The sequence below is a fragment of the Atractosteus spatula genome, chromosome 21 (genome assembly GCF_055471065.1).
Source record: "Atractosteus spatula isolate fAtrSpa1 chromosome 21, fAtrSpa1.hap1, whole genome shotgun sequence".
NCBI lineage: Eukaryota > Metazoa > Chordata > Actinopteri > Semionotiformes > Lepisosteidae > Atractosteus > Atractosteus spatula.
Genome location: NC_142726.1, coordinates 2,233,910 through 2,378,088, shown reverse-complemented (window position 1 = coordinate 2,378,088; position 144,179 = coordinate 2,233,910). Strand labels below are relative to the sequence as shown.

Genomic DNA, 144,179 nt, shown 5'->3' with positions numbered 1-144,179 from the left:
CAAGCGCCTGCTACTGTACCTCTGTACGGCATGAATTTCCACTATAAAAGAGCTACTAGAGCTTATTTTTATCACATGTATGAATGAATAAGCCCTTTTGTCAGATGGTTTATAATACCTTTTTCTCAATTCATGCAAGTTATAAGTCTCCAATTCTTGACATGAGTCTTATTTTATGGTGATAATATCTTGGTTGTCCTGTGAAACCAAATGGACAGCCTACCTTTGAAGATCCACTTCTGACATTTATTTAAAACATTTCTGACAGGTTAACAAACAAGTAACATTCTCATCACAGATGAGAGTACTACAGGTATGCGCTTGTTTATACTGTTACAATGGCTTTGAACACCTGATAAATGATTAGTTATTCTCATCAATTAACTGTCGAATATTGACAATTAAAATAATTGAAATAGGACATCAAGTGGATTCTACAACATAAAAAGCCATCAAATTTTCAGACATCTTTTCTTACTTTTTTGCTTTGATACCCCAGTTACCATTTTGCTGAAAATGCAGTTCAAAAATAATATTCATTTTCATTTCTCTTTCCTCTTTCTCACAACAGCTCTCAACCACAGACAAACCACAAATGACTATTGAACCTCGCCACACCGTCTCTGCGCATTGCTTTGAAATAAAGGTATCCTTCTGAATGAGACCCTTCATTTTGGAAGATTTCTTCAGTGAGTCTTTTACCGCTCATACTGCAGTAATCATCTTTATTCTCAGGCTGATGTTTGATATGGTATACTGTAGCTGTGATTGGATTCCTTTGAAAATACAGTACAGTGCAGTTGTGTTTTCACACTGAGCTATAATAACATTGTGCATGGCAACTGTACAAGAAGATTTGCAGTAGAACTAAGGACAAGAATCATTAGGATCTGGTCCGGAACGGTTTGTTCACAATAAAGGTTCTTGGTGTTGACATTTTGTCATTAAATGTAGGGTGTGTCATTATGCTGAACTTGAAATAGCATACCACTCCACATGTGTACATATCGTAGGCAGTTTGCATTTTTTTCTTTGTGCCCTGTTCTGCTGTGGGTTTGGGGTAAATTATTTACTATGTTTTTTGTAAATGTTCTGTCAAAAAGAAAGATTGCTCTGAAAGGACTTATAAAGACTGAAAGACAGGAAATAGCTGGAGGAAATATTAGAATGTTACACTTTCTAATGTTTAAGGCACATGAGTCTGACAGTGATGTGGGAAACTAATGTGGTAATTGTGCTACACCTTGAACTCTTAAAGTCGGGATTTAACAGAACTTTTGTGAACTTCTATCCATTATGTGTTTTTTTTTGCTAATGCACAACTGAGATCATTGCAACGCTGGTATTCAGACAGCACGAATCCCCCAAAACTATCCCTTTCATTAACAGACCAAGTGGATCCGATTTTTTTTTTAAATCTTGACCTATTGGCTGAATTCAGTTTCTTTCTGTTTGGTTGTTAGTCTGGTGGACTTCATTTCTTATTAGTGCAGTACTGAAATTGAAATTAAAATCTTCATCATCCAACACACAGCTGTGTCTCAGAACCATCCCCCATCCAGAAATAAGTCCCTTTTCTTGGAAAGGTTTATCTTCTCCTGCAGTTCACTAAACCCCTCTAACAGTGTTGAAGACAGAATAGCAGAAGGTCTATATAAGCCTAATATAGTTATGTCACTCCATAAATATTTAGAATATATTGAAAACAAGGCTATCAGACTGGAATAAATCCAAGAAAGAGCTGTGTTTGTCAGAAACTTGAACAAAGCTAAGAGAGGTGCCTGCAGGTACTGTTTGTGAATTTAATTAGTGTTTTTTTGTCTCTGCAACACAACTCTTCTGTTGTACTGTACAGTACAGCACAATAAATGTTATTCATTTCAAAAAGTCACATGCTGGTTTAATGAAAAGCTCCAATGTTTTTGCTTCCTATAAAATAAGATTCACTTATATGGATTTCCAGTCAGATTCTGTTGATACCTACAATTCTACATAACCTAAGTACAGTACTATTTATTCCAAGCAGTTTATATGCGTATGTACAGCATGATCTAGATATATCCCATTAATTCTGTTTCATTTTCTTAAATTCACATTATTCCTTAAAGCAAAACTCGCGTGTGTTCATCAGACACTGCCCACACTTATCGTTTCTGTCTTCGCTAGGAATGAGGTTGAGATGAGACAGCTAAATCACCCCATAAATATTTAAGCCTAAAGAAGAAGGCAGTTGAGCTGGAATACATCCAATTCAGAAAATGTAGCTGTCAGGATGAAGAGCAAACTATGTGAATGAATCCAACTCGCACTGGTCAGATTGGAAAATTAGATAATGGGATGCATTAATTTGATTGCTACCATTTCGCCCCAAGACACAAGCTTGAATCAAGAAACAAATTCGTTTTTAAAAAGTTTCATCATGATTTGTTGCTCTTATAGTGGCCTGCTGATAAGGGAGTCCAAAATATGATTAAACTAAAGCAAGGAAAAGGAGGTAAGTATGTAAGGGTATACTGCCAAGAAAGTACTTCTTTCATCACCATTTTAGAAATCCATTTTTAAAGCTCTATAGATTCCAGAGGTTCCAACTTGAACATTTTCCAAATCCCCCCTAGTCAGTCTTGGAATGGCACAGCAGAGAACAGAAATGTACAGAACCAAAGAAAAACATGCTTGGAGTATTCGTAGCTTTGCTTTTTAAATTCCGCATCAGTTGCCCAGCTCCCCTGGAAAAGCAGACACCCCGTGAACTTTGACCTTTGCCGTGATGATGAATAACTTGCACAACAAGAAGTCCTGCACAGAGCTGCAGATGGCGTTTCAGAAAGTGCTGTTTCCTGATAGCTGCAGAAAAAAGAAACAGACCATTTGTCAAATGCCTTCCACGTCATTCTGCGTTATTTTGACATTGCGAGCCGATGCAGGGCTGTCATCATGCCTCTGCATTCCAGAGAGACAGTGAACCTGAATATTCTTTACTGTGGGAAAAGACACTCACAGAAAACAAGCACCTGCTGAGGTGAAACTCATTGCTTTCCTTCTCCACTGTGGAAATACAACACCTTTCATTCAAGTTTCAGTTTTACCATATTAAACTCATCTCATTGGAATCGATGGACTGTTCTTACTTTTTTCTCCATTGTTTATTTGGCAACACTATAATAATTAATTCATAGTTACAATGTAATGCTACAGTATGTGGTTTGATATATACTGTTAAATTTCAATGAAACATACTAAGTACATGTTCGTAGTGTATTCAACATATTTCTTTATTTCTTTTTTCATAAAATTTAGAGTGTTACTGTAGAACATTTTGTTTTTATGATCAGTTTAGTGTGAACCCATGTTTAATTGTGCGCTGTGGAAAGAGATTAGAAAGCTTTTAGTTACTGAAAATCTATGAGTAATTTATCAGGGAAATGTTTTATCCCATTTTTCTGTGCCCACGCTCTGAATTCAGGGGGAGCGCATAATGCTTTCAAATTAGTGGGGGTCATGTTAAAAGCATGGCATTGTACTGAGCTGCCAATGAACTGGTTCCAATCTGCTAAAAATAATGTCAAAAATCATTTCCTCTGAAAATTAAAATAAAGTGCAACCACTCCAGAAAAAAAAAAAACATTATCGCTGATTTGTATAGATTGTTAAGGAATTACAGGACATTTTAACAGTGTTACCAGTAAATATCCATGTTCCATCCATTTTCTAATCACTTTATCATCCAGTACAGGGTTCGGGGCAGCTGGAGCCTTTCCCAGCAAGCAATGGGCAGGGAAGGGCAGGGTACATGCTGGACAGGAGGCCAGTCCGCTGCAGTGCACACACAGACACAGATGCGCACACAACCTAATTACCCTACCAGTATGTCTCTGGGCTGTAGGAGGAAATCAGAGCACCCATAGGACATGCAAGCAAAAACAAGGAGACCACACAAACTCCACACAGACAACACCCCAGCAACTGCAGCCAGAGCCCCGGTGCTGCCTGGCAAAGCAAACCTCTGCGCCACTGTGCTGCCCACCAGTATACATTTCGCTCGTAATGACTGTGCGGTTAGTTTCAAAACCGAAACTAGACAGCCATTGATGTGAAGGAGGTCCCGGGGCTGTCATGAGCTAAACTTTCAGTTATCCTGCATGACACATAATTCATTTCTCTCTCAGTTACAGCCATTGGAAGGTAAAGACAAAACTATCTGCCATTGCTCACTTGTCTCTGTGTGAATTCCACTGCGATTGATGTTAACCACAATGCTGTCAGACGGGCAGAGGTGCTCACCTGCCAGTTATGTAATTGTGGGAGGGTTCCTGCCCCTTCTAAGTCCCCGGATTTGTGTTCTGTGCCGATTTGTTTTCCTTGTCACTTAGGATAAGTACATAACATTAACCACATAAAGACAAGAGATGCAAAACAATGAGCCTGGGAGTCACGACAGTTATTTTAAGCTATACAGGACTTTTCTTTCATTTTAAATATTTCAAGAGGGTAACAAAATATACTGCCACACAGACGTTTGGCAGCTCTGGGGAAAAATGCCTTTTTTGGAAAAAAGAACATTCTCACCCATCTTAATTTTAAGAGCTCAAAAAGTGCTGATATTCTGGGAGACGTGGGGCTCAATAGTTAAGATTAAGTTACTGTGTATGTATAGTTTTAAAAAACCTGTATTCTAGCTGAAAAACCTTAAGGCCTTGGGACTTGAAATAACACAATGAGTGGTCTCCTGATTTGCGCTGTGTCACTGCCAGTCTCACGTGCTTCTTTGCTGTGCCTAGTGTGTCTGGGGTTTGATTCTGAGCCGATGGCACAGTGCATCTTTATACGAGTTCTACCAAAGAAGCAAAAGCTGGGACTTGCTGCTAGTTAACATTTAGGCCCCAAGCTTAATATGAGAACAAAACGTATTCTTGTGCTGTAGCTCTTTTTTTGCTACTTCTTCCTCTTCAGTCGCTGGTTTTGGCAAGACTGTTGAATCTCTGTTATAAGTGTACCTCCCTGGCTGGTGGGTTTCTGTTTTCTGTAAAATGTGGCATAATGGATGGCCACAGTCTTAGTGACAGCTATTGCTTTTAATAAGTTATTCCATTAGATTTGAACTCCCACTGCAACAGAGGTAAATCTGGTCTCGAACATACTCCACAAGACGCAGCTTTTCTCAAAACAATCGAAATCTATTGCTTTCACTCAAACTCTTTAGAGACCAACATGCTGTTTCTCAGTTCCCCTTTTGCTGTCCAAGTGCTCAGTCATGTGAAGTTTAATGCTTGCTTTCCTCTTGTTATTGCAGTATCATTACATAACCGAAGGTCATTTAGCTCCGTAATAATTTATAGCTTTAACATACAGCATGGCACTCTAAATACAAGCTCTTACCACGTAAACTGGTTTTATTCTCCCTTCCATACCAACAGACACATTATTATTATTATTATTATTATTATTATTATTATTATTATTATTATTATTTACAATATTCACAACAACGGTCATAATAACTGGTATTTATCTAAAAGTGGTTAAAAAAGAATTCAGGGCTGTTTGATATATTAACCGATCATGCACGACACCCAACCTTTTCACGGAAAACCCTTTTCTTTCTATAACTTCACTGCAGTTGAAACAGACTAACAGACAAACAAAGGCTGGGAGAGTTTACAGGCCCTTCTTGTCAAATGAGTTGCACTGTAGCTGCCCATCTAACCACAGTACATGAGAAGTTCTCGTGTTTCCCAGATTCTGTCTAACATTTATCGTCGGCAATTTTTTTGTTATTAATCGAAACTTCAAGGTGCCGTTTCATCGCACTGAATTCTATAAAAACAACAACATAGTTTTACTCAAAAAATGTGAGTACAGCGACAGACAAGGGAAACAACGAAGTGCAATTTTTAACACAGCTTTTTAACACTCACGATGAGTTAAGATGGTTTGAGTGACCTGTATTTAAACAGAAGATTTTGCTGAGCTGGTGATTGCACCAAAAAAGCATCTCTCACCACAAGAACAGACTAACGCTGTATTCACCATTAAAGACTTAGTCGGGGATTAAACAAGTTTCTACCATTTCTATAGGTAGGGATAATTCCTGTCTTTTTTCTCATAATAAAAAACTGCAAAGCAGGGTTTGGAAAGCTGCAAAATGGTGAATGGGCAGATTCACTACTGTCCCACACCAGGAGCATGCTTTACACTTAAGTAATGCCAGCCATTTGAAATATTGATCTTCCCAACCTCCTTATGCTAAAACCAGCTGATGCTAAAATACAGCCTTTTTCTGTTATTGAAGTGAATACTTTCATCTTGCATTTACGATTTTGTCAAGCGTTTGACAGCGCCCATAACGTCTGCATAATACCTATCGTTACTAAACAGGAAATTCTATTTGATGTGCATCTTCTGATTTTTCTGCCACTGACTTGTACACATCTACAATGCATCACGTTATATGTATCTGCCCTTCCAGTAACTGTAGGAAATATATACTGATAAAACAAACACAAAGCCAGGTGAAAGCTAAGTGCAATGAGAACAGGGGGGGGGGGGGGCGGTCACTTCTTTACACTAAGAGTTGTGGGAGTGTGGAGCAAGCTGCTCAGGCATTCTGTTGAAGCCAATACCCAGGCTCTTTCAAGAATCGATTGGATGAGATCCTGGGTTCAATTAACTACTAACTACCAAACTGGCTAGATGGACCAAATGACCAAATGATAATTCGTCTTACATTTTTAAACAGGCATGAATTTATTTGATGCATTATTAGCATTAGGAGATTAGAACTGTTTCCACTGCTCCCATTTTTCTTCCTCTTGCAATGAAGGGCTTTTATCCTCAGGACAGACTGTGCGTAATGATCATCTGCCTGCTGCACTTTAGTTTCTTCCTCCATAAGAAATTGTTCCTTAATTTTGTTTATCATGGGTTCCCTTCAGTTTCCTTTCTGTGTGGCTGTCTGTTGCAGCTTTGCTGAAATACGGTGTTTCTCTTTCTGTTTTTGTGTCTATGCTAAAATAAAACTAACTTTAATGGTATTTACTGTCATTTACTGTGATGTTGTGCAACAAGGCTGCATCTATTATAAGCATTTATTATTAGCAGATTCCTCATTGTGAACATTGTGGTCTACTCAGCAATATATTAATATATGTGCAAGGATAAATGATTTTGGCATCAGGCAGTCGTAGTCAATGGCTTGCATAACATAAGGAGATATTTGTCCACATGACAGTCACAGAATGGTGTAATTGGACTCTTGTGGTCTCTTCTGTGTAAACAAGTTCATTGATCTTTGTTTTGCTATCATCACGTCATTAGTGAATGGCTAATTTAACATTATTGTCAGTTTTTAAAAAGGTGTTAACTGACTGGAAAATAAAACTTGTTCAATAACTTTATTGGACAGATATGTTTTAAGAATGACAACATGCTACTCTCAAGAAAGAGAAAGGAACACTTTTATTCCTTAAGAACAGTAAAATCAGTAAGATCATCTTTTTACTGATGATCTGAAAGGGTTCGTCCACCTGTTCTGTGAGTCCAAGACTCACTCTGAGTCTCACTCCCTGGGCTTGAATCTCTGACTCTTCGGGACTTCTCGGCCTTGCCAGTTCAGAAAATGTAACTGTTAAAATACAAAGCAACTGCTCTGTCCGTTTCACTTCTGTTTTCTGGTGTGGGCTTGAAAGATTTTTGGGTTTTTTTCGCTGAAGCTGTTCCTGTTGCTTTGGATAACTGCCCAGGGGAACTCATAAGGACACAAATATAACCTGAGCTTGACAGAGAGGTCTGGTTATGCTGTTAATGAGAGTTGTACCTAGACTTTTTAATTTCAGTACATTAGAACTTCTGAGGAACCCATTTGCTCCATGTAGCTCATTTAGTACTTAGAAGCTACTGTTCCAAATGATCTCAACCAGCCATTTCTTGGTAGACACCAGGTTATCAGCTTCGATAACTGGAACTGGGCTGGGGAGATTGATCTAAACATTGTTTTAAATTCACTCTCATATAGTTTGCAGTTGCGACCTCTGTTTTGTTTTTCGTTGTTCATTTTGAGTAAGTCCGCTGGGTTGTATTTCTGGCAATGTAGCTGTCATCAGAAGAAGCACCTATAATGACAAATGAGCCTGTTGTTACAAAGCCTGGGCATTTTGTATCGGCTTGATACAGTAGCTGTTTGGCACATTGGCAGGTAAACATGCTACTTGGAATGAAGAATGAAGCCTGTACTTCAGTTAAAAGTTAAATAGATTTTATTTATGACAGAACAAGAAGAAAGCAGAGCACAAAGAAGTAGCAAGAAGTCAGACCCCTGCTGCTATTGGATCTTCGTCGCAATGGATTACATGTCAAACAACAAGGTGACAAACTACTCTAGATTTTCTTGCTGTGCACCATCTCATCCACTATTTGAAGCTGCATACAGTACCTAAATAAGTGGTTCTTGCACAGACATGAAATTGATTTTATTTTCTCTCGTTCCATAATGAATGTTCAACGAAATAAGTAAAACACTATGAGAAATAAGCAAAAACGAGACATTGTTAATGTTCCGACAATCACACACACCAGACCACAGAAATAAAAAACAAACTTCCGCTGGGCAAATTGAGGACGTTCGTTCTTAAATGCCTTCCCTTACATTATTACAGTATTCTGTATTTAATTCCCACTTGTGAGCCCTGTTAGTTTTGAGCATTGCTCACTTGTAATTCAGTTTGCAGGGAGGTTTTACTCACCTACTCCCAGTGAAAAAATGGTTAAGAAGAAGTTATTAAGTTACTTACAGTCATGTGCTGATTGACAGGATTGTAACGTAGTTTATTTGTGAACAATTTCAGGTGTCTGCCAAAAGCAGGTAGACACCACAGCTCTAATTTCTATTCAGTGCCTGCATGGCTTCAGGCATATTACATTTTCACACCTACGCACTTGTCCTACCTTCTCAACACCCGCGTTTGGCAGCAATTAATATTATTGTCCTCTCAGCCGTCTAATGGAACATAATAGATGGATATAAATTATCTGCTCTTCTGGCAGCCTTCGTAGACGGTGCTTAAGCGTTTAACCCTTGCCAGTCCTTTCCCACCATTGTGCAGCAGGAGTTAGGGCACAGATGCTCAGCCGGAGGGTTGTAGGTTCACATCCCAGGGGCATTGCTGTTGTAGTCCTGTGCAAGGCACCTTATGCTAATTATTCCAGTGAACACTCTTCTGTACAAAACAATATCTGTATTTCAGCAGTGTTCACAATTTGTCAACTACTTTAACATTTTCTACACGTTCAGCAATGGTCAAGTGTATTTTGGGGGTAGCGGGCTCTGAAATTAACCCACAGAGAAAATAAAAGGATTTTTATGTTTTCTAAATGTGGTCTTGTAAACTGATCATCACTGTACTCGATGTCACCTGATGTGACTGCTTGCCACGTCTTTGACAGAAGTGGGAGACACTCATTTCCAAGGTGGAAGCAAGTATGGGAAAAGCCGCCAAGCCATGTGATTGGAGTCAATAGCCTGGCTTGTTGAGATCCTTGGATCAATTATCTACTAGCTACCTCTCATCTGTGCCCTTTCTTATTGTATTGTAATGCATACGGCCACCATTGCAGGTTGTGCAAGCTGGCTTACCAGTGCGGCGACGTCCCCGCCCTTCCCTGTGAATAGCAGGGGCCGCAGCCGCCAGGCTGACGGGAGGTGTCCCTTTAGCTCAAGTGGCTGGGTCCCTGTTGAGCAACGCCAGAGGCCCGGGTTTGAGTCCCCGACGGTGGGGGGCCAACCTGAAGCGGCAGAGGCAAGGGCGCATACCCACGTGAACCCTGGAGCGCTACAGTATTATGTTCTTCAAGCACATGTGGTATAGTATGTGTTTGTATAGCACACTATGAGAAACTGCAGCTGAAGAGCTGAACTTAGCTTAGCAATGTCCCGTATCACCGTGTCAAGACCTCATCTGTGGGTTCTTTCTCTCTCGGCAAACTGAGCTTCATTTTCTCTTTGCTTATGTTGTAAGCCAAGACTGCTCTTTGAGCAGAAAGCTCTGGGGTGCGGGAGCACTGCAAATATATACCAGAGAGCCCACTGGCTGAGTTAATGGTGGGTACTGAATGATGTCTTGTTCACCAGTTCAACTCAGTCGCTAGCGTGCCCACTTATCTTAATATCCTGAAACTTGTCTGTGATGAAAGTATCATCAGTAGCTTAAAAGCCCTAATTGAAGAAATTAATGTCAGGTTTGAATTTAGTACCCCATAGTTACTGTAAATAAGCATCACTATTTTATGAGGTAAGGATTAATAATACCAGAGTTGTGATTCAACCTTTGGGAAGTATCTCTAGCATTGAGTCAGCTAGGTACTGTTTTGCCTTCAGGCACTCTGTGGTGAGGTTAACACCAACCCTCCACCTCCTTCTGTCTGCCCTCCCTGTTTACACTTGTGAGAGAACACTCAAAATGTAAAGAGATTAAGCTGGAATAAAACAAAAAACATATATATTCTGTGTAAAGACGTATCCTTTTCATAGTACACATTATTTTGAAGAATCACTGCATGCTGGGTAGTACCTTGGTGCAGTGGTCAGCAGTACAGTGCTGGGGCCCTGGGTTCAATTCCTGGGGTACTGTCTGTGTGGAGTTTGTATGTTCTCTCTGTGTTCGTGTGGGTTTCCTTTGGGTGCTCTGGTTTCCTCCCAGAGCCCAAAGACCTATTGGTAGGTCACTGGGCTCTGGTGTGAGTGTCTGTGTGTGCCCTGCAATGGGCTGATCCCATTGTACTTGCTGAGATCGACTCCCCTGTGACCCTAAATTGGAAGAAAAGATGAGAAAATAGAAGGATAAGAGCATGTTGATTGCCAATCAACACATTTAAATTAATGTGAATCTAATCATTAAGTCACTGCCTTACCTAACATTTTATTCTGTTTTGTCCATGTCTGAAAACAGAGTTCTGAATTGTAGTTTTTCTTTAGTTATGAGATGCTGTCATCGTAACTCCTCTAATGTTATCTTCTGTAGAGTTTTTCTAATTTCCAAACCATTTCAGGAACTGGGTAATTTCCACAGGACACTTTTATTGAACAATTATGATGTATTTATAAAATAATTCTCATGTTTCGAGTCTCCTCCTGATTGGCACTGCTGGGAGACTTCATGATAATTACTTCCAGGCAGAGGAGTCCAGAGAATCTAAAGTAACAGGGCCAGAATATCCTCTCATCCTGTAAACCATTAGATGAACTGCTTCCCCCACTACATACTGCCTATAACACTGGCTCTGACCAACGATCTTACTGGCTCAGAACATTATCTTACAGATCTTGCAATGACATTGGCAGTAACCACGATGTCCAACAGGTTTAGACACACCAACACTGACTCACTATTGCCATGCCACTGTTTCTCCAGATTCTCTCTCTCTTTTACAGGAAATTACCTATTCCCTGGCAAATAAAATACCCACAACCGACCATGTGCAGAGTCCCAGTTTTTACAATGGAAAACACATGCAGGGCTTGCAGCCCAGTCTTCATGATCACACTCAGCGGATGTGTTTAGTAAAGTACTGTAAGAACAAGGCAGCGAGGCCATTTTCTCTCTACTCCAAATCACCAGCCTGGTGTGAAGTTTTGTGATGCTAATGATTTTAATGGCAGATTTTAATGGTTCGTGTTTTGACGGATGGCTGTACTCGGATTTCATTCACTATAGTTTTAAAACCATTTAAAACAAAATGCATACTTTTTACACCAATACACAAACTTAAGAAAATATACAACCCAGGCAGAACCTGGAAATAACTGAAAATAACTTTTTTCAAAACCTCAACAGTGATGAAATGAGTTTACCCCCCCTAGCAAATTCAGCTATACCAAAGTAAATTAATTAACATAATTATAGTTTTAGGTATTCTGTGTAGTTAAATTTAGTGAAGTAACTCTTGGAGTGTGGCCTATTAATTCTACTGTATCTTTCTACCCTTAGAACTTAAATAAAAAAAATAAAAATGTAAACGCTGAAAGTCTCTTGGACTTTAATGGAACGGGAAAGTTATTAGGTATACCATTAGTACACTAATAGTATACCATTCCTCATTATGCAGTTTCTTATCTAGAAAACAGAATATGCAGTTCAGGCATTCCTGTTCTATTCGGTGATCAAACAGCTTTTGATGAAACAAACATTGAGCTTTGTGTAAACGTCTTAAAAAGGCAGTCTCCATAGCAACGGCTCATACAATTCAAACACTGTCGGAAAACAAACGTGATTAATCTCAAAACCATACATCAGAGACATATTTCCTTGCTTTAAAAGCAACAACAGACCATTGACAAGCTTTCCCCAAAGTCAGACTGCACCCATTCCGGTAATAGATAGGTAATAAGGTAATGTCAAACCATGTGGACTTTTGTGATGGGGCTGTGTGCCCAGGATCTCTAGGCATCTGTCCTGGTTAACTGGAGAAAGCCGAGGCCATGTTTTAAAAGAGTTTTTAGAAGTGCTCTGCACGATGAGCCGCAACACCCTTTTGTCTCTAAAATTCAGTTTATATTAATAGGAATCATTTTTCTTGGTCGAAAGCATGCAGTCTAGTCACTTCAGGAACAGCCTATGCTACCTGTAGAACCAGAACAGTACAGGGCAACTCCCGAATCCTCACATTCGGGATTCCTGGGGGATCCTGGTGCTTAGTGCTGACCGCTGGCTGTTGTGCACCTGCTCGGCTGAGAAGCTCGGAGTAGGAGATTCTCAAATGCACAGTAATTGTACAGTATATATGTCGCTGTCTATTCAGATGTAGAAATAACATCTAAAACTATAAGCATTTAGGAATGAGATATTATTTTTATTATTATTGCAATGTCTGTGGCAGTTTGTGGCTAGTGTGGAATGCTATTGTTTCTTGTCGAATAAGGAGCGAATGACTATAATTCCAAGGGAGTTAATGGACAGCATGCACCTTGTTTTCTCTAAATCCCCAAGTCTCTGAGCTCTTATTAAGCCAGGATTCAGGAATTACTCCTAACACACATGGCAGATTTGGCCACAGTCATCGCAGGCATGACTAAACACTCGCTGCTGTAAGAGCATTATGTTCTTCAAGATATTATGACAAAGATTTGAGAGGCAGCAAAATAATGTCTCATGATGTAATTCTCCGCAAATACAGCTGAATTGTTTTGAATTAGTTGTAAGAAGTAAACACACAACAGGGAAAATTATACCATCTGCATGTTTAGATTACCCTGCTGGTAACCTTAGCTCACGGTAGTTATTATTAGATCTTATATCTATAGATATTTTCTGCAGGCTATCCAAAGATCCAATGCATAGACATGCATGTCGTAGTATGTACTATTTCACAATATCTGACTATCTCACAATATTTGCTTGTTTTTGAACGGGTGGTACATTTCCTTTGCTGATATATCAAAAAATACATTGGGTTCCTGATAAATGTTTGCACCTTGTACTTCTCACCAAAGCTTTGTTACTGGTATTTCTGTGTTTTTACTGCTTTTGCCTCCTTTTTAAGATCAGTGAGATATTTTTTCACATTTTAATTCAAAGGACACACAATTTTGACAGTATACTAGGCTGCACTTTTTTACTGTATGCAGCTTTATCTTCTATGTGGAGTTTAACAGTCAGCCTGTGTCATGTGTAAAAACAACCCTTCAGAAAGAATGTGACACAATTGTATTTTTACTGTATGAGCTCTGAGTCTAACTGAAGTTTAGTAACAAACAGAAAAAGCTGCCTTTTACAATGCAGATTGCAAATTACCACTTGGAAGACAAGAGCTGACTAATTGAAGACCGTAGTTACTGTAAAATCAAAGGTTTCACTGCACTGTGGAGACCACTTAAACATACACTTGAGGATTTTTGAAAAGTGATATGTTGCATTTTGCTGTAATTTCAATAATCAGTAATCATTTTTTTGTGTGCCGATTTTCAGTCATTTCATAATGTAGTGCCCAAATAAATCTGTATGTCTCAGAACTGTGGTCTTGTCTTTTGGATCGTATTTTGCTTTTCTTCAGGCTGGCACCACAAAACAAATGTAAACGAGTGAAAAATTAAACCACGTAGGCAAAACAGGTGGCACTCAAGGTCACTGTCTTCCCAGACTGGGCGTGCTGTGACAGGGAGTGAGAACAGGTGCTCAGCAGTGTCAAGTGAATATGGGTCTGATATGAGCCAATGACTTGCATGCCTGACTCTTTACAGGGAGCTTACACCTGGGCACGTGACATTGTAAAGCTCAGTTTCTTTTCTTTAAAAAATTAGAATTGCCAATTATTTCATATTATATTCATCCAATTTGGAATCTCCAGTTTTGCGTTTTTCAATTCTCTCCTCACAGTTGCGAACACCACACCCGCACACGGGGGAGAATAAGGGTGTCTTTTCACATGTCACAGGGAACGCAGACCCGTGCCAGAGGCTCAGCGCCAACTGCGTTCTTCACCCAGGAGGCCACAGGGGGCGCTGTGTTGCTGAGTATCAATAGAACCTTGTATGACTTATCCCACCCCACCCTCAGTGGCTCTCAGCCAATGCTTGGAAAATCCTAGTCACAGTCTGCTAGTGACATGACCCAGGCTCAAACCCATGATCAAAGATCTCAATACTAAGTTAAATCTTTCCCGACTGAAATTCTGTTATATTGCCTTACGCACACGTTTTGTTGAGAACATTGAGAACAGAATAATCAAGTGTGAATCTGAGCTTCTTGTAGTTCTCAGCTCTATGCTGTGTCTTATTGCTAGTCCTGGCAAAAACTGTGTCATGTTTGCACAGGAAGTGAAGGCTGACACAACGTGGGAAAGATTGTTTATATTGCTGCTGCCTTGTTGTCGAAGGTACATTTACTGTAGTTACTGGGCAATTTGACTTACCTACATACTGTACAAAGAGAACTGGTGCTTGTGTAAGTTTCAATCAAGAGACGAATCTTCTTTTAGAAATGTGGCCTTACGTTACACCTTATGCTTTTTATCAGTTGATTTTAGTTTAACATCAATAAACAAAGTTTGCTGCTGGATACCCTTATGTTATTTTACCACTGTGACATTATCATGGGAACACCAAAATATACCGAAAGAAATGTTTACTAAAGTGTGCTCTGTTTTCTTGTGACCCACTTGCAGGGAAGCACAGGAATGTGTGTCGAACCATGGGAAATAAGATTAAATACTGCGATATCTTCAGCATGACGGACTTGTTGAAGTAGAATAAAATACACAGGCCAAGTTCAGGTTTGTACAACTGGCTCCTTCTGGCCTGCAAAGAATGAGCAGTACCGAAGTTGTCTGATTTCATTGGTATTTTGCGAGGAAAGTGCCACCTCTATTTTAATTATAAATATGTTTTCAAAAGGAAAATTGCTCAGCCCATCAAACCCCCCAGATCCAGTTAAAACACAACCACCTTTTGCAGAACAACCCATACCGCAAACATCAATAACGGGAGAAACAGCCTCACTGATTTCAAAATTGCAAAATTGAATGTGTGCAACACTTGGCGATTTCAAAACACAAAATGTCAGTTGGTTGAAGTGTTGTAAAGTAATACATTATTCACATTTCTCATTCAGTGTCACAGTGTACTCCTGAAATGCGTTACTATAAACATCGAAGCAACATATGTGTTGATAGGTCTTGGATCTTGAGTCTCTACTGAGGAGTAAATGCTATGTTTTGCTGATAGCTCTTAATTTCCAATCATTTTTCTCTGAAGTAAGAGTGGGAAGTGAATGATTGGGATATCACATAAAATATCGTATTTTGTTCTTGCCTCTAGGATGTATGGCCACAATACCATTCTGAACATTAGTATTATTTGTAGTAGTATTCATCCATTGTCTCACCGCTTCTCAGGGAAGCCAGAGCCTATCCCAGCCAGCAATGGGTGCAAGGCAGGATACATCCTGGATGAGACGCCAATTATCCAATTATCCTACTGGCATGTGTTTGGAGTGTGGCAGGGAAACGGAGCAGCTGGAGGAAACCCATTTGAACAGAGGGGCTGACATGAGAAATCCACACAGAAATAGGCCCAGAACCCCAGAGCGACAAAGAGCTCTGCAACACCATGCCTCCCCCTTGAGCTAAAGTCACCGTGAAACTTTACAGAAATAATGTTCTTACAGTAGTTGTCTCACATAAAAACCCCTACGTGTATAAGAGAAAGGCATTATGCATTTGCCCATATTTGCAAAATTGATTCATCCTAATATTTTTATTATTATTATTCATAATGATAATCTTTTCAAGAAACGCCCTGGGACTTTTAATGACCACAGAGAGTCAGAACCCCAGTTTTACATCTCATCCGAAGGACGGCGCCTTTTCACAGTACAGTATCCCTGTCACTATACTGGGGCATTAGGACTCACACAGATTGCAGGGTGAGCGCCCCCTGCTGGCCCTACTACCACCTCTTCCAGCAGCAACCTTAGCTTTCCCAGGAGGTCTCCCATCCAGGTACTGGCCAGGCTCACACCTGCTGAGCTCCAGTGAGTTGCCAGTTGTGAGTTCCAGGGCGATATGGCTGCTGGCCTGATGTGCTGTCTGTGCAGGGTGCCACGCGTGCCCTCGCTAGCGCCCCTCGCTCCACCCCACTTCGTCAACGCAGCAATTCTTCCTGCATCACCCCTCCTAGGTGAGGTGGGCAGCGACACTGCTGATCTCCGACCAGCACTGTCATTTCCTCACCAAGCACCTTCTCCTTTCTTTCATGCACTCAGTTGTTTAGTCAAATTCTAAACAAAGGACTAAACAAAAGTAATATTAGCATCAGAATCCCACAGTTTAAATACATCTTTTCAATTTCTTCACATAACTCCTGTAGCTGTAAACATTTCTGGAGTGCAACATAGCACCCATCAGGCTGTGGAGGAGTGAGAGGACAGAACCACTCTACTCGCGTACAGAGTAACATGGCGGCATGCGCAAATCCTTCCTTCGTGTTTTCAAACAGGGACTGAACCCGTTCTGAGACCTCTTTCCAACAAGATTAGTATCGACAAACACTACGCTCTCCAGAGCGCCCAGCATGCCAGCACACTGGTGCCAGGGTGTGCTGACCCTTACGAGACCTCCCCCAGAACATTCTGTCACCAGGCCACTTTCTCTGTTTGTGGACGGGGAAAACATTTTTTTTTCTTCTTTTGTATTATTATCTCAGCAAATAGTTGACCATGTACTTTCACTAGCTACACCCCAAACTCCTGCCTCTCGTACGGTCAGGAGAAAGATCCTGTTTCGTCCATAAAGGTGGGGAAGGGTGGGAAGGGTTAAAGACAGCCTAGATCCAGCCAATGCTGTAGAAAAAACCCTCCACCATTGCATTGCACTCAGTGGTTGCCATATTTTACCCATAGATTTATTTTAATAAATATTTGTAGTACGTAGACTGCCTGTCGGTGTTTGGCTTTGGGCGTAAAGCCAGACATAAATGCACAGGAAAATGTAAGTCAAGCCGCTTTCACTGCTGTATGAATTTAGAAAAGGCATTATTAACAACTCCAAAAGCACAGTAGATGAATGTAAAAATAGTAACTGAAATGCATGAAAAACGAGAAGCACTGTCACACTTAACCTTCGAGTCGGGGCTTCTGTCTGGACAGCTCTCCAGATCTGGAAGTGTCAGAACTGTCAGTAGCGTGAAGACGAGGGGTGTAAATGCCGCAAGCCAGTTAGGATCTGGTTTTGACTACTTTCGGATTTTGTGACAGCTCCAAGATGGGGGTACTTGATGCAATCTCTGTCGATAGGCTGATTGATACATTTCGATTGAAACACATTTTCACACGTGGAATGAGAGGAAACCAGATAAGGGGCTACAGTGTACTGTACGCAAGTTGTGTGGGCTCAGAAACAGTCTCTTTACGTTCTCATGAACACACCCAACCCCCTGGTGAGCTTTGAGCCTTCTAATGGGAAGCTTATGGCTGGAAAAGGTGGATAACATGAAAAAATAACAAAACACAAAGAAACAGGTCAGAAAATAAACATTCTTTTATTATTTTCAATTTGTACTAATAATTTAAACTTATCATTTCATTACAATTTTCTCTGTCTGATATATATCTCTTTCTCTATCTGTAAGTCTTGTTCAGTTTTTGATTCTTTCTAAAATGTTTCCAGGTGTGATAGGAACTGCACCTCTTTCCTCTGCCACAGTGTAGACTGCTGTGAGGTTCGATACAGGTATTCAATATCCTTACAGCTACTGAGCTACATGAGCTAAACAGACAGATTTATGAGCTACAGACAGAAAGTGGGAAATGAGCTTGGAGAAACTACCAATGAAAAATTATTTATGCTGACAACTTCGTTTTTATCTTCTGGATAAATTGGGAAGCAATAAAAAAGGCAAATAGGGTGTTAGGAAATATAGTTAAAATATATCATTTAAATAAGGGAATGTAATGTTAAAAATGTAAAGTGCATTAATAAGACCTTGTTTAGAGTATTATGTACCAAGTAAGATGTTGCTATTCTGGAATCAGTCTGATATCTGAAACCATTCCTGACCTTAAAGGAATGTCCCACACTGACAGGCTAAAGGAACTGAATCTTTTTAGTCATGAACATAAAAAAGACAATGAGGGGATCTGTTTCATTTATTCAGAATCTTCAAAGGCACTAATGGAGTCAACCCAATGGGGTTCTTCAGTCTACAGTGAAATACAAACCAGAGGATACTAATGGGTCTTAGGGGGGAGCGCACTTTAAACTGATAACCAGAGGCATTTACACAAATGGCTCTGACATGCTTCTGTGACAGGGGGAGTCTATAACACACTTCCAAACCATGTTGCTGAAGCTAATACTCTGACTCCTTTCAAGAAAAGGCAACCCCTTGTTCTAGAAGTCTGCATTTCTCCCACTCTTTTATAACCTTTCTCATGTTCTTATGAGTATTGTTTCCCTTAATTAGATACTAAACCCAGAATTATTAGGTCTCCATATATCACAATATTTTGACAGTGTAATTACTATGAGTTGTGTTTTGGCTTAGCTGGGATATGCTGGTTTGTGCTTGCATATGCGTGGGAGTTGAAAAATGTTTTTTTCTGAATACTGTATGTCTCGCTAGCTGAAATACTAAGGCATACTGAGTAGCAAATGGAGATAATGTTAATGTTCATGTGTTATCTTTTTTCTTGTTTGCAGTTGTGTGTGTTTTAAGTGGTCCACAGCTGATTGTCCAATGGTTAAGTAAAAGCAAAGTTTTTTTGCAGAGTGAAGCATTCATTGCCTATGTTTTAATATAAAACAAACAAAATAAAGCATTGAACAAATTCACTTGAGCAAGATGGAATGTATATTGTAAAACCCCTTTTTTGTGATCATGAAGATCCTTAATGTTTCCAAGGTGTATTGTCATCACACTTACGCCCAGAGCAAGCTTGGAAAGTATGGATGGCAACATGGTGATCATGGCTAAGAGTGGCTGTGGTTTCAGACTTCAACCTGGCAGAGATATGATGAAGGACTGAAGAGCACAGTCTTTACTCATGCTGAGGTCTGCTGGACAGCATCCCATTCTCCAGTTTGTTATGGTTTCTGGAATGCAATACAACCTCTAACAAACAACAGAGGAGGTGCTGTAATTAGAATAACTACAGCTGATTAACTGCAGCAATAAAACAGTGAGTAAATCTCATTATGTTTCATTAACATGAAAGTGCAGATTAGTGTGCGTTTTTTGTTTTCAGAATTATACTGTAACTTTGGTAGCTGTTAACTGCTTCATGGTGTTGCGGTGTGCATGTGTGGTAGTGGCCTTGGGGTTATCCAGGTCATGTGAGATTTTGCATTAAAAATATCTTGCTTGCCCTGAATACAACTCTTAAAACTATTTGCGCTCATTATCCGAGTGAAAACCTTTTTTCTAAAGAGAAGGACAGAGGCAGCCAAGCAGAAACTGGATATGGCAGAACTGTCTTCACCCTCTTTGAGAAACAATCAGCACAAAAGACCACTGAAGTTCCTAAACAATCATAGTGAAAATGAAAGAGATTGATTTCAATGCATTTTTTAAATAGCCATTTTTATAATATTTGACGAATGAAATGAAAAAGAACTATTTTGAAAAAACAAATTGGAAAGGTAAATCCTTTTGTGCGATCCTTATTTTACATATAATGTCTCCAATGGTTTTCGCTGTGCCTAGTTTGGAGATATTTTATATGTAACAGTAAAAACATTTTGCTGAATGCTTCCTTTGTCAATTAATGAAAGCATGTGAAATCTCAGAAGGGATCGGGTGAAGGCAGGGGACACCTTGGACGATCTCAGGGCACAGACACAGGGCACACACTCACACTTGGGCCAATTTTCCCAGAAGCCAATTAACATACAGCACCAGTATGTTTTTGCACTGTGGAAGGAAAATGGAGCACCCAGAGGAAACCTTTGCAATCACAGTGAGAGCATACCAACTCCACACCGAAACCACCCCACATCTGGAATTGAACCCAGGACCCCAGTCCTGTAAGGCTGGAGTGCTAACCACTGTGCCACTTATAGTATCTGCATACCTTTTCTATTTAATATTTTCTCTCCACTTGTGAATGTGTATCCTTTTGTATTCTGTTTTAGCATCATTCTTATTCAGTTCCACTTTGGAAATGCTTTGGAAAATGCCACAGTTGTAGGGTTCCCTGGTGTATTAAAAGGTCTGTTTCAGAGGACAGTGCCCTCCAAGCAATGCAGTCAAGATGTCTTGCAGACACAGAGTAGTTCTAAACCACTGTCAGATCACAGGCTGTAATGCTGTAATGCTGTAATGCTGAACGGTGTCAGATTCATACCAATTGCTTTCACTCAAAGAAAACAATGTAACAGGTGTCTTTATTTTTAACTCAAAGCTGTGTTGTGAAATGAAGAAAGGAGAAGGTTTGGCCTAAAGCCCAAGTGACAGACAAGAAAGTCCACCTTTCTTTTCCATCATCTTTAAACCTGCAGTACTAGTAACACCAGATACTCAGATAAACTCCTAAGTTGCCAGTCAAGACTGGCAAGCGCTTTAGTTATCGTTCAAGGGCCATTGACTACAAAAGGCAAACAACTGTTATCCTTGTTCTCCGCACTCAAACCCCTTGCAGACCAGTCTGCTCTGGTATTGACAAAGTGTCTTACTGCCTATCCCTTTAAACCAGCATCTGGTCCTTGAGTGGGTGGGAATAAACGTTTAACAGCAGAGATAGTGAGCCCTGAGCATATTATAACTTTACACTTGCTGTCACGGCTTCAGTGGAACATGTTTGGTCACATGAATTGGTGTAAAAGATGTATATTCATGCCACTTTACCTGTCCTCCTGTTGACAAAATGGAAGGTTAAACAGACACCACCATGAGGACAGCTTGTTTCACAAGCACCTAACAGATCTGGAGCTCAACACAGCTGGCTATCTTTCTCAATTGTAAAAACTAGGTCTGCATAGTCCATAATGCTCTTTAACTGTCATGATCACTTAGCAACTCTCCTGAGAAGGCAAGACCTGTATGTTTCAATTAACTATTTCTGTGATTGTTTTTACTCTCAAACTACAAAAGATTTCGAAACATCAGACACATTTTCAATAAAATATGATACAAAAAACATCATTTGGATGGTGTTTCTCTGTATTTTATTTATAGAGTTGAAGTTAGAATTAGTAGTAAACAATTACAATCATTCAGTCTACAGTATATATGTTTATTTTAAGGAAAAAGACATTTCTTCTTATTCGTTAGTTTTTGGAATTTAGAAAGTTAATTAGAGAGACTCATGTAAAGGTGCATTAGATGTAAAGAATCTGGTATATTTAAATTTCCAGGAATCTTTATATAAACTTGAAAAGTTAATTATCTAACTGAGTCTAATTGTATGGATTGAGATTTATAAAAAAAACTGATACTGTATACAAATGGGACAGAATTCTGATAAGGCTAAGGCCTAATGTTAGCCACACATTAAAGAAATACATTACAGACCAAAGCTCTATACATTTATAAGAGTGTAGAGTAACCTGAAATCTCAGTTCCACAGCTGAAAATGTAACGTGGATTTCTGAATTATTAGTTGATGTAAGAATGCAGTTGAGTAACTTAATCAGTTAGATCGGAAACTCTATGACACTGGGGACATGAGGATTAGGTTAGGAGTACCTTGTGTTTGGAGAAATGATTTGCATTGATTAGAATATGCACAAATGCTCTGAAATCTTTCCCATATGCACACTGTACACGACACACATACTGACTCTTGTAGATCTAACAAATAAAATTACAGTTTTAATTCAAAACAATTTTTGCTGGTGATTAGACCAATATGTAAAACCTGAAAACATGAGTATTTGTTTGGAATTTCTTTTCTTCTTCTCTTGCCAAGAGGAGAGAGTACCGATTAATCAATTCAAGGTCTTCCAGCTGTGTTGAAATTTTAAGCCTTAACTAGCCTCATGGTCATTCTCCTGCCCCTCTCAGGAGAAACAGTCACAAGTAATTGATTAATTGCTTCACATGGATCAGCTGTTCAAATCTGAGAAAGCTGGGACAGTCCAGGGTCAAGGGAAAGGATTTCTCAAAGAACGTACAAGTAATTTCAAGACACATTTTCAGTTTTAATGAGATCAGAACATATTCCCACAGTCAATGAATCTATAAATAGAAAAAAGCAAAAGAAAATATCTGCCTTAAAGTCAGGACATCGTCTGATATGAAAGCGATTTAAAAAAGGCAGCTTGCACAATCTTAAACACAGAAGTCAACAAGATCAAAGGGGACAACTGAATGTCATGTGCTGTTTCACCACTTTTGTATTTTTGAAAATAATTCATATTATTAGGTATTAAATAAGCCTAAGTCTGTGTCAACAACTGTAACAAGCACTACCATCCGGATGAAAGCAAATAAATAATGAAAGCAACAGTAACTATGCACTCCCCTTACAATTTTGTTTTTCACTTCGAAGCATACAACTCTTTCTTAAAGAAAATGTGTAAAATAATAAACTCTCCTGTGTGAAATACTGGAGTCTTTTCTGTGGAAGGAGCTTTAAACAGATAACATGTGCTTTTTCACGGGACGGCGTAACATAGAAAACCCAGCAAACTAATAAAAGCACAGAGAGCACAAAGACACGAGGAATTGTCTGTATTAAAAAAAAGCGATCTGACTGATCATTTATTTCATTCATCCAGTTTGATAATCATCAGTACTGACATCATCCCAAATTAACACAAAGCAGTTGTATTAACCTCTTCCACTCAATTAACACAACAGGAAATTGTATGTGTCTGATTCAGACACCAGTCATGCAACATCAGAGCTCCTGTTCCTGCATTGCTTCTCATTCTCTCACACATTCCAGAAACGGGTCAGTATGCTTATGAGCTTTTGTTCTTTGTTTAGTTGTGTGAGAGCACAAATTTAGCAGCAAAAAAAAAGCATTGCATTCAGGAGATAAGAGATAAGATATTGGGTCCACATTCAATGCACGCTAAGGCATCCAGCTACGCTGAAAAGTCACTTCATAGAAATGAAATGCAACATGATCTTTTCAAAGACATTATTTAATGGCTAATAGTCAGACTTTTACTTCTGAGGAGCACCCCCACTTTGCATATTTTTTATTTCAATGTTAAAGCGTTTTCTTGTTATTAAAGAGATGTCTGTAGTTTGTCTGTTCACCTGGGCTTCCTCCAGGTGCTCCAGCTTCCTGCCACTGTCCAAACACATACTGGCAGGGCCTGGAAAAATGGGCCCTGGCGCGAGTGTGTGAGTTTTTGTGAGTACATTGTGTGCGAGGGACTGGTGTCCTGCCTGGGGTGTATCCTCCCTTGTGCCTGTTGCTTGCTGGGATAGGCTCCAGCTTCCCCACGAACCTGAAATGGATTAAGTGGCTAGAAGATGGATGGATGTTATCAAAGATCTGAAATTGGCTGTCAACTTTTATTTTCTTTTAAAGTTGTGAACTACTGTATTTGGCACTTGTTATTAGCTGGACTAAATTACTTAAACTACTACATGAAAATCAGATAGATTCCATTATCTTCCGTCTTCATCATGTAACCGCTGGATGAAACACTCAACGAGATTCTTGAATGAACATCTGTCTTTTAATTACCCTCACTCAGCTTACTCCTGCAGACTTACACATTTCATCTTGCTATGATGCACTCTGTATAGAACATATTGCAGTTCCCTCCTTCTAAGATTTTATGAAGGGATGAAGCCTTTGTGTACAAACATTCAAATAAAATGTTATACCTTGATTGCAGTTCCAGTTGTACTTGTTCTTTCTAAGATGCATGCTTGAAAAATTATTTATGCAGACATTACTGGTGTGCTGCAGTAGTCAACTACAAATGAATATAATTCCAACTGCATTTCAATTTTTCTCAAGCAAAAGGCTGGCATTCATGCAATACACTTAGTAGCACTGCCTTGCTTTTCTGCAAGCATCATTTAAACTCCATGCACATTGTAGAAGAAAGCATTCATCATTGTCAACATTGCTTTTCATCAGTACAATATTGTATACGAACTATGATGAATATTGCATACTTTTATACAAGGGTGTTTTTAAAAGAGAATGCGTATAGGCCAACACATTTTACAATAATGTGTTATTTGTAAAACAGAAGCTGTCGTGCACTCTTGTATGCAAAATGGATCTAATTATATTTAACCATGGCATATGATGGAAAACTTTGAGACAAAACCCCAGTGCTCAGATGTGAATCAGCAAAATACTACTGGTTATATTAGGAAGTGGCTGAAACTTCCTCTTTCGTGTTTCATAGAAAAAAAAAGGGTCTTGTGATGTGAGGGGCTCTTATAAGAAACAGTATAGTGTATATCCTTTCACTGCAGCATAACACTGACTGAAGTTATCAACAAAGCAACTGCAATAACTTCCTCGAACCATTCTTGGAAGATTTTCTTTCTTTTAATTTCACTTATACTTTGTCGGCTTTAGTCACAACAAATGACTGAATTGCTTCAGTTCAGAAACAATCCCTTCCCAGTATCGAGGTCAGATACCGTTTGCAACCCTAGTCATCAACTGTAAAGAATATGAAGCCTTAATCACTATGTGTTGTACCCAGCACTTTAGCTATTCATGTCTTCTACAAACTGAGTTATTACAGATTGACAGATGTTGACGTCATCAATTGAATACTGAAGATTACGTGCAATTGTTTTGCTCACAAGTCAGGCTGTATGAAAATTCCCAAATGTGAATTCACGGAAGAGAGATCTGCCAGCTTACAATTTAGATGCTACTTTTAGTTCTGTGAACACTTTCTTTGTAGACGGCTGGTAGGACTGAAAAAACAAGGGCTATTCAGAGCAGCTTATATTCACTGTGAAGTTAATAGATCCTACGCGGTTTTTTATACTCAGTCAGGAGCTCGTTAGTTATTAACAGGGTAGGCCCATGTTACAGTATGTTTTGAGTTTTGCGTGTTTGAGGGAGACAGTTGTTAGGCTATTGGAGGCTGTTGTGAGGTTCAGGGAATGTAGTAAAAGGAGGTAGTCAGGGTCGCGGTTTTGGAGGAAACAGGAAGTGAGAGAAAGGAAGTGCTAGAACTCGTGAAACATAACCTGGGGTGAATGAGTTAGCATACACGCAAATAAGCACCCTTTACAGTTTGAAGTTTTAAGCGAGCTCTGTGTCCTTACTCTTGGTAAAAGCCAGCTTATGATTTGCTTGATACATTTTGCTTGATGTTGCTGTAAGTCTGTAAATCACCGGTTTTGATTCACTTTTCCATGTATTGCAAAGACCAACTGTAGTAACTTGAGACTTCCCTTATTATTTTACCCTTAAATATCCCTTAAATGTTCTATTTAAATCACAAATTATGTCATTTTTATGTTGGCTGGGTGTTTTGCATGAGCTGTTCTACCAGTCCAGTGGTAATTGTGACTCAGCTCCCAAACACGCTTGTCACTCTGTAAGGAACAGTAGGGATGATAATGTGCCTGATGTTTAATAGCATTCCAAAAGTTGGCGAGACTAAGCAAACCATCTGAACAATGTCTTGCTTTATTAGATTCAAGGGTGTCCTCTTGAACTGAAGCATGTGAGCACAAGGAATAAATATGCCCTCTCAGCAATGTGATAGCCAAGCTTTTAGTGTGGGGTAGCACAAGGAGGGGATGTTTTAAATAACACACAGGCATCTTAAGGACTTCTCACAGTGCAGATGTTTGCCAATAACAAAAATGAGCATTTAGTGAAATTCCGAACACTACAATGGACAAATACAGAAGATGTTATTTATGTGTTTTCACAATGTATCTATCTTGTTCATTTGTCATGCCAACCAATTGTGTCAGCAAACCATCTTCGAAAGGATTATAACTGAATGAGGATAGGATTCATTAGCAACACTGCACAAGCCTTACAGAAGAGAAAAACAGGCCGGTGACAGAAAAGTAATTGTCGCAGAAAGAAATAAAAATCTAAATCAGTCTCAGAGAGACATACAGGCTCTCATAGAGACACAGGGTTAGGTGCACATTTAGAAATTAATTAAAATGCTCCATTTGGTCTTGAATCACTTTATGTGGAATATTGGGACTGTTCTCTTAAATAGCTCAAGGGGACAAAGTTAGGAGTCTGGTGTTAGAAGTACGGATGCAAGATAATGGACGTTCTGAACAGAAGAGTGCAATGCAGAACACATAGCTGCGATGCTCTGCTCAGCAGCATCTTCTACAGTATCTTCTAATAACCAGGAGCCCATGCTCCTGGCAGTTTCATTCTTGGGATTAATGCTGAGGTGGAGGTTCCAGAGAAAGAGGAATCCGAAAAGTCCCCAGGGGCAGAGTAGACAGGGAAATGCTTTGAAGGTGGGAGCAGGATGTTAGCCCAGTCGTCTTGGTCTCTCATGCTAATAAACCTGGGCTGCCACCATCTGCCAAGACCATGTGGAGTCAGCTATACACCAGAGTCCTTGTGCTAAACATGCCCCATGCAATTTTCTCTCAGATCCAAAAGCCCTGTGGTAGTGCAGGGCTCGCGAAATGGACAGGTCTGTGAAACTTTAGGTTCCAGCACCAAACCTGCACACAGGCAATCAGCGTGTGATGGTGGTCAGACACCTGTGTCAGGTCATGAGGAACATGGGGTGGACCAGCTGAGGGAGGATGTCAGATCATCGAGTATACCTTCATCTGGATGAGGAATTCACAGCATGACTCCTGCAACCATCAGGGAATCAGGGATAAACCACTGATGTGTTCCAGGATCTTCCTCCGGGTGCCCCTCAAAGGTAAATGATCTTCCAAAATCAGCATGCCACTGTCATCAGCAGATACACCCCAATACTGGATTCTGATGAAGGAGTCAAGGAAAGGTCTTACCCCAGTCTCAACAATGCCCTTGCCTCTATTCTCAGGACATTCTCCTGGGTAACATGAATGGCCTGGAGCAAAGCTATCAGCACACATGGCCTGTGGAAGGTCAATGCCAACAACATCTTGCTGGTGACCAAGTGTGCTCAACATGGCCTAATTTTGATAACCTCTTCTGCAACTAAGGCTGGCTTAAGACCACACAGAGACATCAATATTGTAGCCCTGTAACCTCCTGGACTACGTCATTGTCTGAAGCAGAGACCATGGGAATTTGCTCATCACAAGGGCCATGGAAGGATCTGAAGTCCCTGGAAAGACCACCAGCCTCAAAAACACCAGAGAGCAAGAGGACACTCATGCCAATATTCACAGTAATGCTCTACCACTGATGTGTTCTCCATTCAGGAAGTCTGGGAGAACCTGAAGCTGCTGTCCAATATTGCTTGCACCCTGACTATCGGGATTGAATTGCAATTCAGTCAGGACTGGCTAAAAAAATGATCACCGATCTCAACAACAGCAACTGGGTAGAGAAGTCTAAGAGGCCGACCGTGCAGGTCACCTGTCACAAATCACTACTTCTCTAGCTCATCCTCCACATCCAGGACGAAAAAGACTTCCCTGGTGAGGAGTGTGACCATCATGACCGTTGACAAGAAAATGGACGAATCTGACTGTGGGAGCTCCCTCTTGTTCATGGTGGGTAAGACCCTGTCCCGAATACTTCTGTGTCGTCTTCATCAACCACAGCCTTCAGAGCTCTGCAGAGTGATGCCGGATTTCTTCAATACTTTGTGAAAGAGAACTGGCCTGTCCTTGAATGTTGCCAAGATGAACGTCCACTGCCAGCCTCCCCTAGGCCAGCAGAACAATCCTTCATGCCATCTATGCAGTAGGGGTGTCATGTACCGTGTCCCTTCCTCCAGGTTCAACTTGGTGAAAACCTGTCTCCCCAAGAGTTAACCACAGTCTCTTGAACAAATCTCTTTATACAGAGTGATATTACATCATGTAAACTCATTTTCAGAGGTCAATGGAAGAGAAAACTGAGATAATTTGTTCTGCATTTGATAGCAGTAGGACTGTAGTTAGAAAAGGAATGAAATGAAGATTTACTGAATAAAAATTGGAAGCTAATCCTCTGGTCATTTCTCACTGTCACAATGTTTCTCTATTTGCTGTGTTTTGTTTTCTAAATTAGCACTTTCCTAAGTCTACTAGACCAATTGTCAAACAATTGTCAAAGCACTGAACTGGAAATGTGTAATGTAATTCTCTTTTGTTGCCAAAGTGTTCTGATCTTTTCACTATATTTTCTCTTGAGACATGGAACTCAAAGTTAACAGAAAGCTTTGCTATTCACACTTTAGCATGCTACACTTATTGCAAGTTTTTAAAGCATACCTATAATATTTATGAGGACATAACAATTCTGATAAAAAATAACACAACTCTGTTGATCTAGAGGCTCTGAACTGAAATAGCTGGCAATAAATAGCTTATATACTGTTCAAAACCTTCATTTACATTATTGTTCTTTGTAAATGGCTATTTCTTGCATTTTTCCAGGAATTTAGATGAGTTCTATCTGACACATGTCCCAGCCTATTTATACAATGTGGGCAGGCTTGCAACAGCAACTGGACTGAAGAAAACTTGATGTGTTTAGAAAAAATCTTAACCAAAGTTCTCACCTGCTCTCTCCAGATTTGTAAATTAAACTCTTACTCTGACTGAACTGACTGACTGAACAGGAGAGAGTCAGGGTGAAGGTGGATATACAGAAGAATGAGCGAGATCTCCTTCTGTCTATATCTCTGGCACAGCATGAACATGCGGAGTTAAGGGATATTAAAACTGCATTGTCAGATGTGAAACACTGTTTATTCTAGTCCAAAGGCCACTTCAGCTTAAAGCAGGGCTAAATTCCAGCTGAGCAGATGCCAAAAATGTCTATGGTACCATACATGCTTGGCTATGGAGGTGCTTCCAGATTGCTGGCACAATCGACAGGCTAGTTGTAGGACTTCCGACCAATGGGATGTTCTTAAGGGCGATAAACAAGGGTCAAAATGGGCCATTGCTCTTGGACCCCAGCCTAATGACACCCTTTGCTCAGATTCATTTTGATAAAGTAGAATCTCTGCCAGAGTGCAGTCGCCGGGACAAACCAGATGGTATTTGTGTTATAAACTGACAATTCACACAAGAGGCCAGTCCTCCGTATATATATTGCATTTGAACTTGCTCTGGACCGAAGGGGACAGAGCACACTATGGCACGGGGAAACCAGGCACAGTCACCACAATAAACACAGTGTACAGCTTCTCCCCAGTCTCTCGTCTGCCCTCACATCGCGTACAGCGTGACGTCCACTGGGACTTTTCTAGAAGCTTCGCTCGTCCTCCTGCCTCTGACTGAACCAACGGTCAGCCAGTTCCAGGAAAATGAGCAGAACAAAAGTACAATAAAAAGGACAAAAAATAGTACATGGGAAAGTCATTACAAAAGCCCACTTCAAAGTCTCAAACAGTTCCCTGAGTGAGTAAAAGCTCCCATTATTATCACAAGTAAGGTATAATGCCAAACCAGTTAGACCTGGTAAAACTTACATTGTTTTAAGAAGTAGTGTACCTCATCCGTAATACCCTGTAACTTTTTTATTCCTTTCCTTGCTTTGGTTCTGCTCATCAATCCAACAAATTCATCAATCAATTGTATCTTGACTCAAGGAAAGTGGTAGCAAAAATAAAATCCACACTGGAGCCTCAAGCCAGATTCAACAAGCCAGACCTGATAAGGGGACTGAGAGTTAGTGGATTTATCCTGGGTAGATGTCTGGTCTGTATGTGGATCACCACCTTCAAGATTGGCACTCATATGGACAGGTGGGTAGACTGCAGAGCTCAATAGAAAAGCCGAGGATGCAGAGCCCTGAACACTGCTCTACACTGCCCCCTAACGAAAACTGGTAGGAACACAAATCTGTGTGTATTATGCTGTAGGCCTCTGGAGTCACTAATAAATACAGTATTAATCAGTACCTTTTATGTACAAAATTTAGTTTGGTAACACATATTCACTCTAAATGCCAAACCAGATTCTTTATCTCTCAGGCTTGGCTCTGGGCAATCTGCTACTGCTGCCACAGGCTACAGCCTCCAATCACCTCCCTCCCTGTGTGATAAGGAGGCTGTGGACAGTGCTGTGTCAGCCTGGTCAAGGACTTGCATTGGCATTGATTGGCTGAGGTTAGTCCCCCGAATGACACATTCTGCTTACTCCACAATATCCTGTGATGACCGCCTGATAAGGAATCTCAAAATGCTCTAGAAAAACACCTAAATATGTTTTCTTAGCAATTAGAAGTAGATATCGCCCTCTGGACTGGGTCACCTCAAATCTGCAGTGTGTAAATGCTGTCAGTGATATTATACTGTTGCTGCTACTACTACTATTTATAGTAGTATTAATACTGTAGTAGTAGTGTTTGATTCACATTTCAAAAGATTTTATATCAAATGATAATTGGTTGAACATACTGTGCCCTTATAGCATAAATTAATATGATTTGTCTGATTAAATTCTTACTAATGGTAGGAAACAGTCCCATTTAGTCTTATTTCTGATAAATGCAGGACACATTTACACCTATAAATCTACAGCTAGTTTAATGAATTATGGTTTTTACAATAAGAAATGTAAATGGGGTGGCATACCTTCCCTGGAACAAACACCTCAGGAAGACTGAGTAAACTGCTTTCATACAACAGATTTCACAAAGTAACTGATGCATTTATTCCAAATGTTGCTCAAGGTAGGGGTATCACCTATGGAACAGAAAATTTCCAGTGTACCGTTTTGCCAGTCCACAAGAAAGATGACAATACTTACCCAAGTAACTATAGACTCGTATTTCATTTGCGTTATGTAAGCAAACATTACCGACACCTGAAGAAGGCTCCACAGCCGAAATGTTGTGTTTTCTCTCTTCTTTTTTTCAGCATGGAATAAACCTATTACTTGTTCCTTTGCAGCCTACGCATGCTAATGCAGCTACCCACCTGAACGACTATTACCCAAGTAGTCCTCTGAAGCTCACCCCGTCTTAAGTCGATTCCGTCGTAAGTCGAAAATCGCGATCGCGTGTATCGCGATACTACACGAACCATACGGATCCGTAAATCGAGATCGCGTTTATCGCGATACTACAAGAACCATACGGATGCGTAAATTATTAACATGTATAAATGCTACATTGTGTAATACGGCTTTGTTTAAAAAAAATCACTAATTTTACTCTTTACTCATGGTAAAATAATGCAATGTAGATATGAAATGAAACACAGTAAAAGTCAATAATGAAAAATGAATAAAAAAGCGCTGCTATGCACTTACCGTTAATGTAGTCAGCTGAATCACACTGGACACGAGTGAAATTTTTAATGAAGCTAAATTGGATGAAGCAGAAGAGGAGGCTTGTGATGGTGGATCATCAACATCATGTCCTTCAGGAGTTGGATCACCTTCAGGGGGTGAGTAGACAGCAGTGTTGGGCTTTTTCAAAAATATGTCCAATTTAGACTGCGCAGTTTGCCTTTTCTTTTCACTGTAAATCTCCCTGTAGCAAGTGCATCTTGGATCAGTAAATAATAACATACGGCAGCACGGTATCGCGCAGGCTGATGATGTCATCAATGTTAGACGTTACGACCAAACGCCGGGACACGAAAATAATATACAGTACTGTACAGTAATACGATTAAGGGGACGGCCGTTGTAAGCGCGAGTGGTCGTAAGTCGCATACGTTGTAAGTCGAGGACTACCTGGGTATAACGAAACTAGAAGATCATGGATTTAGAAAAGGTACTGGGGTCTTCTCTAACAAATGATTTAGAGTCCTTTGAACAAGCAACAACAGTATTGGATGCACAAAGGGCATATGTAGTATGTAGGTCTTCAAATGGCTTTTGATAAAACTCCTAATGACAGATTAATTGTCCAATTATAGGCGGTAAGCAATCAAGGAAATGCATGGTTAATGAACAGAAACTAGAGTGCAGATAAGGCGTAAATGTTGTGATGGTGATGCTATTAATGGAGTACCACAGGGGTCTGTACTAGTACCACTGCTTTTTCCAGTTTATATCAATGTTATAGATCCTGGGATGGTTATCAAACTATATTTAAGCTTCTAGCTGATGCCAAATTGGTAGGGTTAGCTAACCATAGAAGTAGGAATGATATAAAATTGAAGACTGGTCAAACATGTCACAGATGGCATTTAATTTTGACAGCTGCAGCGTGTTGCATGCAGATAATAAAACCAAGCTATAAATAAAAAATTAGAAACACTGAGGTAGGAGAGGCTGTAGGAATTAATGTCAGCAATAAAAATTGCAAGAAATTAGGATATTAGATATATAGTCAAAAGTGCAGAATTGTAAATCAAGGGGTGTTGTGTTGAGCGGCACGGTGGCTCAGTAGCATTGCTGCCTCACGGTGTTGGAGCCCTGGATTTAACTCCTGGGGTGCTGTCTGTGTGGAGTTTGTATGTTCTCCCTGTGTTCATGGAGGTTTCCTCCAGGTGCTCTGGTTTCCCTCCACAGTCCAAAGGTATTCTGTGAAAACTGGGGTTAGGAAATGGATGCACATTGTTAAAATTGTAAAATGTACCAATAATAATACTGTATACAATTCTGGCCACCACGTTGTAGAATCACTCCAAATCTTTTGAGTCTTGAACAGAGAAGACTATGAAGGGACCTGATACAAGGATTCAAAATCCCCAAAGGCACTGACAAACTGAATCAGAGGATCTGTTCCTGGTTAACAGTGAAACATAAATCAGAGGACAAAGGTGGAAATCATTGCATTTTAAACCAAGGCCAAGCAGCTCTAGTGTGGAACAAGCTTCCCAGCCATGTTGTGGAAGCCAGTAATCCAGCTTCTTTCAGAAAAGGGCTGGATGAAATCCTTGGATCAATAGGCATCTAACTTCCAGAAAGGCTGGATGGGTCAATTGGCCTCCTCTTGATTGACACCATTCTTTTGTTCATCTTCTACAACACTAATATCAAATCTTGAAACTGCACCAAATCTTTTGTAATTTCTACCGACAAAGTATGACGGCTTCGTATCTTATGCTTATTATACTCGAGGGCCGATTTACAGCTTCATCTTGCTTAATGCACATCTGCATTGTTTGCGAACTGTGGTCCATGTTTTTGCGACTCTCTGGGGAAAATAAGAAATTATGTACTTTACCCTACAGCTCCTGAGCCAAGACAGCCAATCGCATATCAAGCAATGCCAATTTTATCAAAGAAAAGCCAAAGAAAAGCCACATGGAAATTTATTGCTCGTACAGAAAGTGGAATAAAGTTTTATTTATAAACCTCATGCAGGGATATAGTCACTAGGCACTAGGGAGCTATTTGATGGCATAAGGGTGTTTTTGAACAGTAGTACCAAAGTCCACTTCATTATGCAATGGTCATTGATGTTCTGCAGCAATAACTCCTTTAAAAAAAGAATTTTCTTTCTGTTGCTTGTGTTTTACTTACGTACTTGACATTCAGATGTTAAAGAGCTGTGATGCTGCATTTACAGTGACTTGCAAAAGTATTCAGACCAATTCTCTCATTTTACTGAATTACAAATCCTACATTATTCTACAATATTCTTAAGAAAAATTTAAAAATTGAAATATGCTGTTTGCATAAGTATTCAAGCCCTTTAAGATTTTGTAGAGCCACTTTTTGAAGCAATAAAAGCTTAAAGTGTTTTGGGGTGAGTATGCACCAGCTTTGCACACTGTTCAGGAGTGATTCTGGCCCATTCTTCCAGGCAGATTTGCTCTAGGTTGTTCAGGTTAGTCAGATGACGTTTGTGCACCACAATTTTCAAATAGTGCCACAGGTTCTTAATTGGATTGAGATCAGGGCTTCAACTGGGCCATTGTAGGACATTCACCTTTTTGTTCTTGAGCCACTCCAGTGTTACTTTGGCCTTGTGTTTGGGATCATTGTCCTGCTGAAAGATGAACTTTCTTCCAGGCTTCAGTTTTTTAGCAGACTGAAACCAGTTCTCTTGCAGTATTTCCCTGTATTTTGCACCATCTGTTCTTCCTTCTATTTTAACAAGATGCACTGGGGATGCCAGTCCCCACTGATGAAAAACAGCCCCACAGCATGATGCTACCACCACCATACTTCACTGTAGGTATGGTGTTTTCTGAGGTGTGGGCAGTGTTCGATTTGCACCACACATATCATTTTGTGCCACCCTCCCATACAGCCCAGTGTTATGCAGAGCTCTTGAGATGGTTGACTGGCGCACCTTTACTCTGCTCTCAGCTGCTGAACTCTGTAGCTCCTTCAAAGTGATTGTTGCCTCTCTATGGTTTCTCTAACAAGTCCCCTTGTTATTTGTGCAGAGAGTTTTGAGGGACGACTTTTTCTAGGCAGTGTCTGGGTGGTTTGATGTAGCTTCCAATTCCTGATAATTGAACCAACAGTGCCCACTGGGACATCCAAACACTTGGATATTGCTTTGTACTTTTTTGCTAATTTATGCATTTGTTTTACTTTATCGCTAACTTCTTTGGAATGCTCTTTCTTCATTTTCACAGCTGTCCATCAGATTCACAACCTGAATAATCCCTTAGCTGTGTGGTTTTTATCCAGAAAAATGTGGCAGTTATTTTAATGATTCACAGGTAGAGGCCAATTGTAAGGCAGTTGTGTCCTCGTTAGGGCAATTGTTTTTCACCTGTGTAAACCTAGAGCTTCCGCAACACAGGGAAATGCAAACAGCATATTTCAGTTTTTTTTATTTTTCTTAAGAATATTTTCTAACATAAAACTATGTCACATTGAAATAACTTTAAATAAATAAGTTTCAGTGCTAAGAAATAAAAATATCACAGAGAACTAAATTTCAATGTAGGATTTGTAATTCAGCAAAATAAGAGAATTGGTCAAGGGACTGAATACTTTTGCAAGGCACTGTATATGTGTTAATGAGGCATCTCAGGAGCTCTCTGTATGAGCTATACATGCAATAATTATTATATTAAAAATGTGTAAACATCCTTCTGTTTCTGATGCAATGAGCAATACTTTTATCCCTTGTTTGCTCACAGCAGTTTTATTTAGATATAATTCATAGTGTACACACATACCATACATTGTAAATCACATACAACCAATCACACATGTGAAGAAGAACAGCACAGAGGTAGATAGAAACACCTCCACACTCTCATCATACAGGTCTTGAAAGAAGAGCAACTGGTTTCAAGGATTGCATGACTGTGAACTATCTTGAGGAAAGGGCATGAATACGATTCGAGAAAGAACAGAGAAATCCATCTCCTGTCCATCACAGGCACGAGCGTTAGGAGAATTCTCCTGAACTGTCTCATTATTCTTGCTGTCTTCCAGAATCCAAGCATAGTTTCGTATCCTTCAAAGTCATAGTTGACTACTTTTACAACTTGTCAATCACAGGAAAAACTGTCAAGAGCAACACCAACCTCTCTCCATAGCATTCTTTGGCCTTGACTCAGTGAGTCATAAAGTACTCTGGAAGACCTTCCATGAGTGTGGATGTTCTCCACAATTTGTCATTCCTTGCCTGCTTTATGATAGTTTTCTTCACTAAAGACTTAATTACAGAGCCCTTTGAAGATTGGACAAGAGACAAACAACGGTGTGTTAATATAGGGTGAGTTCTATAGTCCATATCGCAACAGACAAGTTCCCTGATGGAGGGGAGATAACTTAACTAATGGACAGTAAATTGTTTAATCCCAAGTGACTCTGAACCTTTATGAATTTATTTCATTGAGCTTCAATGAAATAGCATACTGGCCTTACTTGTCACCTTCAGATTCATGAAAGACAATTACTTCTGACCACAAGAGGAAGATTTGATGTATCAAATAGAATGATAGACACAGGGTTTGAAGCTGTAATCATCCTTCATCACCTCCATTAGTTTGATCGTTTCTGGATCATCTGGAAGTCAGAAGAAGCTTTTAAAAGCATTACTGATATCAGATGTTGGGCGATTCCTTGACCCAATCAGATGGAGGAAGAATATCAGTGAAAGAACCCAGCTCTTTGAAACCCCAAAGATGTCAGAACAAGGAAATAAAGTGTAAGTGTCTAAGAGCGATCATCATGACCACATCTGATAGAGTCCCAAGAGACAGATCAGCCTGCCAGAGAATGCACAATGTGCACATTAGCCCTACAAGTCATCTTCAGATTCACAAGAGACAATTATCTCTGGCCACGAGAGGCAGCCAGTGACCATGACTACACCAAAACCCCATGTTCAAATTAAGGGAAGCTCAAAAAATGTCTTTCTTTTAAATAATCAAGAACCATTTGTTTGTTTTATGATTTATAGTATTTTTTCTCTTGTTCCTACAAGAAATGAAATGACAGGACTGACGTAAGGTCATTTTAAACTCCCAGATTTAACTCAGGAGATTGCGGTCATTATTACAGGGCAGTAAATTACAAAAAGCCCTTCAAAAATCTTTGGAAATGCTTGGGCTGTATATCACTATTTGTATGTAATAATTAGTATTGTTACTTTTAAATGTCTGCAAGGAGTGCCTCATTTTGTTCCAAACCCACTAAGCCCTTAGGGATTTTAGCTGATGGTGAAGATCTTGCAGGGAATTAAGAGTAATTATTGTCCGTCTGGTTTGTGGCTTCTCTCTTGTTATGCTGCTCTTCATCAACGCATCAATTTTTGACTCGCATTTGACAAACAGGACACATAACAATAGTGTCTGGGAAGGGCTGACTCACGTAACGTCCTATAAGCAAAGCAGGGAAATCCAAACACCAACCTTCTTGTGAGAAACACGCTTTCCAAAACAAATAGACTTCGGTTACTGTAAACTTCTTGACAAAAGGTTATTCAATAAAGATCAGGCTCAGCAAGAAAAAAAATGTTATGATTCTGTTGACATAAAAGATCACTAAACCTTAACCATGAGAATATCAAAGTGCTGTCATTGCATCTTTATTCTGGAGAATCTTCCAATGCATCATTAGTTATAATAGTTTGCAAGATCATCCATACCAAAATCTAACTGGCCGAGCAAGACATTCACATCAAGCTCTGTATTAACAAAGCCATTCCAAAAATAACTCGTATATCAGTCACAGAGTGCTTTTTCTTTGTTTTAGTAAATATAATGTAATAGCAAATGTATTCTAATCCATATAAAAGCATGTTTATCCCTTAAGTAAGTTTGATCTGTACCCCACTTCATATTTTTATGGGTGCAAACACATTATCACAGCAGTTTCAAATTTAGATTCCAGCTTTTTCAGTCTTTTAAAATTATATTTCGCCTTGGCTCTGGATAAGTTTAGATACATCTTGTTCCATTATAAAAAGGCAGTCAGCCAGTTTTTTTAATGCAGTTCCATGAATTACTGTACATTCTCTCTGTAGCTCTCCCTTTTTTTCTTCGACCAATTCCTTTTGCTACTTTTTGCCATGCTTTCTGTGCTCATTCTTTCCTGAAAAAAAGCTATCGGAAAGAAACACAATCTGTCACTCAAATGCAAGTTAAACACAGATAGAATACAATAATTAGATAGAACAGTCCCTTTAGTCCTGGAAGCTGCCAGGGAAGAGAGCCCAACTTCTGTGAGGGTGGAATCACTTGGAACTGCTTCTAACTGTTAGACAAGTGAAAATGGACTTGCAGCCCTACTGAGAGTTGCGAGGATTGTGAAAGAGTAGTGTTTAGGAAAATGTGTAGCTTGTAGCCTCACTTACAGCAGGCAGAACCTCAGATAAACTTAGCAGTCAGGACTCACCCGCACTCCCACCAATTTAAAAGTGTGTATCGAATCACAGAAAGCTATTTCCCAATTGCATTTTCAGGAAAACATAATATGTGCCAGCTGAAAATAATCCTTGAGACCTGTTGTTATTATGAGGAACTTAGGTTTTCAAGTCACTATAGAATTGCACTTCACTAACCAGGTAAATACTGTATATTCATCCCAATACAGATTGTACTGTATATAACTTTTGCTCACGGAAAACATGCAAGGAAGTAACACATCCCCTGAAAATAAACTACACTATTTTAGATTCACTGAACTACTAAGTACCAAATTAGCTAAATGGGCTGACTTGGCCTTGACCCAGAAATGACTGTTCTCGTGTTCTTATTTCAGGTGGTTCAGTTCTAGCACTTGCATGCAGCTGCTACACGTGTGCATTCCAAGCAAAACTATGTCCAGTAAATTTTTAGAATATGAATGAAAAAGTATAAGAACTCAGTGCTCCACACCTGCTGTATATTTTGGTCAAATTCTAATGATATAAGGTATGTGATATAAATGATAAAAGGAGCGGAAGGAATATAAAGGATTAGCATGCTGAATTCCTTGGTGTTAACTAGCCTGGCTGAGGCACTAGCCAGAGATCGGTACTCTCACATCCCCTTCACTTATTAGGAATGAGCCAGGGTGAGAGCTGCGAAGGTGAAGCTGGGATGGAGGGAGATGAGCTTAGAAAAGACGTGCGCAGAGCTGTGGGTAGCCAGCAATTATTTATGCATTACACTTTGACCTCCTGAGCTTATGTTAATGCAGTGTACCATTTAAATTGACCTGACCAAGAGTATTTCCATCCATCCATTTTCTAACCACTTCTTCTAATTCATGCCCGCGGGTGAGCCAAAGCCTATCCCAGTCAGGACACGCACTCACACCAGGGCCAACTTTCCCAGAAGCCAGTTAATCCACCGACATGTCTTTGGACTGTGGGAGGAAACCGGAGCATCCAGGGGGAACCCATGCAAACATGGGGAAACGTACAGTACAAACTGCAATCAAACAGCACCCCAGGTCTGGAATTGAACCCAGGGGCCCAGCACTATGGTATGTAGAACTCTGCTGGTATTGGCAAACAAAATGAATAATTCAAAGGACTCGCTTTCATCTTAAGCAGTTTAAAAGCATGATATTGATTTCAGGGTGGAGTTATTACCTGCTGTAGAGACCATTTTCAAGCTTGGTTTTCTTGTCCTTTTGAAGAACATTTTTGACAGTATTGTTTAGGTCACGACTGAGTGGCGAAATGGGCCCTTTGGTAACTTAGCAACACAAACCTTCAGGTAAATATTGAGGGCACCAATATTTTTCATGCTCTAGTGAGATATGGTCTGTAGTACTTCAGGTATTTGTTTCAGCTGTGTTCAAATGTTACCCCTGGCCTCTGCATACAATAGGACACACAGAAAAGGAAAGCCTAGATACACTAACATAGGGTGTTATCCTTAAGTTCAAAATAAAAAAAAAGTTATTTGTAGTACAATATGATAATATTACAAAATATAATGACATAGGCAGTACAGCGCATTGAAAGGCGTTGTATTAAGTTTGATTAAGTGGCTCTTAGCACAACAGTGTATTAAACTTGTTTGTTAATGTTCTTTAAGACAATACAACACTCCTTTAATAACACATATTGGCCAACTATATCCTGTGCACCTAGTATTACATTTTACATTGGCAAACAAACAGTTTTCCTAAGAGCCAATTAACCTGCCAGTATGTCTTTGGACATTGAGAGGAAACTGAAGCACTTGGAGGAAACCCACGAGAACCTGGAGAGACCATACAAACTCCACACAGACAGCACATCAGAAACTGAGCCCAGGTCCCCCGAGCTGCAAGGCAGTAATACCAACCAGCGCGCCACTGTGCCGCCCCCTTGTGCTGCATTCACCAGAAAAACTTTCAGACACCGTTTTCTTAGTTTTTCTTATAACAAAGACCCTTATATGCATACGTGAAGGGCATAATGGATGTGTCTATAGTTACAACACTGATTTACCCTCCTGTCATTTTAATCGGAACAATATGGAACGTAGTTAAAATTATTTCATATTGGGCAACCCTCTAGTGAGCTGGAGCACTACAAAGGCAGTGTTTCCATTGCAATGTGTAGAACCCGCCATCTAGTGGTGACTAACCTCAACAGCATCAGCATTAGACGCCTGCCAGTCTGTTGCCACCGGCTCAGAATTACTCTGTTCGCAGCAGACTACCCTCTGTGTCACTTAGCTTCTCACAGTCACAGTGTCTGTTATTTTGTAGCTACTGTACAGTGTCCATACTTTTGTGTAGCAAGAAATGTAATTTACTGTATAAAGTAGAGAAAGTGAAATTTGCATCCCTCCGTTTTCTAACCATTTCTTCCAGTTCACGGTAACAGGGGAGCCAGAGCCTATCCCAGCAAGAGACAGTACAAGGAAGGACACATGGTACACAGACACAAACACACACACACCAGGGCCCATTTTCCTAGACACCAGTTAACCTACCAGTGTGTTTTTGGACTGCAGGAGGAAACCCATGTGAACACTGGGAGAACATACAAACTCCACACAAACGGCACCCCAGGAATTGAACCCAGGGCCCCAGCACCGCAAGGCAGCAATGCTAAACACTGTGCCACTGTGCCGCACAAAGGGAAATGTGCTCAAGAGAATCATTTATAGCTTTGAACATTGATTTTGTTAGTGTTTCCATCTGTGTTGCTTGCCTGCAAGATGCAGCCTGTGAAAGAAGACGACTTGGTTTTGTGTTTTTGTACACTGTACTTATCTTCCTTTGTAAGATATATTCCACAAGGAGTATGTGTGGTGTGGATGGACTAGTAATGCACAAGTTTAATTTTTTGGTTACATCTTTTTTAGTATATTCTACTGAAATAGTTAAGTTAATGACCATTGAACTTGAACTTGAACTTGAACTTTATTGCCATATGTAACCGGTACTGGTACAATGGAATTCTTACTTACAGAAAGTCTCTCGATTGTAAAACAAGTGTAAAAAACAAGACAAAGTGCAAACAGTGCTTCAAGACAATGTACAAACAAACAATAGACAATGTGCAAGTAAACATGTAGACAGTTTGAATGTAAACAATTCAGACGTGTAAACAATGACTGGAGACGTGCAATAGATATGAAATCATAAAGAGGTAGATGGTGATGGTGTAGGTGTGGTCCGAGGGGGATGGCTAAATGTGTTCGCCAGTCGCACTGCTTGTGGATAGAAGCTATTGAAGAGTCTGGTGGTAATTGTCCGTATGCTCTTGTATCTCTGGCCTGAGGGCAGTGGGGTGAAGAGCTCATGCCCGGGGTGGTGACTGTCCTCTGTGATCGCCAGAATTCTACCATGGCAGCGGTCCTCATAGAGCTCATAGAACCTCATTGCTTCTGATATCAGATCTTTCGGGAAAGCATTCCTTCTTCGTTTTGTGATTTCCATCGTCCTAAATGGGGAACGAGTCAGAATCTGCCTTGTGTGGATAAGCGGTTGGGAGTAAACAGAAGGAGGTCCCTGGCTCTCTGGAGATTGGCTCAAGCTTATAAATGGCAGACAGAGGGCTTTGGTGGTGGCTCCCAGCCCTGGTCCTGGAGGATCACTGTTTCTGCTGGTTTCCATTCCTGCTGGGCTCCACATCTCCAGTGCTGATTGATGAACTTCAGCACACAGAGTTTTCCTCAGCCTCTCCTCAACTTTCCCGCCACCATCTCTGACTGAGCTTGCTGGTGGATCAAATGATGAACTGACACTAGTGGGAATGACACTCAGTCAGATGCCCACAATGAGCACGTCTTCCCTCTGCAAGGGGTCCTGTGGGTCACGTCTCAGGCTGCACCCGTGAATAAGAGCAGTTCTGAAACTCCTGCACTTGGTGGATACCAGTTCCAGGTCCCATTCGACCTTTTGAGAACTGAAAGCAAATTTACAGAGCTGCCCCGAATGGAAAACTGAAATGAACTGAGCTGGAGGAAAGAGCAGGAGAGACGTGCTCCTCCAGGACCAGGGCTGGGAGGCCCTTGTCTGTTGTAGCAGCGGTAGAGGGGACATTGCAAGGGCTGAGGAAGATGCTTGCATTGGCAAAGAGCGGACCTGCATGTGGCCAGAAATTAGATCCTGAAGGAACTATTAGACGTGGATTTATTCCTTATTTTTATTGGCTACTAATCCAGTTTTTTATTTATTTGCTTCTAACGCTAATAAAGATTTTTTTTTTATTCTGTGTTTCTTCGTCTCTTGTGTCAGTTCCACACTCCAATCCTGGTGGAGCTTGAATACGCCCACATCACAATATTTATGATGGCTCTTAAGACAATATTTTGGTTTGATTCTTATTTTTTTAAGCATCAATATGTGGAAGTCAAAAAAGGAAGCTAGTAGTTGTTTTAGGCAATGTTCTATGTCAGATGACACAAGATATCAACCACCGGGCCTGCGCAACACAATATAATTAATCTTCTATAGACCTTATATGCCTTAACTACAAACATAGTGGTGTTTTCTCAAATATATTTCTAAAACTTTCAGGATGGGCGAACGTTTTTTGGAGCACTGGGGCCCTGAGATCAGTTCCCGAGGTGCCGTCTGTGTGGAGTTTCTGTGTTCTCCCTGTGTTTGTGTGCGTTTCCTCCCACAGTCCAAAGACAAACTAGTAGGTGAATTGGCTTCTGTAAAATTGGCCGCCTGGGCGACTGTGTGTGTCTCTGTGCTGTGCTGTGACTGGTGTCCTGTCCAGGGTGTAATGTGCCTTGTGCCTGTTGCTTCCTGGCTCCCCTGTGACCCTAAATTGGAAGAAGTGATTAGAAAGTGGATGGAAGGTGTGAACTCTGGATAAAGTTTAGACCTTATTAAGTTATATAGGTAATAATCATGTGCACAGGTATATGTCTAGATTTCACTGATTGTATTATATGACCAGTGTAAACAAAGGTGTGTTAAATCTTTATCTGCATACATTTCGCAGCAAGTTAATCATTAAAGAATTGAAGCAATTCATTAAAATAAACTTCATCAGTATAATCACAAATCTTCTTGCTTCATTTTTACCCCATAGGTTAACAAGAGTGAGTAAATTGTTGCTTAAAATTCAGACGACCCAATTAAATGGTAATGAGCATACAGCAACCACTGTAGATGAAAAGCTATTTTGTTTTATTTTTTACAATTCTCTTTGTAATGCACTGGCACATAAAGTAGGTCACTCCAGGCTGTATTAAATGGGAGCAGTATAAAACAATATTGTTTATGACAGCTTTCAAGTAATTCCAATAGGAGATATATATTTTTATTGCTTTTCAGTGCTGTGGTTTCTACTATCTGTGTCAGTCATCTTGCCAAAAAAATGAATGCGTACTAAATTCAAGGCTCATTTTGGAATTTTTTCAATACTTTTTTTTCCTTAACTTATATCAAATTTTAAAAGAAGTACATTTCCAAAGGCTCCTTAAGTAGATAACTGATGTTCCACCATTTTTACTGATTTTTTTTTTAGATTTTCCTGCACAAACCTTTGGTTTTAAAAAGAAGGGATATCTCCACCCCTTCCCTCGCGCACACATACACTTTGGAAAATGAGATTAGATTTTGGACCCCTGCGGTGAGTTGGCACAGAGGGCTCGTGTGCCAGAGAACAGTGCTGTAAATTCAGCTGCTGCTGGCACAGCAGGGGTAGTGCAGAGCTGGAGGAGCCAGTGTTTCCCTCACCAGCTCATCCTATAACTCACAAGGGGGAAATAGATCAGGGGTATGAGAAACGGCCTCCCCGCACTGCTCCCGACGAGCGTCTCCTGTTTCTAGTTTCTTTTACACCCACTCGAATGAATGCTTTTGGCGAGCAGCTGTGACTAAAAACAGCTCATGCGTCCCAGTGATGCTGCACAACTCAATCGCTGTCGAAACAGCGGCGTTCTCGATATCACAGGTTCGTGTTGGAGTGACACTATCCATAAATCCCCTGCAAGCCTCCCCTAATTAATTTCTTGTTGTGTTCTCATCTCCTGCATCTGACATTGTTTAATGTGAGCCTGTAATCGCCTCAGTGCTGCAGCAGTGCACATATTGGATATTGGATGGAGCACAGTCTAATAATACCTCTGTCCCCTGTGTGGCGACCACATGGCAGAGGCGGTCTGGTTATTGCTCAAACGCGCCTTTGACCCTGCTCAAGCCCTGCGAGTCTTGGCCTTTCTTCGGATTTCGCTCTGAGCCGGATGTGACCTGGTGGCGCAAAGCATCTGTGACTCCCTCTGCACTTTGCAAATTAATAAGCAGTCCCAGAGGGACCCGGATCAACAGTTTAGCCAAGCCTACTAATTTAAAAAGAATTAAAACAGAATTGAATATCTTGGAGCAGGGTGGGTGAGTGGGGGGATGATTTCTTTTATTCAATGTCCAGGGGACTCGTTTCGTGATTTAATCTTTTGTTTTCTTTTCTAAAGAGAACAAACAAAGCCTATTTTCTCTTTGGAAAGATGCACTGCTGTTGGACTGTAACTGTTGCCTGGTCCCGAAAGGTGGGATTCAAATCGGAGATCACTCCAGTTATTCCACCGAGGCCTAACCCTGATTCAACAGCCCGGGAGTTGGGGAAAACCCATTGATTCTTGTTAAGGGTTGATCTCTGCTAGGATGCTGCTGCAGGAAGCACCAATACAGGAAGCACCAATACAGACAGTGGGAGACTCACCCCAGATATGGGACGCTTTTTGAAAATGCTGCCTATTGAGATGCGTCTCAGCATGAGGCTAAAACCTGCAACAGCACCACTGCTGCTCTTTCTGAAATTAGCAGCGTCATTCGGTGTAGAGCAGGCTTTAGCCTCGAGCCTTTGCAGAGTCCAATACTGTATATCTCTAAAATCATCGTCACTTCCTGGAGGTCTGGGAGGAATGGTGAAATTGTACCAATCAATACAAGGAGTTCAATGAAGCCAATTAAGTCAAAGTCAAGAGGTACAAAAGTGCCGTGTGCTCTGCTAAGCCATCTGAGAACATCTGGATACTGCTGTCCCCCCTTGTCTATGACCAGCAGTGGGAGAGACAGTAGTACAGCTTCTTCAGTTAGAAGAAGTGTATTACAGAGTTTGGTCCCGTCCAGCAGAGATTTTTCAGCCTCTCACCAGGTCTCAGCTGGGTATCATAATTAAAAGGCTTTGCAGGTATTGCCAACTTAATGTCATCTTATTTATTGTTGTTTTATGAAGACAGTATATTGAGTATCAATTAGAGAGCATACAGTCATGGGGCAGCAGCTTCAGACAAGCTAGCAAGCCTGGTCTGTACCACATTACCCTGCAAGCTGTGGGGAATGATCTGTTTCTCTCAGTCACCTGGCCAGTTGATGGAAGACAATTGTTCAGTTGACAGTTTAAAAACCAGGATCTGGGTTGGTTAAATTTACGTAGGTCGAAGAAATTCAAGGAGGTACAGTAGCTGTGTCAGCATGCGGGTGGGGGAGGAGGGAACAACCCATGTTTGAATGCAGGCACTTATTGATCTTGAGACTTCAGTGTGAACAGCCTACTCAATGACCAGGAGTTAAACTCCGCTTTTAATTTAAAAGGCTCCTTTTTGTCTTGCTTGATTATGATCTGCTTTATGTGCATACCAGCTCTGATGATAAACGAGTCTTGTTGATTGTGCCTCCTGAAAAGGTTGGATGTCACTTTTCATGACTTCCTCGCGTGACAAGCCTGGTATTATTAAAATATTTGGGAACATGATCTCTGTGTTTGTGTACTTTTGAAATCTTTTGGTACGGTGTGTGGAAGAACGTCAATTAATTCATAAAACTGGTTTGACTACATGCAGAAGATTCATTGCTGGAGATTGCTCCTAACCCCTGGTCTCTTTGTGAATGCTAGATACCTGTCTATTAATGTTTTTCTCTCTCTCTCTGGAAGCCAAATTGCTACCACAGAGAATACTCAGCAGTGAACTTCCTCTTTCTTCTCAATGATAACTACAGTATATAAGTCTGCTGTCTGCTTCTCAAAGGATTGTGTTGGCTGGGTTAACTGCAAGCAAAAAGCAGCTTGTCCCTGTTCACTCGCTATCCAGACCACACTGAATTCTTTTCACAGACTGTACCTTGCTAGAGTTCTAACTTCTGGAGTTAATCCTGTGCCAGTTTCTGTATAGAGAATAAACTGCAGGAGGAGGCCATAGCCTACAATGTCATTTTCCATCACAGGTTGATGGTTAATCAAGAAGTAGGAGGGCAGGTTGAACTACACAAAAGTAACCAACTCTGAGCAAGGTTTGTGGTTGACAAAATAAACTAAAAAACAGTACCAGTGTTTCAAAGTCTTTTGTATACATTTGTGGTTTCCGATACAGTATACACATTATACACATTTCAGACTGAGATGTGATATGCAGGTGAGATCATAGGTGATTTACAGAAAGACTTGAATGTGTCTAGAGTTAATTATATGACAACTTTAAAACCAACTCCTTGGTCTTCCTAGTCAATTGACCTCGGTCTCACTGAAATATTATGAATGGGAAGGGGATTGAAAATCATAAATCTAACAAGAGATGTGTTTAAGATTGGATGGGCAGAATACACATTATGCCAAACTACCAATACTGTGAGGCAATGCTCAGACAGTATGTGCAGCTGTCTAAGCTAATTGCTAACAAAAATAGATATTTTGATGAGAAATAATACTTATTTTATTAGAAATAATCCCGCTACTTTACCTTTGCCTACTGCCCTGTCTCTCTCACACCTGAAGAAGGCTCCACGGCCGAAACGTTGTGTTCTCTTTCTTCTTTTTTTCAGCATGGAATAAACCTATAAAATATATAGGCTGGTTGTGCCGACTGATTAAGTTAAAGAACCCGGAGACTGGATTTAACACTGCTGACAGCAAGGATGAGATGGATGGAAAATATGACACAAAGAGCCAGGTTACAAGGCAAAAGGCATGGGATAGCTCAGGAGGGGAAAAAATCAGCTGTGATTGAAAGTGGTAGTTTAATGCAACTAAATGCTTCCAGGAGATGTAGGAAATAGACGTACTGTAAAAAGCTGCTCAAACATGTCATTTTAAAGTCCTCATACTGAGAGCAAGGGCTGATGGTACAGGCTGAGGTTACAGTTAACCACGGACCAGCCTAGTCACTCATGATCCTTTACAACTGGGGGTCTCAGTCTCGGCTCCTGGAAGGCCTTGCGCTTTTCTTTTTAAGTAAAACCAGCAGGACCTGGTCACCCCTACATTCACAAAGCTTCTTCCCGGCCCATCGACTATTTCAGATCGTGCTCCAATTCAGCTTTTAATCAACTAAGCTAATTGATCTCTAATTGATTGCCTAGCACAGGGCTTCCCAGTTCTGGACTTGACAGCTCACACACCCACCCATACTCCTGGTGTTTTTTCTTGTTCCAGCTGAGCTCTTGAGTTACACAGGTGAACCCCCAGTTGACACAGTGATAGTGATTCATTTGAAATGTTTGTCTGTCTTCCCCAGGACTTTGGAATAGGGGAAAAAAAATGTTCAAATATTCCAGTCGAGCAATTAGGAGTTCAGTGAAGGCTTCAGGTAGCTCATTCGGCTGGGCTGGAATGGAATGCAGCTGGTGTGTGACCTTCCAGGACCAGGCCTGGGATCCGGTGATCCAGTGATCCAGTGATCCAGGGGTTCCCCAGCCTGCTCCTGGAGGGCCGTTGCTCTGCTCCTCAGGTGCTGCTGAAGAGCCTGCGAAGACCCCCTGCAGCAGACCCGTCTCATGACGAACGTGGGCCGGGGTTATTAATAAGTCTCAGCCCCCGAACCAAGGTCTGAGCTTCACAGAGCAGCTTTCCATCCTGGAGCGTGGAATGTAATTGGAGAGCCTGATGCATCGTCATTCCCTCTCTCTGTCTCTTCATTAAAGCCGACTGGAGCTGCCAGCCTGACATGGGCAGGTCTTCCATCGGTCCTCCCTGGGGCACCGCTCTCCAGAGAGCAGTGGAGGGGTCCACAGGCAGGCCAGAGGAGCCGGGGGGTAAGTGTTGGTACTGTAGACTTGAATGCAGAAACCTTTTTTTTTTAATTGGTAAAAATGACACATCAAACTGGGAATGAAGAGCTGTAGTCCTGAGGTTCAGGACACTGGTGTCCCAGCCGTGGTCCTGGGCAGAGTGAGAATCCAGTCGCCTGGGCTGTGGCAGATCTTCAGTCATTCACAAAAGAGAAGAATGATCTTGGTGAATAAACCCGCCTGGGCCGATATACAAGAGTGTGGCTGAGACCAGGAGTGGAGACCATCGACAAGGTGAGTATACTACCACTAGATGGCGCAAAACGAGTTCCAGTCCTGCAGTCCTGCGGGATTGTTATCCCATCAGATGAAGTCTACAGATTGATTTTAGAGACTCAGAAATAGCACTTGTTCTGGAATCGCTTATCAAAATTAATATCATGTAGTCCCAAATTAGTTAGTTTTTTTAGATCATGATCTGTGACTCTACGGTTAAAAGATTCAAATGTAACAATAATTTCCTGTCCCCTTGAATTCGGGAGTTTATTTTCCCAGTCGCACTCCAACGAATGACCTTTGATCTTCAATTTTGAAGGGGTCACCTTACCAACAAAAATCCAAATCCTGTAAAAATGTAAACCACATCAGCACAAATTATTAAACTGGGATCGATTTTTCTTGCAATGCATTTTTGCGAAAATTGTTCAGTTTTTGTGAAACAAAGTCGAGACGCACGAAACGGAAAACTCATTTTCATGTAAGTCATTCTTTAACATTTTAAATCAAGAAAATTATTTTGCTTGTACGTTTGAACGACTGCTATGCCACAGTACTAACCAAAAGACAACTGTTAGTTTATTTTAGTTCAGACAAGCTCTCTTTTGTTTAAATCTGATACAGTTGGCTCATGGCCCGCACATTAATTCTACGTGTGGATGCTCTGAAGTGCTTATTGAAAATCAAAGCGCTGACCCTCTAATGCGATCAATGCGCCCACTAAACGCTTCTCAACAGATTTTTTTCCGAAAAACTGAAAGCTGGTTGTCTTTTTTTTTTCAGAAGCTGCAAGTAAAAACACGGCAAAAAAAAATAGCAACAAAACCACCCTAAAGCTAAAGAGGAAATATACAAGCTTCATTGCACCTCAAGTGTTCAGTTGCTATGCAGCAATAGCCTTCTCGCAAAGAACTTTGACTTTATTGTTTACAAATTATTTTTTATGCAGGAACATGGCAATTCTTTGGGGAAGCAAAGTACTTCGATCGAGGAAACATTCACCATACGTTTCTTACTGGAGGGGGAAAGCGCGGTGCTTTGGCAATCTATATGATGAAATCGTGGGCTGCAGTGTAAAAGCCCTGTAAGTCACGCGTTTTGTTCGCAAAGCAGTTTCCCGGCCTGCGCATTGAGCAGCACTCCATCCCAGCGCTCTTAAGCGCCCTGTCTCAATGAGCGAACAGTTTCTTGGCAGCCTGTGTGGGTAATTCTTCCTGGGCTTTTGTCGGGCCTGCTTTTTACACCGGTTAGCACCAGGTCGCCTGGCTTCCTGTAGTTCGCCTCTGCGACTTCTGTCCTGCGCAGTCCCGCAACTGCAGACGGTCACCTCAGCCGCCGGTTGAAAATGCCAGTTCGCTTCTGTAAACAGGGAATTGCATGAAAATGAAAAGGCAGCTTATATCGCCTACATTTTCTCTCACTTTTCTTTTCCTGCATCCTGCATGTCCGAATGGATGTACTCTGTTTTGATTCTGCGCTGTATGATTGCTGCACTGTTTGTACTGGTAATCTCTGTTCGTTATTACAAACAAGTGCAAGTGACAGAGGAGTCCACCTGCAAGGCACCGTGTTACACTTCAGTAGTTCATTGATCTATTCTATTACAGGGATTGTGGACACCACTCCTTTAACTATAACAGCAAGCATTTCGGCTGTCTCCTCCAATTTCATATTCCATGTTTTCATAGATCGTCCCTGAAACTCCTGAGTGCAGTCTCATCATCTCTCATGATTACTTTCACTAATACAGCACCATTCACATCAGACGACTGAGACTGACATCCTATTCGTTATTATACAGAAAAGCAGAGACATTAACACATTTCTTCTTTACCCTTAAATGTTACTGTACTTTACATCTCTACTTTACATCTCAACAATTTTCGTTTGTGTCCTGTTTTTGCAGAGCCGGAATGTGCTTGCATCAGTTGGAACCTGTGATCTTTCTGTCATGTATTCACCCTGCAAGAATAGTGCCAGAGAGGAAAGGGGTCTTGTAGACAGATGGTAAACTGATTTACTTCATTTCACATGGACTTTTTGAACAATGATAAAAAAAATGTATACCCTAAAACCTAAATGTGAGCTAGCCATTTCAAGGTTATGCCTATTTCTGAAGCTGTATGAAAGTGTTTTTCCATGTAAGACTTGTCTTACGATGTCGACAAAGAGCAACGTACAGTATATATATAAGAGAACCAGATGACTTATGCAAAGTCTTTCAATAGTACAAATAATCATAATCAAAACAAAATTCAAATGTATGCAAACTGACAGAATGATATATGCTCAGGACTGCTTCTGCATTTGTGCTGTTCCTTTCTACCGTATTGTATAATGTTATTTTAGAAAAATATAACTTACTGGAGCCTGAGTTTTTTAAAATGCATTCTGCTGAGAAACGTGCACATTGCGGTCTTACGAAGTCGGGGTAAGGGTAACCCATTCTGCTGCGCTGGGCCCAGTTGTTCCTGTGATATATTGGTTTTCTGCTTCTTCCCTTTTGTCATCACACACTGCAGCCAGTGTTCAATGTAGCCTCTTGGCTAACAAAGCCACTCCTCTTTTCAGTGCTGCTTTAACAGGATAAGTCTAAGCAGGGCACTCCATTGTGCACTGGGCAGTGTTAGCGAGAGAGAAAAGCCTTGTAACAACTTCACGACTTGACTTCCTAAACTACGTGTCAAGCTCCATTAGATGGAAAAGAAGGCACTAAGCTGTCTGCTCCTGGCATTGCAGGCTTTCCATTTTTAGAATATTATGATTAAAATATGAACTCCCTCCACTCACTACTTCTCAGGCAGCCTTTCAGAGACTCATCTATTATACACAGCTGTGTTTTATTTTAGCGTGTGTCTGAGTGACTGGAGAGACAGAGAAGTGGTGGGGAGCAGAGGTCAGAGACAACATGTTCAGGCAAGGAAGTGTATTTATTTCTTTAATGGACATAAAAATGCACATGCAAATCAGCCGCCAAACAGAGGGGGTTGCTTTCTCCTGATTTTAGGCTTCACTCGGTAATTAATTCTGGCTTTCTTAACTAAAATTCTTTTTTTTGCGTGAAATATCTTAAAACCGGCAATTCTGGGCCACTACATAAATGTTAACTAGAAAGTCACCATTTAAAATATGGCTGGGGAATCACTTGCTTTGAGTTTTTACCCTTTTCAAGATGTTCCCAACGCCTGCACGTGTCCGTGTGAAAGCTGCTGCAGAACCTTGCTCCCCCGCTGTGTGTGCATGTATTGCAGTGTGTGTCTACATGTGGCTCTGTCAGCATGGCCGGCAGGACTGGGGGTTCTGGGAGAGGAGAATACCCACAGTTCTACCAGGTGTGACACTGAGAATCAAGCTCCTTCAGTTTAGGGGTCACAATAGCCTCACGACGCCCCACCCAAGCCAGCAGTTTAGACTCCTCTGTGTTTGGGTGCCATGTCCCAGCCTCTTTCATTACAGGACAGAAACAGACAAGCCTCCCTTGTTGTGTCAGGTGTCAGATTACTTTCCTGTATGCCTTTGTCCTCAGTTTGCAAAACAGACGTTTGTGTGCTTTACTCGCACCTGTCTGACTGTGTTCTGGAGAGACTTTTTTCCCAATTTTAAAGCTAAAGAGGACCCATAAGAGCTGTTTGCAGTTTAATCCACTAATCCACACACTTCAATTATTAAATTATTAGAAATGATTATTAGATTATACTAATAGCTAAGAGCTAAGAGTTATCAAATACATTTGTACTGCTTTTTTTATTTGCTTAAAAGTTTCTGTTTATTCACTAGAAAATGTGATTATAAGCCATCTAAATCAATTTCTTTTACAGTTAGCTACCCAATACAGTGTCCAGTTACTGTACATGGAAATGGAACTCCACTGCAGGCTTAATGACTACACTTTTATAGCAATGCAGTTTTTTGGTGGAGGTGGGAATTTCTTTTTGGATAAGAGAATTTTAAGACCTTACTTGCAGAAAAATGTGCATTAAAAGTTAAATCGGAGTGCATTTGTAACTAGACAGTGGCACTTGTGTAGATTACTTGTCTTTTTCATGTAAGTATGTTCTTTAATAATAGACACCTTGTCGCCTGTGTCCTTCAGCTTGAAGTTCTATCCTCTGTGCTAGCACTCAATTAATGAAAAACTGTTGTGAAATAAAGGGAAAACATGCAAGGATTCTTTAATGCAGGAAAGTTTGAAGGAGAAAGTCAAGAAAAGCAAAACCATATTCTTCACCTCATGACATATTTTCACAGCATGAGATCCAGTAAAGTTCTCTTACCTGCCACTAGGTTCCTCTCATCTAGCCTTGCTTCATTAAAATGGGTTTACTTGAGGCCTGTCCCTTGAACAGGTTGCCAAGAAGTGCCCACAATGTTACAATTCCATGTGGCTTTACTGAGCTCTCAGGGGGTTAGGCAGATCTGTGGTGACTGAAGGCCTACTCTGTTTAGGAAGCACTGATTAGCAGTTTAATTAAAAGCAGGCTGTGCAGCACATTTCCTTAAGCTGCTATAATAATTCTGGGCTTAATCTCCCCAAACAATTTACTAATTTACAAAGAGCCTGTTTTTTTCTGCTTTAATGCCTCTTCCATGTTCTCTCTGACCTCTTTGAAAGAAAGTGGAACAAATATGAGACAATATGGTGTAAAGCTGAAAGCCTTGTAAATGGATGGTTTCAAGGCTGTGTTTTTTCTTCTAGGTGGACAAAGTTTCATTGGCTAGCAAATCAAACATATACCAAGCACATACTGGACCTGTTTTGTATGTGAAGCTACAAGTAAAAGAAGTGTGCACCGTTCAAGATATAACGTTCTTACATAAAACCCAGCTCTCTGCTGTTCATCTGGGAAAAATCATAAATAAAATAAGAGTAGCTTCTACAAAACTTTTTTTTATCAAAGTGGCATTCAGGACATAATGATAAATGAAATGTTTCTGAAACTTTTCTGCAGTTCTTAGTATAACCAAGAACTACAGGTGTGGAGGGGTTAACCTCCTGTGTACAGACACCTGCCCACCCGCTCCCCTCTGCCTCCTCTTGGCTCGGCTGTTTCCCCAGCCCCCCCCCCTTGGACCCTGTGCCATCGCTGGAGTTCGAGCCCCATCAGGACAGACAGTGAAGCGACTGGGGTAACAGTTTGAAGTCGGCTTCCTGCGTGTGCTGCACTGCAGTCCTCGCCCGGGGTCAGCGCACGTTGTCGTGCTGCAGGATGACTCCTGGGTCACGGAAGCCTTTTAGAATTGGCAGGTATTGATCCGGACGGCGTGGCGGTTGTGGCACTGGTCAGCATTGTTGCCTCGCCTTGCCTGGGAAAAAGGGAATGTGTGTGAGTGTGCCTGTGTCCCCTGTGACGGACTGGTGTCCCATCCAAGGTGTACCCTGCCTTGTGCCCATGGCTTGCTGGGATAGACTGTGGCTTCCCTGTGACCCTGCATTGCATGAAAGAGTTAGAAAATCAATGGGTGGCCTCAATCTCATTTGCAGAAGTGCTATGTTATGACTCTCTTATGGCCGACATTGCAGTAAAGGTCAAGAACAGCCTTCTGTTCTCAGAGGGCCTGTTCATGCAGGATCACATCAGTGATCAAGACCCAAAATCTGGATGTGTAAGCAAAAGATTTAATGCAATTATGTAGCTGATGGCTCACAGGAGACCCAAAACAGAAAAACCATTTCTTTCAGAAAATCCCTGGTCTTCACAGCCCTAAGATGACCATGATATTTTTATAGAATGTTTCCCTTTAAGAACATATTTCCTCACAGCAGGAGGCCCTGCCTACAGCTGTACACTGCTGTCATTCTGCCTCCTAGCTTGAATCCATTCTGATCTAAACGCTATCCACTAAAACAGCGGTAGTCTCCTGTGATACTTGCCCTATTCAGATGGTTATTTTTAAGTACAATTGTCTGTATGCTTTAGTTGGTCCCAGTCGTTATTGATTTGTCGTGGTATATAATAACTGAAGGACGGATCCTGTCGGTTCACACATACAACTGGGCTGTCGTTCACTCATCCAGCAGGACAACTAATTTACGAAATGCGCAGGCATAATTAAGATAACTCGTAAAACTAGTTCAGCAGAGTGCTCAGTTCTATCACGTCTGCATTGTTAAACTTTCACTTCTGCGCGCCACTTAAAAAAAAACGCAGTTTTGGGGGTGTTTTGTTTTGGGGTTGTTTTTTTTTTGGTCAATTAATTGAGGCCTTTCTGACTAATTGCGGATCAGTACATTCAAAAGCAGCACGGCCTCGGGTCGGGACGCGAACGTCGGCGAAGAGCCGGAGCCCTCGGGTTACACCAGCCGCGCACACACGGGGTGGGACTGGCCCGGTGGAGCCGCCGGCGGCGGGCGTGCCGCAGGTGTATCGGCGCATCAGCGCGCCCGCCGCCCGAGTGTTTAGCATTCCGGCCCCGAGCGGCGGCCCAGGGCGGCGCATGCGCCTGCTATTGAGCGTGCATCAATGCGCTAGAGCAGCCCCAGAGAGAGATCCGAGGGCAGCCTTTTAAATGGTCGCGGAAATGGATGGAGCTGATCGGAAAAGAAGCCACTGCACCAAGCCGGACTCCACGGCGAGGGAGACGATGGTGAAAGATGGCAACAGCAAGCGCGACCCCATCCCGGAGAGAGTGACGCTTAAAAAAGAAATTGGGTTACTGAGCGCCTGTGCCATCATTATAGGTGAGAGTTTTGACAGCTTCACGGCGCTTTGAAAAAGTGATCGAGCAGCCCGTGAAAACTTAAAAATGTTGCTCGTCTTTCAGCGGAGTGCATGCTTAAACGTTTTGCGTTATGCTGGTAAAAGTGTCGTTTAACCGAATCCGTTAGACTTCAGGGAGTGACAGTACTTACATGTTGTTCTTGGAGCAATTATACAGTACGTGGAGCGTGCTGTAATCTCGCTCTCAGCAGGTTTCGCTCCATAGGGTGAAATTCCCAACTTTAAGAACTGCGTTTCAGAAGTTAAAAGATGGTGCAGAGAGATTTCTTCTACACTGCTGTTCAAGAAACGACGCTACGACGTATTCAAAGAGCTAACAACTGCTGTGGTTCTTTAATCGGGATTTTTTTTGCTAGTTACAGGTAACGGGGGGATTGGTGTTGCACGCTGGCAGGTCAGTCCCAGTCGGCGGTCTGCTCAGCGCATCAGTATTCTGTAGCACAGTGTCCTTCTGCGCGTTCCGGCAGTGTGTGGCCTTTTAGTCAAAAGCAGTCTTCATGTCGATAAGGTCCCACCTCGACCTTCGACCGCAGAGGTGAATAAGCTAGTGGCAGCGGTTCGAACCCCATTGAACCCCTGCGGTCCGAGCGAGACTGTAGAAAAGACGGGGGAGAGAAAATCGCTCTCTTTCTCAGGAATTGCAGTGACGTTTAGGAAAAGCACAAACTGCGCAGAAGGCGATAAAAGTACTTTTACCTAGAATTGTAAACCTTCATGAAAAGAACGTAATGGTTTGTCTAGAAACGGCCGTTGTGTGTTTTATTTACACGAATGAATATCTGGGACAAAGGTTGATGTTCTCCATTATTTCTCGACTCGAATTATTAAACAATGTAGCTCTAAGAAGTTTAGTGGCGATTAGCTGCCTCGCATCTCTCGGGTGCCCTCGAGGTTTCTCTGCGTGTTGGGGGTGCTCCAGTCTCCCCCTCTTCCCAAAGACAGGCTGGCCAGGTTAACTGGGGTCTCACGCACCCTGTGTGTGTGTGTGCCCTGTGACACTGGCTTCCTTTCCAGAGTATAATGAAGAGGCTCCTGGCGCCGCAATCCTCACCAGGAATAAGCAGCTTTCTGATAATGGGTGGATAATGAGGTTGATGGGATATTAATGGCACCTGTAGCAGATCTACTGTACACACAGTACGTGTAAAAGACCCGTACTGTACTACACAAGGTTCTGCTTAGCACCGGCTGGAAGCAGTTAACAGTTCAACCTGACTGGCGCGGTCACACAGTATGTTGGTTTTTCAGAGATTTCCACAAATTTGTGTCCTTTCGCGGACACCCACTGGCAACTGATGCACTTGTGACTCAGAGCACGCAGGGTGCCCCCACAAATTAAAAAGATGCTAAATGTTGTTGGAAGCCTGAGTGCCTTTATAACAACCTTTAAAAAAATGTGACATTATATTACAGAGGAGAGACTGATTTTCTTTGAAAAGCTGTGAACATAACGGCTTCTAAAGACCCATAGCCACTCTTCATATTCAAGACTTGACAGCAGCTTCTGGCAAAGCAGTTAGACTGAACAGTGTTTTCAGGAAGTCAGCAGAGTGTATCTGCTCTGCAATGAACATCAAGGGAGAAATCCTAATTATTGATAATGAGATCTTTGAATGCAGTGACTGTGAATAGAACATAGGGTGTGCTTTCTAGGCTAGATGCCTGCAGCCATTGTCCTGAAAAGTCACAGGGTTTTCTGGTTTTTGTTCTAGCTGAGCTCTGAAAAACATAATTGGATCAATCAGTTGCTTAATTAGGAGGAGTTTGTGTTTCCGGATCTCAGCTCCGTTGAGCATTTACAGCTGGCTGCAGGACCTGCAGGACCATGGTTGGACTGTAGATCCTGTTCTAGGTCATCAGCTGAAACAAGTAGCTTTCATTAATGGCTTTTAGGTGCTATTGCACTGATTTAAGGAACAGGGAAAATGTACAAATGACCACTGCTGAACATGTGCTTGCTCCTCTTTTCCTCTCTTGCTCCTCTTCTATGGTGCTGTCTATTACTCTTGATTTTTTGTTTTTACAAAGTACTTGGAGACTCCTTAAACCACTGATGTTTAACAATAGATCAATGTTGACATATCATCTAGGTACCAGTTCGTTTCCAATTGCGTGAGTTCACAGACCAAAACTTACCAGAGGTGACAGCAGCCTAGAATGGAAGGGTGATTGTGCAGGTGGCAGTGATATACTGTGGGAAGGACTTAGGAGGGTTTCTTCATGATGAAGGGCATAAGATGCATCCTTTTTAAGGGTGAGGTCTCTGATTCAAAGAGAGTCCTGTTTACACCAGAAGCATCCACAACTGCAAAGTGCACAAGTAAAACAGATACGTAAGACCCTCCTCTCTTACACAGAGCGCCCTCTGTGTAAGAGGTCTCAGGTGGTGCAAATTCTATCAAGCTACATTCCCGGGGTCTTGTACACTCTGCAAGAACATTTCTAAGTGATGATTGTCTTTAGATTCCATTTTCTCTATTTTTAATGCTTAAATTCAAGCTTTGCTGATATTAAGCTATTTTATAACATTTAAGGAATGTATAACACAGGTCTGACCTTACCCATCCATTCCTATGCCATTGTTACAGCCACACATATTTACTGCTCCTCCCTTTACATCAGTAAACCTCCTCCTACACAGCAGAGCATGTCATTGGTGCAGACTGTCACAGTCACACATTGCAATCCTTGTATACTAAAAGTTACACTCATTAATTCTCAAGAATCACATTTTCTAAAATCCTCAGATTGAATTGATTTGAGAATTAAAATAATTTGAGAAAGTACAGTAGATGGGTCTGTAAGTAACTGAATCACATTTTCTGCACAATTCAGTTGAAGGTCTAGTTGCCAGCCATTTGCTCTTCTTCTACAGTGCTCTCAATCTCTCTGGATTTTTTTTTTGTTTTTACAAAGTACTTGAAGACTCCTTTGCGTGAAAAGGCAAAGTAAAAATCAGACTTTGTATACTAGACAAAACAGGATCAACCATGGTAGTGTTTCGTGTCAAGACATCCCAGAGTTTACATCTGCAACATCTGCATGCTTCAAGTCAGCATTTTCTGTTTGATATCCTTTATTCTAATTTCAGTGGAGTTCAGTGTTTTGGTATCTCCTCTGTTTCTTTTTGTTTTTGAAGATATAAGATAAAGCATGAAGCATACTGGCACTCTCATTTCAGTTCCAGCTTAAGAGCACGACTTTCAGCGTAAATTATTTAGCAGCCTGCTTATGTAAGAACAGCCTGTGCTTCTCTAATGTGCAGCACTGCCAAGACTCAGGCTAGGGGTGGATCCTTCAGTTCAGTTTTCGTGGCTAAAATAAGACAGACGCTGCAGGGCCGAGGCAGAGGTTTAATTGGCTGTCATTAATTAAGGTGAATAACGCAGGAACCAGCAGGAGCAATGTCAAAAGAGAAACATTCCCTCCTCTCACATATTACTGCCTTTACTTGCTTTCTTAATGGTGCAAGTGGGCATTTCTTCCAAAACCAACCCCAGAGGCGAACCACACAATTACACAAGAAGGACCTGGCTTGTTCTTCACGGATGTTCACCGTAACATACACGATTTTATTAGGCAGAGGCAGCATTATTTCCTTCAGTAGCTTCAACAGGTAGCTTAAAAGGGTGCAATTTAAGACTGGTGGTAATTTAGACGAAATAAGTTGATAATGTACTCAGCTCAGTCATTTCCCTTCAGGACCAGAACCGGCTTGAGAGATTGAATATTATAGATGGTACGATAGGACTCTCTCAGCGGTGCTGGGTGCTTTATAATGAAAATGCGTTTTGCGAAATCTAATTGCTGATGTGCTGTTTTTTGATTGTGGCCCACAGGTAACATCATTGGTTCTGGAATTTTCATCTCCCCGAAAGGAGTTCTGGAGCACTCGGGCTCCGTAGGGCTGGCTCTCATCATGTGGGTGCTCGGAGGAGGGATCGCGTTTCTGGGTTCCCTGTGCTACGCGGAACTAGGAGTAACAATTCCCAAATCAGGAGGTGACTACTCTTACGTGACAGAAATATTCGGAGGCCTAGTAGGGTAAGTGTTGTATGTGTTTCTACCTGCGTAATCTGTACTTTGTGCTTGAAATATATACTGCAAAATGAAGAAATGGTTGAGGGAATGCTATAAGTAAAGATGGAACACATACAGGGTATAAATGTTTTTTTGTAATAAAAAGTAATGGCTTTATTCTTGATCTAGTTGTGAAATAAGTATGTGGTAATAGCAGGCTGCTATCTTTAATGATCAATGACCCAGTGATCTCTGATCTACTGTATGATCCAGTGCTCTTCATCAGTTAGTCAGTACACAAGCCTAAAGGTTAATCTGTCTGGAGCTTATCACCAGTTTTGTAGGACTGAGAGTGAATACGTGCTCCTTAGATTGATGCATCGCAGTGTTAACATCTGGAAATGCTGGTGCTTCTTTTCTTTGTACAGCTGTGTGAAGTTACGCAGCTGGGGTTTGCTCCAGGGTTCATCAATAATGTAAAATGCCAAAACAAACTTCACAACAAAGGACATGAGAGATGCTGCAAAAATGTGGCAAAATCTGATGTGGTCAAATGTGGTCATCTCACTGTCTTCATGCACCAAATTCTACAACCAGTTTAATCTTCAAACTAGACCCTCTTTTCTCTATAAAACCAATCCATTCCATTTATTCTGTTTACTTATCTCAGGATGACTAAATCCTTCCTAAGTACACATGTTCAAGAATACAAGTATTCAAAATGCTCAAAGGTATCAACAAAGTCAACCCATTTGCCTTCATTAGTGAGACATGAACCAGGGTAACAGGCAGAAGCTCCCTGCAAGTCCATTTAAAATAGAAAACAGGAGGCATACCTTTACACAACAGGTAGCAGGAGCATGCTGCCCTTTGCGTTCAGCTACTTAGCCATGTCGTTGAAGCCAATACATTGGCTTCTTTCAAGAAACAGCCAGATGAGATCCTTGGATCAATTGACTGCTCATTATCAAACAAGCTTGAAGGGCCTAATGGCCTGCTCTCGACTGTAGTGTATATACACTACAGTGCTATAATTGACGGGCAACAGGGGTTGTGGGTGGTTGGTGTTCCCCTGGTTAGACTACCAAAACATTGCTCCCATTCTCCTGTTCTTTCCTGTTTGATCAGGAAGTTAAAGAGTCTGTCTCTCTCTCCAGGTTTCTGCTGCTGTGGAGTGCAGTGCTGATAATGTACCCCACCACCCTAGCAGTCATAGCTCTCACGTTCTCCAGCTATGTCCTGCAGCCTGTCTTCCCTGACTGCCTTCCTCCTTACACCGCCACCAGAGCCCTGTCCACCACCTGCCTCTGTGAGTAGTGTTGTTCCAGACCCTGTGCTGCTCCTCCCGGCATCGCACTCAGGGAGTTGCTTCAAGTGCTGGATCATAGGCATTGGACTTGCTGGGACCACTCTTGGGTTTTCTGTACTTTTTTAAAAAAAGAACCTACAGGGTGGTGATCACAGTTATTCTTAGTGTTGCAAATTGAAATGTAAATACAATCTTGAAAGATGTGGTGCCTTATAACACAACCAAAAGAAATGCGTATTGCAGAAACATCCTTCAAGATTACTTGATACACAGGCCTAATAATTGCCCTGTTGCCAGGGGGCTGCTCCTCGGCCAAGGAGCTCAAACTCTACCTTAATATACATTAAACACAATGAAAAGCACCTAGTCCTTGGACCTTGTTATTCTTCCTGATCTCCAGGCTGTCGTTTTCATTACCTGGAAGATTGTAGAAAGAAGACGAGGAAAACCGAAGAAGTGCAGGGAGGATTAGTGGGACTTGAGGTTTTACCTTGTGCACCTTTTGCTGTTGTGTTGTGTTACCTTGAGAATTTAACCAAGCTGTGGTTGTGCTGCTCACCTGGCTTGAAAGCTTGTCTTGTGTTTACTCTGCCCAGTTCCTGCCACATGAGCGCCTCTGTGAAGATGTGTCCCCCAGTAGGAAAGCTGTGATTTCAGGTCATGTTGCCGGTCCTGGACCCTCCTACTGCCGGCTAAAGGACAGCTCTTCTTGCTCCTTTTTGTTACCTTTTAGCACAGGGGTCATGAGCAATGGGTGCACAGGGCGACAGGTGAGGCTTTGCCGGTGGGCCTCTCCCGCCCCTTGGCACACCTCGGAGCCCTGGACCTGATCTTGCCCAGCCTCGGTGATCAGCTTGCCACAGTTCTGCCCTCACCCAGGGCTGCCTTCGTTGTCCTGCTCTCCACGCCGCTCCCTGGCAGTGGCACTGAAGCTGACGCCATGCATCAGCTGACCCAGCCTCACCAGCTGTTTGAACAGAAGGCTCTGCTCCCATCATTCCTCCTGAGGCCCAGTCTCCTGTCGCCCCTCTATTGAATGAAGACTGGCGACGCTCTGCAGGAGAGTTCTGGGGGGCAGTTGTCTGTGGTGATTGACCGAAATGAACCGGCCCTCCCTCCACTCAGCTCTCTAGGGTGACGGGTTTGGCCCCTGAACTTTCCTTGGCACTGGGCTTGTTGCCGACTATGGTTGCTACCATGCTGATTGCTGAAGCACCATCTGTGATGCATTCTTGTCAGGTTTCCAACAGCGGTGTCTGGACCGTACTTGGGATGCCCTCCACTGCCTCATTACAGTGGTCCTGCAACTTCCTGCAGTCTCTCCTGAATGAGAGCTGGTTGCCTTCCATCTTGAAGTTGTGCCAGCCTGCAATGTGCCATGTTTCTGCAACCCATGTGGGGTAATCGGTTTCATAATGAGTTACACAAAAAGAAACAACTAGTTCTAACCAAAACTGCATTTTAAATAACTCATGGGTTGAAGCAGTGAATTGAGATCCCTCGTTTTCAGGACGTCCTGTCAGCTTAAGCCCCTGTTTAACCACTGCAAGTGGAAAGCTGTAATTTACTTCTGCTTTTTTATTGCAGTGAGCCCTAAGTTACTCTTCTTGGTACAAAATCGACCCTAAAAGTAAACTTCGGGAGTCAAGAGGCAAAGATATTCACCTAAACCTGGATGAAGAGAGCAGGACACCTTTGTCTCTTCCCTGTCCTTGGAGTCACGAAGTCAAAGGCAGCCCTAATGACCAGGCTTCACCAAAGCATCGCTGTCGCCATGCCGACTGGCTGCCCCGTGATCACGTGACTTCCTCTGGCCTTAACCTACCTGTAAATTCTCCAGTTCACTCATTGTAACGGGCATTGTGCCTGCACTGAAATAATCCCGCCCCTTGTTCTAAGCAGGGCTGAACAGGTCTTACAAGTGAAATTACAACGAGGCTACCATGGCATTTCGATGTGTACATGGTACTTTAATTCTGGAAACAATTGCAGCAATTGGATTCACTTTTTCTGGGAGCTGCTCGGGCTGCTGGAAAACCCAGCGCCTGTGAGCGGGAGCGCACAGCGCCTCAAAGACGGGCTTGTTTTCTTTTTCTTGTTTTGTGGCATCGGAAGCTGTTTATAGTTTTTTTTTTCACACAGCTCCCTTTCTGTGGGAGTGTAGCAACTGCAGCCCACAGGGAGGTGACAGTGATGGACGAGGTGGAAAAATCCAGCCCTCCGCCTCAGACTCCGACATGCCGGCGCCCATCGGCACAGCGTGTCCTGGAGACTGGAGCCTGCCTTCCTGTGGAAGAGCTGGGGACAGTCGCTCAGTGATGTGGATACATTGACTGGGGACAGGGGGCGCGGGTGGTTAATGTTCCCCCTGGTTGGACTACTGAAACATCGCTCCCCTTGCATAAAAAACAACAAACCCCATTGTAATAATTTACAACTGGAGTATTGTATGTATGTATGTGAACATGAATATAGAAACAGTGCACATACTGTGTATGCATGTACCTAGGCAAGAGTGTATAGCTGTGCGTATGTCTCTTGTGACACATGTTCCTCTGTCATAGTGGGAGCAGGGTTAGCATTGCTGCCTTGCAGTGCTGTCCCTAGTTTTAGTTCAGGACCTGGGGCGTTATCCACATGCTTGCAGGGGGTTTCTTCCACATTCCAAAAACATACTGCGAGGTTAACTGGCTTCTGGGAAAATTGTGTGATTGATTGTGTGTGTCTGTGAGAGCCCTGCGATGGACTGGTGTCCCATCAACAGCGTACCTTGCCTTGAGCCCGTTGCTTGCTGGGATAGGCCCCTGCTCCCCTGTGACCCTGAATTGGATGATGCTGTTAGAAAAGGGGTGGATGTACTGTATGAAACTTGAGCTTTTGTTATAAATGCATCAGGAATACAAAACCTATTAATGTGAAGTAAAAAATTCACCATTAAGCAAGGATTGTGGTACTAAATAACGCTTGAAAGTGCCTTCCCTTCTTGTGTATGGCTGTCAATTCATCTTCTGCGCTCACCCAGTAAATCAGATTAGTAGGGCACTAAATACTGTAGAACTCTGTCCCCTGTTGTTGGAGGCTGGATCACTTCCATATTTATTTTTTGGCTGTAAGGCTTAAGTTGGATACTCTCTCTGTCCCTAGTGTTCCTGACCTGGGTGAACTGCTCCAGTGTGCGCTGGGCTACTAGGATCCAGGACATCTTCACTGTGGGCAAGCTGCTGGCTCTGGGCCTCATCATCACAGTAGGTCTGGTGCAGATCTGTAAAGGTGAGCTTCAGGCCCATCCTGGGCTTAACCCCTTTCATGGTCCATCGTGTTGATTAAAGACTATAATTCAGTTCTTAGCCTATTATACCAGGTGTTCAAGAACAGGATAGTGGTTTCCTCTTGTTTGAAACCACTCCTCCCATCTAGCTCTTTTGTAGTTACTAGTTAGTTGATCCAAGGAACTCATCCAGCGGTTTCTTGAGTGAAGCCAAAGTATCAGCCTTTCAATCTGTCAGTCTTGGGCAGTCCCAGCACGCATTTGCTTTCTCTTCAGAGGAAGCTGCAAAAATCTTTAGATATTTTTTTTCACCATCTATATACACATGCAGTTCCAGAATTAATAGGTTATCTATCAGACTTGAAGATTATTTTTATGTCTAGTAAAAACTGGCACTGACAGGGTTTCAGCATTATAACTACAAACATTGTTGGAGTTTTCTGAAAACGGTCAATGGTGTGGACAGGGCACAGCACAGGGTGCGATGTTAGAAAATCAAGAAGCACACAATGTAACAAATTATGAATCAATAAAAAGACCTCATTCACCTTTTGAAACTGAACTGGAAAATCCCTGTGAATAAGGAGGAATGTGAACACTCTGTCTCAGAATGAAGTTCCTTGTATCCCCGAGTTTCACTTTTTTTATATAAACTAAAAAGCAAATCATTTTAGGGTATGTCAGTGTTATAATGACTATAAGTTACCATAATGATCTAAAAAATGATAGGTTAATTTATTTTACTCTGAACTGTAAAGTCCTACAGTTTGTGTTGAAAAATTGGCTGTTTTGTAGTGGCACAGAGAAAATACCCCTTACAGTTATACTTTCCAGCGTATTCTTCTCCAATCTGAAAGAATATTTACAAATTCTCTGTTAGCAAGTTTGCAGGGAAAACATTATTTAATTTTGGTCTATCTTTCATTTTGTTTTTTTGGCATTTTCATATTTTTATTGGAATCTGTTTTTGCTTCTGCAATAAAAAATACAGTCATTTTAAAACCCAAGTATGCACTGCCACTCGAAGTTTGCACCACCACTTCCTAGCAGGTTCTTGAAAATCAGCAGCTTGTTTTTGTTTCGTAATGTGCTCTAAATCTGGGGTCCCCAAGCTTGGCGGAAGTATTCAAGCCCGTGTAATGAGAGCCATTACAGCCTCAGACAGCCTCTCTGCAAGAGCCATTGTACAGCAGCAGAATGTGTTGGCTCCCACCCAGAATTCCGTGCCAGGGTCATCTTTAGGGTCATGCACAGGACTTGGGCACCTATTGTCTTTCCTGCCTTTGACTGGTCACTGAAGACCACCTACGATAGAGCCCTCCTGACACTACAAGAAGAAATCCCTATCTTTTGGTTCTGTATTTCTTTTTGTTTTGGGATTTGGCAATCATGACTGATCATATATCCAGTCCACCTGAGGAAATCCTAGAAGTGTGCGTTGTGCAGTCAGTGTGCCTTGCCACATGGCTCTGGGCGTTACACACTGACCCGCTGTGAGCATGTGGTAGGAGAGAAAGGGAAGTGAGGACCATGCATGAGGTCTTGCTGCAGTGTTACGGTACTCAAAGGCACCTGTCATGAACAAGTCAGTCCTTTTCTGAGTTGATCCTCTGCAAATTGGTGCAAAAATTGGGTATCCGTATTCCATTCGATATAACAACATCTGCCCAGACTGGGTTTAAGACACGTTTTAAATACTGCCGTGCCACTTCCGAAAGCATGCACGTGATAAATGGGAAAAACCCTGCCCAGCACAGGAGCGCATGCTGTCTGGCAAATGGAGAAACTCTTATTCTTCTTTGTTGCACAAAGGGCACTACGACAGCCTTACGCCACAGGCAGCGTTTGACTTCTGGAAGACCCCTTCGGTCGGACAGGTGGCGCTGGCCTTCCTGCAGGCCTCCTTCGCCTTCAGCGGCTGGAACTTCCTCAACTACGTGACGGAGGAGGTCGTGGAGCCGCGGCGGTGAGGTCCTAGTTTCTCCACGCCGCACACTCGGAGTTCAGTCACCTCCAGGCCAGCCCTCACAGCTGGTCACGATGATAGAACTATCAGGAGGCCGATGCGGTTCAAGAATTTGTGCTGATCGGAGGCTTTTATACAATCTTTCTCCGAGCGAGCCGATATCTAGAATGTATCGGTTTAATCTGTCTTCAGGCACTACTTTAAAACAAATTTTAGGATTGTAAACATTCTTCCATTATTGCATGCCATGTACCGAAATGTACAATATATACAGTACATTCCTGTGCATTCTTGGGGGTTTTCTTCAATCAACATTCCAGACTTCAAAATGTAATTTGTGACAGTCCCCAGGAGGCAAGTGAATTATTTTTAATTTCACTTAACAGCTGTTTTTAATAGAACAGATTGTTTTTTTTTTAATTAATCATGAGCTGTGATCAGCCCCCAGACTGTGCGCTCGTGGACAAAGTACTGTATGCTGGTGCAGTTGTTCAGGAGAATAGTCACTGAGGAGAGGTAGCCACCTGGCTCAGCTAGCTCTTTTGGCAAAAGACTAAGGCGGAAGAATTACAGTGTAAGATTCACTGCCCGTGAACAGACATGTCAGAACAAGCAGAATTGTTAGAGATACAGTAGTTTTGCTGCAAGTGATCAGGTACTGCCAAGCAACTACAATAATGTTGTCCATTGTTTTGTTAGGAATCTACCTCGTGCCATTTACATTTCCATCCCATTGGTGACCTTTGTGTACACGTTCACCAACATCGCCTACTTCACCGCCATGTCACCCGAGGAGCTCTTGTCTTCCAATGCAGTAGCTGTTGTAAGTAAGCGGCAGGAGCTTCTCCTATGAGCACATGTGAAGGTATACTGGGGGGGCTTCCCAATGGCTGTTGGTTCAGAAAACTAGCTCATCCAGCTAATCAGACTGGATCATTTCATTAGCTGACTGTGCCCAAGGGAACTGATCCACAACAAGCCACGTCATGCCAAGGTTGAAGGGCTTGAGCCAACCACAGTTTTCCTCAGCAAACCCCAAAAGACAGACCCCCTTGGCTTGCTGCAAAACTGTGGGTGTGCAGTGACATCAGCGTGCGACGTGCCCCCTCCTCCAGCCGGTGGTGACTCTCCTGCACAGCTCTGTGGAGCTAGCAGGGCGTGACACACCGTCCAGGGCTGCAACAGCTTCCTCTCCCCCTCTCCCCCCACCACTGTGGTAAAAGAGTGGTCACAGCAGGCTCTTTCGGTTCAATAAATGTTTTATTTTTTTACTAACCTGCCCATCCAATTTGGAATTTGAGTTTCTGCGTCTCATAACAACCCCAGTAGCCAAACAGAGTGAGCGAGGAAGTGCAGACAGGCTCCTTCTACCTGTCTGCCCGTTAATGTGAATAAAAAATGCATACATTTCAGCATCAGACTACATCACAATGTGACATTACGGGTAGCTGCTGGCTACTCTTGCAAGGTGTTGCATGTGTGGCCATAAACATGCAGTCTCTGAAGTCACATGTAACTGAAGAAAGGCTATTTGAGATTTTGGTGAAATCCGTACTTTGTTTAACAATACTTATTTTAAACACTGCTTCGCCTAAGTTAATTGAACACTCATTAATGCAATTAATGTAACTTCCAACATTGCATTTTGTGTGATAATGGAAACAGATATTATATTATACAGGACATATTGTTGTATTAACTACCAGATTGTATCTGATTTTAATCCTGGATTTTTCTGTGTGCAGACCTTTGGGGAAAAGCTCCTTGGAATGTTTTCCTCCATCATGCCTATCTCCGTGGCTTTGTCTACATTTGGAGGGATTAACGGCTATCTCTTCACTTCATCCAGGTCAGTCTGCATGTATGCATCTGGTTCAGTCACATATTATTATTCACAGCACTCACAGAATATTCCAACACTTGAGGTTCCCTCAGCTATTATTTATTCTACACAAAATAAGTGCATTCTTTATTCTTATTCTTTCTTTCCTCTGACTTATTAGACTTCTGATTTGCAAGTCTGTAAGGCTGTGTCACATGGTATTTGTTCAGTCCTGGAGCCCTGGGTGTAATTCCTGGGATGCTGTCTGTGTGGAGTTTGTATGCTCTCCCCATCTTCATGTGGGTTTCCCTGGGGGCTCTGGTTTCCTCCCACAGTCCAGAGACACACTGGTGGATAATCGGCTTCTGGCTCCCCCACAAACCTGAGTTGGATAAAGCTGTTAAAAAGTGGGTGGATGTCCTTTGTGCTGTAAGTGGGAGAGAATGTGGCCCCATCCGCAGGTGATAAACTCTTCCTGCCTTTTGAATTTTACAAGCTGCTTCTCACACAACTTGACTGATTCTTTCAGGTTATGCTTCTCAGGAGCCCGAGAGGGACACCTGCCCAGTCTGCTCGCCATGATCCACTTCAAGCAGTGCACACCCATCCCCGCTCTCCTGGTCTGCGTAAGACACCACAGCTGCCTGCTTCACCCAGCCTCCCCGCACTTGTGTCTGTGTGAACAGGGACACTTGGAGAATAGATCTGAAAAAAAACACAGATTCCTTTGTTAGACTTACACTCCATTCACCTTTCAAGACAATGATGTACGAAGGCAGAGAGATGATGAACCAGAAAGGCACAAAGACACAGGAACTCGTGTTCACTTCTTTCAGAAATTCCAAAGCAGCACTTTCAGTCCTTTGTTTACTCATCATTAGAAATGTTACTGTGAATGCACGGATGTTTCAGACAGATTAAGTGGACAGATTTTAGGTACTGATTATTTGATATTGATTAAGTTGTTGACCATGTCATGGTCTCAGAACAATTCAGGGAAACCTTTTTTAACTTTCAAATGAACATAAAAAAGCAGTCTAGAGTATGATCAGTAATGTATAGAAGTTATAGGCTTGAGACATCAATGTACGTATCTGCCTCTCTTTAAACTAAAAGAGCAGCAATGCACTGGTGCAGAAGCGTGGCATATATTTACTGATTAATGAGCTACAAACCATTTAGAAACTAGATAAGAACCTGAAATCTTTCTAGCATAACTTAAACCCAATTTCAAGCTGAAAGAAAATTAAAATGACTGAAACCGTTACTGGATTAAAATCCAATTAAAAAAACAACCTGGACATTTCCATCATTTCTAATTAATCCATTAATCAAAATCAGTGCATCATTGTGATTAACTGATCATTCATGACTGCTGAGGATACACTTGAGTGACTCTGGCAGCAGAGTACTAAATCAACACATTAGCGAGAGAGTTGATTGAACACAGGTGATGAAGTGATTTAATCTGTTTAATGTCAAGCCTGATGAAAATCAAGAAAGGAAAAGGGTATCACTTTACTGTATTCACTACACAACATAATAAGGTAACATGCATCAATATCATATATCAAAATAAAATTTAACATACAAATATCAAGACAAATGTTACTGAGCTACATTTGCAATAAGTCCTTGTCAGCTTTCAGGTCTCTCATGGTGTCTTCCTTCACTCTCGCCTGACATGTCCCTACCTGGAGCTCTGCTGTTCGCTTTCAGCTGCAAATCTGTCTCCTTATAAACTATTACAAATAACTGCATATTTATGCTTAATTATTTTATGCTTGCAGTAAATAGGGAGCCAGCAGGATAGCTTTAAAAGTCTGTATAAAAAAAGCACCTTAATGAAGTTTTCAACCCGAACTACAGTTAAACCAAACTCCCAGTGTAATGGAAGTACAACAATGTCTAAGAGCTCAGTTCCCTCCTCTCAAGTAAAGAAGAGTCATTCACTACATTTCTCGTCTTTTCCTGCCAGTGTGCTGCAACCATTGTGATCCTGTGCATTGGAGAGACACAGACACTCATCAACTATGTCTCCTTCATCAACTACCTCTCCTATGGTGTTACCATTGCAGGGCTGCTGTTCTTCCGGTGGAAGAAACCTCAACTCCACAGGCCCATCAAGGTACATGCTTTGACCCTTGATCTTTGACCCTTGATCTGAACTTTGATTGCTAATCTGCTTTAGAGTAGCAAGGCCTGAGAGAAATGACAGCTTTTAAGAAAGCTTTTGGCATGAGAGTATATTTTTAAAAATAATATATTGATCTCTCCTAAAGCTCAATGAAACAGATCAGTGTAATGAAACAGAATGAAAGAAAAAAAAGCTGACTGGTTTGTTTATTTTTGTGCTGGTTTGTTTCTCAATCGTGATGGTGGTAAATGACTTTGAGATTCCAGCAAAAAAAAAATGAAAAGAAAAAGGTATCATTTAAAATGAATCCGGCGATGCAGGAAGAACTGTTGAATGTGGACTAGCAAGAGGGTACTACAAAGCTCTGTGTGCATTTCTGCCTCCATTGGCATCCTATTTCTAACAGAGCTACTCGCAGGCAGTGCTTCACCTCCTCATTGCTGAGCTGTTGTTTCCCCCAGGTGAATCTGATCGTTCCAGTTCTCTACTTGATATTCTGGGCCTTCCTGCTGGTGTTCAGCATGTACTCAGAACCAGTGGTGTGCGGCATCGGGCTGATCATCATTCTGACAGGGGTGCCTGTCTATTTCCTGGGAGTGCACTGGAAAAAGAAGCCAAAGTGTTTAGACAGCTTCATAGGTAAGTCAGCAGAGTCCTGCACAACGGCTCGTTACCTGGCACACTAGGATTGTGTTCCCTATACGGAAAAGCCCAGGTGCACAGACGCCTTCTGCAGATCTTCTCTCTCGCAGCCTTTCCTGATCTGCAGTCTCCTGTTGCAGCTGTGCTTTGGACAGGATGCTGAAATGTTAGCAAACCCCTAACATGTTACCATATTTTGGAACTGTACAGTTGTGTACTTTTCATGATAGTGCTACTGCTACCACAGCTACTGGACAGTGAGGCGACATTTACAATTCTGCACGTGGTTTAAATTTTAATCTGGAGACCTTCGGCTAATTTGGTCCCATCAGTGACACTTCCCAGACTCCCACTTTCTCTGTTTTTGTCATGTTGTGGTAGTTTGTCCTTTATAGGTTTAGACCAGCAATTAGGACTGAAGATAAAAGATTTCAAGTGATCTTGCATTTTAAAAAACAGGTGAAAAGGTTTTAAAGGTTTCAAAACAGGCTTTGTATTATGACACCTATGCTGTTGATATCTTCCTATTGTTTTTAACATTCATAAAAGCTAAGGACTATCCAAATTACACAAATAACTGCGGCCTTGTGTGTGGGGTGATGCTGTGTAATTCAATTTCCTTCCAAAAGACAAACTCTTGTTTAACAGTAGAGGGCAGCAAAACCACAACTACTGTGCATAGGCACTTACTAAAATACTTCTCCCTTGTGAGAGACTACCCTTAAACTACCCTTTAAAAGAGCTTTTATTTATTTCTTCATTAAAAAAAACACTTAACTTGAAAAACAAGAAGAAAGCGCATTTGTTTTGCACACCAATCTTAATACCTGAAGGGATCTCATTTAAATAATGGGAAAATGTGAAAGTGTTTTTGACATGCATAGTGTTCCATTCTTGCTTGAAGCAAAGCCACAATGTCTGATGCAAAATCATGCAATTAACGTGCTGGATAGGTAAAAACAAATTGTAAGGACACAATGTCCAGCTCTCTCTGGCCAATTCACAGAACAACTTTGTCCTTTTTTCTCCTCTCTGCCCTTTAGCCCATTAAAATGTCTCAGCATGGTTTCTTTCCAACCCTCTGCATTGCAGTACCTTGATTATCAATTTAGCAACTTTCACGCTAGAGTATTTTCATTGCACATTACATAAATGATACGTATAAAAATATACAGTTAGCAGAAAAAGAGAAAATTACAAAATAAAAAAAGTACTCAGGCAGCACAGTTCCTGACATACGGTAGCTGGGGTTTCTGAAGTCATTTCTTGGACGATCCAGCTGGCAAAACAGTCACCGAATCCTGAGGATGGGGGTCTCCATTTAACAAAATGTACTATTTGAGAAGTGTTACTTCAGATTAAGATAAATATATTGAATTGTGGTTGGCACAGTGGTTAGCATTGCAGCCTCACAGTGCTTTGGCCCTGGGTTTGATTCCTGGGGTGCTGTCCACATGGAGTTTGGATCTCCCCATGTTCACATGGGTTACCTCTGGGCACCCCGGTTTGCTCCCACAGTGCTCTTGGTTGGTTAATTGGCTTCTGGGAATATTTTCCCTAGGTGAGAGTGGACTCTCCCCGGGATAGACTGGGGTCCCATCCAGGCTGTACCCTGTTTCTTGCCAAGATCAGCTCCAGCTCCCCCGCAACCCTGAATTGGAAGTAATGGTTAGAAAACGAAAGGATGGTTATTCCAAGTCTGCTGATTGTGCCCAGTGCTGTTATGTAGTGTATAGCTCACATTGAAGACATCATCCAGGTGGGGCTGCACACTGGTGGGGTGGAGGGGATCCCCATTACCTGTAAAGCGCTTTGAGTGGAGTGTCCAGAAAAGCACTATGTAAGTGTAAGCAATTACTATTATTAAGACTGGACTTTCCATTACAAAACTAGGCGTACTGAACCAGCTGTTCAAAGCACGGTAGAAATCTCTGTTTGCTTTATGTGCTGGAGAATACAAACGGCTCAGTCACTATTGGACATGGGCTGGCTGACATACTGCAGGGAGTTTGGTGGAGAATTCTGAACTAAGCCAAAGCCATTGTGTCTGTTTTTTTTTTCAGAATCTGCCACGTATGTTGGACAGAAGCTGTGTTTTGTCGTCTTCCCCCAGATCGATCCCATGCAGGATGAGGCAATGCCCAAGTAGACTGATAAAAGTGAAGCATGTGGCATTGTGCCCGGGACATCTGTCGTGATTCTTCAAAGTGTAAACAATGTTTACAGTGGCAAGCCTAGACTCAACACGCTCCATGTCCGATATCCATCTCAAACCAGGGTTTTGGTTCTGCACAACTAAGGGAGACTTATTGGTTTTAAGAAACTGGGCCTCTTGCATATTTTACTGTGTGCACTTGTTTATAAGAAACACCAAGCTAATACCAACAGTACCACACTGTGACATGAACTGCTCTTTTCACTATGGAGCTTGAGGTATTTAATGTTTCTTTTTATCTTTACTATTGAAAATTTTGGCAAGTGGATTTTTAAGGACTCTAAACAGAATATTTGATTTGATTGTGCCTTATTGGAAAAAAGTGAAATAGCATTTTGTCCACAGTATAAATAATTCCTTATTAACAATAATCTTGGCCACACTTTGTCTTTATAAGATTAGATGATGTTCAATACAGTCTTATCATTACTTACCGAATTTTTCCTTCATAGTGTCAGGTCTGTGAGCTCCTATCTGACGCTTCAACATCTAAATCCCTGCTACCTTTACCAACATGCCCTTTCAACAGGATGGATAATGTACGTCACGTTTGCACACTCTTCCTCAAACCCCTGCTAATCTTAACATGGCAAAATGCTAACTCCCAGAAGCCTCTTGCTTTCCTCCTATCATTTAACTGGTGTACTGCATCCACTCCTGCTACACTGTGAGTTGTGCCGATTATCGCAGGCTGGTAATACAAAATATATCTGTTAATGAGAATGAGGAGGAGTTTTCACACACAGAAAACCAGATCTCTCCAGTTTAGGCCTGAAATAAAACCTTCAGCTCATTGATCGACAGTATCCTTCTACTGAATAGGTACAGGGGGTTCTCAGACAAATGGAGTCCCACCCCCAGACAAGTTTGAAACTCTCAGATTGCAAGTGAGACTCCAGTCTCATTCATTTCATCAAAAGCCATTTTTCATGCAGGAGAATTTGCCAGTTTGTAAAAAGAATACATTCCAGTACCACTAATTAAGACGCTATTGTCCTTTTTCTAAAACAACACTCAGTTTCACAATGAACAGTGATCATTTATTCCTAATTTAGGGGAAATCTGAAGTGCCCTGTGTTTTGTGAGAGAAAAATATTTTGTCGTTTGTATGAATGGGTGTTAGAATTGGCAACACTGGGATTTTAATGTGTTACAGCTGGTTGCATAGGACACCTTGGTTTAAATAGCTGAACAGACTTGAGGATGCCTTGGTTTAGATTTAAGTTTGGTAAGATTTAATATAACACCCTTAAAAACTGAAATAACACTTAAGGGAAACCTGAGGTGCCTTCAGGCAGCTACCGTACGATGAAAACAATTCCGTTTTTGCTACATGACATTAAAACAAATAAAAAGTGTTTTTCTTTGTAACAGCAACATTTAAAAAGCATAACCAAATTACCTGCTGTAAGTACTGTGATTTCCTTGAAGAAATTTGAAAATATGTTTTTTGAACAGGGATGTGAGCAAGGAATGGGTTAAACCCCTCTGTTGTCCTAAATGCTGATAAAGTAGTTAGCTAAAGTCCCAAATCCTTGTCTTTCATCTCCAAGTTCATTGACTGCACAGGTAGAGGAACAGGCTCTTCGTGCACCGTCAGCATTTCACAACACCCTCGACTAAATCTGTAACCTTGTTTTAGGACTATGCAGTTTTGAACTCCAAAGTATTGGAGGTATTCTTGAATTGAAGATGTTATACACTGTAAATTATTTGTAAAGCATCAGTTATTACAATGGGTTACATTCTTGGAATGTTAACTTATGCAGTCTACGTTTTGTTTTATAAAGATGAAACTTAACAATATATAGTGTAATAAATTTAATATTGAGGAAAGAATGCCTTGCTCCTTCTTGACCATGACAAAAAATACCTCCATTCATCAGTGTTAATGAAACTAAGGTTTATTAAATGCAGGCACAAGAAGAGACACTTTAAGACAATCATAAAGGTCTGCACACAGTTCACTTCAACACTTGTAGATGTTGCCATGACAACCCTCGTTGACAGTGCCAGCACATTATTACCAAGAGGAAAGAGGACTTTTTGAGTGATGCTAGCTGCAGAAATACAAAGAAATCTAATGAGAAGAATCTCATAGTGCACAGCTGATAAATTATACCTCGTTCTCTTTCATAAAGAGAAAATGCACTGTATAATACAGTAAAAAATGATATTTCAGATGGCAACTTGTTTGTCAATGCAGCTGAATATCTCAAAATGTTACAATATATCAAGTTAAAAAAACTGAGCTTCCATGACATCCAGATGCTACACCCACACATTCACTGATACAGTAACCCACCTGTTGCACTGGAATGAAGCCCCTGTTTTCCAAAACTGCTTATGCACTTGATTTCCCTGCCATGTTAGTGTTGATATCCATTAAACAGAACCACTAAGGCTTTGGGTGGGACGAGGAGGGTATTATTTATAGAAATCCAATTGGCCTAGGCGCCTGCCACTAGTCCTATAAAAAGAGAGGATTCACAAGTTATCCCGAAAAGGCCAGGCTGGCTCCCCAGGGTGGTAACACCCATTACACTACGCATGGCTTCATTTCACCTGGGTGCCCTCGCACAGTCTGCAGACTTTCAGCTCTTCCAGCCTTAACAGCAAAATGGGTCAATTGTAAAGGGAAAGGCATCAAAAAATGAAGACAAATCCTGAGCTGATGCTCCTGGTCTGTTTACAAAGGTATTCATTTCCCCTGCTCCCCACCAAATCCTCTCAAACGTGCATGGGAGATCGAACTGTGTGAAAGTGGATGTTTTGATTAATTACCAGCACCTCTATGCACAACATCAGCAGACAGACTCTCTTTTTTTCAGGTTACCAGAACGCCACCACCTCTGCACCAGGAATACTCACAAAAGCCTCCAAGTTCCCATCAAGTGATCCTCACTCTTGTCTTTCACTCGGCTTCCTACAGAGTGTCCAGAACCAGAAAGCTGGACGAGAGTGGTTGTGCGAGTAAAACATCATCACAGTTTCACAGTTTACTCCTGTGAGCTGAATGGGACAGGATCTGTTCGTCGTATTCTAACCTAATAGGAATGAAAAGTTAACTTTACTGAAAAACATTGCATTCTTTTCCATCGGGGAATGTAGAAGGTGCATTCTGTTGTTACTGGCTAATGAGGGCGAATGACAAAAAGCACTTCTCTGCTTTAGCACATACACATAAAAACTGTAAAACACAGCCTGTTCTTGAAAATGATCTATTTTTATTCCAAAGGCCAAAACCCCCGTCAGAAGGGCTTTTCATAACCCGCATTGCTCTGGTCGAACAAAAGGACTCCAGAGAAACTCAGAACCTCAATTACTATATGGCTTCCATCAGGTCCAATATTAGCCTTTTATGGCAAGGAGTTAATGTTGAACAAAGGCAGAAGTCAAAAAGAGTCAAACTGAAGGAAAAGGACAACTATAGCCACTCTGTCAAATTCATAGGCTATGACAGGCAAGGCTATATGGAACAGTAGCAGAGCTCAGCTTAACCACTAGGGGGTACTGTTTCACCATAAAAGACACCCAAAGCAAGGCAGCACTTGCATTAGGTGCAACTGTCCACAGTACAAGTCAGATGAGGTGTTATAAAAGAGACTAATATTTATGTCTTCAATCGTTTCATCTCAGCAACTACAACCCACAACCTTTAAAAGATCACCTTTCACCCCTCCCACCACACACACACACAACTGTATAGCATTCGAATTATTCTGCAATAGAGGACAGATATAAGAAATGGGTTGAAAAACATTTTTTAGTTTTGCACCAAAATTAAAATGGTTGCCATAATAAAACAATGTTCTAAGTTGTCTTACATACTGTTGTGTATGTCCTTAATGATTCCATGTTATTGTGTATGTTTTGTCTTGAAATGCTAAGTTCTCCAGGAAGTACAGAAGGCATTTCACAGCTGAATTGGAAAAAAATGTCATGGGGAAGCAATAAAAGCAACACACATTTGCTCCTTTTTCCAGCTTTTCAGTGGTGTCACACAAATTTACTTCCCCCTGCAGACTTCCTGGAGACCAAATACCCACAAATACTCACAAAGAACAAAAGAGCAATAATTTCAGTAATGCAGGTTGCGACAAATTTAACCAAAATATCAAATATCTGATGGTAATTTTCAGACTAATCAAGTCATGAGCCAGACCTTTATCCCTCTTCACAAGTGTGGCAACACTGGCAAGGAGCACAGGCCCCTGTGTGGCACACGAAATGAACTGAAGAGCCGAGAGGGACGAGCCGCTCCAGCAGATCCATCACCTCACCGGTCTGAAAGAGGGCAGTGTGCCACGCGGTCTGCAGAGATGTTTTTTTTGAATGTGCAAATTAAAAATGCGAACTAATGAAGAAAGGTTATAACTGAAAGTAAGGGTATAAATGTCATTTTCCCCCACTTAAGGCGTGGAGATTGGAAAGTTTCCTGTGAAGGGTGCACCCCCAGGGGGGTGTACAGTAGCACTATGGGTATGCTACTGCCACCATAACCACTGCTAAGGCGGCCTTTAAAATCACCTCACCCTCGTAATTCCACTGTCTGCTGGACGTGGGCATGAGATGTGTTCATTCTGTACGGAAGAATACGTGAAAATATTTACATACAGTACACTCAGCAACATGTCCATGATGTCCAAATGACACAGCTTGCTACAGACAGACAGAGTCAACATCTTCTCTTAAGCAGGACCAATACGACAACGACTGAAACCGCACGCAGGCGGTGATGTGACGGTGAACCAAGGAAACAAACAGCGGCCATGCATTTTCTTTTTCTCCAGTTGTTTTGAAAGCAAGAAAAATCAGTTTTTTTTCCCCCAGACACTATCCAAATCTCATACTCCTAGCTTAAAGGCCATAAACATTTGGTAACATAAAGCAAGGTCTCGGTACATCTGCCAACACCAGCCATAGTTCCCACAAGTGCAAGTAACACAAAGCAAAAAAAATGAAAAGGGTTTCCCGAATGGGTAAAGAAGTTTTTGCCTAAGAGTCACGGCAATGACAAGACGAAAGTCATATCCCTGGATTTCCGATAACCTCTTCTAGTAAGGCCTGGAATAGCAACTAAAATCAGAGCAACTTCTTACATGTAGAAAAATATGATCTAATTACCCTTTTCTAACCCCTCCTATTACAGTCCATTAAAACATTATGATCTACTTTCAAAGCTTCAAGCTTTTTTCAATTCCTTGGGTTACAAAAGACTTCCAATCATTGCCGAAAATATGTTTTAGTCTTGTTTCTGTATAACCCCCTCCCTGAGGTTCTGTATTTCTTAAAAAAGAGATCGACTATGTGCTGTCAGAAGGAAGAAGAGTCGTAAAACTAAGTCGAATGAAGTCAACCGACCAGGTCTTCACCGAAGTAAATCACTGTACCTGTATTGTCTTCCTGAGAAAGGAAACCAGATTTCAATGGGCTTTGAAGTGCTCAGCTTGCCTGGTCTTGAACGCTGCTCCACTTCTCCAGCCGCACCGGCGGCAGTGTAAACTCTCACGCATCTCAACTCCCCGCTCACTGGCTGGGGCTTCAGTTCCCAGGAGGAATGGCGGCTCCGAGTGACCTCTATCCGGCAGGTGATTAACGAAGCTCCGTGTTCTCGGGACAGAACGCCGACTTGCGGAAAGGGATCTGCCTGTGATCTCCTGTGGGCCGGGCCGGGCAAGCCGTTTGTGGCCCAGCTCGCTGACTGCTCCACATTAACAGCTTTTAAAACAGAGTCCATTGAGGCTGGATATTACAGTGTAGAGTGAAACAGCATCCACGTCATTCGCAGGACGGGAAATCAGGAAGTGACAGGCTAGACAGTGCATTCACGGGACACCTACTGATCCTCACCACTTCTGCATCCCAGGAGAGCTACAGCAGGGACAGGGAGCGGGTCACGCCAACACCGATCACCTCCCTACTGGACAAAAACAAGGAAATAGCAGAACAGGAAACGCCAAGCCAGCATGTGAGATGTGTTCCTGCGGCCCCTACGTCTTCTACACCGAATGACTGCAGCATGGAAATGCTGTAATTCAGCGATAACTGGGTCTTTGCCCACTAAAGAAAAAATACACAAACAAAGGAACTGAGCACATGAGTCCTCTGAGACAGAGGGCAGGACGAAGCCGGAGGGTGTGTGTGGCAGTGGAAGCCCCAGGCAGGAGGTCCTTCAGCAGATGAGAAGAGACTCGTCGTCGTCGTCGTCGTCCTCGTCGCTGCTGGGCTGCCGGCCTCCCCCGAGCGCCCCGGCGTCCTCCAGGATTGGCACTTCCACAGAACGGCACCCCGAGGGCCCCGCCGGGGGGGGCTCTGCGCGCAGCTGAGCGGGCGGCGGGGGGTCCAGGCTGGAGTAGTGCCGCACCGACACGCCCCTCAGGTTGGCCGCCAGCCCCTGGACCAGCCTGCGGGACACCTTGCGCGGGCAGAGGCCTCGCTCGGCCTCGCCGGGGGCGGGGGGAGAGCCAGGGCCGCGGCACCGGCTGCAGGCCCCCCCCTCCAGGTCCTCCGAGGCCGGGGAGCCGGCAGTGGGCCGGCGGAGCCCCCCGGTCGGCTCCTCCGAGGCCAGCGGGCTGCAGGGAGAAGGCGCGTGCCTCTCGCTCCCCGCCACCGCCTGGTAGCTGTGCGCCCCGCCTCCCAGGGGTAGGTGGGGGGCTCCGGGCGGGGTGAGCAGCGGGATCTGGCCCCGCAGCCTGGTCCCGCGGTGAAACAGCCGGCTCCAGATGCGCCCCAGTCTCCGGCGGGACGCGGCCCGGCGCGAGGAGTGCCGGCGGATCTGCCGGCGCATGGCGGTGCGGATGTTCTGGAGCACCGAGGCCTGCGGGGGGGGGCAACAACAGGACGGCCGTCAGCTCCTTCGTCTCTCCGTCCCCCGGGGGGAGCTCGTGCTCACGGGCCACTGAGAGAGGATTCACACACACGCACGCACACGCACGCACACGCACGCACACGCACGCACACGCACGCACACACAAGGACCACCACACAGACAAAGCGCGTGAGGGAGGGGGCGAGTGCGAGAGGCACGTGGGCGTCGAGGTGAGTGACCCAGCGTCCACACCTTGGCTCCAGCGGGCTGGCCCGGACCTGGCTGACCGGCAGCGTGACGGCTGGTCTCACCGTGATGAACAGGGGCCGCTACAAGCCGGAAAACTGAACGGCCTGCACTTGAACCCGAGTCTGATACCAGTGCACCAAACCCAACGTGCGTGTGTTAATACTGTGGGCTCATCTCAGAGGACGACTAATAGAGGAAAGCTTCTCCTGTGCAGTGAAGTGTACAAAAAATGCACCATGACAAGCATGTTAAATTCTTGATACTTTGGAAGGATCTTGATACCCATTATTAGAAAGCAGCACTAAAATTTGAAAAAAAACTCCAGATTGACTGAAGTTGATCTATCCTTAAAAATGCACAATTTCAAAGAAAATACAAAACTATCTTTGAAAACATGAGACTGTGTCACAATGTCTAAATGTGTTTTTAATGGGTTTCTTAAGCATTTAAGCTGCTTTGATGGCCTGATATTTGAAAAGGGCACCATTCACCTCTAGTAGCTATTCTTACTAAGAAGCTTAGGCAGCAAAACAAGCCAAAAATGAAAGGAATTGGTACAAGCTCAAATCCTACATGCTGAATCACAGAGTATAAAAACACAGGCACCAAATGTGCGTTTTCAATAAACTGTATGAAGTGTGTACAAGTGCAAAACTGAAGAGGGAGAAGAGGACCAACCGAGGAACTGGAAGAGTTGAGTATGGTTTGGAAGATGGGTTTTTGTGAAAAGTCTGGGAGGGGCTTGTGGAAGCTGTTACGTGGCTTTGCTGCACCATTTTGCTAGAGAAGGACGGGAAGAAGTCATTTTGCTGTTCAAAAAGGAGCTAGGTAGGCCTTTATTTTATTTGGTGTATTTTGGATATTTATTGTCCCGCTGTATATAAAAGAACACTAGTCTGTACAGCTGTGGCCATGTGCACACTCCTGGCTACGCCTATTTTAAAGACCCCCATAGTTAGTAGTTAACGGACTCAAAGATCTCATCCACAATCATCCAGCACTTCTGTAAAAAAAACAGGGAATCTCCTTCAACAACATGACTGGCAAACTTGTTCCAAGCACCTGCAAATTTTTATGGTCTTCGGTTTTTAATATACTGTACCTCAGGATATTTTCCACTTATGTCCTCGGGTTGGAGTTCACAGCCCTATTGCGTGAGGGAGGACAGGGGCCCGGGCAGCGCAGGGCTCTCACCTGAGATGGGTTATAGACTGGGAAGTCCTCCACTGGCGGGATAAGGCCTTGGGCGATCAGCTGACCGTATGAGGGCGGGGCCTCTCTCCTGACAAACTCCGCCTCCAGACGGGTCATCTGGGTTTCAAAAGCTCTGGGGAAAAGGCGGAGACGATGAGACCAGGCCGCATTGTTCACAATCATCTGCCACCACTGTGGTAAACAGCCTTTTGCCAGCTCTGAGAAAACCAAGCAACCTTCTCCTCTCTGACTGGACTAAAATCTGGTCTGGGGCACGTGTCTGCAGATTTGATGACTTCACACTTAATCTTCTGAAACATCTAGCTCGCCTACTAAATCCACCAAAACTCTTGGGCATTCTTTTGTTATTCGAGAGATATCCCCCTCAAAGAGGAAACATTTAATCCTGATCAAGCTGAGAAAAAAATGAGGGTAGACATTATTTAAGTCTAAACACTGGTCCAAATTATTTATGTGCAGACGGTCCAGAACTATAAGTCATGGCAAGGAGACCCTTCCACATCAGTACAGCTCTTATCTCAAACTCGGAGAATATCAAATCAATATTGTGAGTCATGACAGGTCCCCACAGAAAGATGCAATTAACCAGGGCAAGAGGTAATAAAACTGCTAAATTTATCTTCCTCTCCCAGTGGCAGGAACTGAACACCAGGAGGTCAGGATCCATCTGGTCAAACACAGAGTTGCCTGGGCAAATTCCCATGAGGTTTCAGCGAGGCTAGATTGCAGTGACATCAGCGCCAGCAGATGCAGCTGACGAACACAATTTAAACAAATCAATGCAGGATAAAATGCTACCCTGGGGAGCAGGTCAAGTCAGGCACGGTGACCACAACACTTAAACCCGATTAGTTTGGCTGTTCATTTCCTCAATGAAAGGCCCATCACATTTTACGGTGCCCTCAAATTAGGTAGATCCTCCAAAAATCTTTAATTGAACAGATGTACCCCACTGGCCCGCTCTCCAAAAGACACCCCCAAACCCCCGTCAGACGGCTTTTTCTAAAGCAGGTGAGGGGAGCGGCACTGACACGGGGGGGTGAGGGAAGGGAGGCGCAGGGACGAGGGCCCACCTGTACTCGCGGGCGCGCAGGGAGTAGAGCTTGAAGGCACAGCCCAGTGCGACGACCAGCAGCAGGCCGCACACCAGGCTGCCGATGAGCGCGGCCGTGATGACCTTGCGGGGCACGGCCACCAGGCAGTCGCGCTCGTCGCTGCCGTCCTGGCAGTCCTCCTGCCCGTCGCAGCGCCACGTCTCGAAGATGCACAGGTTGGTGCCGCAGTGGAAGTTGCCCGGCTGGCAGGCGTGGCAGTTCTTCTCGTCCGAGCCGTCCGGGCACCTCTTCTGGTTGTTGCAGCGCTCGGCGGCCGGGTAGCAGGCGCCGGAGCCGCCCTCGCAGGGGTACTCCCCCGGCTGGCAGGCCTGGCAGCCCTCCTCGTCCTTGCCCGAGGGGCAGTGCCAGTAGCCGTCGCAGCGCTGGCGCTCCGAGAAGCAGCCCTGGTCGCTGCCGCAGGGGCGCTCGCCGGGGAAGCAGTAGCCCTTCACCTGGTAGGTGGCATTGAAGCCGTGGCCGCCGCCGCGGGGCTTGGCGTGGTACAGCACGGTGAGCTGGCCCTGGCTGGACTCCAGCAGCACGGGCCGGTGGTTGCTGTGGTAGGACAGGGCCTGCAGCAGCCGGTCGCTGTGCTCGCCAAGCCCGTCGTACACCCGCACGTAGTCGCCGGAGCCCAGCTGCAGGTCCAGCTGCAGCAGGATGTGCTTGCGGTCCTGCGTGTCGACGAGCCAGGAGCAGCGCAGCTCTGCCGGGCTGCGGCTGGGCCGGAAGAAGTCGGGCGAGGCGAAGGAGCCGTAGAAGTTGCCCAGCCGCTTGCCGCAGGAGGTGTCGGGGCAGTTGTCCTCGTCGGCGCCGTCGGCGCAGTCCCTGGCCGAGTTGCAGCGCAGGGTGTTGGGCAGGCACCGTGTGGACTGGGCCTGGGTGCACTGGAAGGTCCCCGGGGGGCACAGGCTGGGCGGGGCCTCAGTGGGCGGCGGGGCGCAGCTCCTCTCGTCCGTCGCGTCCCCACACTCGTCCATGCCGTTGCAGCGCCAGGAGCCCGGGAGGCACTTCCCGTTCCCACAGAGGAACTCGTCGCCCTGGCAGCTGCTCCGGCCCAGCTGACCTGCGGGACACAGACCACACCGCAATCGGGCAGGCGCTCCTGCTCGCCGCTTTCCCCTGGCTCTCACCAGCACAGGTTACTGGGAGTACCACCCAGACTTTACACCTGGGAAGATTTACCACCAACAGCACCTGCTGGTCAGACATTAATTACAACGACGCGTTGGAAAGAGATCCTGAAACTGCTCTGGCGATACCGGAGAGCTTCTCCGGCTCAGATTCGAGTGAGAAGAGGTCTGAGAGCAGCTGCTGTTCTCTTGTAAGCACTTCCCGGCTCAAGAAGCTACATGGTCTGAGAACGGCCTTGCAGCCACCTGTATGTTTTTATGGAACAGATCAGAACGCCTGACAATACCGTGCGCTTTCAGACGGCACAGCTAACGCCTGCGCTGATCTTAGGACATGTAGGAAAACAAAATTAGACTTTGCTTTTCCACTTTCATTATTCTTTTAATCTGCTCTTCCTCTCTGTTCGGCCAGTCAGAAAAATGTGAAATATTCTAACTAGAAAACAATAATTGTCAACTGGGATTTCTCTATTTTATTTCTGATTACTTTGAATCTGTTGATTTTACTTAAACCACCCCGTTAAGAGAATGCCAATCAGTGCTCTTTTGCTCCTCCATGAGGTGCAGATCCTCAGTTGGCCAAAGGCCAAAATCTTCTGTATCCCCAAAGCACAATTTACAAGCAGTGCAGTACTGTGTCCTTTGAGAAATTGTAACTTGACAATGATTTTTGTAATTACACTAAGAAACAAAGATAGTTCAATGAACTGTTATCTACATCCAGAGCAAGAAGCCCCAAAGCACAATCAGTGGTTTTCAGCGTCTAAATGCACCGTTGTACAATGGGTATTGATCCTGAGCCCGTCTGCCCCAGGCACGATATGGAATGTAGAGAAAAAAAGAAATCAATGCCTTCAAATCCTGGCAGATGAGGTTTTTCTGATGTTGATATTGTTTCTGAAACCCTGAAACACAGCATGAAATGTGTTAGACCAAGGCCTCTATATAAATTGAAATGGTGCATTGCAGAGCGGCAAAGTCTAGAGGAGACAGTTGTTCTTCACACAGAAAAACTGCCGGAAGCTCCCCTATCAAAATTCCATCAAAATGCCATCGATCCCAAACCACCAGACTCGTCGTGATCCTCCTGGAGGTACGAGCTGCCAGCGGATCAGGAACTTGCTCTGATCGTTAGAAACTTTAGTGTAATCCATGTGCAATTCTACCTTCTCTATAGAGACAAGAGAAAGAAACAAAGACAGCAAATCCAATACCAGACTCTGGATAATCTCTGCAGTTTGCAGCCCAGATCTCACGCGCGTTTCCTGGCAAAGCCACCAGAAGAGGCGGGGACGTGTCTGGGGAATCTCCCGGCACTCACCCCGGATGTAGGAGAGGCGGAAGCCCTGGGCCTGGCCGGAGGAGGTGGAGGTGGAGTGGAAGTGGAGCCAGACGTGGCCGCGGGTGGAAATGAAGGGAGGCGGGATGAGTGACCCGCACACGCGGTACTCCTCCCTCCAGGTGGGCCCCAGCAGCAGCCAGTCACCCGCGCACTTCCCAGACTCCTCCAGGTCGAAGTTCCGGAAACTGCGGAGGCAAGACCCATGTCAGGACTGAGGACCCCCTTGGGCGCAGCCAGCTCAGGGGTGAGCGGAAAGGGGGCAAGTGAGCATGTTCATTCTGTAAAGGTTTATTCCCTGCTGAAAAGAGAAGAAAAGAAGAACAACAGCTCTGGAGCCGTCCTCACCCAAAGAAGGTTCCACAGCTGAAATGTTGTTTCTTTTTTTCTCTTTTAAGCAGAGTAAACCTTGACTTGTTCCTTTGCAGCCTGCGCATGCTGACGTTGATGATGTTCTCTCTATGATTGCCGTGGCCTTGGCAGAACAAACACTGCTCTGTGCAAAACATACAGACACTCATTTCCTAGATGCTTCTTCCAATGCAGGGTCGCGGGGGAGCTGAAGCCTAACCTGGCAAGCAACGGGCACATGGCAGGGTACACCCTGGGCAGGACACCAGTCCATCACAGGGCACACCAATGCACACACAAGGGTCAGTTTTCCCAGAAGATAATTAACCAGCATATCTTTGGACAGTGGGAGGAAACGTGGAGGAAATACACGAACACAGAGAGAACATACCACGCGGATAGCACCCCAAATCAGGAATTAAACCCAGGGCCTGCGTGACATATCCTGCTTGCACACCCAAATGTATTTTGCTACTTCTACCTGAGAACACTGCCAGATGATGAAGTGCTCTCCAGTACAGGAATTTTTAAACTAGACCATTGATGTACTATCCTCTCTAGCAACGGCCTTCAGAGTTGATATTTTAGCAGGCAAGAACAACATGTTTTGGTGTTATTCTGTACAGAGTGACTGGTGATTGGTCCAGACAGGACTGTGGCTTGGTGCTGAGAGTCTGTCTCCAGAGGCCTGTGTGAAATAAGTTAGTATAATTGCTGGTACGGTTCAGCTCTTCTTTGAAATAAGAGGAATTCTCACTTAACAGGCCAAATTTGCTCAGAGGGAACCTGGTGAAAACGTACAAAATACTTAGACGACTGTGAAATACGAGGAAGAAACCAGGACTGGAGATGCACCTCAACTTTTGCCATCAGAAGGCTTCCAAGAACAGAGTCTATGTTAGTGAAGGAAATAATGAGAAAATGCCACAATCCCATGTAACTGATTCAGAAACAATTAACAAGAAAGGGTTGATTTTTCAACTTGAAAATAACTGTTAATATCGTGCAAATATAGCGATCCAGTTATCTCACAAGGAAAGACCTAAGAAAAATGTCACCATTGAACAGCTTCATTTTTTATATTATACCATTTATATACAGGTGCAAAAATAAATATTGCACATTTAAACTTTGACTCAAGTCATCTAGACTAATGATGTATTACTGCAGACTGAAACAGTTTCACAATGTTAAATGTCCATGTTTTAGCTCCGTTATCAAGAGAGATTGTAACAGCAGCAACACAGCCAATGTTGTATTCACCTGACACATGATATTTTAAACTTTCAAGAAACAGCGCTTTTGTAACAGCTGAACAGGGTAAAGGAATGGGCATCTTTCCAAATGGAAAACTAGCTTACAGTTTGTGGTTTGATGTGTCTGGGCTGTAAAACCACTGATAATGGACGCAACCTTGCCTCTCAGAAGGTGAAGCGTCTCACACGTAATTTACAATACTTCACATTCTGCACAGATCACACTCTTATCCAGCAGTGCTTTTGATCTTGCTGCCTAATGACAGCTGCACAAGAAATGTAATTGCACAGAACTCCTGACGGGGGGGGGGGGGGGGGGGGAGAAGTTGTTCCTGAGGCTGTGGCAAGTCTTTCTCCTGCCCTGAGACAGACACGTTTCAGCCCCCTAAGAGCACAGAAGAGCCAGGCTGAGCACCACACTGTGTCAGGGCTAGAAGAGGAGATAAACTGACACCCAGGAGCTGTCAGACTCGCCTGTGGCAGCTCCTGCCGTATCAAAGGGTGAATGTGCTGTGATGCGTGTCGGCATAAGGCCTCCCCACCGATGCATGTCCTTATCGAATACATTGTGACCGGCAGACAAGTCCAAAACAGAATTAATAATAAACTGTAACTTTTCTTTTTCTCCCCAGCGTTGTCGGGCATTACAGAAACGCACTAGGTAACAACGAGGATTCAGAATGGATACCTCTACTGTATGTGACCAGCCATGGCCTGACCTTCTCACAAGCTACACAAGTGAAGAGACCTTGGGACACTTCCCAGGAAATCCAGGACGCAGCTGCATGTGATGCTGGTAGACCAGTAGGTGGCTCTCATCGCTCTGAAGAGGAATGGCATGGAGAGGGGTGTCTCTGTGCTGTGGAGGTTATTGAACTGAGGATGGAAGCTGAACAGAGGTCCTGCCTCTGGCCATTCAAGATCCCATCCCATCTTCTGAGCAGGAATGTTAAAAGCTTGTGACTCATACTAGCTCAATATATACAGAATATGTACATTCACACTCATTTCCAGCTGTACCTCTAAACTAAGAAGTTAATATTGTTAAAGAAACAAGAGCTGCTTCAAAAACCGTTTGAAAGCTTCAAATAATTCAGGCTCTTAAAGTGAATTTGAGAACTGAATGAAAGATTTATTGACATTTTCTTCTGAGCACATATTCCAATAATTAAGAGATTAGAATTAGGTTTGAAAGGAGCTTAGGTCCAGATGTATTGTGTAAGTTTCTCACCCAATTTGCAAAAGTTTTTATAAATTGGTAAAATAAAACCTGCAGGGGGGCTATAAATGTCGAAATGTTACTTTTGCCTTTGAACTCTTAAATGAACCGTCTGAACAAGCTGCGGCTCTGAAAATCGGGCATCCCTGAGCTCACACTCGCTGTGGGCGTGGAGCAGTTCTGAGTTTCCAGCAACGGAGCTCCTTGCGTCTGTCTGCACGTCAATAGCTTGCCGGCGCGATGTTCGTTCTACCGCAGAGGATGCTCTTCAAAAACCGTATTCCAAAAACAATTCTGTGCCCTCCTTCCTCGCAAAGCAAAATTCATCCCAGGCCCAGTCTGTCAGAGCTTTTCAATCCCTCGATTCTGAGCACTCATTGAAATTCTGGAGGTCGGCAAACAGGAACTTAAATCCTTCTTCATCCGTCCCAGCCTCTCGCGCCTAGTCTCACAGGCGATCAGGACAGCAGCTGGATGCCAAGCTGCCGCTGCTACACTTGCCCCCGAGACGATATTTTTTCTTTGTTCCAGATGACTGGACCAGGCATGAATTTCCTGTAAAAGGTCAGCAACGAAGCAGTTGAATAAGGAAACCCTTGCACCTTTGCTCCCTGGTCACTGAGGCATGTGCTGAACAGTATCGATTGCCATCAATCCCATCCTTTCTCTGAGCTACTTAGTAATGATCGGAATGCATTTCAAGGGTGTAATATTATAGATTCTCCAAATTAATGTGTTGGGGTTTTGCCATCTAAAATGTCGTGTTTTCTGGCATTTGCAAGCCAGTCTCCGTTTTCCATCTGGAATATCAGTATGTATTGAGCGAACAGTTTCACACCCCCTGTGTGTTCCCAGTGCAATTTAAAATTCAGCTAAAGCAGCATATAAACAGACGTTTCAGCCGCAGCAGTATATCAACAAACTGAGATAACGAGTCACTTTGTTATGCAATTGCTTGCTTTTCAAATGAGTTTAAAGAGCATATCATGATTTAAGGTCACATAGCTGGTTAACTTGCTGATCAGGAAGAGTAAAAGCTACACAGCAGGACTTGTACAGTAGGACTCATTATCATCCAGACAACAGGCAAAAAAGCTACAGTGCACACAGACTGCAGTTTGCAAGGAAAAAGAGTTCCGCTACACAATCATCACCTAAGTTATTAGATGCTCTTATTGTGTGTGCAAGGACTTTACAGAAGCCTTCTCCTCTGTGTAACACTGCAGTAGGACAAGCATGAAATATTCCAAACCACCTCTCCCCAGAACGTTTACAGGCACAGAAAGAAATAAGAACTCAGCTTTGAGAAGGGGAGCTGCCATTGTCTGCACTTGTGAATTGGCGCAGATGCATCAAAGCAGCACCAGTCTTCACTGCAGTTTCACAGAGAAAAACGTGTCGATTTGTTTCGACTGACACGAGGAAGAAAGCGCTTGGCTGAGCTGTGCGAAGTCCAGAGTCAATGAGAAGTGAGGTTCACTGCACTTCAGTTCTGTGCTGCTGCATTTACTCGAGAGCACTTGCAGGAAGTCTTTCTTGACCCAGATCACTTACGCCAATAACTGCAGAGAACACACCAAGCGGCTTGGTGATACACGCCTGTGAGAAACTGTGAAATTGTTGATCGCCTAGGAAAAGCGCTAATTCCCAAAGCAATTTTAGGTGTGAGAGGAGATAGCATTCAGAGTGGAATGAAAGAAAGAAAGCAAATTGGATTCTAAGAGTGCAGCTAAGACCAGTATCCTGGCACTAGCAACCAGGAGACCCTTCGTTCTCTATCATTAACAGCTCAGAGTCTCCATTGGTCACTGTGTTATTCCAGCATGTAATTATGGGAATATTGATTATCTGGTTTCCAAGACATGCTCCATTGAAATCCCCCCTCCTCCGATCTACTTTGGAGAGTTTACAAGACATCTGAGGAGGTTTTGAAACAGCTAAGACAGTGTAAGGTCAAAATCTCCAAGATACAAACATAAGTTCACATTAACCACAGGCAAAGCAAATGGTGCTGTTGAAAATCTATTAAAAAGCACCAGAATGGAGCAGATGAAAAATACCCAGTCAAGAAAGAGGGCACTGGCAGTTCAGTTAAATTCATAACTCTCAACTAAGGTCTTCACAGATGTAGCTACAGACCACCTACTACAGACATGTAAAATGTAATATTAATTAATAAATGCTTACATTTATAAAGCGTACATATGTGTAAAGAATTATTATTATTATTATTAGGGCCACTGCTCTACCTGATCCATATAAGCAATTAGAATCTACCTAAACACAACCCTAAAGCACCTATTAAAAATAAGAAGCATCTAATTTTGCTCAAATATCAATTGTTTTCATTGCTTAAAGCAGAGCCAGAGAAGCATGATGCTGTTTTACAATAAGAAGTGAGTGCTTATAATAGCAAGCAGGCTAGAATACTCGTAGGCTGTGTGAACGCTGTTTCAGTAAGGACCAGCTCCTCACCCACCTTATGAGGACATCTTCCTACCTGATGGTGATGACGTCTCCTTTGTCTCCTTGGATGTTCCAGCTGCAGTTCATCCCTGCTGGATAGTTGAGTGGCCACGACGGGCTGTAAATGACTCCTCGCCTCTCTGTGTGCTGTTCCACTTTCCCACTGCACGCAGCTGAGCACAGAGCACAAAGACAACACAACAGGACTGAGACTCATCCCTCGAGTAATGGCCTGTCTTTGTAGACATTTAACTGCTTTCTCCCCTAAAGGTGTTCCTATTGTGCAGTAAAAGTTTTGATCTAACTTTGAAGTTACTTTGAAGGTGGCACAGGGGTTAGCACTGCAGCCTCGCAGCGCTGTGGCCCTGGGTTCGATTTCAGACCAGGGGTGCTGTCTGCGTGAAGTCTGCATGTTCTCTCTGCATCTGCATGGGTTTCCTCCAGGTGCTCCAGTTTCCTCTCTCAGTCTAAACACACGCTGTCAGGTTAATTGGCTTCTGTGAAAAAAGGCCCTGCTGTGAGTGTGTGCGCATCTAAGTCTGTGTGTGTCCTGTGATGGACTGGGGTCCTGTCCAGGGTGTACCCCATTGCATGCCAGGATAGGCTCCAGCTCCTCCATGCCCCTGAATTGGATGATGCAGTTACAAAACAGAGAGATGGATGTTCACTTTAAAAAAAGTGACTACCTAAAATTTCCAACAAATAAAAGAACACTTCACTGGAAAGGAGTGAATACTTTTGCAAGACACTGTAAATATACATTAGACACAATACCTATTGCTATTATAAAACCGGCCACATTCACTTCCATTCCACATACAAGCAGACTGAAGTCTGAATTTGCAGATTTCATAGCTGGGGGTCAGCCCTCTGATTGCTCTGGAGCGCAGCACCTGTGAGTCCTGTTCTTAAGCATGTGTGCACCTGAGTTCTGATTGTTCTCCGAGTGTCCAGAAACAGAAATAGACTGATGAAACTTTCATGATTCCTGCTCTCTGACTGCTAAACTGAGAAGTTACTCTGGGAGCTCTTGTCAAAGGAGTTTAAAAAGTTGCTGTTCAGTTTCTGCATCTAATTACATATTCAGTAATTCTCAAGGCAGCTCACTCATAAAGATCAAACAGAATTTCATAGGAGATACAGCACATTACAGTGTCCGGAGCCAGCAGCTCTGTGAGCTCTCTAGCACTCCCAGTATTTTTTTTTCATACTGATCATACTGCTGTTAAAACAGGGGCAAGTGCATTATTACTTCGTTCATGTTTGAGAGATCACCAAAGGACTGTGCTTACACAGTGCTAAGTAACTATTATGCCTTGTCCAAGCCGCCACAGTCAACCTATTTGTTAGTTACTTCTGTAACTATAATTTAATAACTGATCAGTGCATCATAAGCAACCAAAGTTCAATCTAAAAAAGTGAAAAGGTCTTTGCATGGGACGGGAAATGCCAACGAAGAAGTACATTTCAGAAATGGGTCAATAAATAATTTGGAAAACCTGCCCTACAAAAAAAAAGACAAACCCCAATTTCTGAACTTATTTTGTCAGCAACAGAAAATGACTTTCAAATTTGTTTCATGGTGGCTACACTAGCACCAGAGGAACAAGAACCACCTTCAGCAGAAGTGGGCATCGACAATTAATGAAGCTTTCATCAATATCGAGACGTGATATTATACACCGAGGTGCGTTAAGGTGTGGGGAGGAGTTTGTACGTGCTCCTTGTGCTCGTGTGGGTTTACTCCGGGTGCTCTGGCTTCCTCCCACGGTCCAAAGACATGTCGGCAGGTTAACTGGCCTCTGGGAAACCTGGCCCCGGTGTGAGTGAGCAACCCCGTCTCGAATAAACCAGGTCGAAAGAAAGTGTGAGGAATGGGGTCAGCAAATTTCCCAATGTGAACACATTTGAATGCATGCACCCCAATATGTTGGCAACATTGAGCGCCTATGACACTGTCCAGCATGTCTCTGAAATCTGCTCCTCTAGCCAGATACAGCAGACTAAGGATAAAAAAACAGTGTCTGCTCTGGATTCCCTGCGCTCTGCGCTCTGCTTCAAACATCAAGGAAGGAGGACATAGGCTGAGGAGCCCTAACGCATTCAGGTCAGGAGTACCGTGTAAGTGATGCAGCTTCAAAAAATAAAATACATGCCTGTGGATATGCTGTCTGTCTGAACACCATCACAGAAGATAGCGCTTTCTGCACTCAAAGACAAAAGTAACACCTGAGTCCAGCACTCGAAACTTCTCCCCACTCCTTGAGGCAAATAAACTCATCTGATTCACACATGTCCACAGAACAGCACTTCAACCTTGGGAGATACTCACATCTGCCTGTTCATAAACCTCTGTGCAATGCTCTGAAAGAGCCTTGAAAGAAGAGTTAAAAAATAAGCCAACCTTACACGCCATTTCCAACACTGTGCATACAATGCAATGTTCCCAAATTATAAGCAAGGAATCTCGTTTTTTTCTTTGTTGCAAGTTGTGCTTGTTACATGAGAAGCTGCACATAGAAGGCAAAGACAAGCATCTGTCTGTCCACAGAGCTGTAGGGATGCAGACAGCTGTACTTGGGGCTATTCTCAGTACTCTTACTCTTACTCTCCTGCAGAGAGAATAAAAATGACCAAGGTCTTATCTTCAAGGGTATCTAATAATATTATAAAGCGACAGGAAAAAACAATGAATATAAACTTAGATGTTGAGGCCAAATCCATTTCAGTTTCTCTTTACAATCTTTGAAGTAGAATTCATACAGTGGATAATGTTCCCGATGGTCAGCTTCTATTGGTGCTTTACAACTGTAACACTTAAAAACAAATCCAACCGCCTGCAAATTCAGAATTATCTGAGCACTGCACTTCTAGCTAATTTGGAAGCTCTAACAACATCAAAAAGAAGAAAAACGGCAGCGAGTTTACTTCTGACGCTCGATGCTCCAGATCACAATTCTGACACTTCTATCGAGCTCAAAGCACGCACTCGGCACCTTCAGGAGAGAACGAGTTTTAAATGAAAAAATGCATCAAATTAAAATCACTCTGCCTTGCCTTTTGCCTGTGGAGTTATCTCCCCTCACACAGTGTTCCTCAGCACAGTTCCGACATTATACTGCGCTCCAAAGTGTGAAAATGTCAAGAAGCATTCAAGAAAACATATGCAGATAATTAATGAAAATAATGGCTCTGTTCCAACACAGCCAAGGGAAACAGGAGTTGCTGCTTTGTGAGCAGAAAAGCTTTTAATTAGTTTTTTTTTCACTTTGCAGTGCACATAAAACATATAACCAAGTGATTTTTACAGTGGGAAACCTATAAATTATAATTGGCTTCCCTGAATCTAGGTCTGCAGAATTAGCTGATTTGCTTGAAGCAGTTCAGTTTTGCGCTAGAAAGAAATAAGGTCTTCTCACAATGCTCGCCAGTTCTAAGGTCAAGATCAGAACTGCATAGTCCTCTGTTTTACATAAACAAGTTTTTCATTTCCCCAGGGCATACGTACCCAGCAACATCTCAGCCTGAAAACATGAATAAGACGGCTCTTATTTAGGATCAGGTGGTGGATCCTTATGGTGGAGGAAGCCCTGGAAAAATGACTCACTAATTTAAAAAAAGGGTTCAGAACTTAACACAACTTAAAACGAGGGGTGGTATAAGAATTGGAACCAGATAATGATCCATCCAGCCTTTTTCTAGCCACTTCTTCCAAATCAGGGTCGCGGGGGAGCTGGAGTCTGTCCCTGCAAGTAACAGGCACGAAGCAGGACACACCCTGGTCGAGACACCAGCCCATCGCAGGGCAGACAAACACAGACACCGACACCAAGGCCAATCTTCCCAGAAACCAATTCATTACCAGTAGGTCTTGGCACAATGGGAAACTGATGCACCTGGAGGAAACCTATGCAAATATGGGAAGAACATGCAAGCTCCACACGGACAGCACCCCGGGTCCAGAATTGAGCCCAGAGCCCCAGCAGTGCAAGGCAGCAATGCCAACCACTGGGCACCTTGACTCCCTCTGGGTAATAAGAAGAAAGTTTGAACAGAAAGAACACAACCACCTAGCAATTAAAAAACAATGAAAGAATATCTAGATATGTTTGGTGTCAACAAAGCAAAGCTTTGATGATAAACCCAGGGCTGAGAGTTACTGTGACAACTGTGAAAGCAGCAAAGGAAGCCGATGAAGACTTAGACAAGATGCAAGCCTGGACGAATAAATCCAACTCAAGGATTTGAAAATCATCAAAGCCACTGACAAAGTCGACCAAAGGATGTCTTGCAGGCTGGACGGGATCCCTGGATCATTCATCTACCAGCAATGAAACAATTTTTTTCAATCTAAATCAACAAGAGGCAACAGAACACTGCTGTGATTGCTGACAAGACAGAGCAGCACGCGTCAACACTTGTTCAAATCTCTTAATGTAGATTCCTTCTCCTACAAATATCCATGACAAGGATATTAACTTCGTCCCTTTGTTCCACAGCAGTAACAGTATTACAACTACTAACCCTCTGTCAGAAGGGCAACCGAGAGTCCTGGAGAAAAACCTTTATTTTATTAACCTGCAACACCCTTGGCATACACATTTATCACGTTCATTTAATTCTGAAGACCGCAAACACGGTTTCCAATTCCAGCGTCCAGTCGGCTTCAATGAAACCCAGGAGGCCAGTAAGAAAAGGGGGCGCTGTGTTTTATTCTGGGGTAGTTAAAACCGGCTCCCCCACTGGGAGAGGCAGAATCCCGGGGCGTGTGACCTTGCCGGTTATTTGCACGCTCGTGAGCTGCAGGGAATAGCGGAGGAGGGGTGTGGGGGATTGGAGGGTGTCACACTGAGAGGATTTCCGTGACCGGAATGTGAAACGCAGTGTGGCAGTGCATTGCATTACAATAGCGCTGCATTTCCCTAGAACTGTTAATAACGAATACAGTGACAGAACAACCAAAGCACAGGCATTCAGGGCATCAGATGTTTCTGTTTGTTTTTTCTTAAAACTGCTAGAAAGGAGAAAAAAGAACAAAATGCATACTCCGAATGTTCCCATCGTTAGATTTCCATTTTGCTTAATCTAATCTGCCGTGCGCCGCCTGCTTGTTTTTCGAAGCAGGCGTCAGGGCTGAACCGTGGATGAGTCCTCAGAGAGGCGAGTTTCAGCTACAGCGAACAAGGAACAAGGCATTGCTGCCTCTTCGGCGTGTGACAGACTGCTGCCACTTAATTATTGCTGTGGTGGAGAAAGCCGTGAGGAAAGGCTGCCACTAAAATAGGCCAGTACCACCCTCGACAAAAACCCCCTGCTGACACTTTCCAAAGGGCTGAGGTGTAAAAGATCACTGAAGTGCCTCCCATTGCCACAGGCGGGCTTTATTCAGAGGAGCCTCGGTTCAGCTATTGCCTCTTCCCGGCGGCTGCGAATCGTGTCAAGACCCTGGACACGTCGGTGGTCGATTGGCCTGCCCGACGACACCATAGGAGCTTTTCAACAAAAATATTTAGCAGTTTTGTTCAGCCATTTCAAGTTCCATAAGATTCTACAAAAGCAGATGCATTACATAACGATATAAGGACACAAGAGGGGTTGCGAACGAGAGAACCCCTCTAGCCCCTTTTTTCGTTTTCTGAACGATGCCGAGGTATCTGCTTCGACACCACGGCTGAGTCCACACTCCTGCAACCCTTTGTGTAAAGAAGTGCCCCCCCTTCTCGATTTTAATGCACTTCCTCGCGGTGTCCACTTCAGGACAGGACACAACACCTGAGGCTGTGAAATGTCATCAGCCCAATACACAGTACATCCTGTTTCCATTCATCTGGGTCTTTGAAAGGTAACAGCTTATGAAACCCGGGTACATTTGATCAATGTGTAACAGAGAGCAATACCGAAACTGGCAAATGTTATTAGCAATCAGGCTGGAATGAATGGTAAGAATGTGTTAACGTTGCACTATTATAAAGAGCCTAATCTCCTTAGTCAGTGTCTTGTTAAATTAATGTGGCAAGACCATTTATGCTGTGATATACACTTCAAACCCATCCCCCAACTGCCTTTAAACAAATCATATCTGAATCTACTGCAAGACCGGTTCTTGATAATCCTGTTGAAAGTATCCATCTTTGAATTACTAAACAATTTTGCATGGCCTCTGTTAAAGCACATGCTGAATGAGAAAGAACAAGTAGTCCAGCATTTTTTAAAACTGCCCAAACTCTTACATTTGAAGCTTTCAAAAGATCACGCTGCAATGACTGATGTCAGTAGGTTATTAACCAAGAATTGGGGTCACAGGTGCAGAATACAGTCAGCACTGCCCTGTGCCACGTCTATAGAGTATGAATTTCACACACGAGGCACTGCAATTTTAGTCCTCCCTCACAGCCTTTGATGACACTCAAGATTTCTGTACTGAGTAAACAGAAGCAGGTCAATTAGAGAAAAAGATGAAGGGATGTGAAAGACTAACTCAGCTCTTTCCCTCTCAAACAGGATCTGAACCTGAACACAAAAAACACAAAGTGAGGCTAACACTCAAACACAAACCAATCGTAAAACAATTGTGACACACAACTGAGGATCAAGGTCTGCCTATTCAAATGTAAGCAGTGACCAGCACATAAAAACAATTAAAAGACAAACATGGCATTAAAGAATAAAAACAAACCCTGGGACCCTTTGGTTAAGTGACTTTCTTAAGTAAATAGGCCTACAGGCCTTTAGCAGTGTAGCTATAACTTAGCAGACAAGCCCTGTGGATCTGATAAGTCTAACAGACGAGATCGAGATTGAATGCCTATGTGTGCAATCTGATGTGGTGCGTTTTACTCCAACCAAAAACCGTTTTCAGCAGAGTACAGCGAACATAACCTGCGAACGAGTAACTTCAGTCGTTCTGCATGTCAACGAAAACATGTCTTCACTCCTAGCAGAAGGACTGCTGTGGCTTCAGAGTGAGGATGACACCGCGGCGGTGCTGGAGAGGACTGACGCAGTCAGTCACGGTCCTTACCCATCACTATGGCTGAGGACTCCACCCTTCGAGCAGCGAAGACGCCAGCTGTGGAAAGGAAGAAGGGGGCGATGAGTGGCGAGGGCAGAACAGGATCTGCTCTGAACCCCTGATATACAGTTTGCTCCTGATGCACTGACCCTGCCTGCACACTTATTGAGCGGCCCGTCAAAATGACAGACACGCGGCAGGAACAGCCAACAGCAAAAACTTCTAAGACAACAAGGTTCAAAAAGCGATGAAACACCAGGAAAAACAAAAGCATTTTAAACATATTGTTTGAAGGCTTTTGACATACAGTACTTCACAGGACTTGCTTGTAAACTAGTATACTCTGTAAACATGTAGACTTTGCTTCTTGTGAAGGAAAAGAATTGCACTATGACCACGTTAACAAGCATACAAGCAGCTGCACTCTTGTGCACTTTGTTCAATATGACTTTCACTTGTCATTCCCAAAGATAAATTTCAGTTTTAACAAGGTCGGAATGCAGAACTTTAACTGATGTCATTAAACTTCGGTGGCATTGTGAAGTCACACTAAATGTAAAACGATGGTCTTGCCTTCTGCAGTTTGAAAAGCCGGTTTCCCTTCTTAAAAGACGTGATGTCTGAAACACAGACACACACAAGCCTATATTTTTACATTTTTAGTTTCTGGTATCTGAAAAAAAATAAGTCTAGGCTGGACCTAGAAAATGCTGAAAATCATCTGAACAGTTTAACCGGGAGCAGAGCTCTCAGTATGACCTAAACTCATCCCTACTTAGCTTTGGACAGCCTCCAACATTTATCGCAATAGAACATATGATCATTTTAATATAAAGCACAAGGTCATTCCTCACTTTCACCTTTAAATCCCCATTTTCATCCTACCCTGACAGATGAAAAACAAAGTTGGAATTTCTGCTTGTTATCCTTTAACATAGACAAAATGTCCCTGTAAAGGAGCAAAAACTGGTGCATACAGTACATTTTTCTAAAAAAACAGGCATGCAACAGCAGGCTGTAGTATATAGAGCTTCCTGCATTCTTCTCCCTTCCAGTGTGTTTCAGAAACTTGAAAGTTTTGCTTGCAGGGATGATGTGTCTTTATCTAGTCTCATTTCTGTTTCAGTGTGGCTTATCTCGCACACCCCTGTGAAGATCTGTAGACAAAGGCACTCCGTAACGCCACAGTGCAACCTTATTTTAAAACGCTTAGAAAGGATGACCTACCTGCATAAAAATCCTTCATCTTTTGTTTGCTAATGGGAACATAGCAAGACACACCATGCTTGTAAGTTAACAACTGGTAGGTGGTCTGAAGTTGCCATTTAACCTCTGGCACAGATCTCTGGCTAGAACTACAGTTACTGAGACCTCTGATAAGACACTGAACTCCCAAATTCCCAGGCTCTCCTTTATCCAAACTGTCTTATTCTGACCCAGAAGTGATGGATCCCTCCACAAATCCAGTACCATTCGAAAAGAAAAAAAACGATAGCAAAACTCCCATCAATCACAGGATTTTTTGCCAATAAAACTCAGGTATTGGCGTTCAGTTTCAATGTCATTACCTGTTGGAAAGGATCCAAGCCAGCATTGGAGAAGACAGTTTGCATGAAGCAGTTTGGGGTGAAAAAATTCTCAAATTGCTGGCAAATGGTCACGTTTCCCGACATGTCTGAGCACAACAGTGCAAGATAGTAGGCCCTGAATGCAGAACTAGCATCTGGTTCTCAGTATCGATATTTTAAAACCTTGAACTGTTGTGCATATGACCAAACTAGCCCGATTATGCAGGCAAGTCCTGTAGTTGTCAGTAACAACCTCATGACATCACCTGGAGCTTTTAGTTTTGAACTCTCACCAATGTGCAATATTGATGTACCTGTTCACATTTGTTTGCATTTTTCAGTCTACTTCCTTAGACCATAAAAAGTTCTCCTGAATACATCCTTGCCTAAGACACAGATCTGGTGCTACAAAAAAAGAACTGTTACAATGGAGACCAAAAAACAAACATGAGCCTGTACAAAACAACCATTTTTTATCCCAACTGAAACTGCTAGATAGTTGAGGCCGTAATCTTCTCACACACTTCTCTCCCGAGGAAAAAACATCACTGTGTGAGACAGCCTGCACATTTCAATCACAAGACTTCCTCTTGGCTCTTCTTCATCAAGTGGAGCCTGGAGAAAGAGATCCCACTGCAAACACACCCTCGCTTTTAAAAATAAAAGATATTTTAGACACTGACACTCTATTTTGGTGGGCAGTGCCAGATCTCTTATCCTGGGCTTTTCAATTCTCCAGAACCATGAAACAAACTGTGAGCTTTTAGCATAATGTCTAACTGGGACCAGAAACAGAGAAGTGGTCAGCATTTATTAAAGTATAAAGCAGGTTACCTCTTTTTGAGCTAAATGGAAAGGACCACTCCCATCAAATCAGGGTTCACTTTGTACTTTGATTTCTCCAGTCGAGCCCAGAAAGAACATGCTATGTGGGTATTATCTGGCGGATGGTGTTGGAGCAGTACAGCACTGATTGTTTCAAATGTGTGTCCATGGCAAATTCTCAGAACATTGTGTTACTACAGTACATCAGAGAACAGAGAAGCAACACTAAACTACCGGCTGGACAAACTGAATGAACTAAGATACTAAGATTCCCAATTATTTGGGTTCGTTTGCCTGGATTTATCAGCTCAATAGCATCTGCTGGTGGAACGCAGGGGTCATGGGATTTAGCCAGGTGATGAGATATGAGAACACTCACTGGTCTTCAGTTCTCCCCTGTTACTAATTGCTTAAAAACAGTGTAATAAACCTGGCACACCAGAAACAACAGGCAACGCTCTGTACTGTTGAGCTAATATTTCAACAGCTCTGTACTAATACCGCCCGAATACAGTTTCCAGTTATTATACAAAGGAATTCAAAGACCAATGTGTAACTGTGCTCCTGATAAATACTGATTACAGTGTTCAGATGCTTTTCAAAATGCAAGTCCTGTCTTGTCTGGGGAAATATTTTAGTGTGATCACTGGGAAAGCTGACAAAAATGTCACCACAAGCATTTTGTCAAATGTCAAGTGTGCAGCACCAGTGAGAGTATAATGTAGCTTTTCTAAATAAACACTGCAGCTGATTGATTGCTGAACAATCTGTTAAGTATTCCCCCAAAACATTCTGCACATACTCAAAAGCAAAGCGCGCCCAAAGCAGAATGGATCTAAATTCTCAAAAACGTCTCAGAGTTACCGATCACAAATCTAAACTATTTTGAACCTCTGGGGCTCAGATGGTGATCATCTAGTCTTGCTTATATCTTAAACAGTGACCCCAGACCGGCTCGGTGCGTTGCAACACATCTGTGGATATTTCTGGTTTCTTTTTACGCGCTTTCATTGTATACCTGAATATACTGTTGTTTCCGTAAGAACTATCCAATGAAAGGAGTAACATTAATATGCATCTACAAATAATTATAGAGTGTAATAAAATAAACCCAGTTATAGGTTTACAGAGACCAGTACCAGCTGTTTTCCTTGTACTCGAATACACTGATCATTAACTGTCAGAGTCAGTTTCTCGTTTACCTTATGCGTATAATACATTTCTCACATCTGTGTCTTTAATTACCTATGCTTTGTAAATATATATTACAGGCTCTGGTGGATCAGAATAGTTTTTTTTTCCTTATCTAAGACAGATTTAACTGAAAATATCCACAACACAGTATGAATTAATATGATCAGTTACTCTGAATGGGCAGATTTGTGGCGTAGGTGATGCTTAACGAAGCTGGTAGTACAGTATAAACACGTATTATTACGGATTTAGAGTTCTATTGCCAAGTGTAATAAAACAGTTAAGCAAGGTTTTGCACATTTTCGTGTAACCTTTAAATCTCCGACACTATAACATCCATTTTCCTCAGCACAGATTTCACTCTCGAATCGCCCGCAGAGCAAAAACAAACCCGGCGCGCAGGCAAAACACTCACCCGTGCAAACCAGGGCGAGCCGAAGCAAAATCCATCTTATTTTGGGAAGCTCCGCTGTTCCAGTCCTCTCCATCATGCGAACTCCCCAGACAATTCCTTTGTCATCCTGGGGATACTATGATAAACATCTACAGCTTTCCTTGTCTGGTGCTGTATGCGAACCCTGCGGGGGGGAAAAAACTGCCGTCGCTAGCTCAGGTACCGTAGCGAAGGGATACTTCCCAATTCAGCACTGAAACACTGTTTTTTCTTGCAATGACACAATTCACCTTAGCAGTTCCGAGCGCACACGCCGCTGCTAACGAGTCAAAATAACTGATACTGTGTTGCCGTTCATGGCTGATATCCTAGAAATCAACACTAGTCTCTCTGTGCCGTGAGTGCGGGCGCACACAAGTTAAAAAGACTCCTATTCCGCTATTGATCTGCCCGAAAGGAATCACCGCCGCCTTCCGCTGAGCCGAGCAGCCCTCTGCTCGTCTTCATTGATCCGCGTGTGCCACTCACACGGACGGGGGCTGAGCCAGGGCAGACTGGGGGGAGAAAAAAACACACACAACCCCAGAGATGTAATGTTTTCAGTTGTCTCCCTTGGCCGCGGGGGACACATCAAACAAATCATTTCGTGGCGGCGTGTCTCCGTCGCAACCCCTGCCTCCGTCAGTCACGCAGCCCACTCGAGAGGAATGGGGGGGGGCTGGCAGCAGAAATTCTCATTTTTCAACTTCCTGTCCTGACCGTGTCATCACACGGCAACCCTCACAGGTAAAGAGGCCACACGCCGGCAACCTGGGCCGGGCCCTGTGGAAATCCCCCTGCATGGACTCCGCGCTGAGCAGATTTTGTGTGTTTTGAAGGGAGAGAGGGGAGGGGATCCGTGTTACACGCTCTTTTCTCTCTCTTTAAAAGATTCCCGTGTTTTTTTTTTTAACGCGACTACTAATGTTACTGCCAAACGCAAGCCCTCTGGCGGGCGGAGGGGAATACTGCACTTGGATTAACCCAGCTCGGTTCAATTAAACCGGATTGTCACACACCCGCAGCGACTGAAATGAGCACAAAAACAACAACAAGAGACCGAGGACCAATGTCCGGCCGCCTTCCTAGTCTTTAACTCCATTGGCTGCGTATATCTGTTTGACAGCAGCGCGCAGTGTATTTTGTCGACAGCAAGGAGGAGTTCGTCTCCCTGTTCCCTTCGTTATCGTCCCTGGAAAGCATGACGTCATTTCGCTCCGTGAGTCGCTTGCAGATGGACGGGCGCTCAGGATGAAGACCAACTGCAGGACAGTGTCCCAGAATCACGAAATGTGTGAAACACACACACACACACTCAAGCTAATCGACTTAACGGGTGAAAAAGGTTACAAGTCAAATTCGTACCCAGAATTTCATATGGGTAGATGACACTGGGGAGGGGTGAAAGGTGAATCTTTTTCGTTTTGTTTCAAATAACGCACCAAAATGAAAAACAAGAACGGTATTGCACCAGTTTTGCTTCTGGTGTTATAAATTCTATAAACCGACCACAAAGAGGCTACCACACAAAGCGTTGCTCTATACTTTATTAGAATAAAGTCACATTTATAAAATAGTCGTGTTAATTTGTTTACATTTCTGTGTTAAATATATTTTAAAAAACGAATGAAAGTCCGACTTCATTATCAATCTACCAATAAAGCATGTTTTAAATGTAGAAGATGTAAATGCTGGGCAGCCGGGGCGCCTCCGTGTTGTGGAGACACTCAGAGGCGCAGGAGAGACAAGGCCAGTGGAGCCAGCAGAGGACTCGGGCGATTCTCGTTAACATTTCCACCTCTCAGTTCTGCTAGGACGAACAAACAGATGCAACGGCAGACCTGTTAAAATCGAGTTATCAGGGGTGTGCTCATAGACCTTATACGAACCCCTCGCCCGTCGTTTTTATCCCTTGAAGCCTTACAGTAGGCGGCACATTGAAAGCTTTGAGCGTTTCTTAAATGTGCAAAAGCACGGGTTTTAAACTGCATTTTGACCCATTAATGTCAGGCTATAGGATGAACAATCAAGGTTCAAAAACAAACTGCAGACATGAGTGTAATAATAAAATATGAAGTCCACATACGGTACGCACAAAATATTAAAGCAAAGCAAGACGTACTGGGTGAATGGAACAAGCAAAGGTTTACTCCACACCCGAGAGAGAAGGAAAGAAACGTTTCGGCGGTGGAGCCTTGGTGGGGAGTGTGTGACGACGTGACCAGGCCCTTACCGCAGCGCTCCCCAAAATGGGCAACCGGGCACACGCAGGCGCAGCTCTGGGTGTCCAGGAAGCCCTGGTTGCGGCAGATCTTGCCCCCGCAGCACTTGGGCATGCCCGTGGTGTTTCTGAAAGAAGCTGCAGCGACACAGGGCAGTCAGGCACAGCGCCGTCACACCTCTCGCACAGACCACAGCGTCCCGGATCAGAGCCCTCCCAGGGGCGTTGCCCGACACGAGGCGCTGGCAGCGGCGGTGGCAGGTGAGCCGCTCCTCCTGGAGGTATCTGGCTCCCAGACCGGGGCCTGCAGGGAGGGCAGGAGAGGGACCCCCACATCCGCGAGGCTAAGTGGGGGACACCTGTGGAGGCTGTTTGCTTCACTGCCCTGCGGTAGAGAGAGACCTCTCCTCCTAACAGATGTCCACTGGAGGCAAGGGGAGTTCACCCCCCCACCCCCTCGCGGCAGATCAGGGTCTACCGGTTAGTTCTGGCGAGAGTCTGCGAGACAGCGAGATACTCGCCTGCATTCTGCCTGCTTCTCTCAGGTGCTGATCTCCAGCTCCAGACTGGAAACACCCCAGAAATCGACAAACTTGATATCCGATATTAACTTTAAAAATGGCTGTTGTTCTCTAACCAACACCAGCTTGTGAAATACATCCTATTCAAACTTCCCAAAGCACAGCCTTTTGAACACAAGAGTGCACAAGCTGTGGGTAGCAGCATGTATCCAAGATGCGCATTAATCATGCCTGATGAGCGGACTTTATGTAAGCGCTGTGAGTCAGGCATTAGCAACTGTAATCTGTTTACAGTCCAAGTCTTGGGTTTCTGCTGGTCTCTGCTTACCGCACTGTTTGCATTTGGCTCTGCAGTGATCCACTCTAATCACAGCACAGTTGGGTTCATACAGCGTAGAGCAGAAGCTGGGGTCTGAGTCCTCACAGGCTCCTGAAGCAGTGAGCACGGCCAAAAGGCAAAAGCAAAGAGAAAGAGAGCAGGATGAGGACAGGAAGACTCTGTGCACTTCAGCAAAGTGCAACAGAAAAAGAGTGACTGGGAAACTCGCACTCGGATAAGTGCCATAACTCAGATCGGTTTAGTTGCTGAAACGTTTTTTAGTTTTTAATATTAAACTGGCCATGTCTAGACTTCCATCCAACCGTTTTCTACTCACTTTATCCAACTCAGGGTTGCAGGGGAGACGGAGCCTATCCCAGGAAGCCTATGCTAAAAGAGAATGGAGCTAACTTTTCTCCTGGAGCTGAACTCCAGAAACCTGCCCGTCTGATTGATAGTCCAGATCAATCGCAGGTACTGCATTCACCTGAGCAGTCAGCGTAGTCCCAGCCCTCTGCACAGGAGCAGCTGCAGAGCTCTGCGTTGAGAACCCCGCAGTTCTTACACTGCAGGGGACAGCCTGCAGCACACAGCAACAGCACAACTGAGATGCACACAGACACACACAGTATCCAAGGCAAGGCTTACCACTAATTCGTAATGACAGGTTAGGTGGCAGTGGAGTTCTGTTTCCTTTCCTTTCCCAGACACCCTGGAGCTATTTTAATGCTCACTCTCAGGGTGCAGCCCCCTGCTCTGCATGAAGAAGGTACAGTAGCTGGGCACCCCTGGCTCTGCCCACCCAAGAGGCTCTTGTGCCTCTTCACCCGAAACCCAGTATTTTAAGCACAGATGGCAGTAATAGATAAATGAGATGTCCTGTGTGAACTGTCAAATAAGAAGATCTATACAAAAATCTGTTCTCACTGTTTAATGAATTAGTTTGTTTCAGATGCCAACGCCATGTCTATTAGCAATGCAATGTGATGCACAGGAGTCAAATATATGCACTGTCTGTATAAAAACAAACCTGCATAGTCTCTTTAGAATCCTTAATCTACGTGCCATTCACTGCTAGTATCAGGTTTTAGCAAATGAAACAAGATTGTGAGTGACTGAAGTGAGGGCAATGTGTTTTAAGAACAGTGTGAAGATGCTATGAACATCTGCTTTACTCACAAAGACATGTTTGTCACAAAACAAATGTTTGCATGATCATGCTCCCACACACATTCTGTCACCAGTGTAACATGTTCACTGTGTGCAATAAATCTTCTTTTTTACTAAGGCCACTGCACTGAAACTGAAACACTCTTACCACAGTCTCCACGGGGACAGACAACTGTAATAGAAAAGCAGAATACAGTATTAAAGTCCACTAAAGATCACAAACGCGTTTGGGTTTTGAAATTCATTATCTATTCAAGAAAACTCCGGGTCTTACTGCACAAACCGTCTTCACACCAGCCCTGGCCTGAGTCACACTTTGAGCAGGGCGGACCTCTCAGGTAAGGCACCCTGGGCTCCAGTCCACTGTTCCCACTGCAGTTACAAGACACACACTGCCCTGGTCAGCCTCCAGCCAAAGGTCAAAGTGACCAGTACTCAGTAGCAGTCAGTTTGATTATTCAGCCTTAGAATGAGTTCTGCCCATAAAAATATGACCCCCCAGAATCACCCAGCTTATGAACAGAAGACATAGGTACAGAAAATGCAGGACTGACCAAATGTCCTACAAATAAACCGCACTGGAACACCTAGATAAACACGGCTGACCAGAATGAAAGACAAATCTTAAGCAATTCTCACCTGGGAGCGTAATTACAGACCACATAGGTAAACCTTCCAGGGCACTGAGAGCCATTCACATACCCGCAGCCCACATACTGCGTTCCTGCCCAGGCGAGCTGCAAAAGAGACCAGCGTGACTGAGCAGCGGGCCCCGAGGTGGAAAACCGCACGCAGCCATGTGGCGTAAGAAGGAATCTGCGGTATTGTCTTCCCACTTAATTATCTCCCAGATGGAGATGAATGACAGCAGTCTATCGGATTCTGATTCGTCTCTGGTTCCGCTCGCGAACTCTGCGTGCTGGGGCTGGAGGAGTCCCCGATGCTCGAACGCCATCAGGGGCGTCTCTCCTGGCTTGTTTAAAAATAGACACGACATTACTCATCCTCAGTGAGCCATCATTTCCACCCACCCTGGGGTCCATTACAGAGGTCACTTAACGATTATCATCTTAATGACAGCGACACCAGCAGCTTTGTGAAATGACACCCACAGTCTCAGCAGTGACACACATTATGACAGGTCTTAATAGTGACACACAAGTATTCAATGGGAATGTGATGAACCTTTTAGTTTTAACCAAGAACACATCTTGAAGTCTTAAGGAGTAAAGAAAAGAAGACCGAAACTGATATTATACCATTGACAAAGTATTCAATCCACAAGCTAATGTCAGAGCTCAACTGCAGTTTGGAAAAGATAACAATTAAAATAGTCAATACAATGACAAACTAGTCTATGACTAGATGAGCTGATACTGACTGGATTTCTCTGTACGAGCAGAACTGACAGTTTGTTTTAAAAGGTGATCTTAATTCAGCGGCATCTCAAGATCTCTGTACCAAGGTTAAATTAGATCACATAAGCTTTAATTGGATCAATTTGTGGATTGCCTTAAGTTTCTTAAACTGCTAAGGACTTCAAGAGAGGTACAGTATACATCCTGCTGGATTGCAGACCTTGAGGACCTGTTACTAAACAGATGTCTCAGATTAGTACAGGCTTGTTATAATCTTCCCTCTGGGCACTTCCTCACCTTACTAGATCACCACAGCTCCTTTTCCTGCCTTGCCTGGGAATGTTTTGGGATTTTGTTTTTATTCACACACAGCAGCAGTGTACACTGACGTCACATCTCAGTAGCTTGATTTTATTTCAGGAACCTAACCTTTGGTCCCGCGATCAATGCATCTACAGTATCTGGCAGAGACCTGTTATAATATAAATAATAATAATTACTTACACTTATATATCTCTTTTCTGGACACTCCACTCAAAGCGTTTTACAGGTAATGGGGACCCCCTCCACCACCACCAGTGTGTAGCCCCACCTGGATGATGCGATGGCAGCCATAGTGCGCCAGAACACTCCCCACACATCAGCTATTAGTGGGGAGGAGAGCAGAGTAATGAAGCCAATTCATAGATGGGGATTATTAGGAGGCCATGAATGGTAAGGGCCAATGGGAAATTTGGCCAGGACGGCCAGGTTACACCCCTACTCTTTTCGAGAAACGCCCAGGGATTTTTAATGACCACAGAGAGTCAGGACCTCAGTTTTACATCTCCTCTAAAGGACAGCGCCTGTTTTTACAGTATAGTGTCCCCGTCACTATACTGGGGCATTATGTGGGACCCACATAGACTGCAGGGTGAGCGCCCCCTGCTGGCCCCACTAACACCTCTTCCAGCAGCAGCCTTAGTTTTTCCCAGGAGGTCTCCCATCCAGGTACTGACCAGGCTCACACCCGCTGAGCTTCAGTGGGCTACCAGTTGTGATTTGCAGGGTGATATGGCTGCTGGTATAGAGGGGGGAAATAGAGGGGGAAATACGAATCTGAAGATTTGTTCTTTCAATTGTAAAGCAGCTCCGAAGCAGTGTCTCCAGGGACACCTTTACTGCGCCTTGTGTGAGTGAGTACCTGAGTGTAGTGTCCACAGACAGGGCCCGAGCAGCGACTCTCCTCGTAGTCGTACCCCTGCTCCTCCTCCCACCAGGCCCTCACGGCCTGCACAGTCCGGGCCTCCACCTGCAGGGCAGCATAGAGCATTTCCTGTCATTCCCAGGCAGACTGACAGACGCAGGTATAAAGCCAAAACGTTTAGACAGAAGACAAGACACAGGCGAGCATGGTGCAGGCAGCACATAAAGCAGACAACTGCAGCTTGTTCCAAGCAAGCAGGGAAAACAGATGTAAAATGGGGAACACTGAGCCTGAAGAGGTCATGCATGAGAAAAACTTTAGACGTTTATATTGACGCAGCATTTACATCTACTAGGGAAGCAATAAAAAAGTCTACATAAAATATTAGGATTTAACTTGTAGAATTTAAATCAATGACATTATATTGGGAGGCGCAGTGGTTAGTATTGCTGCCTTGCAGTGCGGGGGCCCTGGGTTCGGCTCTGGGGTGCTGTCTGTGTGGAGTTTGTATGGGCTTGTGAGCTTCCTCCCACAGTCCAAAGACATATGTGTGGGTTAACTGGCCTCTGGGAAAACTGGCCCTGGTGTGAGCGTGTGCCTGTCTGTGTCCGTGTGTGCCCTGCGATGGACTGGCGTCTGATCCAAGGTGTACCCTGCCTTGTGCCTGTTGCTTGCCAGGAGAGGCTCTGCGCTGAATAGAAAATGGGTGTTTTTTTAAAAATAAAAATTATACAGTATGTTAATGTTGTATACCAGTACAAGTAAGACCTAATTTAGTATACCTTGTACAATTTTGTCACTATGGTATGAAAAAGACACTGCTGCCCTGGAATTGGTTGAAAACGCCCAGGGACAGAACATGTCAAATTGGAAGAAGTTCATTAAAAACTGAGAACAGAAGACGCTTCTTACACAAAGCGGTCGTGGTAGAACAAGCTACCTGTCATGTTGCTCATGTGATACTATTGCTTCTTTGAAGAAATTAATTAGCTACTGGCAATGTGAGAAGCTAGACTCTTCCATTTTCTCACCAGTTTACCCAGTACGGGGTCCCGGAGGAGCTGGAGCCTATGCCAGCAAGTGAGGAGCACAAGGCAAGGTGTAGCCCTGGACAGGACTCCAGGCCATCACAGGGCACACAGACACACCAGGAGCCATCTTCCCAGAAGCCTAGTTACCTGCCTGTAAGCCTTTGGACAGTAGGAGAAAACCGGAGCACCCAGAGGAAACACACATGAACACAGGGAGAACATACAGACTCCACACAGAGTCTGAACCCAGGGCCTCGTCGCTGTTAACCACTGCGCCACAGCGCCGCCTTGTTAAAAAGATCCGCAGAGGACAATTTAATTATTGACGGAATAAACACAGGTCGACAGGTGGCGCTGCAAAGCAGGAAGACCCCCCCCTCAGCTCGGGCGTCTGTGCTTCGTGTTTCAAGGCTAGTTTTCCAGTCCAGCAGCCGCCGGATCGCATTTCTGTCTTTGGTTTTACAACCAGAAAGCAAAGGTTTCTGTGGGCGAGACTCGCAGAGGGTTTAGGAACTCATGTGGGGCGAAACTTTGAATCTCGTCATTGTAATGGTCCGTCTTAAAACTCTTTATGAAACCTTCATGTTCACAGAGAGGCGTGCTGCGAGAAAAGTATAGGAGAAAAAAAGGAATCTATACTGCATATAATAAATTCTCTTTTGAAACAAAAACAAACGTAATGTGTAGAATCCCATTGTAATCGTCTGTTAATTCTAACTGCATCGTCAACATCCACCACATCCAAGAAGACGTGTTTCTTACACCTCGCAAATTTACTGGTGAGAATTAACTAAAAGGCGTTTAATTACTAAAGGACCATTTCCTCTGAATCAATACTGGGCAGTGCTTACGGAATCCAGTCTGCGGGGGTCGGTGCTCATGAACTTGTTGAGGTTCTGCCCGAGGTGCGTGTAGCCGCTGGTCTCCGCGCTCGGCTGGCCGTGGTCGAAGCTGCAGAGATCAGCCCAGTCCTGGGCCAGGCTGGCGAGACCTGCGTGCCATTCCTACAGGGGAAAGAACGATGACGAGCTGCAAAACCATGAAAGTGTACTGCAGCGGGTCGCTGTCGGTCAGACGCCCCCCCCCCACACACTTGATCCTCTCGCTCCTCCCCTGTCTGTTGAGCCTCGTGTGAAAAATTGGACTAATACATCTTTCTTTCACCTTTCACAGCATTATCGATGTCCGACGCTGAGTGCCTGATCCAGGCATTTATCCCACGAAGGCTTGATTTCTCCAGCTCTTTGCTGTATGGGCTCCCGCACTCTCTTCTCAACGAGCTGCAGTATGTCCAAAACTCTGCAGCTGGACCAGTTACTCACACCAGACCCAGCAGCACATCACTGCTACACTCAAGTCTCTACACTGGTTGCCCATAAAGCCACATATTCACTATAAGACTTTCAATATAAGGCTCTAAACAATATGACTCCATCGTACTTCCCTGAACTCCTGTATGCTAACCCTCCCTCATGTGAGCCCGGTCCTCTTCCGACTGTCCCCAGGACTAAGTCCCGGACTCCGGGAGACCGCGCCTTCTCTGTCGCTGCTCCAGTGTTGCGGAATGACCTTCCTTTACCAGGACTTTACGAGAGACAACTTCTATGAATGTCTTCAAATCTAACCTTAAACCTTTTTTTTACCAAGGTCTACGTGTGATTGCCTACAGCCAATATGTAAAAACCAATATACTTTTTTTTTTCATTTACTCTTATTTTGTTTTCCTGGTCTTTTTCTTAATTCAAGATGTACAGTATCCTTGGGTTTGGAAAGATGCTTTATAAATAGTTAATTTTATTATGATTATTAATAATAATAATAATATGTACCCCTATTTCAGGAATCGCAGGAAGCAGTTACTCACTTCGCACACACACACTTTTACAGACAGAAACAGAAAGAAAGCATGGTTCTGTATTGACTTTCATTTTGAAAAAAAAAAGTGAAAACATTATAAAATATAATTCCAGTTTTGTTCCGCCAAATTAAAAATAGTATGAGATAAAACTGTAGCTAACCCCTGGTACGACTATGTAAGAGTCTGAGAAGGGTTCTCATTTAGCGCTTAAAAGAAAACTTGGCTATGAGGCCAACATCCACTAAGCTCAGGAAAATTGTGTATTATTTTATTTTCACACCAAGCAAGTCTCTTCTACGTTTTAGCGGCAACGGTAAGGAATAAAATAAGGCTTACCAGCTTTCTCATGTTAGCTGCTGGTGGCTTTACCCTCTTTCGGTAATTATTATGCAAATCCATCAGGATTTTTATTTCTTCTGCTGTGTAATCGGTATTTCTTCCATGTAAAACGATTACCGGGGTTAGCGCGATTAAATAGAAATAAAACATTTGCAGCGTCGCGCTTGAAACCGGGCTCCGCGCAGCGACTGTCGGTCAGGGGTGCGAAGGGCTCACTAAGACTCCTCGTTTACAGGACGGGCCAGCCTCTGCTGTCCCGGGAACTCCTGCGTCGTCATTTCATAGCACTCGAACAGTGGGAAGCGTTTCTTCCGCCGAAGGCGACTAGAAATTGAACTTTTAAAACTCTAAGACATAAATAAAAAGAGGGACGCAGAGACTATTTATAATTTCCGTGTGTTTTTTTTTGTACAACAGATAACAGTTAATGTTTTTGATAGTGAGGGAGGCAGACTATTGTATTAAAATACTAATTTGGGCTTTGTAACACGTTGTGAAGCAAGCCGGCAAACGCGGCTTGCTGTTTAACAGGGTGGCTTGCCAGCAACAACTAATTTAAACGCACATTTTTCTCTGTTAAATGAATGAGTTTCTGATTACCAGACCAACAAATTTAGTTACTACAAACAAAAAAACGTAAAAGGTTAGTAAGGTTGACTGTAAGTACGTTTTGTCCGTGTTGATTCGTAGACCTAGCGACTCCTAGTGTTAAGAGGAGTTAACTGTGTACCAAAGACAATAATACATGAAAATATCGATGCATTACTTATACCTTATAAATACAACCAGCAAGAGGTAGTCCAGGTGTATCTTCCCGGAACGCACCCGAAAATGCAAAGTGCGTCTACTACGGCATTTACGAATGTACGTTTTTTATATATTGCTAAATCTATATAAAAGCTACTGAAATATTTACTAGATGAACGGTAAACTTCAGTTGCGTTTATTTTTAAAGTAACATTCCTTAAAATTTTAGTTTAAAAATTTCATGTGGAAAAAAATAAAAGGCACCGCTGGGATTCGAACCCAGGATCTCCTGTTTACTAGACAGGCGCTTTAACCAACTAAGCCACGGCGCCGCTGTGATGCAAGAAGGAAAAACTGCTATCATGACAGGATGGGTCAGGCAGTAGCGCTACTTCTGCCGCCTTTTTGAATCCTTTTATATTAGTAATTAGTAGTTTCTCGCTCATATGTTCCTTTCGGGTTGCAGCTCTATAAACCCAACGGATTCTATGCTTGAAAATGCTCCGAAGTGACGGATTAAACACAATTTGATCTGTATCACCCGCGCATTCAGACTTACTCTCAGGCTTAATCTTTTTTTTAGCTATGTCGACTTCGTAACCACGGTAGTCACCAAAAGGTCGACTTATTTGAAAAAAATATTTTATATTATAGAGACAAAAACGCACGCTTTCAGTAAAACAAACACGTTGCACGTAAGCTGTGTTACGGCGGAATCACCCCGAAGTGCGAAGAAAAATATTAACAAAAAATACGGGGTTAGATGCTACGAAGTTTGAGACCTAAGCAAAAACGCGCTTCTTCTAAAAGCCATATCAAACCAGCCACAATCGATACATGTAATTAACAGTTCAACTTTATTTGGATTATTAATGTATGACAATAATATCAACATAACAATTCATATTATTAATAATGATCATAAATAATAAGGAATGGAGACATTCTTTATTTCAAACTACTGGTGTATTGCTGTTGTTAAAACGTCAGGTTTTCGAAACATACTTTTAACTTTTAAAGCAATATGAACGGCAGGTACTTTAGGGAATATATCACAGAGGATATCCTTCTCGGTGAACAGAGGTTCCTGAAGGACATCATTGATACCGGAATAATGTGTTTTCTGCTGTCTATTGGTTATTCCGTGCGGGGGAACTGCAGGTGATGTGTTTCAGTTCCCACGGACAAGCTCAGAGGATGGGAGGGGCTGGAAGGGAATTTCGGGAAGGCGACGTCAGTCGGCAGAAAACACACTTGGAAATAAAATCGGAATTCTCTGCCCGGGTGAGGGAGAAGGGTTTTTCACAGGCTTCACACTGAAAAAGATACAAGAGGAAATATTCCGACATTTTTACTATTTGCGTATTGGTGCCTGGCAGCGCTGGGGCCGTAGGTTATCTGTGTAGAGTTTGTGTGGGTTTCCTCTGGGTGCTCCAGTTTCCTCCCACAGTCCAAAGACATGCTGGTTAAAGTGGTCCTGGGGTGACCGTGTGCCCTGTGACGGACTGGTGTCCTGCCCCGTACCCAGTGCTGGCCACGCCAGGCTCTGGCTAACCTGAGATCTTGTACTGGCCAATGCGTTAGAAAATAGGTGGTTGTTTCTCAGTGATGTATTCATCATCATACGTTACAAGATAGGTGTGACAGCTGTTTGAAACGCAAAACTTGCATGCATGTAAAACGTAACGACAACAGCAAAACTCGTAGAACTCACGGTAATGAACGCTGTTTTGTGAATTGAATACCAACCTTGACGATGTGAAACCCCGCCGCCTTCCTGGTTTCAATTACTGCTGGAATGTGATCGGAATTTTCAATATTCCACAGCCGCAGGGTTGAGTCCTGGAACAGCAGCAAGACAGAGTGTTTCCACAAGCAGAAGTTACCCAAGTGCTGTGTACTATATTAATAATCCAACCGAGGTTATAAAGCACGTGTGGCACAGCTAAATCCTTACTACAAAAAATCCCAGTAAAGTTATTTCATTTGTGAAATTGCAAAGAGTCTTATCTATGACACGCTCGTTTAAAAAGTCCAGAAATACGTACCTTAGAACTTGAAGCAATCCACTTCTTGTCAGCACTGATGCTGACATCCGTTACCCAGTCTGTGTGTCCCTGGGGAGTGCAATCACAATTAATTGGCATGGTCGTGCAAGATGCCCAATAACATGAGCAACAGCACTGCAGTGGAATGGACAGGGAATACACAGTCAGTTTCGAGTCAGTGTCTATAAGGGGTCTTGCAGGTTGTTACCTTCAGAACCAGTTTTTTACAAGGTCCTTCCATATCCCAGACGGTGACATTTCTGTCACAGGCACCAGACACCAGGAGAGAGGCTGTAAGCCAATGAAAAAGCAGTTTTTCTATCATGTCTTTCACCTTTGCAGTCAACAATGCAGAAAGGCTGCATGTGCAGCACAGGCACAAAAGTGCCAGATTATAATTCACAACAAGTGGCAAAGTTAAACTTTCTTAAGTGATGATTATTCTTGTTTTTACAAAATTGCCTAATTGGTTAAAATGTAATGCTAGCATCACAAGGCTTAGCACACCTTTGTGAAATGAGATTATACTATTTCAATTGCAAATACCTCCTAGAGAAAATTTCTATGGCATTCTTTGCAGCACTATAAACCTTTCTGCAACAGGAGGAAATTTCAGATTCTCTTCTTCTCTTCTTTAAATCAGCGCAGAGATTAAGAAGGTCAGAAGTTGTTTTCACACACTTTATCTTCTACTTACAAGATCTGTACTAAAAAAATCCATGCCATCTCATTAGATCCGGACAAGAAACCTTCCATGCAGGCAAAACGAGTGCCAGGAAAGCATACAGTACCTTGTTAATAGTGTGCACAGACAGCCAAGTCCCAAAAGAGACATAAATCAAGATAAATCCAAGGTCCACGAAAACAAACATGAACACAAGTATACACAACACAAGAAAAGAAATAAAAAACTATGGGTCTCTATTGACCTTTTGTGATAACAACTCTACAGTGCAGGGCCACTGTGGGGGACAGGCTAAGCATAGAGGTTAATCGAAATTCAAGATAGGACTTTGCAATTGTCCGTGGCTATGGATAACTAGGATGGAGATTTCCCCTTCATCTCGAACTCACATTTTCTACAGCATGCCCATCTTTGCAAATGAAAATACCTGCATTCAGAGCTATTATGTTCAGTCAGAGAATGTTTAGCTGAAAGTATCCCTCTGCAAGCCCATGCCCCCGAGCTGAACACTGAACGATGCGCATTGTTAAAATGTGGTGAACACATTTATGACATCATCCTTCACAGCTGTTTTGCCATGTACATCTCCGACATGGCAAATACTCGAGAAGGAAACTGCACAAACGATCTGTCCTGATTGCTACACAATCAGCAAACCGGCTGCAGTGGTGGAGAGAGGAAACAAGACAGGGGGCCGAGAGTCTTACAGTCCTCAGAGAACACGCAGGAGCTGATGTTGCCCTCGTGGCCTTTGCTTAGCGTCACTCCTCCTCGTGAACGAAACCGCCCCGTTGGGATATCCCACAGCCGCAAGGTTTTATCCCACGATGCGGTGCACAGGTGCCGCCCATTCCCAGTGAAGCAGCAGCTGGAGATCACGTTGGAGTGACCACTGCAGTGGAACCGGCAACGATGTGCGAGGCAGACAACAAGAGGGTTAAACAGCCGCAGCGCAATTCATGACAAAGCAAGGGCTGTGCTCAAGAGATAGCCATTTGGCTTCCATCTGTTATTCATTGATAGATCCAAGAATCCCATCCACACAATGTGGAGATGTTAGTGACTCACCGTGCAGAATAACCTGCACCTGCTCATCCTACTGTTAATCAGTGTTTACTGTCCTTATGTCTGAGCCAATCATTCCTGAACAGCCACGTGAGTCCTGTTCCCTGTGGTAAAGCTGATATAGTGGTGGTGATTAAGGCCCATAACTTAGGTTTGCTCGGCGGTCGCATGTTTATTCAATTCGTAAAAGTTGAAGATTACCCCCGTAACGTGCTGTTCACAAAAAAAAACAATCATCTTTTCACAATGTCCCCATCTTCACTTTATTCAATTAGAGGCGAGATTAAAATCAACATCTCCGAGATGAGCGTCTATGACAGCTCTACAGAGTTATGGGTCAGCATCTGGAATTATATGAGCCCCGAATGAGAAAGAAACGTGCATAGTACTGTAGAGTTACTGCGAAGTTCCAAGGTATTATTAATAACAAACTAGGGGTAAGTTCTCCTTACAAAAAACAGAGGTGTAGACACTGGTATGCCAATGAATGTCACAGAATAAAAATCATTAAAAGGGCTTCTTTTTCTTCAGATAACCTTGGGAGATATATTCTGAAAACACTTGTCAGAGACATGAAGTGCAAAGATGTTGTGAAGTGTGACCTGGTGGGGGTACACTTTAACAATGACACATTGTGAAAAAGATCGCTGGGCATTCCATTACTGTGCCTCATTCAGAGCCTGCATCTTGGCAGAGGCCCAGTGCTTTCCCGAAGATGAGATATCCTGCAGCAGGGATCTCCGGAAAGGATGGCTTAAAGCTGGATTAAGAAACCCCAGGGAAGCCTAAACAGCATGAAATCTACACCACAGGTTTACAGCTCCAACAAAAGCACTCGGTTTCTTTTTATAGCATGCTTTATAATCATGAAGAGGGAATCAAATACATGCCTAATACCAGTGGACTACAGGGCCAGGCTTGTTTTCGTATGGGGAACAATGGCCTATCTGCTGAGGGATAAGAATGCGCTGTTTCAATAAACTGCCCCAGGGCTTTTACATACAGGATGCACATCCCCACTGACCTGTTTATTGAGAGGGTGGTCCTGCGGGCAACAAAATCCCAAAGTTTAATGCTTTTATCTGCTGAAACACTGGCAACACGCTGGCTTCCAGGATCGAACCGGCATCCTGTCACCGTGGATCTGTGGTGGCCTGAGAGGATGACACACAAACAGCCGTGTCTGCAACGCCCAGGGTCACCCTTTACTAACCAAGCACCGGTCTACCTGGAAGAAATGTGCTGAGGAAAAAATGTGTAAGAAATTAACTGGGACCAATCAGAAAGCAGTACACGCCAAAAGGCTTCATCAGGCCCACATTTGGTATTCGTGCAGAATTTTATGAATTCCATCAATTACCAGAAATCCTGGCCAGGACACCAGTCCAGCACAGAACACACACACACAGGCACAGTCAGCCACCAACAAAGCACCTACCTATACTGGGATCACAAAACAGGAGAACTCAACCAACACCGAATACTGAAGCAGATGTGTAAAGGTAGATTAATAACAGTGTCAAGTACAGAAAGGCCTCCAAAATAAGTTCCTACTGAAACTAAACCATGTCATAGGCAAACTTAAATGCAGCTTTTATTTACCAAATATAAGCTACAACAGAGTAGTTTGCCATTATTATACAGTGTCTTAATGCCAGTAATTTGAAATGGTTTTGTCTCCCAGTTCCTTTTCTAATGAACAACCCACCAAAACAGCTGCTCAACTGAGAAGTCAAAGTATAAACATCTCATACGTGTCATTTTTTTATACAGCCAGCCGATATAATTTTTTTCTATCTACACAGTTGAGTAAATGTTTTTCTTTTAAACATCTTCTCAGCATTTTAAGCTCAGACAGGCATCCTTCCTGAAGGCGACCTCAGTTCATTAATGTGCATCCTAGACCGCAGCCTGCGGCAATACTGGCTAATTCACGGGCTCCCAGGGAGCTGCCTGCTGTGTGAGAACCCTCGTACTGAAACAACCAGACTTTAGTAAGTATTCAGCCTGCATTTGTCCCTGCAAACAGCTCACCTGGAAATGCAAAGACTGAGCAAGAGCAACGATTATGCAGGATTAAAGAACTCCGTTCATGATTTCGCAGGAAAGCGTACAGTTTATCAGCTTTTAAGCCATTCACACCACCCCCAAAAAAAAGCAAACGTCCCACCTTTGATTTGAAATATTTTCTCCCCAGAATCCACGCAGGTGATGTAGATCGCATTTTCCATATCGGTGGAGGAGGCTACGTACTTCCCATCGGGAGACACACTGCAGGAGGTCAGGAGGCCATCGTGAGCAGCCGACCACTGTAACAGCAGCAGGAGTAAGCGAGGGCTACCAGCCCAGCAAATCCTCCTGATGCTACTCTTATTACAGCTGGTTTAACGGTGGGCAAAGAGCTATACAAAGTGCTGCCTTTCAAATCTATACACGTGGCCGACCAATTATTGTTTGTCATCTGTGATCAGTATCAACTCAACTCTGAATTAAAAGAGAATCAAGCTGGGTCATTACTTAACAAAGGAATTGGAATGACCTACTAGAATCTCTCCTGTTTTCATGTCCCAGGCTTTCATCGTCTTATCCCAGGATGCTGTGATTAGCCTGAAAAGCAACAGGTGAAACTACAGTGAGACTTTTACAATCTGGTTATACTTCCTCTGTGTACAAGTTCACCGATATACTGTATACTGTACATCAAGACAGGCGCCCACACTGGAATCCGTTATTCCAAAGATTGTATCCACACGCTTTCTTTAAAAAATTGAAGTGAATACTTTCCTCAGCTGGGTAAAGGAAAACACCTTGGTTCAATGAGCTATTTTGATTCAAAATGGATTGACTGTAAGATTTAGCATCGTCCACCAATGTGTATGCATTTAATTTCAGTTTTGGTGAAGGCGGCCTTCCCAAATTTCCTAATTTTTCCTAATTTTCTATTAATTAGATAAGATGACGCTTTGTAAAGAGCTAATTAAGAATCTCTAAATGCACTTCAGTTTCTCTAATAATTAAAAATGAAAACACACAGAATACTACATTAGAAACAGAATTAGGTAAACAGGAAAAAGAGTGTATATACAGCACTGTAATGCAAATATGCACAAAGACAAATGACTACATTGTTCAGAGTGCTAATATTTGGTGTGTGACCCTACTGCTTTGTACAGAGCCTGACATTTTGTTTTCATGCTCCCGTATGTTGTATGATGAGTGGCAATCGGTCTATTATGCTGTTTTTCCCATGAGCTGTATGCTCAGGTCTATTGTCTCGCCAAAGATGCAACCCTGCCCGGTTAAAAGTGCTCTGCTGGGATTGGAAATGGTGAATCAGAGTCTGTTGGTAGCCAGGGCACATTTGAACTGAAGTCCCTGACACCCTCAGCTGAGCTGCAGCCCCACACTTATATTGGTCAAGCACCATGCTATACTGTAGCTGTTATATACTACACCGCTCTCCAGTCCGGCTCCAAACAAAACATCGTTAACAATTGTTTCTTGTCAATAATCTACAAGAAGCCCAGACTCAGCTGCGAAGAACATTATTTTTGGTCTGCTTCTTTTCCTCAGTCTGTGTCCTTTTCTTCCAACCATCCTTGTGTTCTCTAATGTCCACTCCCCCGCAAGGACTGCGATGGTAACAGGGTGCGCAGGACAGACCAGACTTCCCTTCCTCCAGTGACGGCCTTCAGCTCCTCCTGAGGGATTCCCCAGTGCTCCCAGGCCAGCCGAGAGACACAGTCCCTCCAGCGAGTCCTGGCTCTGCCCCTGGGGCTCTTCCCTGTGCCCCATGGGAGGTGCCCTGGGTGCATGCCCAACAGATGCCCGAACACCTCCCCTGGCTCCTCCCAGTCCAGAAGAGCGCTGACTCTACTCGTCTGAGAGCTCGGCTCCCGGTTCACCACCACGGATCTGCATCCTACTGATCTTGCAGAAACATTATCAGCTGAACAGTACTTGCACTGAGCTCATTCACAAGATCACAACACCCGTGCAGCGAGTTTTATCTGAATATTTAGATATCACATTTGGGTCATTTAAATTTTCCTCCACCGCTGTTGCCATAGTCAGCAGTGTCCGTTTGACACACTCTCTTCAGGGTGTTGCCTATGGCCCAGGTGAACGCAGGTTATCCTCTTTCAGTATTTTGAACCTTCTGAACCTTTGAGGATTTTGAATGGATCAGGTCCCCTTGTAATCTTCTCTGTTGTAGATTGACAAGGTTTCATTCTTTTAGCCTTGTTGCTCTTCACTGGACCGATTCCAGAGGAGCTATATCTTTTTTATAGCATGGAGACTAACATTTTACATAAAACTTACTTGGCGCAATTAGACTGGTTAGCCAACACAACACTGCATTAGGCAACATTTCATTTTAACATAAAATATAATGTTCTATCACTTGTACTTTGTTTTATATACACACTTTGTCCTGTTTCCATAATTGTTTCCAATAATGCATATATATTAGTTTAGTTTGGCTCTACATGCACACAATTCTTATCTCTTAACATTTTATTATTTATATAAGCATAAAATGAGGAAATACTGATGAGGTATTAGGTTTTCCCCAGCTGATTGCTCAATTTCACCTTGAAGCTATCATCATAAATATTGAGCCACGGGACAAATTAATTCCATATTTCAACAGAAAACCCCTTCTCAGGTCCAAGCCACAAAAAAACTGGATGGTGACGGAGTATGAAAAAGAACATGGTCTTTAGATTAAGAGTCATTGGGAATAAATTGAAGAAAAGCAATACAGGCAACGCAACCAGTCCTGCCAAACATAATATAATTTGTTTCCAGGCAAAACTCCCCGTCTGAAGTAAACAGCTGGTTTTATAGTACAGTGTTGGGGCTCGAGCAACGTCAGTAACATTTTAATTACCAGATGCTTTTGTGGGGGTTTGGGTTTCAATTTTTTTCTACGTCTATGAAAGTGATGTATCCAAGGCCGTATGCGCATTCTCTCCTGATGGCGTTGCCAGGCGACAGCGTCAGTGCCAGTGGGGTGCACAAACACACAGGCCTGTAATAAGGGAGCCCTTCAGGAGCACTTTACAAAGATCTGAAAATGAAAAATCACCCAGGAACTGCAGTTTCTTTATGTTTGGAAGCATGCAGCTCATTGATTGGCCTTGAATACTGAAAACACATCCTTCTTTGAGGTGGCTGACCACTTCACGGCCCACATCTAGGCAGAAGTGATGTTTTGATGCTGTTGAATACCAGGGAATTTCACATGGAAAAAAGTTTCCCTTGCGCATCCATGAGAAAACGCTGTGACTTTAGCCCTACAGTTACACAGGGATTAAAGGTTGTAACACAAACGCACATCTCAACCTAAAAGGGAAATTAACTATAGAAATAAAAAAAACTAGTGTAGTAAGAAAGTTATTTGAAATTGGAAACCCATTCTTTAATAATTAAAATCGTGCTAAGCAGTTGTTTTTTAACAGCATTGAGAAATGCACCCTATTTCATTTTAACCTTTAAGAACACAACATTATAATAGTCATCACACTAAAACAAATGAACATGTTAAAGTAAATACTACTTAAGCCATTTAAGTTAGATAGTAAAAAATAGTGCTTGCATTTCATTGGCATTGTTCTCATTTTCTGAGCCATTGAAGTGAAAGTTCCTGAAGAGTACGATATACTTCATGTTTGTAAGAATAGGCGCTCTCCTTGAGTAAAGTAAAAACCTTTATTAGCTCATATGTGCTTTGCTGTGGTAGCTGGTGCTGCTGTCTCACAGCTCTTGATCCTGGGTTTGTGTGTTGTGCATGGATGGCTGATCCATGCAGGGGGGGGACCGTCTTGCACCCAGTCAATATCCTTAAGCAATACTGTAATTGTACCCAGTGGAAATTATACTGTATATTTTTTTATCTTATACAGACCAAGCATGAATATTCATTCTTAGGTTGTGCTCAATAAATTTGTATAGTCTAATATTCCCAATGTTTTTGTTCTGTTGTTCTGTAACATGCTATAGCTACTGTAGTGGCTATGCTCCTTACATTTCTTAAAATGCAGTTATTTTATAACTTGCATTTCATTACTCTACCTCTGAATTGCTAATGACTCTATAATATTGCAGCCTCACTTGTGCAAAGACGTCCTGCTAAATGTCATAATCTTCTGTGATCGACCAAGGCGATCAGGTGCTAAACAGCTCAAACACTGCATTCATTGGTTGGCCCCTAGGACGTGAATTTCTAAAAACATATCCACCTTCTGTCTTTAAAGAAAGCTTGGACTTAAACATACCAGTGCATCACATGTTTTTTTAATTAGGCTCTTCCAAACCAGTGGTGATAATCGGAGTAATTTTTTTACCATCATGTGTCTCTTCACACCGCACGGAACAAGCAGAGTGACAGCAGCACTTTCCTTGTTTTCCCTGGTGCACAGCCCCACCAGGCAGACCTGACCTTTCACAGCATCTAACGGATATTCCATAACAATCCAAACCTGTTTTGGACTTTCAGTTAAAAGCCCCCCAGCCTCCTATCGAATTTTGCCCACCCACAGCACTGCAAAACTCTCTTTTGTAAATTTATAGCTCTATAAAACGAACATCTCAAAGGTCACCTGTTGTGATCCGGAGTCAAAGCACATCCAGTGATTGCCGCAGAGTGTCCTCTGTCAAAGACCAATAAGGGCACTCCACTTTCAGCATCCTACAGCGGGAGGAAGGTGGTGTGTATTAGAGCTGAAAATAGATGTGAGATGATCTGTTCACTCATTCGCTAGGTTCAACATTTTTTTAATATAATTCATTAAAATGTTCAAGTTATTAACTACACCACATTGTGTAAGCATTTATCCTAGCATGAAGATGTTCTAGTCCTGTACTTATGTGTGGCATTGATATGACATCTATTTTCACCATTTGGGATGAATACAGTATTTCGAATTTGAATTGAATTTATCAGTGGCAACAGAAGGTCATGGTATAACATTTCAAAGCTCATACCCACAGCTTCGCAGTTCGGTCGTGGGAAGACGTCACGATTCTACTGTCTTCAAAACAGAAACTGCAGCTACTAACAGCACCGGTGTGGCTTCTTAAGACTTTTATGGGTATCTGCGGAAAGCGAATAGGAGTTTAAAAACAAAGTACATCGCACAGGATGTTCGTTTGCATAGCTCACGCCCTCATCAGTAAACTTTCCTCTCCTGGTCCTGGAGGGGGGTTTCATGCCGACTGAAGCCTTAACGAGCCAGGCTAGATATTTACTAGCTCGCTCTCTGCCAGATCTCCGGGTGCTGCAGCTTTGAAGAGAGCTGACACCTGCAGACAGGACCGCACAAACTCACCCTCCCGTAGGTCCCGGCAGGGGGAGTCCGACGCAACATTTTCGAGACTACGAAGGTAGCATAAGGGGATTTCACAGTAATCACGCCGTGCTTTATGACTTGCCTGTACAAAAACACTTTCCGTGTATACATGTGTTCCTGCGGAGTACTGAATAACTCGAATTAAGCTCACATGAGACAGCTCCTGATGCTCCCACAGCGGCGTCCTTTTGTCACCGTCTTTTGTGTCTTCTGTCGCTTCTTCTACAGACAGAGGGTCAACACTGCTCTTCGCTGTAGGCATTTTCTAAAGCACAACTGCTGTTTGCGATTAATGTGAATATGAAATACCTCGGCACTTCAAGTCGCACGCCTGCGGAAGGCCAAATACTTGTGTTGGTTCCGGCGTCCCGCGTTTCCATGGCAATTACCGTACAGGGTTTTCACTGTCGCAAATATCGGGCTCCTAGAAGCCCTAGCCCCGTCACTTAATGTTCACCAGGGTCCGAAAACAAAATTAGATGCGTTTATATACAGTAGCCCGAGATGTTTATTTGACAACAGTATGAGCAACCTTAACTGCAACAAATCCTACAACACACATCGTACCCGAGTCTAAAAAAGTCTTTGGCTTATGGGCTAAACTTTAACGATTAAAAATGGCAACAACAAAAAAATAAATATAGCCATTAAATTGCGAAAAAACAATGCTTTTTTAACACTGTAGCATTTTCATAAAATATTCGGTGCAAAACCCATTAAAAACCGAGGTGGAAATAGCTCAAGCATGTACCACGCCAGCAGTATGATTTTTATTCCTGATGTGAACCAACCCAGCAGGAGTACGCAAGGGAAAACACCCCCTCTGATGCGTTTTCAAGGTAGATCTACAGCATCTCACCTTCCCGATTAGATCAGAGTGAAATTGTAGATGAACGAGTTCTAGTACGACGTTATCCCAACCATCTGTCAGGGTACAGCACAACTCTGAGGTCAAGCTCAGTTCCCTTTACCTTTTAAATCCATTGTTTCCATTCTTATCAAGGCAATAATGTTGTCATATTGAATTTTCTGAAGTGAATACCAATTGAATATTGATCTTTTCTTAAAGGTGACACCTTAATGGTAAGGTAACAAAAACTCCAAGAGAGTAAATGGTCATGTGTTGCAATTTCACCAACAAGTATTCGATCATGAACTCATTAAAACCTCATTGTCTATGTCCTCTTTTTATAAGAATCTGATATCATCTAATAAGAGACAGAAAGAAGAGGAAAGATTCTTTCAATGCACACATTGTTCAATGACACTGTAAGGGAATTTCCACACACAGAGGTCACACAGAGGTCAGTGGTTTTTCTGCCAGTTTCACCTGTTTCCTGTTCCAACGGTGTCACATCCCAGGTCTTGAATTTTTTACAATTAAGGAAAAGGCTCAGTGAATTAGAATATTACTGCAATTCTCTAAAAACAGCAAACGAAATGCCGAAAATGTTTTTTTAATGTACCATCATTTTAATATAGATGAAGATTTTAAAATCTGTTCAATTTCAGTTACATAACTTCAGAAAATAACTTCCACCTTTCTAGAGGTACTGTCATCACCTATTTTTGTAAAGGTATACGATCACATTTTGTACTTCAGTCTGCAGACTCCAAAATTAAACGTTCAAACATTCAAAATTGTATTTGCAGGGAAAGTTACTCTTATGTGCAGCAGTGGGTCAGCAGTAGAACAATGTGACATAAAACATTCGACGGAATCTAGGTTACATGGCAACTGTGGTCTTCGCAACATCCTCATAGAGGAGACGGGTCACTCTGCACTGCGCTCGCTTCAAGGAACATTGTCATTTCTTTCCTCGAAGGCTTTTAAATCTGTTCAAAGAGACAAGGGGAGAGGGACAGACGGTTTAATTCCAGATTCATTCATTTGTTCCTAGATTGGGGAAAAAAAAACAGTGTTAATCTTCTGGATGTGCAAGGTAAAGTTAACAGCAACCCAGGTGATGACAAGTTACTATACTGACTCTTCTATCATTGCAAAGGCTTGTATAACGTAGGCAGACGCGCTTTGTTTTAAGAGACGGCCTACGTTACTCCTTGCTAACAATCCAGCTCCTGGAGATAGTGCCCGGAACAGGAAATAGGCATCTAGTGGCACAGCGAAGAAACGTCTTCCTGTCAGCTGACTTGCCCGTAAACACACATGCCATCAATCTCATCAGTGGAAAGAAATCAAGTGGTTTCGATTTAAACACCCAATTTACACAAAAGAACAAAACCTTTTCAGCAGCTCCTCGCTCGACAAAGCCCCAGAATCTTTCTCCACATCACTGTCGCTCCCTTCAGAGGCGTCTGTGCTGTCGCTGTCCTCCTCTGCTGGCCTCTTCTTCTGCTTGCCCTTGTGCTTCTGTTTCTTCCGTTTCTTCTTATGCTAAAAAGCCACAGGAAAGACCCCGAGGGGAAAGAAACAACCATGGAAAAGTGCAGAACCATACTTCTTGACAGCCGAACCTGCCCTGAACAGCTTAATGAAGAAGAGAAAACCAGAGATCGGTATTTAAAGAATAAGCAACGTGGCTTACAAACATAATTTGGACATTTGAGGCAAACCTGTTATTTTGTAAAGAAAAACAGGCACCAAGACTGAACCAGATTACTAAACACAACGTAACAACAAAAGCAAAAAGAAAAAAAATTAACTAGCAGAACCACACAACAATAGCCGAGATCCTTTGTTTTCATCTTGAGAATAGATATTTATGTAAGTTGTTTTTACAGCCCTCTTTTCAATTACAAACTTTGTTAGGTCTGATCTTCCAGGCCGTGACCAACACGTGCTGACGTGAACACAGACTAGGGTGGTGTCGATGGCCCAGGAAGTTTTTCAGCATACCTTCTTTCCTTTCTTGTGTTTATGGTCTTTCTTGCCTTTGTGTTTCTCTCTGCTTTTCTTCTTGTGTTTTTCCTCCTTTGCTGAAGGAGGTGTCCAAGAGGAAGCCCCTAGAGGGAAAGAGGAAAGAGGTTTAATACCTCCTAAGAGCTGAATGTTCAGAAGCAGCTGAATATGAGTGGACTGTAGACACACTCCAGATTCAGGTTCCAAATGCTGAAAGCATGCGAAAGGCCACATGCTTACATGCAGGGTGGTTACAAAAACAGGTCCAGGTTGATGAACGCTTGTGAGAGGGCACCCATGCCAACCAATGCAGGGATAAAAGCTGAGAAAACGTCTCCAAAAAGTATTTTAACGCTTGACAAACAGGGAATGTGGGGGGGGGGGGTCACGTTTCATTCTGACAGATTAGGGTTACTATATAAAAACAGAATTGGGAGTCCATGGAAAGTTCCCAACCAGAGACCGAAAAACAAGCTAGTGTGTGCACACTAACTTCTATTCTTGTTACACCCATTGCATGTATATTCCTATATAAATATACAGTATGTAGAGAGGAGGAAAGAGCGCTGGCCTTTAATCTAATTGTCAATTTCTCCATCTAATCCATGTAGTTTGATCGGATCTTCTGTTCGAATGGAGATCCCATACTACCCTTGTAGCCTTCAATACAGTGTGAATGAGGACTACTGACCAGGGGGTAACGGGGGTGGTAGCTTAGGTCCAAATTCCTCATCCTGTGGTCCGCTGTCCTGGGACTGTGCTGAAGATCTAGCAGGAGGGCGGTTTTCCACTGGAGTGGCCTGGATTCCTGCAAGAAAGACGAGAACAGCTACTTCAGCCCGTTTTTATTATTTTTAGCATTTTATTTTCATTTAGGTAAATTCCCTATCGTACTGTACATCAACGCAGAATAAAAGCATCTAGATCCCTCAGACCTTGACACAAAAGCATGACATTATGCAACTTCACACTCTCACAGGCTTCACACATGCTTTTCGGTACCTTGTTCTCTGTGTGAAGATGGCTCTGTTAATCTCAGACCAGGTAATGAGGGAATAGTGCCTGACAAGGGCATCACTGCCTTGACAAGAGCTCGAGAGTCCCTAGGTTGCTTTTCAGTTTCTTGTCCTCTAGGTCCACGCTGCTTCTCGGCTACCTTATTTAGGACCGACTGAGCCTCCCTCAGTCAAGACCTCCTGAGTGCGAGGCGCCACCGTGCCCTCACCAAAACCTCTGCACAAGCACCACCGTAAAAAACTAGTTCTGAGACTAGTCGGACTTTCACCCCAACAAATTACGTTTCAAGATCCCTGATGAAAAAGAAGAAAACAGCTGTTTTATTGTACTTCAGCAGATGCATTTAGAATCCCAGTACACCTTGCTATACCCACTCGATCTAGAACTGCCAATTGTGTGTTTTGCGTGTCTCGTGGCGACAAGCCGCACACAGTGGGGAATGAGGAAGTGTGGGCAGACTCCTCTGTCCCGTCCAACTTTGTCCTTTAACCCGTTAGAAACATCAACAGCCCCGCACCAGAGCTTCGGCACTGAAGTCCGACAGCACCCTGCAGACAGCAGGTGGCGCTGTCACCCCGAGAGCTTTGACTAACCCAGCCTAAGCTCAGCAGGGCTCGGGGCAATCCCGATCCCCGTCACGACCCAGGTTCGAACCCATGACCGCACCAGTCAGACAGACCCAGCTGTGCGTTTCTGAACCACCTGTCGCTCACGGTCAGTTTTTCTTCACCTTGGCTGCCGGGCGGTGGACCAGGAGGAGCAGGGGTCTGGGTCACAGAGCCGGGAGCGCACTCCTCTTGAGGCTCAACCTCATCTTCCTCTTCGTCCTCGTCTTCAGAAGATGATGAAGATTTCTCGTCAGATGAGCTGGCGAAGATAGCCTTAAACAGATCCATCGGGGGTCTGCTCTCCTGCTCCTCCTCTTCCTCCTCTTTCAGCTTAAAAAACAAGATGGAAACTGCTCTCAACATCAAGCTGTATATCCCTAGAAAAAGTGTTCCCCATTGCTGCAAGCAACTGCTTCTTAAGTAAGCACCCAAAGTGTCTTTCAGTACTATCTATCCATTTTCCAACTACTTCATCCAGTTCAGGGTCCCAGTGGAGCAGAAGCCTATCCCAGCAAGGGAGGATGCACGCTGGACCGGATGCCAGTCCGTCACAGGGCACAGACACAGACGCACTTACACCAGGGCCAATTTTACTGCCCAATTAACTATCAGATTGTCCTGAGAGTGTGGGAGGAAACCAGAGCACCCAGAGGTGACCTATGCAAACACATAGAGAACACATAAAACTCCCCACAGACAGCACCTCAGGTCCGAATTTGAACCCAGGGCCCTAGGGCCGAGAGGCATCGATGCTGACCACTACGCCACCAGTCTTTAAAAAAAAAGTCCCATAACTAAACATTCACGTTTAATTAAACATTCTGATAGTATTAACACTGAACTTTTCTTAAACAGAAGTGCAAGAACCATAACTTGCTGAGCTTCAATTGACATGAATCCATTGAAGTCATGAGCGGCCCTGCTCTGTACTCTGCTGAGCAGCAGGCATCACCTGCTCACCGCCTGGGGGTCCGAGGTCTTACCACTTCAGAGTCGGGGTTGCCCGAGCCGGCGGCCCCCGGGGCAGGGCTGGCCTGGACCTCCTTCTCCGCGGTGGCCTGGCTCCGGGCTGCGCTGAGCAGCTCACTGAGGGGGTCTTTGGTCTCGCTGCTCAGGGCGGACACATCCCACCTTGACTTCCTGCCGGGCTGTGGCAGCCTGCCAGAGTCTGCTGCAACACAGGGGCAGAAAGCAGGGGCAAAGAGAGGCTGAGCCGGCACCCCTGCATGTCACTCAACACTTAAAATCTCCTTTTATTGCGTGTAGAATATATCTAATATTACATAACAAAATCTTTTTTTGTGACCTGGCATAAAAACTGCAATAATCTATAAAATGTATTTAGTGCATTTAAGTCTTCATGATGCAATATCTGCAGAAAAGATCTGGGATAGTCCTTCCTGAATTGTTCTACACTCCAGTTCAGAATGTCTGTTTTTCTGCATTCTGGGGCGTCTGTTATTTCATTACTGGGATTCCTCTTTTTTGTTCAGAGAAGACGGATCATTAGACTTGCACAGAACATCAGCTATGTCACCTGGGTTAGTGATGTCATGGACAGACATCCTTCTAAAAATATAGACACCGTTTCAAAAAAGAATGTGGTTTTGCAGAAGAGCCAGGGTATTGTTTTCTTAAAGCAGAATCTGTGTCTACTTTAAAGGATGCATATAAAATTACGTGGAAAAATTAGATTAAAAAAAAAACATGTGGATACCAATATATTTAAACTCAGACCTGAGGACCATTAATTACACACTAAACAACACCATTCCACTGGGAAAAGGCAAGAAAGAAAGCTGCTATCAAGTAGTTTTGGACAGGTCATAGGATGGGATTAGAATAATTAACTTGACATTGGCAGTAGCTGTTTCCTCATCTTTGTCTTAACGGTTGAAGGCGCGAGAGCAGAGCGCAGCAGGACACGTACCCTGCAATGGGCCAGACGCAGGCTGTGCTGGCGCATCTGGTGCTGCTCCCCTGGCCGCAGGGAGGCTGCTCTCCGTCACCGTCAGAAAATTGAACACAGAGAATTTGTCTCTCTTGACCTTGGGGAGACCGACGATTCCCGACCTGAGAGGCAATCAGGAAACAGAAATGATTGAAAGAAACAACATTCTGGTTGTTGTTCCCTGAAATTTACATTTAATTTACATTTTACAGTGCCTTCACAAGGCAGGGACTTTGCTACCAAACATTTTTCCTTAAGCATGCAACACTCACAACACTGTTACTGCCTGTCACAGTTCTGCTGTTGTTTACATCAACTATAACAGAAGTAAATCACTTGTGAGTGTGGGTAATTCATTACAACTTTCCTCATCTCTGATACTGTATATATTAACAAGAACATATGTTACAAGTAAGCAAAGCTGAAATTCAGCAGATGTGAATTCATTTGTTTTGTACCCAAACACAGACTGTGATAAGAAGGCACCGTGCTCCCTAAAGGCAATCGGGACAGCAGGCTTTGTTTACATACCCAGGGTAAGGGTCAGGAATGTTAAATCTCCTGCAGAGCAGTTTATCAGGGTGCCACTCAAATGTATCTCTCGTCAGCTTCCCAAACATTTTCATCTTCACTGCCGCCTCTTTATCACTGGCGTCGTTCTGGAGAAAAAGCTCATTAATATAAGCAGAACTTGCGCATCTCCATCTTGATACTCTCAACACACCACACTGCAAGGCAACAGTAGGTGGAAAATCCTGTCTGGGCTCAGATGTGTCAGATGTGTCAAAGGCTCTCAGGCTGTGCTACAGGATACCAACACTGAAACTACATGTCAGTCACGCCTCTCCAACACTGAAACTGCAGGAAAAGCTTTGCACACTGAAATTCCAGAGCCGTGTTACTGGGAGAAGGGTAGTTGCCTTTAGGAGTCCGGGGCAGCAGACTGTCTTTGGGATGTGTGTGAAACAAGGCTGGAATCTGGAATCCCAGAAACCCCTAAATGTAAGGAACCGTTTTTAGTTGGAAACCTTCGTGGGGGCAGCAGAGGTGGAGATCTGCACCACCACAGAGCCCGAGACTTTCCACACCAAGGGCGTGGGCGGGAACAGCGCCGCGGCGAGCGCACCTCCTGATCGCGCTGGACCTCCACCGTGTCCGAGTCATCCTCCTGCCGCCCCCGGGTGAACCTGCACGCCAGGGTGGAGCTGGAGGGCTTGTAGAGCATGGCGGCCCGGACGAACTCGTCCCGCTCCCGGCCCCGCTCCCACTCCGTCATGCGGGGGTCCAGGCTGGAATCCAGCGCATCTGGAGGGCAACAGCACAAGCGGCCCTTCAGCCACGCTCCTTCCAGACACACGCTGGTGGAGGTGAAGTTAAGGGACTGCTGGCATCCTTATTTCTCACATCATATCCAGGTGGGGCTGCACACTGGTGGTGGGGGTGGAGGGGATCCCCATTATCTGTAAAGTGCTTTGAGTGGAGTGTCCAGAAAAGCGCTATGCAAGATTAAGGACCATTATTATACTGGGGAATGTCTCTGAGGTCTGTGGGCTCTTAGGTCAGCAGCGCCTGCTGGAGGCACAGCTCATCCCTGATCTGAGCTCCCCCGCAAAATCTTCAACTCTGGGCACCTAAGAGCAGCACCTGAGCGGAACTAATCTCCTTGTGAAAAAAGTGGGGGTTAATTCCATACAAAACCCACTAACCTCCATAGTTTTTACTGCAGTCTGCTGAAACTAAGGCTTAATATATTTTCCTATGCCAAGGGCTTCCACCTACATTCATTATTCACTGTCTTCTTTACTGCAACAGCTGAACCGACATCACAATTCAGATAATCTGTCTGTGAATAAGCATTAAAAACTGCCTTTGCATAACACGGGCTGCAGTAAACTGGCGCAACCTACAGATTTCATAAACCCAGTGCCTCCCTCACACAGCCAGGAAAATATCGGTTCACAGATGCCGTAGTCTTGTACCGTGAAACTGACCACAAAGAAAACTAACTTTGGGCCTGTTAATATGGCAACCTGTAGCCACAAACCCATGTATACTGCATACATGCTTTTTAATAATAAATGTCTACATTAACACAATGATGAACCCCTGAATGGTGCTGACTGAAAAGGCAGTGTCACCTTTTTGGCCGTTTTTCAGCTTGGTGATGTAGTCGTCGTAACGCGCCTGCTTCTCGGGGTTTTGCTCGAAGGGCCGGAAGGCGGTGCGGGAGTCCGCCGTGACGCCGTGCCAGGCGCCGAGGGCCTGCTCAGCGCCCGCTGGCAGGGAGAGGCCAGAGAGGGCCTTCTCAGCGCCCGCTGGCAGGGAGAGGCCAGAGAGGGCCTTGTCAGCGCCCGCTGGCAGGGAGAGGCCAGAGAGGGCCTGCTGGGACGGGGCCATGGAGGCTGTCTTCCCCTCTGCCGCCTGCCGGATCCCTGCCAAGCGCTCCTTGTCTCGGCTGTCCAGGAGGTCAAAGACAGAGCTGGGGCCTGAGGACAGGGCAAAAGAAACGTAACAAGCCCTGATGGTGCAGACTGAAAGAGAGAGACCTGAGCTGCATATCTCAGGCTGGTTACCAGATTTCTAATGACTCAAGCTAGTTATTTAGCACCACATACTGTACATAGCTTTTTTCTCAAACGCAATTTACCATGATGGAAGACTGAGAGCAAATCAAGCAAAGACATCGAGAGCTTTGATGGTGGTTTACAGGTGCAGGCAAAGAGTGTGGGAACATACTGTAATGAGAACTGCCACTTGAACACAGTCAGCTGTTGTTTAGCTGCTTGCACTGCTCAAGCAATCACATTTTAGAATTCACACAATCACTGAATCACAGAATCACACAAACGACCATCTTCAACATCGCTCTAGGGTACAAAGCTGCTATCTGACCCGAGTAGGAACACCTGCCTTATTCAATCTTTTTTTTTCGCATGTGTACAATATGACAAAACACAGCAAGAACAGCACATTGTCCTCATCTCTCACACTACAATATCAATCGCATGGTAAGGGTTGGGACAAGAGATAAGTTAAAAAAATGTGAAACCAGTCTTTGAGTCTTTGATTGCATCCTTTCTGTATTAAGCCTGAGAAAATGCACTATATGTGAAAAGAAAATCCCTCATTCTACGAATTTATGCACTGTTTTTACCTCAATAAAACTTAACATTTCAAATGCTACAATAGAATGCTTTTCTCTACCAAATTACAACTCATTACAAAAATTCTACTCCCATACATCCTAAATATGTAGTGAAGAAAGACATTTGGTACCTACGTGTATTGGATCTGATCCTGTTTTTAGCTAAGGAAATTCCCGGAAAAGTAAGCTACAAATGACTGTGGCATGTGAACGCACACTGAGGAAGAAACAACATCATTCTTCCTCACAACCAATGCCTTGGCTGTCTCAATAATCACGAAACATACTGTGAGGCTGAGCCAGCAATAGCGATACCATCTCCAAACACAGCTGTGTACTGGTGATTAAAACCTGTTTCAAGAAACAGTCTGGGATAATTAACTTTGATGATTTTCTAATTATCATTCTGAATTCATGCATATTAAATATTTATCTCTATTTAACAGAATTAAATTGATCCATAAGTGGTATAATAGGGTTATCAGTATAAATGTATAAAAATAATCACTCCTTAAGAGTTAAGTCTTCTTGTTTGTTAATATCATTGTATGACATTCTAATAACTGATTAATAACATGAAATATGCTTTGTCTACGAAAAGAAAACAGCTTATAGAGTGAAAGAAGAATGCAGAAAGTACTTCATTAAAACATCAACATGTCCTTTTTTAAAGGAAACCACCTTTTTATGGTGATTTATGGCAATGGGAACTCAAATAACCACATTCTCAACCGGAAAACAAGCATACATCCCATTGGTTCTGCTGTCATTAAATTCAGAATCTGTGGACATTTGAAATGCATGATTACATTTATCAGATGCCCAGAAAGAGAGCTCACACAAAGTATTTCTCTAGCAATTTGGAAACCCAGACAGTATATGTGCTTTTTTCTGCTTTCAAAGGTACATCATAGATCAGCAAAAAGCAGGTTTCAAGGAAGGCTCAGTGAGCTAACCTGGGTCGCCATGGTGACCTTATAGATCATGGGTGGTCAAATAGTTTCTTTTAAATTATCATTTCACCAGATAACATAATCCATTAAAGAGTTATCTAACTGGTGCTGACAGACTCCATTGAAGAGGGTTCTTCAGAAGAGCTTCACACCCCCTCGCCCACCAGGGGTCCTTTCAAACAGTGAAATCTGCTGACAGTGAGATTAGACACTGAGCTGCAGGTTTCCAACTGATGATAAAAACCGCAGCGACCCTGCGACCCTCCTGCCCCCCCACTAGAGACAGCCTCACTCTCACTCTCTCGCACTGGAGCTGCTCCGGGATTTCACCAAATTTACACTCCAACCGCAGGACATTTATCGATTCGTCAGAGCACTAGCTCTGTTACAGTACTAGCTAACTGCTCCTTCGGTCTCTACTGGGAAGAGCTGTTGCAAAACAAACCTTTCAAAACAGGTCGAAAGAAACTAGCCTTCAGTAATGTTGAGCTCTGTGTGTGCACCTGACTGCACCTACTAACATCAAATTAATCGGTGTGTGCCGAATTCAGATAGTTGTGTAATCAGCAATGGTTGTTCAGACTCTGTAAAATAACTACACCACTGGGGAGACATTCACAATACAGCAGCACTGAAGCAGCTATTAACCCCGCTAGAAAAATAATTGTGGCCGAACAGAGAGCAAAGAGAGGCTCGGTGCTCATGCATCTGCAAACAATGAGGTTTCAGTTCGGCTGCTGTTGAAAACCATGGGGTGTGTCACACCAGCCAGAGCACCAGCAGGGCTGGGGAAGGGTGAATGCTCATACCCAGCAGCCATATCACCCTGCAACTCACCACTGGCAGCCCACTGAAGCTCAGCAGGTGTGAGCCTGGTCAGTACCTGGATGGGAGACTCCTGCGAAAAACTAAGGTTGCTGCTGGAAGAGGTGTTAGTGGGGCCAGCAGGGGGTGCTCACCCTGCAGTCTGTGTGGGTCCTAATGCCCCAGTATAGTGACGGGGACACTATAATGTAAAAAGGCACCGTCCTTTGGATGAGATGTAAAACCGAGGTCCTGACTCTCTGTGGTCATTAAAAATCCCAGGACGTTTCTCGGAAAAGAGTAGGGGTGTTACCCTGGCATCCTGGCCAAATTTCCCATTGGCCCTTACCAATCATGGCCTCCTAATAATCCCCATCTCTGAACTGGCTTCATCACTCTGCTCTCCTCCCCACTGAGAGCCTGTGTGTGGGGAGCAGACTGGTGCATCATCCAGGTGGGGCTGCACACTGGTGGTGGTGGAGGGGGTCCCCATTACCTATAAAGCGCTTTGAGTGGAGTTTCCAGAAATTAGCTAAATAAGTGTAAGCTTATTTAGATGAATAAATAATTATTCATCTCACACATACAAATGGACAGAAAGCTGAGGTCTGTCATTTGTGCTGAATCGAGCAGCGCAGCACAGCTCACTGAATGGAGCACTGGGAAAGGCGAGATCCGATTGAAAGAGGTGGACAGACACTTCCCATACTCACATGGGAGCTGCCCTGCAGGAAGGTAACACCAGAGGTGGGAATTCCCCCGGAAACGAATAAAAATAAAAAAAAAACAGCAGTGGAAACGAGTGCAAACTGAGCAAGTCTCTCCCAACAGCGGGAGAAGAAGCGAATGTCCGCACTTGCCGAGAAGGACCTAAAACGGCTCCACCCACCTTGAAGCGCCGACTCCCCCAGGAGCTCCCGTCTCCGGGCCGCGTCGAGCTCATGCCGCCCCTTCTCCTGGGCGCCCTGGCACACCTGCCCGGTGGAGGCCTGCAGCGCCTGCACCACCTGAGGGCTGGCGCTGGACACGTCCAGGACGGGCCGGAAGACATGGACGGGCCGGAAGTCCCTGGGGAGGTCCGGAGGAGGGTACGTCTGGGGCGCGGGGAAAGAGAAGCACAGGGGCCAGAGGGTTGAGAGATGAGCTGAGCGGGAAGACGCTTCACGAATTTACAGATGAACACGGTCTAACCCAGTGTCATCTGCTGAGACTTGGTCACAGAGGTCCTGCGTTCCCCACACCTGCAGTCACCTGTGTTGTCTTCACCTGAATGTTACCTCTGACCTCTCATCTAAAACGTAGCTATAACAACCTGAAGGATCAGCAAGCTGGATATACGGAAGTACAGCTAATACTAGAACCCAGAGGCTGTGCAGGCAGATGTGAAACACCTGGTCAGCACTGAGCCACAGGTCACTCTGTTTATCTCATCTCTCTCGAAGAAAGGGATACAAGCATTAAAAGAGACGGCAAAAACAATGAAGAGAATGTGATACGGAAAATATAAATTAAGATATAGAAGTTATTCCTGGCTCTTTAAGCTACCGTTATCTCTACCAGAAGCCTGATTTGCAAAGTCATGGTTAACCACTTTAAACCACTACCGAATTTCAGGCAATACTTTCAGCAGGAGTGAAAAATAGCCTAAAACAACTGTAGGATACTGGTGTGCAAACACGCTCACACTCACAGCTACACCTCCAAACACAGTGCAGTGTTGCAGATAAGACAGGATTTACACCATTCTGGTAGGGTGCTAAAATTGTCAAGCTGGCTAGGAATTACTACCTCATATTTACACACATCATGCTTTAATTACACTCCACAGGGATGGGATTCTCAGCAGAGAATGGAGATTGAGACTATGAAACAAAAGAGAAGGCGACAGCCCTGATCAGTGGCATTTAAAAGCCTTCAAATCTTCAGGAGATTAGCATTCAATTCTCCTACTGATGACACAATAAAGCAAACATTTACAGGAAAACAAACCAGGAAGTGAAAAACCTACCGGTTTGGAAGGCTCAGGTTGTGAAGCCAAAGTGAAGCCATCCAAAATTTTACCCACGTAAGTAACATCTTTATGAGATCCTGCAAGGAACAACCCAACAAAACGACACATTGATTTTTGACAGCCTTCTCTCTGAGCAAAGCACCACCTTCACCCAATCCGCTACTTTCATAATAGCAGAAGACCCAAATCTATGAGTAAAAGAAAAATTATATTTCAGATTGGACTTTTGAAGAAAGTAGGAAACATCTGTCACCCCAGCTCTGAAAACCGGGTGCAACTCAGGGTTAATTCTCAACATTACATTTTTTAGAGTAAATTAGTTCCTGCAAATCTCCTGATTTTATAAGGCTAAGAAAACTAAAGCGGTAAAATAAAGATTAGTTCTGAAATCCTCTTTTAGAGACTGACAGTGTGATATGCAGAACTAGCCAAGAACAGACATTTATTGAAAGAATGGGCCATTTCTGTTCAGTAATATTATGTCTCAGCACCTGTTCCATGAGAGCATTATCATCCTCTTCTAGTGGTGTGACAATAAACTTATTCTTAAGAGTGCTGCATCTGGGAATTGTTTGTTAAAGCCAGACACAATGGGTTCTATTTAACTGACCTAAATAGGAAGAGATCTCATTTCCCTGCTACTTTCGAATTTAACTGAAATAGAGAAGATCTCTGCCTCATAACAGCATGAAACAGAAGGCCTTTAACAGCTTTTGTCATTCTTTTTAGTTGCTAACACAATCGTTCTTTATAAAACTAGAGATGTTGGAAAAAAATGTCCATGTTTAGTGAATGGAATGCATATTAATTTCAGGAGGGACAACAATTTCCTGTGCGTATTAAAGCATCTTCCCCTGATCTATTCCAAGTGCAGAAATATTTGTCCGTTCATACCCTTTTTCTTCCCGGTGTATTCCTGTGGTGCCGTCCAGCCAAACAGCCCGTCTCCTGTCTCTTCTCTAATCACGCTGTCGTAGCAGTTGAGGGAGTCGCTGTGATAGATGTCATCGTCCTCCTCCTCCAGAGCGCCCACCCCAAACGCCTGGGCATTCAATACACACAACCGTAGCAGGAGGGTGAGAGGACTGTCAAACCTGGCTCTATCATACATCTCTGAGCTCCTCCATGTTCACACTCCCTCCTGTAGGCTCCGTCAGCTGAGGATTTATGACTAAATCTGTCATAAAAAATCTCCTTTCTCTGCAAGTGTATTGCATTTGACTGTTTCTATATGTTCACATTTTGATATAATTACATTTTATGAGCATTTTCAAGAAAACCTAAAGTACTGTTCAACACAGAGAATTAAATTTAAGAAAATCACAGCTAAATGACCTAGTAGAACTAAAAGTTTACAGCAAATATGTTGATGTCGCAGTGTCTCTAACAGATCTGGGCTATGGATTTCACAAACTCAAAACGCGAGAAGCCTCAATCACCCACTGTTAGAAGACTGGTCACCAGCAGGATCTGCTCTCAGATTTCGTCTCAGATAGAGTTCGACTACACTACTGAAATAAATCTTAAACTAAGATAACCTGGAACTGGACCATTCAATGCCTTATAGAAAAAAAATTACACTAATTTCACCAGGAGCCATTGCAATTCTGAGGAGGGGAGTTATGCATTGATGCAGAGTACTTTTAGTTAGAAGAAACCAGAGAACTCTGAACTTAAAACATACCACAGGCCATGGGAGTAGTCTAATCATGATTAAGTATTGCATCTATCAATGTATTGCTTCAGACATTCAAAGAAAAGGTCATGCATTCAAACATACAGAAAGGTGGCAACAGTAAATCCACCCAGGCCAGAGAATAACCTTAGATAGGATACAAAGGCTTCAACTTATTCCTGGATGCAAGCGTCCAAACACAGGGAGTGTCTGAAGCAACAATGCATTGCTTCAGTATTTTCTGAAGCCAATAAAAACAAAAAAAACAAAACCTATGGGTCTTTAGAGTCCTACCTGTCCCGATACCCCGACTCTCCTGTTGTGTCTCGGCCTGTCCTGCCCCAGCAGGCTGCTCATCCGGTCGGAGCCCAGAGAGAAGAGGTCAATGTGCCCCCTTCCAGAGCTGCCCAGCAGGGCCTGCTGCGGGTTCAGCCCACGGTACCCCAGCCCATGGAGGTCATCTTTGGAGGTGAAGTCAATGGGGGTGACATCTTTCGGAGCAAAAGTCACATTTTCAGGAGCATAATCATCTTCTTCACCCTGTCAAGCAGCAAACACAAAAATTGCAGGGATAAGTGGCAGCCTACATCTTGCCCAAGGTTAATCAAGAGACATATCTCGCCTCAAGGGACCGTGCTCCGGGGAAAGTGAGCTGTTGTTTCTTTGCCAAACATCGACGAAAAGTAAGATAACACCTGAACAACATGTTGTGCAGTAGAAAATGGACAAACCCACCCTCGTTATTGACCATGGCTTTCAGCCTAAGAACCAGTGCCTAAAACACAAATAGAAGCAGTGGACAAGTGTGTACTGTGAATTTGAATGAAACAATATAACACTTAGTTTTAAAAACTGTAACTGAGTAGAACTGGTCTGTCATGAGGAAATTCCAGGTTTACATCAGTATGGTACTGCTTAGGACAAAATAAATGAAAATTCTGTAGTCTCATGACAGCAGTGCTTCAGGTCTAACACAGAACCCATGAGTTACCTCGGAGTTGTCTAAAGTGTCCGGTGGCAAAGCACATCCGTAGATTTTCACACCAGGATCTGTAACAACCACAAACAAAACCTGATGTAACTTTTTTGAAAGAACAAATAGATGCTCACCTTGCAAAAGCGAATGGCAGAACAATAGTGTAATCCAATACAGGACAGGAGCAACAACACAAACAGCAGAAATTACTCATTCAGGTATACAAGGCCATCTTATAATTTATATGGACGCGCTACAGGAGTAATTACTGATAAGACTTTCTGTCATGTTGACCCAAATGATTTGGCTTCCCTCTTCTCCATGTTTGTGTTGAATTCTATGACAAAATAACCATTTTAAAAAATAAAACATTGGACAGAAAACTGTTAAGAACTGTAGGAAACTTTCCATAAAGGGTCATTCAAATGGGCTGATTTTCTCTTAAAAAGTTACAGAATGAGATACAGACAGACCAAATTCCAAGTAATTGTACCCTTTTTTTGGTTGAGACATGGGCCCTTTAAAAATCTGACTCATGACTCCCAAGCCTGAAGTGACTTTATCTAAAAGTCTTTTAAACAGTGGTTAAAACCCATAATTAGATCCACCTTGCTGGTGAAGCGTATCATTTTTTCAATAGTCATACCAGACTCCAACAAAGTCACAGAGAAATTAAACTGCAATCATGGTCTTAAGTATTAGTTTCTCAAGAAGAGATGGTTCTGACCTTTGGTTCACTTTACATGTAATGACCCTACGGTGAAATATCTTCAAACCCTTGCCTTAACCTTACCTGCCCAGCACAACAAGTTCTAAAACAGGTCCCACGTTTGACAGTTCCCTAAGAGAACATACCTTTTTGTTCAGTAATACCCTTTGGGTGTAAGTACTGCAGAAGCAGCTAAATTAATGACACCCAGTAACAGCTTGGGCTTTTTTGTTTCCTCTTGGCTCTTGAAAATCACCTAAAAAAATTTAGCAGCTTACCGGCCCCCTGCTTCCGAGTTTTCCTCTTTACCCTGGGTCCCACTCCCTGACCCTCTTTCCAGCCCATTTTCCTCAGTAGCTCAAACCCAATCGATGTCCTAGGAGGAAAAGAGCATCAGAAGAATAAAACGCAGGAATTAAAGACGCTGTCTCGTGCGTTCGTCTGTTTGGCAGCTGTGACCTGCCACACGGAACCAGGGCGAAAGCCCTCTGAGTGGCAGCAGGGCCCTACTGGCCAACGTCTGGGCCAGGCAGAGTCCGCAGCTCACCTGGCAGGAGTGATCAGGTCCTCCAGAAGTGTGTCTCCAGGGATGGGACCAGCCATCGAGGCCACAGCTCGCGCCTTGTCCCGGATTTCATCCTTCTTGCTGGAAGAAAAGTCGTCTGTGGTGGTGATCTCCCTGGATGCTATCCCGTGCTCGCTTAGGTCCTATGGCACACCAAAAACAAAAACACTGAATAGTTCCGCAGATTGCACAGGGAAAACCAAGGGAACAAACGTCACTTGTGGTGCACTTGCTCCCTTCTTCTTGAATGGTCAATCCTAATGTCAGTCACGGCCAAGGCAGGCCAGTGCCATCTCATCGCCCTTTTCGGCCTGAACTGAAACACGTTCTGCCACAGCCAGTGTCACAAGACCTTTTTAGTATTTTTCACTTCTTTGACCCTGTAATTTGGAATCGGTTGGAGATTTCAAACTACACAGGTCTAAAGAAAATGGAATCAGCTTCACCTTTGGCTGAGGCTCACACAGCATACAGGTGTCCCACCCTCTTACAGGCTCACAAACCTCACACAGCATACAGGTGTCCCACCCCCTTACAGGCTCACACACCTCACACAGCATACAGGTGTCCCACTCACTTATAGGCTCACACACCTCACACAGCATACAGGTGTCTCACCCTCTTACAGGCTCACACACCTCACACAGCATACAGGTGTCCCACTCACTTATAGGCTCACACACCTCACACAGCATACAGGTGTCCCACTCACTTACAGGCTCACACACCTCACACAGCATACAGGTGTCCCACCCCCTTACAGGCTCACACACCTCACACAGCATACAGGTGTCCCACTCACTTATAGGCTCACACACCTCACACAGCATACAGGTGTCCCACCCTCTTACAGGCTCACACACCTCACACAGCATACAGGTGTCTCACCCTCTTACAGGCTCACACACCTCACACAGCATACAGGTGTCCCACCCTCTTACAGGCTCACACACCTCACACAGCATACAGGTGTCCCACCCCCTTACAGGCTCACACACCTCACACAGCATACAGGTGTCCCACCCTCTTACAGGCTCACACACCTCACACAGCATACAGGTGTCCCAGTCACTTACAGGCTCACACACCTCACACAGCATACAGGTGTCCCACTCACTTACAGGCTCACACACCTCACACAGCATACAGGTGTCCCACCCTCTTACAGGCTCACACACCTCACACAGCATACAGGTGTCCCACCCTCTTACAGGCTCACACACCTCACACAGCATACAGGTGTCCCACCCTCTTACAGGCTCACACACCTCACACAGCATACAGGTGTCCCACCCTCTTACAGGCTCACACACCTCACACAGCATACAGGTGTCCCACCCTCTTACAGGCTCACACACCTCCCCTTACAGGCTCACACACCTCACACAGCATACAGGTGTCCCACTCACTTACAGGCTCACACACCTCACGCAGCATACAGGTGTCCCACTCACTTACAGGCTCACACACCTCCCCTTACAGGCTCACACACCTCACACAGCATTTCTACAGAAGTGATGCGATTACCTCTTCATCCATGAAATCTTCAGGTCTCAGCAGCTGTCTGTCTGCCTTCTGCTGGCGTGATGAAACGAATGTGGAAGGTGTCCATCCTAAAAAAAAGGGAGGTGTTTTATGAAAACATGCAATTCAGAAATGGTACAAATGGCATTCTGCCATTTCCATCTACTTATACACTGCAGACACAAAGTAAAAAGATCTGTTTTAAAAGACAGAAGTGTAACTTGAACCATGTTAAAATTCAGCACCACGTGTGTGTTACATTAAGGTTGTTTTGCTTGCACTCCAGGAATACCATGGTTATTCCAGATGAGATCTTTCTTGGATTAATTAACTACTAACTATCAAACAAAAAACATTGACCGATTGGTCTCCTCTGGTTTGTGACCATTCCTCTGTTCTTGTGATCCTACAAGACCAGGATTGAGAATCACTACTGCACATTAAAAACTTTATTCCAATAGAGCAGGCAGCCTCGACATCTTCAACCACAGAAGGCCTGGAGCAAATAGACTATGATCAACTAAATCGTGGTATTCAAATAAGTAATTTAGAGATCATTTGTAACAAAAACTGAAATATCCAATTCAAGGCTTCAGGGACCAGAATTCCCTTCAGAATGCCCTTCATTCAAACAAAGCTTACTTTAACAAGTGTTACTAATATTTAAATAACAAACAAATAACTGGATTGGGGCTCTTCAGAACCAGGACAAGAGACCCTTATAAATAAGAATACGATGATGACGATTGGGGGGGGGGGGGGGGGATTTTGGATGCTGGAGGGGCGGATTTCCTTGTTTTTTGTGTTTTGACACTGTAAACGTCTCAATATTTGTTCCCAAAACAGAACAAAGTATCCCCGACGTCACAAAAGCCACAAAACTCACATCTTTGTAAGCATTTAAATAACATTTTAATAATAGTCATTAACCACTCCAAGAAAGGGACTGATTTTAATTCGGAATCTGAACACAGCTGCCCTCTTGGTTTCAAACCCAGTGGAGGGACAACTGTGGTTAGACTGTAGGCGGTTATTGACACGAGTGTTTGTCCGAAACACCTGCCCCTACTCCAGGAAATATTCCCACACCTTCTTTTGACCCCACGGTGTTGAAGTAACCGGCGGAGAAGCCTCCAGTAAAAGCTCCGTGGAAGCGCTTGTATCGTCCCCTCTCGTCCTTGACCGTCTGCTCCTGAATGGGCACCGGCTTCCTGATGGCTCCATCTGCCCGGGGGGAAAAGGTCGTCAGCACAGTACGGACACAGTCTCCAAACAGCTTCTTCTGTTTCCCTTGTGCGGATCATCCTCAAATCAAACCCATTCAGTTTCTTTGTTTTTCCAGCCAAGAAAGGCCATATAACAAGATGAAGCAGCACTATTTCAGAATTCTAATTTTAATAGAAATCAACGCAGACTGACAATAACATGATAATCAAAATGTTAATCCATTTAACCATTATGCATTATAAATTGTTAAGGAAATAATCACTGGATTGAGTTCTGCTGAGCAATGCTGTTAAATGTTGTTATGTATCATGGAATTGCTGTGTTGCTGTATTGTATTATTGTCATGTTATGAACTCCTGATATGGAAGAGAAAATACGTTAGGGGCAATAAAGGTTAATGTAATCACTACAGGAATTCACGCTGAAAAGCAGCTTATTCACAACATTAGCACCTTGACTTCCATTAACCTTTATTAATATTGAAGAATACAGTGTCCCTTCTGCAGTTTATAATAATCTGCCTTTCAAAGTGTATACTCTGTACTTTGTATTTTATGCCTTAAATAACAGATACAGCAGTTCGTACGAGGCATGCTAGAGGCACCCACTGTTTTCTCTAGGCCCAGATTAAACGCCATCATACAGCTTCTGTTAATATTTTATTTATTGTGTGATAACATCTGGGTCGGAAAATACATATTAATCAACAATGTAAGTTAAAAATGTGCAGTTCGTGTACAGCATAAAACTAACCAGATACTACTTTTGAACGATGACAAAGATGTCCCCTCAAATGATTTTAAATACTATGCTTTTGGAAACGAAGCAAGCACTAGTAAAATGATGAACGGTCAATAGAAACGACGAGTCTGATATTTTATACCTCGTCTTGACTGTGGTTTTTAAAAATGTTTATAAAGAACATCACGACTACGTGAACCGCTAGAAATTTAACTGACTTGCTGCTCCAAACATTTAGAGGCCTACACGAGTCAACAAACTAAAAAACGAATCTACGTGCTTATTATAGTCACAATTAAGCAAAAAGAAACAAGATTATGTTATATTTACCTTCTTCAAAGGGCTCTAAAGGAGTTCCGTAAGAGACAAAATCCTCCTCACTGTCACTACCAGAGGCTGCCATGTTTACACTACTACAACTACGGTGTCCGGTCTAGGTCAAACACGTTTCTGCAAACACCGGCGTTCAAAGACTTTTTTCAAATCATAGTGCGTTGCAGTTAGCTCTTGTATTAACCAGAACATATTGCAATATTTTTTTATTGACATTTTATTTTTCAGAATTAAAAATGTAAAGTGATGTAAGGCAATGGCTTAATAAGTACAGCATTGAATTATTTAGAGGTGTGCAGTGTAATAGTAAAGAAACACAATAGTAAATAATTTTTTTCAGTATGTTTTGGATTGTGTATCATAAATGTGTGTGTTCATCTTAAAACATACTAGAATGTAAGCTGTATTATCC

General features: G+C 43.3%; 5 protein-coding genes and 1 non-coding gene across 8 annotated transcripts; 1 reads left to right on the top strand and 5 right to left on the bottom strand.

The window, feature by feature from the left end:
• The first annotated feature begins 54,889 nt into the window (after positions 1-54,889).
• On the top strand, positions 54,890-74,436 carry LOC148816991 (asc-type amino acid transporter 1-like). Its single transcript, XM_088939071.1, has 11 exons — positions 54,890-55,181; positions 59,061-59,265; positions 60,399-60,550; positions 63,695-63,820; positions 65,631-65,784; positions 66,484-66,607; positions 67,530-67,633; positions 68,136-68,232; positions 69,585-69,734; positions 70,205-70,382; positions 72,449-74,436. The coding sequence occupies exons 1-11, from the start codon at positions 55,010-55,012 to the stop codon at positions 72,532-72,534; spliced, it is 1,548 nt and encodes a 515-aa protein (XP_088795197.1). The 5' UTR covers positions 54,890-55,009; the 3' UTR covers positions 72,535-74,436.
• Positions 74,437-74,486: 50 nt separating this feature from the next.
• lrp3 (low density lipoprotein receptor-related protein 3) lies at positions 74,487-101,208 on the bottom strand. Its single transcript, XM_088939273.1, has 7 exons — positions 100,748-101,208; positions 96,755-96,802; positions 89,768-89,906; positions 84,424-84,629; positions 81,949-83,035; positions 80,855-80,987; positions 74,487-79,420 (listed from the first exon to the last, which is right to left on the bottom strand). The coding sequence occupies exons 1-7, from the start codon at positions 100,821-100,823 to the stop codon at positions 78,776-78,778; spliced, it is 2,334 nt and encodes a 777-aa protein (XP_088795399.1). The 5' UTR covers positions 100,824-101,208; the 3' UTR covers positions 74,487-78,775.
• Positions 101,209-102,471: 1,263 nt separating this feature from the next.
• Positions 102,472-110,923, bottom strand: LOC148816989 (cysteine-rich venom protein-like). Its single transcript, XM_088938766.1, has 10 exons — positions 110,766-110,923; positions 109,423-109,575; positions 107,538-107,645; positions 105,636-105,733; positions 105,271-105,368; positions 105,145-105,168; positions 104,314-104,406; positions 103,836-103,937; positions 102,999-103,124; positions 102,472-102,572 (listed from the first exon to the last, which is right to left on the bottom strand). Exons 1-10 carry the CDS (start codon positions 110,916-110,918, stop codon positions 102,493-102,495), a joined length of 1,035 nt encoding a protein of 344 aa, XP_088794892.1. The 5' UTR covers positions 110,919-110,923; the 3' UTR covers positions 102,472-102,492.
• Positions 110,924-111,773: 850 nt separating this feature from the next.
• Positions 111,774-111,847, bottom strand: trnat-agu (transfer RNA threonine (anticodon AGU)). Its single transcript has one exon. It is a non-coding gene; the product is annotated as a tRNA-Thr (tRNA).
• A 780-nt stretch (positions 111,848-112,627) lies between these two features.
• Positions 112,628-122,930, bottom strand: LOC148816987 (WD repeat-containing protein 88-like). Its single transcript, XM_088939278.1, has 11 exons — positions 122,820-122,930; positions 122,304-122,414; positions 121,919-122,007; positions 117,857-117,920; positions 117,484-117,622; positions 116,338-116,467; positions 114,956-115,140; positions 113,772-113,854; positions 113,564-113,632; positions 113,265-113,357; positions 112,628-112,831 (listed from the first exon to the last, which is right to left on the bottom strand). The coding sequence occupies exons 1-11, from the start codon at positions 122,928-122,930 to the stop codon at positions 112,706-112,708; spliced, it is 1,200 nt and encodes a 399-aa protein (XP_088795404.1). The 3' UTR covers positions 112,628-112,705.
• Positions 122,931-124,119: 1,189 nt separating this feature from the next.
• gpatch1 (G patch domain containing 1) lies at positions 124,120-143,854 on the bottom strand. Of its 3 annotated transcripts, none has more exons than XM_088939124.1 (20): positions 143,765-143,854; positions 142,556-142,690; positions 141,470-141,555; positions 139,925-140,085; positions 139,656-139,753; positions 138,684-138,742; positions 137,987-138,232; positions 136,912-137,059; positions 136,015-136,094; positions 134,896-135,100; positions 131,243-131,590; positions 130,231-130,409; positions 129,636-129,763; positions 129,084-129,226; positions 128,137-128,324; positions 127,259-127,483; positions 126,220-126,336; positions 125,526-125,632; positions 124,912-125,063; positions 124,120-124,504 (listed from the first exon to the last, which is right to left on the bottom strand). In XM_088939124.1, exons 1-19 carry the CDS (start codon positions 143,835-143,837, stop codon positions 124,916-124,918), a joined length of 2,874 nt encoding a protein of 957 aa, XP_088795250.1. In that variant the 5' UTR covers positions 143,838-143,854; the 3' UTR covers positions 124,120-124,504; positions 124,912-124,915. The 3 variants fall into 3 exon arrangements, with proteins under 3 accessions (XP_088795250.1, XP_088795248.1, XP_088795249.1); XM_088939122.1 differs by having other exon boundaries at positions 127,276-127,483; XM_088939123.1 differs by having other exon boundaries at positions 127,276-127,483; positions 128,137-128,321.
• Positions 143,855-144,179: the final 325 nt, after the last annotated feature.

Bases quoted from the DNA above. Each gene is read 5' to 3' on its own strand.
- gpatch1 (XM_088939122.1), bottom strand. From the start codon at position 143,837: ATGGCAGCCTCTGGTAGTGACAGTGAGGAGGATTTTGTCTCTTACGGA. The intron at 129,227-129,635 runs GTATGTAAACAA...ATTGCCTCTCAG, and splicing joins ATTCCTGACCCTTACCCTGG to GTCGGGAATCGTCGGTCTCC. The intron at 126,337-127,275 runs GTGAAGAAAAAC...TCTTTCTTGCAG, and splicing joins TCCACCGCCCGGCAGCCAAG to GAATCCAGGCCACTCCAGTG.
- LOC148816987 (XM_088939278.1), bottom strand. From the start codon at position 122,930: ATGCCTACAGCGAAGAGCAGTGTTGACCCTCTGTCTGTAGAAGAAGCG. The intron at 122,415-122,819 runs GTGAGCTTAATT...CGCTTTCCGCAG, and splicing joins AGCATCAGGAGCTGTCTCAT to ATACCCATAAAAGTCTTAAG. The intron at 112,832-113,264 runs GTTGGTATTCAA...TATCTTTTTCAG, and splicing joins CGGGGTTTCACATCGTCAAG to TGTGAAGCCTGTGAAAAACC.
- LOC148816989 (XM_088938766.1), bottom strand. From the start codon at position 110,918: ATGTTTTATTTCTATTTAATCGCGCTAACCCCGGTAATCGTTTTACAT. The intron at 105,169-105,270 runs GTAAGACCCGGA...TTTCTATTACAG, and splicing joins GTGTGAAGACGGTTTGTGCA to TTGTCTGTCCCCGTGGAGAC. The intron at 104,407-105,144 runs GTAAGAGTGTTT...TGTGTGCTGCAG, and splicing joins CTGTCCCCGTGGAGACTGTG to GCTGTCCCCTGCAGTGTAAG.
- lrp3 (XM_088939273.1), bottom strand. From the start codon at position 100,823: ATGATGGAGAGGACTGGAACAGCGGAGCTTCCCAAAATAAGATGGATT. The intron at 96,803-100,747 runs GTGAGTGTTTTG...TCCTTTCCACAG, and splicing joins GCTCGCCCTGGTTTGCACGG to CTGGCGTCTTCGCTGCTCGA. The intron at 79,421-80,854 runs GTGAGAGCCCTG...CCCCCCCCGCAG, and splicing joins CAGTCTATAACCCATCTCAG to GCCTCGGTGCTCCAGAACAT.
- LOC148816991 (XM_088939071.1), top strand. From the start codon at position 55,010: ATGGTCGCGGAAATGGATGGAGCTGATCGGAAAAGAAGCCACTGCACC. The intron at 55,182-59,060 runs GTGAGAGTTTTG...TGTGGCCCACAG, and splicing joins CGCCTGTGCCATCATTATAG to GTAACATCATTGGTTCTGGA. The intron at 67,634-68,135 runs GTCAGTCTGCAT...TGATTCTTTCAG, and splicing joins TATCTCTTCACTTCATCCAG to GTTATGCTTCTCAGGAGCCC.